Source organism: Carettochelys insculpta, chromosome 22 (assembly GCF_033958435.1).
Source record: "Carettochelys insculpta isolate YL-2023 chromosome 22, ASM3395843v1, whole genome shotgun sequence".
Classification (NCBI taxonomy): Eukaryota; Metazoa; Chordata; order Testudines; family Carettochelyidae; genus Carettochelys; species Carettochelys insculpta.
This window is the reverse complement of record NC_134158.1, coordinates 7,835,725-7,976,425: the sequence shown is the minus strand read 5'-3', so window position 1 is coordinate 7,976,425 and position 140,701 is coordinate 7,835,725. Positions and strand designations below refer to the sequence as shown.

Here is a 140,701-nt window from a genome sequence, read left to right as displayed (position 1 = left end):
GGAGAAAGGGAAGGGTCCGGTGATGGGGAGGGGTGAAGGGGAGAAGGGAGGGGCAGGTGATGGAGAGGGATGAAGGTGGAGATGGGAGGAGAAGGTGTAGGGGAGGGTTGGAGGTGGAAGGGGAGGGGCAGGTGAAGAGGAAGGGTGAAGGTGGAGGGGGCAGGTGAAGAGAGGAGTGAAGGTGGAGAGGGGAGGGGCAGGTGATGGGGAGGGTGAAGGTGGAGAGGGAAGAGGCAGGTGAAGAGGTGTGAAGGGGAAAGGGTACGGTCAGGTGATGGGGGGGTGAAGGGGAGAGAGGAGGGGCAGATGAAGATGGAGGGGTGAAGGTGGCGAGGGGAGGGGCAGGTGATGGGAGAGAGGTGAAGGGGAGAAGGAAGGGGCAGGTGATGGGGGGTGAAGGTGGAGATGGGAGGGGCAGTTGAAGGGGAGGGGGGAAGGTGGAGACGGAAGGGGCAGGTGAAGGGGAGGGGTGAAGGGGAAGGGTTAAAGGGAGAGGGGAGGGGCAGGTGATGGAGGGGTGAAATAGAGAAGGGAGGGGCAGGTGATAGGGAGGGGTGAAGGGAAAAAAGGAGGGGGAGGTGATGGGAAGGGGTGAAGGTGGAGAGGTGAGGGGCAGGTGAAGGGGGGTGAAGGGGAGAGGAGGGGGCAGGTGAAAAAGGAGGGGGAAGGGCAGAGTGGAAGGGCAGCTGATGGGGAGGGGTGAAGGTGGAAGAGGGAGGGGCAGGTTATGGGGAGGGTGAAGGGGAAAAGGGAGGGGCAGGTGGTGGAGAGGGGAGGGGCAGGTGAAGAGGGTGGGTGAAGGGGAGGGGGGCAGGTGAAGGAAAGGGGTGAAGGTGGAGAATGGAGGGGCAGGTGATGGGGAGGGTGAAGGGGAGAAGGGAGGGGCAGGTGAAGGGGAGGGTGCAGGTGGAGAAGGGAGGGGCAGGTGGTGGGGAGGCGTGAAGGGGAGAAGAGAGGGGCAGGAGAAGAGGGAGGGTGAAGGGCAGAGGGGAGGGGCAGGTGGTGGAGAGGGGAGTGGCAGGTGAAGAGGGAGAGTGAAGGGGGGCAGGTGAAGGGAAGGGATGAAGGGGAGAGGAAAGGGGCAGGTGATGGGGGGGTTGAAGGTGGAGAGGGGAGGGGCAGGTGAAGGGGAGGGATGAAGAGGAGAGGGGAGGGGCAAGTGATGGGGAGGGGTGAAGGGGAGACAGGAGGGGCAGGTGAAGAGGGAGGAGTGAAGGGGGAGGGGAGGGGCATATGAAAGGTGGGGTGAAAGGGAGAGGGGAGGGGCAGGTGATGGGGAGGGGTGAAGGGAAGAAGGGGGAAAGGTGATGGGGAAGGGTGGAGAGGGGACGGGCAGGTGAACAGGAGGGGTTAAGGGGAAAGGGAGGGGTAGGTGATGGGGGGTGAAGGTGGAGAGGGGAGGGGCAGGTCATGGGGAGGGGTAAAGGGGAAAGGGAAGGGTCAGGTGATGGGGAGGAGTGAAGGGGGTATGGGTGGGGTAGGTGATGGGGAGGGATGAAGGTGGAGAGGGGAGGGGCAGGTGAAGGGGAGGGGTGAAGATGGGGGTGGCAAGTGATGGGGAGGGGTGAAAGGGAGAAGGGAAGGGCAGGTGATGGAGAGGGGTGAAGGTGGAGATGGGAGGGGCAGGTGATGGGGGGCAGGTGAAAGGGAGGGGTGAAGGTGGAGCAGGGAGGGGGAGGGTGAACGGTAGAAAGGAGGGGTAGGTGATGGGGAGGAGTGAAGGTGGAGAGGGAAGGGACAGGTGATGGGGAGCAGGGAGGGGCAGGTGATGAGGGGTGAAGGTGGAAAGGGGAGGGGCAGGTGGTGGAGAGGGGCAGGGCAGGTGAAGAGGGAGGGTGAAGGGGAGGGGAGCAGGTGAAGGGGAGGGGTGAAGGTGAGGAAGGGAGGGGCAGGTGAAGGGGAAGGGTGAAAGGGAGAGGGGAGGGGCACGTGATGGGGAGGGGTGAAGGTGGAGAAGGGAGGCACACGTGATGGGGAGGGTGAAGGGGAGAAGGGAGGGGCAGGTGGTGGAGAGGGGCAGGGCAGGTGAAGAGGGAGGGTGAAGGGGAGGGGAGCAGGTGAAGGGGAGGGGTGAAGGTGAAGAAGGGAGGGGCAGGTGAAGGGGAGGGGTGAAGGGGAGAATGGAGGAGCAGGTGAAGAGGGAGGGGTGAAGGGGAGAAGGGAACCAGGTGATGGGGAGGGGTGAATGTGGAGAGGGGAGGGGCAGGTGAAGTGGAGGGCTGAAGGGGGGAAGGGAGTGGAAGGTGATGGGGAGGTGTAAAGGTGAAAGGGAAGGGTCAGGTGATGGGGAGGGGTGAAGGGGAGAAGGGAGGGGCAGGTGATGGGGAAGGGTGAAGGTAGAGATGGGAGGGGGACCTGTAGGGGAGAGGTGAAGGTGGAGATGGGAGGGGCAGGTGAAGGGGAGGGGTGAAGGTGGAGTGGGAGGGGCAGGTGAAGAGGAGGGGTGAAAGTGGAGGGGGGCAGGTGAAGAGGGAGGGTGAAGGGCAGAGGAGAAGGGCAGGTGAACGGAAGAGTGAAGGTGGAGAGGGGATGGGTAGGTGATGGGGAGGGGTGAAGGGGAGACAGGACGGGCAGGTGAAGAGGGAGGTGTGAAGGGGAGAGGGGAGGGGCAGATGAAGGTTGGGGTGAAGGGGAGAAGGGAGGGGTAGGTGATGGGGAGGGATGAAGGTGGAGAGAGGAGGGGCAGGTGATGGGGAGGGGTAAAGGGGAAAGGGAAGGGTCAGGTGATGGGGAGGGGTGACGTGGAGAAGGGGGTAGGTGATGGGGAGGGATGAAGGTGGAGAGGGGAGGGGCAGGTGAAGGGGAGGGGTGAAGGGGAAAGGGAAGGGTCAGGTGATGGGGAGGGGAGAAGGGGGTAGGTGATGGGGAGGGATAAAGGTGGAGAGGGGAGGGGCAGGTGAAGGGGAGGGGTGAAGGGGAAAGGGAATTGTCCGGTGATGGGGAGGGGTGAAGTGGAGAAGGGAGGGGCAGTTGATGGGGAGGGATGAAGGTGGGGATGGGAGGGGAAGGTGTAGGGGAGGGGTGAAGGTGTAGAGGGGAGGGGCAGGTGAAGAGGAAGGTTGAAGGTGGAGGGGGGAGGGGCAGGTGTAGGGGAGGGGTGAAGCTGTAGAGGGGAGGGGCAGGTGAAGGGAGCAGTGAAGGTGGAGAGGGCAGGGACATGTGATGGGGAGGGGTGAAGGTAGAGAGGGGAGGGGCAGGTGATAGGGAGGGGTGAAAGTGAGAGTGGAGGGGCAGGTGATGGTGGGGTGAAGGTGGAGAGTGGAGGGGCAGGTGATGGGGGTGAAGGGGAGAAGGGACAGGTGATGGTATGGGGTGAAGGGGAGTGGGGAGGGGCAGGTGATAGGGAGGGGTGAAAGTGAGAGTGGACGGGCAGGTGATGGTGGGGTGAAGGTGGAGAGTGGAGGGGCAGGTGATGGGGGGTGAAGGGGAGAAGGGACAGGTGATGGTATGGGGTGAAGGGGAGTGGGGAGGGGCAGGTGAAGGTGAAGGGGGGCCGGTGAAGAGGGAGGGTGAAGTGCAGAGGGGAGGGGCAGGTGAAGCGAGGAGTGAAGGTAGAGGGGGAGGGGTAGGTGATAGGGAAGGGTGCAGGTGGAGAGGGGAGGGGCAGGTGAAGAGGAGGGGTGAAGGTGGAGGGGGAGGGGCAGGTGAAGAGGAGGGGTGACGGGTAGTGGGGAGCAGCAGGTGATGGGGGAGGGGGGAAGGCTGGTGATGGGAGGGGCAGGTTCCCACAGGGATTTCCTAGACCCCCCAATTGGGTTATACACCCCACACCCCCGACTCCCCTCACCCCCAGCCCCAGGCAGCGCTGCCTGTTCAGTGGTGGGCTGGAAACGTGAATGGAAATTGGCTGGGTCAGACCCTGTCACAGAGCAGCAGAAAACCCTTGTGCCGGGGACGCAGATGGGGCAGACGGGGGACCCAGAGGGGCTCTCACCCGGCTGGTGTCTCTGCCAGTGTCGGGCGGTTGGGTCGGTGCATCGGCCGACTTGCCCCTGGCAGACGATGGGGGTGAGCAGGGGGGAGGGAGCTCTCCCCTCACCGCTCCTGAGGAGCCCGGCCTGGGGGAGGCGCCAGGCCCAGACTGGACGTCCAGGAACCCTCCTGCCCTGCTGGGACCCAGCAGACGGAGCTGTGCTGCCAGGGAGCCAGTCTGGCTGGTGCCGGGTTACACATCGCTGCGGTACTGATGGGGTCAGGAAGTGTCGCTCTCCTTGTGCGGGTAACGGGCAGCAGAGCTGAACTGAGCCGGCCTGAGTGAGGGGATCCCTCAGAGCTAATCTGTGCTGGGGCCGGCCAGGCTGAGCCCCGGCGCCTCTGCCACTGCAAAGGGAGCCCTGGTCACCCCACTGAGCTGCACCCCTGCAGCAGAAGGGGAGGGGGCTGTGTCCTAGTGAGGCGGGAGATGGGGGCGCGGGGGTTTTGCTGACACTCACAGGCACTGTCTGACCTGCCCCTCTCCCCTGGGTACAGATGGAGCTGATCAGGCCCCAGGGAGTCGCTGGGTTTGTTCAATGACCTCTAGAGCTGAGGTCCCTGCTGGGCAGGTGTAAGGTGTAAGTGCTCAGCCCGGCTGAGTTAACTCGTGTTGAGGGAAGGGATAAATAACAATTCTTCGTTCATTTTCTCCACAACTGTCAAGATTTTGTACGTTTCTATCATATTCCCTCTTCGTTGTCTCTTTTCCAAGCTGGAACGTCCTCGTCTGTTTCACCTCTCCTCACACGGAATTGGGTCCGTACCCCGAATTAGTTCTCTTGCCTTCTCTGTACCGTCTCCAACTCCAAAGAGTCTTTTTAGAGACCGGCTGACTAGCACCACACACAGGATTCGACATGTGGCCTCTCCTGGGTTTATAGCATGAAAGGGGAGTAACTTTGGTTGGCAGATGGATGAGCCAGGATGTGCCACGGGGACAGAAGGGTGTGAGGAGAGTGGGGTCAGTGGAGCAGAGGGGGGAACCATGTTCCCTGAAAGCTCAGCACTTGGGCGACCGCTCAGCAGAGATTCAGGTGCCGCCGAGCTGAATGGCAGAGCACCCACAGCCGGCAGCCCGTGTTTCTAGGAGTGGTGCACGTCCGTACACACCTCGGTGCACAGAACTAAATTCATTCCGCACATGGATGGACGAAATCAGAGGGACCCCTGGTGGTGAGGGGCTCGACACAAGGAGGGTGCAGTGGGGTGAGGGAAGGTGTCAGGGGGATTGAGAGGGTGGAGAATGGGGCAGACACAAGGAGGGCACGGGTGGGGGTAAGAGACAGGCCGATGGGGGGCAAAGGGGGCTGTCAGGGAGGGTGGGGCAGCACCACAGTCAGGGTGGCACTGAGGGCTGACTGCCCTTGGCCCCGCCTCTTCCTGGCACAGAGCCAGTCCCCCCCACATTGCCCCAGGGCCCGGGGTGCCCATCAGCACTGCTGGTAATGGGGGTAGGGAGGGGCGAGGAGAGAGGTGGGACCAGGGGCAGAAATGTGAGGAGAGCTCAGTGGGGAGCATGGGGCAGAGGGGTGAGGAGCGGGGCAGGAGCCAGGACAGCTCAGAAGGGGAGGTGGGGGCAGCGAGGGGCAGAGGGTGGGGGCTGTGCCAGGGTCTGGGGGACGGAGGAGGTGGGAGACAGGGCAGCAGAGGGGAAAGGGGCGAAGTGGCTGCCAGGCAGCAGAAGGGGTGAACTGGCGATGGCGTGAAGGGCGTGAGGGTGCCATCAGCAGGAGAGAGGGAGCCCTAAATCAGACCCCCACGGCCAAGTGGCACCAGACGATGGCGCAGGGCTGGGCCAATGGCAGGACGGGCACATGAGATGGGGCTGCCTCCCGGGATGAGGATGGGCCAACTGTCCGGGTTTACAAGAACTTGGAGAACAGGGGAGTCCAGGTTATTAGATGAAGTGAGTCTGTGCTCACGAAAGCTCATGCTCAAAAGTTTTCTGTTAGTTTATAAGGTGCCACAGGACCCTTCATTGCTGTTACAGGTTATTGGAGATGCTCTGCCGGAGCTGGGAGGGGGATCAGGCCCAGGCTGCTGTTCAGTCAGAGGACTGCAGGAACCCCCTTTGGGGCAGGGAAGAGTGAGCCTCACCAGGGTCATTTGTTCCATCTGCAGGGAAAAGGGACATGTCAAATGTTGCTGCCCTGTGAGAACTTTGGATCGTGGGCACAGGGGTTGTTGCTATGGGGCAGTGAGTGTTTCTAGTGCTGCGTATGGTGGGTAGCTAGGAGAGCAGGCCCTGGGGTATAAGCATCACAGGGAGAGGCCTGCCACAGGCTCTGCTTACCAGGGACACCCTAGCTTGGGAGTCTGGGGCCTTGGAGTTGTTTCCCCCGAGAGCCTGAAAGGACTCCTCTGCCAAAGGATCTCACCAGCCACTCTAGGGACAGCCGGCTGTCTGGGCCAGGCGGGCTGGGGCAGAGCTAAATGGGGTTCAGTATTTCTGAGTCCCAGCAGATGGGTGTGACACGAGCTCGGACAGGCCCGGGTGCCTGTTTTCTTACTGAAACTGGCCAAGCGACAGGAGCAGCCCAGCGACCAGAAGACAGGCCGAAAGAGCTACTCGCAGAGCAGGAGAGCAGCCACCAGGCTGTGACTACAGAGAGCAAATGGGTCACGGCACTGAAAAAGGAACAGAGCCTTGGGCAGATTAAATTCTGTTCTAGCTCTGGAGGAGCCCAGCAGACACTGAATACAAAGCTGCACCACCTGCGTAAGTCACGGACTGATGATCTTATCAAGGATCAAGGATCTTCATCAATGATGGATCACGGCACAGAGAGAACTAGTCTTGTGGATAAGGGAGAAGTGGTGCATGTGCTCTACCGAGTCTTTAGTGAGACATTCAATACAGTCTCACAGGATCTTCTTCCCAATAACCTCGGCAAATACAACTTAGATGGGGCAAGTAGAAGGTGCATCACTCGCTGGACAGCCATTCTCAGAGAGTAGTTCGTAACAGGTCACAGTTATGCACACTAATGATACTGCGAGGTGTGACGCTGAGCAGGTCAAGAGTGACTTCAGGGCTCTGGGGGCCCGGGTCAGGGAGTTTGGGGCGCAGGTGGTATTCTCTTCAATCCTGCCTGTCAGAGGTAGGGGCCCAGGCAGACACAGTTGTATCCTAGAGGTGGATGCTTGGTTGCGTAGATGGTGTCGCCAGGAAGGGTTTGGTTTCTTTGACCACGGGATCCTTTTCCGGGAAGGACTGCTAGGCAGAGATGGCGTTCACCTTTCGAGGAGGGGGAAGACCATATTCGGACACAGCCTGGCTAACCTAGTGAGGAGGGCTTTAAACTAGGTTCGACGGGGGCAGGGGAGCAAAGCCTGCAACTAAGTGGAGAGCATGGATACCTGGGAGATGAACTTGAAATGGGACGGAGTATGGGCTACACTGGGAGAGTAAAAAGAGGGCCAGGGCAAAACTGGGAGGCAAGACCAAATCAATGTCTGAGATGCCTATATGCAAATGCAAGAAGTATGGGAAATAAACAAGAAGAATTGGAAGTACTAATAAATGAATACAACTATGATATCGTTGGCAACACAGAAACCCGGTGGGATAATACTCGTGATTGGAATGTTGGTATTGAAGGGTACAGCCTGCTTCGGAAGGACAGACAGGGAAAGAAGGGAGGAGGTGTTGCCTTGTATATTAAAAATGTACACACTTGGACAGAGGTGGAGATGGACATAGGAGATGGACAGGTTGAAAGTCTCTGGGTTAGACTCAGAGGAGTAAAAAACAAGGATGAGGTCCTACTAGGTGTCTACTACAGGCCCCCTAGCCAGGTGGAAGAGGTGGATGAGGCTTTCTTTAAACAGCTAACAAAATCATCCAGGGCCCAGAATTTGGTGGTGATGGGGGACTTCAACTAGCCAGGTATATGTTGGGAAACTAATACAGCAGGGGACAGACTGTCCAATAAATTCTTGGATTGCATTGCAGACAACTTTTTATTCCAAAAGGCTGAAAAAGCTACCAGGAGGAAGCTGTTCTAGATTTAATTTTAACAAATAGGGAGGAAATTATTGAGAATTTGAAAGTGGAAGGATGCGTGGGTGAAAGTGATCATGAAATCATAGAGTTCACAGTTCTAAGGAAGGGTAGAAGGGAAAACAGTACAATAGAGATAATGGATTTCAGGAAGGCAGATTTTGGTAAACTCAGACAGCTGGTAGGTAAGGTCCCATGGGAAGCTAAACTGAGGGGAAAAACGGCTGAGGAGAATTGGCAGTTTTGCAAAGGGACATTATTAAGGGCCCAAAAGCAAGCTATCCCGCTGCGTAGGAAAGATAGAAAACATGGCAAAATACTGCCTTGGCTTAACGAGATCTTGCACGATCTCAAAATAAAAAAGGAATCGTATAAGAAATGGAAGCTAGGACAAATTACAAAGGACAAATATAGGCAAACAACACAAGCATGCAGGAGCAAGATTAGAAAGGCTAAGGCACAAAATGAGCTCAAACTAGCTACAAGCATAAAGGGAAACAAGAAGGCTTTTTACAAATACATTGGTAACAAGAGGAAGACCAAGGAGAGGGTAGGGCCGTTGGTCAGTGAGGAGGGAGAAACAGTAACAGGGAATTTGGAAATGGCAGAGATGTTTAATGATTTCTTTGTTTCGGTCTTCACTGAGAAATCTGAAGGAATACCTGACATAGAGAATGCTAGTGAAAAAGGGGTAGGTTTAGAAGTTGAAAGAAGAAAAGAACAAATTAAAATTTACTTAGAAAAATTAGATGTCTGCAAATCACCAGGGCCTGATGGAATGCGTCCTAGAATCCTCAAGGAGCTGATAGAAGAGGTATCTGAGCCTTTAGCAATCATTTTTGGAAAATTGTGGGAGACGGGAAAGATTCCAGACGACTGGAAAAGGGCAAATATAGTACCCATTTATAAAAAGGGGAACAAGAATAACCCAGGAAACTACAGGCCAGTCAGCTTAACTTCTGTGCCAGGAAAGATAATGGAGCAGGTCATTAAAGAAATCATCTGCAAGCATTTGGAAGGTGGTAAGGTAATAGGAAACAGCCAATATGGTTTTGTTAAAAACAGATCATGTCAAACCAATCTAATAGCTTTCTTTGACAGAATAACGAGTCTTGTGGATAAGGGAGAAGCGGTGGATGTGGTATACCTAGACTTTAGTGAAGCATTTGACACGGTCTCACATAACATACTTATCAATAAACTACGCAAATACAACTTAGATGGGGCTACTATAAGGTGGGTGAACAACTGGCTGGATAACCATACCCAGAGAGTAGTTATTAATGGTTTTCAATCCTGCTGGAAAAGTATAACTAGTGGGGTTCTGCAGGGGTCTGTTTTAGGACCGGTTCTGTTCAATATCTTCATTAACAATTTAGATATTGACATAGAAAGTACACTTATTAAGTTTGCAGATGATACCAAGCTGGGAGGGGTTGCGACTTCTTTGGAGGATAGGGTCATAATTCAAAAGGATCTGGATAAACTGGAGAAATGCGCTGAGGTAAACAGGATGAAGTCTAATAAGGACAAATTCAAAGTGCTGCACTTAGTAAGGAACAATCAGTGTCACACATACAGAATGGGAAAGGACTGCCTAGGAATGAGTACAGCAGAAAGGGATCTGGGGGTTATAGTGGACCACAAGCTAAATATGAGTCAACAGTGTGATGCTGTTGCAAAAAAAGCAAACATGATTCTAGGATGCATTAACAGGTGTGTTGTGAACAAGACATGAGAAGTCATTCTGCCGCTCTCCTCTGCGCTGGTTGGGCCTCAGCTGGAGTATTGTGTCCAGTTCTGGGCACCGCAGTTCAGGAAGGATGTGGAGAAATTGGAGAGGGTCCAGAGGAGAGCGACGAGAATGATCAAAGGTCTAGAGAACCTGACCTATGAAGAAAGGCTGAAAGAATTGGGCTTGTTTAGTTTGGAAAAGAGAAGATCGAGGGGGGACATGATAGCAGTTTTCAGGTATCTAAAAGGGTGTCATAAGGCAGAGGGAGGGAACTTGTTCTTCCTTGCCTCTGAGGATAGAACAAGAGGCAATAGACTTAAATTGCAGCAGGGGAGGTTCAGGTTGGACATTAGGAAAAAGTTCCTAACTGTCAGGGTGATCAAACACTGGAACGAATTGCCAAGGGAGGTGGTAGAATCTCCACCACTGGAGATATTTAAGATGAGGTTAGATAGATGGCTTGCAGGGATGGTCTAGAAAGTGCTTGGTCCTGCCATGAGGGCGGGGGGCTGGACTCGATGGCCTCTCGAGGTCCCTTCCAGTCCTACTCTTCTATGATTCTATGCTGAAATGGCAGAACAAGTGGGGCTCCACAGGGGTCAATTCTGGGACCAGTTCTGTTCCGTATCTTCATCAACTATTGAGCTCCTGGCATAGAAAGTGCCCTAAGTAAGTCTGCAGATGACACCAAGCCGGGAGGGGTTTCAACTGCTTTGGAGGACAAGGTCAGAGTCCAAAATGGTCTGGAGAAACTGGAGAAATGGTCTGAGGAAAACAGGATGAAGCAGAATAAGGACAACTGCAAAGTGCTCCACTTGGGGAAGAAGAATCAGTTTCATGCTTCCAAAATGGGAAGAGACTCCCTCGGATGGAGCCTTGCAGAAAGGGAGCTGGGGGTCAGAGTGGACCACAAGCTGAGTATGAGTCAACAGTGTGATGCTGCTGCAAAAAGAGCCAATGTGATTCTAGGCTGCATTAACAGGAGTGTTGTGAGCAAGACACGAGAAGTTGTTCTTCTGCTCTGCTCTGCACGGATTAGGCTTCAACTGGAGCACTGTGCCCAGCACCACAGTTTAGGAAAGATGTGGAGGAACTGGAGAGGGTCCAGAGAAGAGCAAATAAAATGATTCAAGTTCTAGAAAACTTGTCTTATGGGAGAAGATTAAAAGAACTGGGTTGGTTTGGCTTGGAAAAGAGACGGCTGAGAGGGGACATGACAGCACCTTTCACGGATTTAAAAGGAGGTTACAAGGAGGACAGAGAAAAATTAGAAAAATTGTTCTCCTGGGCCTCTTAGGACAGGACAAGGAGCAATGGGCTTGAACTGCAGCAAGGGAGATTGAGGCTGGACATTAGGAAAAGCTTTTTGCCAGGGTGGTTAAACACTGGAATAAATTGCGTTGGCAGGTTGAAGAATCTCCATCACTGGAGATATTTAACAGCAAGTTGGATAAATATCTAGCAGGGATGATCTATAGGGTGCTTGGTCCTGCCATGAGGGCAGGGGACTGAACTCAATGACCTCTTCAGGTCCCTTCCAGTTCCATTGGTCGCGGGACAGCTGCGTACTCACGTCTCAAGTGTCCCAACTGTTTCTGGAAAAGGGGTGAATTGTCCCACATGTTCCGTCACCCCCCGCCCCGCCCCTGCTTAACTGCCCTGCCCTGCCCAGCGCAGAGCCTCCTGCATGCAGCTGAAGTTCAGCCATTAGCAGGAGGCGCTGCACTGCCCAGGGAAGGAACACTCAGCTGGGGGGAGAAAGCAGACAGGCTCCAGCACTACTGACTGGCCGGCAGCAGGAGAAGGAGCCAGCTCAGCCCAGAGGCCCGAGCAGCGTGTGTTGGGAGGCAGTGCCACCCCACCCATGTCCAAGGTGCCTAAGGGCAGTGGGGAGTTTGGAGCCAGCCTGCAGAGTGGCAGCCCCATTGCTGGTTCCTGCAGATGGGAAATGAAAGTGTCCAGGCCGCCAAGGCAGAAAATGAGCCGGGCAAGAGGAAAGCTGCCTGGGACCCAGAAGAGGAAGGACTTGAACAAGCCCAGGGCTTTGGGAACAAGGGGCCCTGGGAAGGGCTACAGGATGTCAGTATCTGCCCAGAAACCTAGAGATGGGTTTGCTGGGACCCAGGAACCTGCCACACGCAGCTGTTCTGCGCCTGGGCCAGTTCCCTGGGGCTCTAAGCATGGTGTGTGGCCACACGACTGAGTTAACACTGTTCAGGACGTGGTAGCTGGCAGCTCCAACTCCCTGCCAGTGGTCAGGGCTGGCATGTGGCTGCCTGTACCTGATTCGGCTGAGTGTTACGGGCCTGTGTGGGCAGGACCTGGGTTGGCACCTGCCCAGGTTTCTCAGGATGGTCCCTTTGCTCAGGTGACTGTCCTGGGAATTCTGTGAGCCTGCCCAGCCCACTGCAACCCTGGGTGTGTCAATGGCTGTAGCAGGGGAGCTGTCGGGAGTGGTGCATACACACAGGCAGCTCTGGCTCCAGAGTGTCTGGGAGCTCTTAGGATAGGGAAGCTTGTGGGCAGTGAGTGAGATGGGGAGCTTGGGGCAGCCCAGTCACACTGATCAGGTACCGGCTGTGGGACTCACCTCTGGGGATGTGGGGGCAGACCTGGCACCAGGCCCTGCTTGGTGAGGATGGTGCCTGAGGCAGCCCTAGGAACAGAAGCCCGTGTTCTGCCATCGCCATGTGGGGGGAATGTGCTCTGGGTGGGGGCAACAGGCACTGGGCACGAAGCATGCAGATATTCTGGGCTTTTTGCACCTCCGAGGTGGTGACGCTCCCAGGACCCCCAGTGGTGTTGGTGCCACTGCCCTGGGTGTTCCCCACCCCCCAGGTCTGTGCTATAAACTACCCCACAGAACAGGGACTGCTGGGCTAGTGGTGCTGCAGGATGTGTGCAGGGCCCCAGGTGCTCTGATCCCTGCCAGAGCTGCCCAAGCTCTCCCAGCATGCACCAGGATAAACAGTCAGGCAGCAAGCTGGGAGCAAACTCACACACAGCTCAGCCAGGGCTGTGTGGCAGAAAATCTGCCCCAAGGGACAGTTTGGTGTAAGTGACAGTGCAAATGATGGACAGGTGAGAATGTCCATCCTGCAGAACCCACGTACCTCTCTGAAAAGGTGACATCGGAGGACATCAGTCCCTGGGCTGCAATAAACCTGGGGTGTCGTAGACTGAGAGTGAAGGTCATCGGAAAATGACCTGTGCAGGGAAAGGAGCAGAGAGCTCCCGGGAGGAGGTGGGGTCGTACTATAGATAAAATACCAGCGGTATGTACAGTACCTGTGTAGAGCTGGGCACATCTCCACCCTGCAACCAAACACAGAGAGAAGGGTGAGAACGCCCCTGAGCACAGCCCCACTGAGCAGGAGACAATGCCACACAAGGGCTGTACCGGGGGATGGAACTTACTGAGCTCTGCCTGGAGTTTGTCTGAAAATAAAACACAGAGAAATGAGTCAGTGCCACATTATCCTGCGAAGGGAAGTGACTCCAAAAGCAGCTGGAAAGTACCTAAAAACTACATCAACAACAGAGCCTGACACCTCCTGAGCAAGTGTAAGGGGAAAAACAGTAACCCCACCTGGCCAGGTGCAAGGGGCTCTTAGAGCCAAACAGGGACCCTTCAGCGAATGGAAAATACTAATCCTGTCAAGCCAGGAGAAAGGAGCACAAAGCACATGGGGTGAGGTGTTTGATGGGAATTTATAGGCTAAAATGAAATCAGTAGAGTGAAGGCCAAATATTCATATTTCCTTTTCTGGTGCACGTCTCCAGCGCCATGAAGAACGATACTACAGGAGTCGCCCTGTATCGCTTGCTAGTTGGATGAGAACCAAGACTGCCCACAGACGTGTGTGCTTTGGCAGATGTCAGGATGGAGCTGGCTGAGACACACCAGCACTGTGCTTTCTGGCAGAGAAAAAATCTGCAAGTCACTTATTGCTTAGCTGCAACAAAGGGTCCTGTGGCACCTTATAGACTAACAAAAAAGTTTTGAGCATGAGGCCACAGGACCCTTCGTTGCTGTTACAGATCCAGACTAACATGGCTACCCCTCAATAGTTATTGCTTAGCTGTGGCTTCTGCCTAAGTGAATTCAGAAAGGAACGTTGGTATGAAGCCAGGGTATGTTTGCAGGATCTCCAGCCAAGGGAAAAGGTTCTGCTGCAAAATGTGTGCTCCTGGCAATCACAAGCAGGGGCGGCTCCTGTGGATGGATATAAGGGGGCACTTGCCATCTCACTGCCCCCCAGTGTGATTCCTCCCAATGCCACCTCTATCCCAGGAGAGGGCCGAGACAACCTCCCTCTGCTCCAAGCCCTGTCCCTGCCCCGATTATCCACTTCCCAACCCCTGCTCCACCTCCTGCCTCTCTCCCACCCCTCCTCTGTCACTCACGGCCTCGGCTCCATCCTTTCCCTGCCTCTTCCTCTTCTGCTGGGCAATGGCCCAGGGGACTAGCAGGGGTCTGGTGTTAGAAAAATAATTAACTCAACCCCTTATTCTTCTTCAGCCTCTGCCCATCACCTAGTGTTCTAAGCTCATGGAATTAAGTAACTGAATTAGTTCCTTCCTGTGATTTGTTTTTAATTAAATTGCCCCTCTGGTCACACTCAGTTCACTCCACTCATTACTTTACCTTTTGTTCTGCGCTGCTGCCAGGCACAGTAACTGGCCAGAGGGATGAGAACAGCCAGGAGAGCCAGGATCACAGTCAGAGCCACCAGCCAGGGACTGACCCTGGGGAAAAACTGCTCTGCAAGAGAAGATGATGTTAGTTTGGAGATACCGAGGCCCAGATTCACAATGATATTTAGGCACCTAAACCCCAATTTTAAGCACCACTGCAAATTAGAACTGTTCTCAAACCTGCAGCTGCGGCTGCCGAGATGCCAGTACTCAGTACTGGCAAGTACCAGCACAAAAAAAAGCACTGTGTATATATGACTTAGATGATTACAGTAATTAGATACATGAACTCTGCACAACTCTCTTCTTGCTCTTTTAAACCAAATCTTAAGGTTTAGATACCAAAGCATTGGCTGTCCGACTGGTGGTCTGGGTAAGATACAAACGAGCATTGATCAGACGACGTGGCTGGTACTTTGGGGTTGGAAGAACCCTCTGCATATTGAATAGTGTTGTACAGAACTTCTCACTTAATTAGCCTGAGGTGTTGACTGGAAGTCAAAGAACAGGATGGCAACAAATGGGCCTGTGTCATTTCTTTTTTCCAACTTTTGATAACCAGTAAAAACAACAAGAAATCCCGTGGCACCCTAAAGGCTTTCAGATTTATTGGAGCATAAGAGTTTGTGGGCTGAAGTTCATTTAATCAGGTGCATGAAGTGAAAGATTCAGATGACAAGGACTGTCAAAGCACATGTTCAGAGAGGGGAGTTTTACATCAATGCTCCTGAGGTTGAATCAGGTGGATGTGGCCCACTTCCAACAGTGATAAGAAGGTGATCCACCCTCCAGAAAAACTCAATGAATTCTTTGATTCTTTGATTCACGGAAGGAGGTGGGGTCGTACTAAAGATAAAATACCAGCGGTATGTACAGTATTCTTTGATTCTTCATGGCTGAGGATGCTAGGGAGATTCCCAAATCTGAGCTCTCCTTTGTAGGTGACAAATCTGAGGAACTGTCCAAGGCTGAGGTGTCGTTAGAGGAGGTTTCGGAACTGACTGACCAACTTAAGAGTAACGTCACCGGGACCATATGGCATTCACCCAAGAGTTCTGAAATAACTCAAATATGACATTGTAGAACTGTTAATTGTCCTTTGTAACCTGTCCTATATATCAGCTTCTGTACCCAATGACTGGACAGTAGCTAATGTAACACCAATATTTAAAAAAGGCTCTAGAGGCAATCCTGGCAATTACAGACCAGTAAGTCTAACATTGGTACTGGGTAAATTAATTGAAAGCATAGTCAAGAATAAAATTCTCAGACACATAGAAGAACATAATTTGTTGGGTGAAAATCAACATGGTTTCTGTACAGGGAAATCATGTTTTACTAATCTATTCAAGTTCTTTGAAGGGGTCAACAAATGTGATTAAGGGAGACCCAGTAGATGTAGTGTACTTGGATTTCCAGAAAGCCTTTGGCAAAGTCCCTCACCAAAGGCTCTAATGTAAATTAAATTGTCATGAGGTAAAAGGGATGATTCTTTCATGGATTGGGAATTGGTTAAAAGGCAGGAAACAGGATACAAATAAATGGTAAATTTTCAGAATGGAAAAGGGTAACGTGGCGTTCCCCCAGGGTCAGTCCTAGGACCAATCCTATTCACCTTATTCATAAATGATCTGGAAAAAGGGGTAAAATGTGAGGTGACAAAGTTTGCAGACGACACTAAGCTTCTGAACATAGTTAAGACCAAAGCAGACTGAGAAGAACGTGAAAAAGATCTCACAAAACTGAGTGACTGGGCAACAAAAGGGCAAATTAAATTTAATGTGGATAAAAGCCAAGTAATGCAGATTGGAAGAAATAACCCTAACTATAAATACAGTATGTGAGGGGCTAATTTAGCTAGAAGTCATCAGGAAAGAGACCTTGGAGTCATCGTGGGTACTTTTCTGAAAACATCCATGCAGTGTGCAGCAGCAGTCAAAAAGCAAACAGGATGTTAGGAATCATTAAAAAAGGGATCGAGAATAAGACACAGGATATCTTCTTGCGATCATCTTGATATTAGAAAAGATTCAGAAAAGGGCAAGTCAAATGATTGGGGGTTCGGAAGAGGTCCCATATGAAGAGAGATTAACAAGACTTGGACTTTCAGCTTAGAAAAGAGGAGGCTAACGGGAGATATGATCGAGGTCTATAAAGTTATGAGAGGTGTGGGGAAAGTGAAGAAGGAACGTATTTTTTCTTGTTCCCATAACATAAGAACTAGGGGACACCAAATGAAATTAATGGGTAGCAGGTTTAAAACAAATAAAAGGAAGTTCTTCCTCCTTTTGGAACAGAACAGGACGAAAACCAACTGACATTCAAATGAAGAGCAGAAAGGTTGTCCTGGGGTCATCTAGAAGTTTTGTCCAGAGGCAGAGTGAAGTGGAAGAGACTTGTAGATGACCCATGCTCCATTCACAGTACAAGGGTTACGTAGTAGTAGTTTTCTTCACACAGCATGCTTTCAACCTGTGAAACTCCTTGCCAGAGGAGGCTGTGAAGGCCAGGACTGTAACAGGGTTTTAAAAAGAGCGAGATAAATTCATGGAGCTTAGGTTCACTAATGGCTATTAGCCACGATGGGTAAGGAACGGTGTCCCTGGCCTCTGCTTGTCAGAGGTTGGAAACAGACGGCAGGAGAGAGATCACTTGACATGCCTGTTTGGTTCACTCACTCTTGGGCACTTGGCATTGGCCGCTGTCGGCCAACAGGATGCTGGGCTGGATGGACCTTTGGTCTGACAAAGTGTGGCCGTTCTTGTGTCTGAATTCACCTCACTAGCACTGATGTGACACTGCCATCTCTGCATGTATGTATAATTCCCCGCCACCTGAATCTTTCGCTTCATGCATGTGACGAAGTGAGCTGTGGACCATGAAAGCTTATGAATATATTTGTATCTATGTTTGTTATAGGCGTATAAATAAATCAGTAAGTCTGTAAGGCGCCACAGGACTTTCTGTTTCTGTTGAGACAGACTGACACGACTCCCTCTCTGAACAGGGCAACCGCATCTCCCTGTCCCAAATACGGGACAGGTAGATATGCAAGGGAGGGACAGCTCCTCCAAGTCCTTGGGAGCCAGGAAGGAGGCAGCAGCTGCCAGCGCTCCCCGGGAGCCCCAGGGAAGAGGCAGCCACTGGCGCTCCCCTAGAGCCCCCGTGGAAGCTGCAGCCGTCCACGCTCTCCCTGCTTCCTCGAGGCTCGTGGGGGGCAAATACGGGACAATTCGTCCCTTTCATAAAAAGAGTGGTGACTCGTTTTTGGTGTCCCAAATACGGAACCGTCCCACCCAATATGGGATGGATGGTCACCCTATCTCTGAATCTTGATAACCAGTGGGGGCCATCAGGAACATAGTTGTGTGGCTGGTTACTGAAATGTATAACAGTGTTAACCACCAGTTCTGGAAGACTCTGATCTCCTTTTTGCAGCCTGCCCTGACCGGGGCTTCCCTAGGCACCTCAGGTCACAAATATAATAGTGACAGTCGATTACTCAGAGCTCTCAGCTCAGCCAGTGGGAGTGTTGCCTACGTTTGGACAGCAGGCCTGGCTCCTTGGCCGTTCTGATTTAGTTTCTTGGCATTCACTACTTGAAGCCCACCTAGGAGCACATCTAGCAAATAAATATGCCTCAAAAATACACCTCCCCCCACCTGACTTCTGCCACATCCATTCCATCTCTGGACAGGCACTGACCTGCTTTGGAAATTGTTGATATTTTCTTTTCGTTGAGGATGAGGTTCCTGACAGAACAGGACAAGTTCTGGTTGGAATCTTTTGTTACAACAAGAGAAATCTGGCTTTGAAACAGTCCATTGTTGTTCTTGAATATTTTTTCAGAGGCAGATGGCAGCAGCTGCCCATGGGCATCTCTCCACTGAGCCTCGGGCTCTGGGTGCCAGCCAGCTGATTGACACGTAATCCTGATCCCTCCATCCTGGTGATCTTCAACACTGATGTGGGGGTCAGAGCCTGACACTGGAGAAAAATGGAATGAAGCTGTATTAATTCCATATAATCAGCAAAGAGAACAAGAGGAGGAGAAATTAATTTGATTTCATTGGCATCCAGAATTATCCGCCAGTGTCCCCCAATGTCTCTGTTCTGACCATTGCTTTCACCTCCACTGCTCCCACAAGCCACGCGCGACCAAAATGCAGCACTTTCAAAGTGCCATGGCTGGCAGCATGCTAATGAGGTGCTGAATATTCATTTCAGTGCCTCATTAGTATTCTCCAATTTGGCCATTAGGAAGGCCATTTCGAAGCTTTCCCCCAGCCTAGACACGGCCCTTCTGTTTAAAACAAAGCCAGTTTAGGAAAATAAGAATGAACAGTATGTGTGTAAAATTCCTCCAGTTCACTCTCAGAGAGCAGCCCCTGCCCCTGCTGTTCAGTAACTGGAGGCTGAAAGAGAGTTCGGTGTCAAGATGTATGAGTGAGAAAGATCCAGGGTGCTCTCACAGTGAGCTCTCCTGACCCATTTATTACACTGCTAGGAAGATAAAACAAGCTACAGACCTCCCACCTGCAGTTCCAGTTTGGCTTCTTCATAGGAATCTGCAGATTGAAACAAACACGTGTATTTTCCATGGTCAGAAAGCTGAACATTGTGTATTCTCAGGGAAACACTCCCACGGGTGATGTTGTCTTTCAGCAGCTCTGTCCTTCCCTGATATTCTGGCATCTGCTCGTCACGCTGATCCCGTCCATCCTTATACCGGTGCACAATTGCAGAGAACTTGAATCGGAACCATCGCACCTCCATGGTCTCAGCGCTCACCCTGGGGGAGAGGTGGCAGGGCAGGACGGCTTCCCCACCAAGAGAGACAATGATTGGGTGGTCAGGTCCAGCCACTGTGAACTGTGCTGTGAAAGGTATCAGAAGGAAAAGAAATGCTCACAACTCAGCCTCAGTCCTTCCCCTCAAATCACGAGAGTGGAATGAAAAAAAATTAAAAAAAAAAAATCATAACACTGGCGTAGTTCTCTGCCTTCTGAGTGTGAACCTTTAGAGTTGACATGGGTCACATTCTAACTTCCAACTTCCTCGTAAGCTGCGTGGTTCACAGCTGCCCACTAAATCTCTGCAGGGGCTCAGGGCTGCAGCTGGCAGAGATAGCTCTGTCTCAGCCCTCCAGCTGCTGGATCTGGCAGGAAGACACCACTCCCTGCCAGCCCTAGCATGGAGCCGCTGCAGCCAGGGCAAAGAGGCTCCTCCTTGCCTTCCCCATCAGGGAGCCACCCAGGTAAGCCCAAGCCCCAAGCCCCTGCCTCACCTGGAGCAGCGCCCATCAGCCCGAGGTACATATTTCAGGAGGATGCTCATGCTGCTGTGGTACCTCATCAGACTATAGCAGGACAGTCTGAGCACAGCTTACACAGGTACCCACCAGGATAGAGCCAGGAGCAGCATAAGGCACAGGGCAGGGGGCCAGGAGGAGGGGCTCAGGACAGGAGCTGGGGGCTCAGAGCAGGTGGAACATGGGGGAGGAAGGACTCAGGGCAGGGGCTGGGTGAGGGTGGGAGTGGGGGCTGAAATCACACATACCACTCCCTGGGTGTTGCTTCCTGTTTGCTGGGACTAGGGAGGGAGGGAAAAGCGCAGCTAATACCTTCTACACAGCGCTCACTTGCTGCTCCAGAAACTAGGGAAGTCCCTGAACACATTGTTGCTAATACAGCCTTGCGGTCCCCAGCGTATCTCGGGTCTGTCCAGAAAAGTCCGAGTTCTGAGCACCACCAGATGCAGTGTTAATGGCCGCGCCAGAGAAACACCAACTCCCCGCCTTTTGTTAGAGTTAAGTTAAAATGTTACAGCTTCGTGCAGTCTCTTTACACAGACATCCGTTTCGCATTCTGTTTCAAAATGGATTCCCTATGTGGTTTCCATTTTTAAAGATGGCCGAGAGCTCGTCTCCTTCCCCCAGGCAAGGCGGGGAGATTAAGGCACGAAAATTAAGCGAGGGAAGTGATTTTAATTTGCCGGGAGAAAAGAGCATATATAAAGGGTAGGAGCCCTCCCTTCAGGGCCTTTTGCCTCAGCGTGGCAGCTTGCCCCGGGGCACTCTCTGGGGCCCCCCGTCAGGGCTGGTAACTAGGGCTGCTAGGCCTCGTGGGCCAGTCTGAAAGGGAGAGCTAGAGAGAGGCCGGCTGATGGCTAGGGCAGCAACCTGCAGATTGCTAGGCCTCGTAGCTCAGTCTGCTTTGATATTCACTATATTTTATTTCCGAGTTAGAGACAATTTATACACACACACATCCATCCTGGAAGGTTATTTTCTTTCGGTATTCTGCACACAGGACCATGAGCCAAGAGCTGAACAAAGAAGAGGGAAGAAGATCACGTCCTCACTCGGCAGTTCCTGTCTGCAGCCTGGAACATCCCTGAAGGCTAATTCCTGAACTCTCCTGTCACCTGGGAAAGGTCCTGTCCGATCCATCCGTACCCTGTGCTTTTCTTTCAAAGGTTAATTGAGCTAACAACCGATATTTTGTCTGCTCTAGGGAATCCTACTTTCTGTTACTGTATTGTATTAGAGTCAAATAAAACACCGTTATCTTTACTCCACTACCTTGTCATAACTACACATGAACCGATGATGGAGGCGGAGGGGGTAGAGCCTTGCAGACCAGCCCATCGTCTGGCAGCAGGTGTGCTGGGGGGCGGAGGTCCCAGGAAGGGGCGGTATGGTTACATCTCTGTACGGGCCGGGAGCTGCAGGGCAGCTGGGCTCTGTGTGAGAGGAGGCAGCAAACCCAGTGAGGAGGTCGGAGCGCCTACCTGAGTCCAGCCTGGGAACCTGCAGCGCGAGGCAGAGGGCGAGGTAGCCGCGCAGAGCAGAGCTCACTGCGGAGCCGGGGGAGAAGGAGGGAACCGTCTCTGTCATTGTCACTGGGGCTGGGGAACAGGAGAAACAACCAACCAGACAGTGTGTGAGCGGGAGGCGGTGCCAGTGTTGTAGTGAGAAGTCCTGCACGGGATCTCTTTGGGGGAAAAGGCAAAACATCACATTCATTGGTCATAACCACATAGCAATCAGCACATATCCTGCGGAGATGAGATACTGCACAAACACTCACACTCACACACACACACACACACTCACACACACACACAACGTCTTGGTGCTGTTACCAGTATTGCTCCCCCCTGCCTGCACTGGCCAGGTGAGTTCGATGGGGGAGGGGTGGAGCCAGGTTCCGGCCGATCCAGTTCGATGCTCCAGTGCTGACAAGATGAGACCCGGGGTCCCCCGCAAAATGCCGTAGATTGAGTGTCCCCCCTCCCGTGCAGGTCGACACCAGTTACCCATCACATGCGTATGCAAGTCGACATCTGCGGTGTCCTCTTCTGGGTGGTGTCTCCTTCAACCTCAGCGAGTGTGCTGCTTCCAAAAGCAGGCGCCTGCTGGTGACTCCCAAGGCGTCCCTATGTCCAGTCTTCTCTCAGTGGGGCTGCGTCACAGGTCCCACTGCTCTTCTCTTTGGTTTTGGATCTGGCTTTCACCCCTTCCCCAGCTAAAGCGACCATCTCTCCCTGTCCCAAATACATGACATGGGGATGTGGGGGGAGGGGCAGCTCCGTCAGTCCCTGGGGAGCCGGGAAGGAGGCGGCAGCTGCCAGCACCCGCAGGAGCCCTGGGGAAGTGGCAGCCACCGGCCCTGCCTGAGAGCCCCAGGGAAGCTACAGCCACCCACACTCCTCCCACTTCCTCAAGACTCAGCAGTCGCCTTTGCACAGCTGCTGGCGCAAAAGGTCAGGGCGGATGGCCCAAGTACGGGACAATTAGGCCCTTTTTAAAAATAAGTTGGGAGGCCTTTTTGGTGTCCAGCCCAGTACGGGATGGATGGTCGCCCTCTCTCCAACGCTTGCAAGTCCCTGGAGGTGCTGGCCTTCCACCACTCATCCATTCACACCTCATTCTCTCAGCAGGGGAAGCAATCCAGCAAAAAAGGACAAAGGAAAAGGCAGGCTGGAGTGGGGCAAGGCTTCTCTTTACCTTACTGAGTTCTAGCACCTGTCCTAAAGACACAACACTTCTGTGTAAAAAGACTTAACAGAAGGTTTCTGTGTGCAGGGACAGAGGCCCCCTACCTTCTGTATCCTGCAGGGGCACTTCCAAGCAGGGTCAGGGCCCAGGGGTGATCTCAGGTTTTCCTTCATCCACAGGCATCCCCTGGGGAAAGTTCCTGGGTTTTCTGCTTTGCTGAGGCGGCTTTGTCCATTCGGCACAGGGGTCACACAGCCAAGGAACGGGACTCTGTCCTCCTCATTTCTGTCTGTCTGTAGCTGAACGGGCTTGCTGCTATTTCTGCTGCACCCAGCAGCTTCAGAAATGAAAGTAACAACACAGCCTGTGCCGTTAGGATGGGAGGAGCCCTTCTCACACAGTGACTGAGCACCAGGGACCAAAGCCCTCCTAAAGAAACCTGCTCTGCAGTGATAGCCAGCGACAAACATGGTGCCAACCCGCTCCTTTGGGCAGCTTTCGCTCAGCTTCTCCCTGTTTCTCCTGCTCTCTGAGAATCAGTAACATAAGAGGAGTAGCCGTGTTAGTCTGAATCTGCAAAAGCAACGCGGAGTCCTGTGGCACCTCATAGACTAACAGAAATGTATGAGCATCAGCTTGCATGGGCAAAGACCCACTTCGTCAGATGCAGAAAGCTGATGCTCATACATTTCTGTTAGTCTATAAGGTGCCACAGGACCCTTCATTGCTTTTCCAGTAACATAAGAGACATGGTATTTAAAATCATCAAGCGCTCAGGCCCCGGGGTGCAACCAGTTCAGAAGCAATAGCCACTCCCACTTATTCTAAACCTCACATTACTCTGAAATTATATTTATTGTTCTAGCCAACTAGCCACATGCTACCGGCCAAGTAGCCACCTGTGGCCAGTGGCTGGCATGTTGGGCACCATATCTGTCAGGCTTCCAGCTCCTGTGTGTGAGGGAAGGAAAGCCTCCATCAAATCATGAAAGCCCAGGGAACGCTGAAGACAGGCCATTAACCCCTCCGTGCCTCAGTTTCCCCTTCTGAAGTATGGGATTAGAATGTTCATCCTCCTGTGAAAGCACATTAGGGTTTGCTGTTGAAAAGCCTGACTGCCAGGGCCAGCCAGGGTTACAGGCAGTGATGCTTGCTGGGTTGCTTGGCAGTGCTCATGATTAGACCTTGTTTTCCATTTCTGACAATCCTCACAAACGTTTACCTTTAGGTTGAAAAATCTCCCTGCTGGGTGTCTGCCTCAGGCTGAGCATTCCTGGAGAATTCCAGCAAAAACGGTTCAGGCACTTATGAGAATAAGAACAGGGGAAATGCGAGTTACAAAACCTGACCTGGGAGGGGAAGTTTAAAAACAAGGGACGTGTTTCATCTTCAGGCTCTCTGTGGGCCTCTCCTTGGGTGAGGGGCAGAGAGCTTCAGGACACTGCCTCCTGGGTCTCAGTGCCTATCACCATCCTCTTCCCCGTGCGCTGGGTCCCATTTCTGGGCAATTGGTGAGTGTCTGTGGGTGGGTGACTGGGTGGGGAAGGAGGGACAAGGGGAAGAGGCCGTACCAGAGGGATAGGGTGGAAATCTTGCACTTGTCCTGCACACACTCTGTCCAGCTCCAGCCAGAGCTCTTGCCCTCGACCTCCTCCCATCTTACAGATGTGAGGAATGTGCCAGCAGGAACTCAATGCTGCTGAAGACCGGGAGGAATGTGTCTCCCAGAGATCGTTTGCATGGGAATGCAAAGGTGTGCATATGTGGTGCCTTGCAAACAAAGCCTGATGGGTAGCAAGGAGCAGTGAGATTTTGTCTATTGTAAACACACTGCTGCAAAATCACAATTTATGCTACACTCAGTTTTAGAATTGTGAAATCTCATCAATGCCCCAAGTCCTTGTGGGGGACAGGGCAGTCCTCATAACTGAGTAAGACGTGGATTATAGGGGATTTAAAGCATTGTAAAGCAAAAGAAAAGGGATATGAGTAGGATCAGCTAGTTTAGTTTTTTTTTTCCCTGCTTAGGTTTTGGCCATCTAGCTATAAGCCTGGTTTGATTAGTATTTTCCATCTATTAAAAAGTAGAGCTGGATGCTGGCGTTTGTATCTTGTATCAGCAACGAAGGGTCCTGTGGCACCTCATAGACCAACAGAAAAGGTTTTGAGCATGAGCTTTTGTGAGCACAGACTCACTTCATCAGATGTATCTGATGTGCATCTGATGAAGTGAGTCTGTGCTGACGAAAGCTCATGCTCAAAACTTTTCTCTTAGTCTATAAAGTGCCACAGGACCCTTCGTTGCTGTTACAGATCCAGACTAACACAGCTACCCCTCCGATACTTGTATCTTGTATGGGACTCAACTTTGGTAGATGCTGTGAGCTGAAATCCCAGGATGGCAGCTAAGGCCACTAAGAGCTGAAATCCCAGATTTGTGCTTCAGGCCAAACCCACAGTGGACAGTGTGACTGGCAGATGGCTGGTAGGAACAGTGGGTGGCTGGGGCGGCCGGTCTGTGTGGCAGCTGGCAAAGAGCAAGCAGAACGCCTGACCAGCGCAAAGGTGTCATTGCCTCAGGTTCCATGAGGGGACATGTCAGAGCCCACACACACCGGACCGAGTTGTAAGTGGGGCATTTGAATTGGGGGTGCAGAGAAAGTTGGGTGTGTGGATTGGCTGTTTACAGTATTGGACTGGTGAGCCTGAGAGGCCAAGGACATTGCTCAATGCAATTGAGCTGGGACAGTTACTTGAGGGCTGGTTATGAAAGGAGACGCCACCCAGAAGAAGGCGCCACAGATGTCTACTTGCGTATTCATGTGATGGCTAACTGGTGTCGACCTGCACGGGAGGGAGGACACTCAATCTAAGGCATCTTGCAGGGGACCCCGGGTCTCATCTTGTCAGCACTGGAGCATCGATCTGGATGGGGCAGACATTGGGACAGTGTGTGCTACCCCATGTCATCGAGAGCTTCTATTGTAAGCTCAGATGATTTCCTGGGGAAGAGGAGTTTGCACCCTGGCCAGAACACACCACTGAAATGCTGGAGCACTGGGCTGTATCAGACAGAGAGAAGCGAAGATGTTTAATAGAGAGTCTCAGGGGCCCAGCATTAGATGTGATTCACACCTTGAAGCTCACTAACCTCAAGCCGGTGTAAAGGATTGTCTAGATGCCCTCACTCCTGCCTTTGGGAGGGTAGAGAGCCCTGAAGACAGTTATTGTACCTTCCTTAATGCTAAGCAACACCAGGGAGAGAAGGTTTCGGCCTATACCAAAGGCTGGAGAGACTGTTACAGAGTCTCATTAAAATTAACTGGACCAATTTTACACACATACTGTTCATATCATTAGGGGAGCAGTTACTGTGGAGCAGATGGACCAGGCCAGACTGGCTCATACTGAAAGAGGAACTCAGTATTACAGCCCGATTCTACTTCATCTCGGGTTAAGAGAACAACAGGAGCCACCACCAAGCTACTCCCAGCTGATTAAAGAGGTCAGAGAGGAGGAAACCAGAGAAGCTGTCAGTGAGTTTTGGGAAGCCCACGTGCCTGAGCCAGCCAGCACAGCACCCCAACCTACAGCCAGTGTACTGATGGTGAACACCAGAGAAGACCTTGCTCAACAAATTCAGGTCCCGACAGGACAGATGGCTGAGTTGCAAAGCGCCATTCACCAGGCTAGGATTTACAGGGATGAGGAGCCACAGGTTGTGGTGATGGACATGTCGGTATCTGGAGCCACCGCCCCACCCAGGCGGAGGAGGAGAGGACAGTTTTTCTGCTACCGGTGTGGTCAAGATGGGCACCGTGCTGCCAATTGCCAAAATGAGGAAAATCTCGGCTTAGTTTACGGGAAGCTGAGGATTAGTTGGGAAAAAGTTGGGAAATGGCCACAGAGTTAGGACAAAGAGCTCACAGGAACTGGAGGCTCCCCTAGAAGAGACAGACCCACTTCAATCTCACAAGGACTGATAGGGTCACGAGCGGAGGTCACTGTGAATACAGAAAGGATGGAATGTAGAGCTGTGCTGGATACAGGATCTCAAATGACTGTTATATTCCAGTCATTCTACCAACAAATGTTTGGGCACCTGCACATTCGACCTCTGACGGGTCTCAGTCTATGTGGACTCAGCATGAATGAATATCCATATGCGGGATATATCATAGTGCACCTAGAATTCCTGGAGAAGGTGGCCAGGGTAAAACAGGAGGTAGACACAGCCGCCTTAATATGCCCTGACCCCAAGGGGATCCATGATGTGTCCGTACTAATAACCACCATCTCCAGTCTCTTTAAGGTACTGGCGGAATACTGCAGATGACGGGCTGGGGACCAATACCTGACCACCCTGATGATTCATACAATTTGTGCTGAAGCCTACAAGAAGATTGAGGATGCTAAACAGGAGTCACCTGAACTACCAATGGGTGCTCTCAGGTACGCGGGCACAACTCCCTTAGTAGTGCCTGCAAGGATACTACTAAGAGGTGCCTGCCCGGAGTAGCTGGCTGACAAGCGGTGGAGGAACTCTAGCCATAGGAGAGCATCCAATTGAAGGAGGTCTCCCTGAAGGACGGCTGGTTCCAGAGGAATCACAGTCTTACCCACTGAAGCCCAGGAGAAGGTGACTGTACTGACAGCTAATGAAACAAGTCATGACATTGTTGTGAAGCAAGGACAAAAGATATGTGTCATAAACACCACAGTGACCACGTGTGCAGCTGCTCTCTCGTTCTCTTGCCCTGACTGGTTCTCTCTGCAAGGCAAGGCACAAACACCCTCTCTTGCGCTCCAGCTTTGAAAATTCAGTGCTGAAAGAGTTATAGAATTAACCAACCAATATATTGAAATTAATCACAAGATTACATAATGCTCTTTGAACTTCTGCCATCATTTATTCATGTGATTTTTCATTTTCTCGCTACATATAATTGGTAATAAAGATATGACCCTTTCTTCTTGCATTGGCAACATTCCCCACCCATGAATGCTATTAACAGACATAGAAATATTCTCTTTGATACCCTTTTTTAGTTTGTTTTTCTTTAGAAATATTATTTGCAGTCAATGGCTTGTCAATGTCCCCAGCTGATCTCAGTGTGGACTCAGGCTATGTGCTTGGCTATAAAGATACCGCAGCTGTACAGAAATAAAGAGGGTTTGTGGGCTTTATGGAGTCATCACAAATTAACTTACTTGCGTTAAAGATGCTGGCACTGAATGACCCATAACATAAAATTTGGTGAAGCTTCCTTTATTCTCAGCCATAAATCAATGGAAGGGGTGAGATTTTTTTGGTGTCGTGTGAGGTTTAGAATGCAAAGAAAATAAATTTCCTCCAGGAAATTCAACTCTATTCCTCTGGGTTCTGGAATGCTCTGTAAAAATGGTGACTGGTTGGTCTAATTCCTTGAAATCAGTGATTTAATCTGGTTTCTTTAGTACCTCGCTGAGTGGAGTAAGGGGTCGGGGTCACATCACAGGGCACTTCTCTGGCTGCTTTTTTTTTAAAAAAAATGTGAAGTTCTACGAAAGTTTCCAATGTAATCATTCAATTTTGAAGATGTTTTCACTATATCCCATTCATGACAACGTGTCCTGAACTTACCTTGAGTCTCTGAACATAAAAGTCCTAAACTTACCTGTGATGAACTCAGCTGGGTATTTACCAGGCTGCTGCTGTGTGGATGGCAGGGCTGCTGAAGCTGTGTGGTTTTCCGAGTTTTTACACACAGGGAAATGTTAAATATAAGAATAAATTCTCCCTTACGATTTCCTCAGAAATGTTTCTGTTTCTGTCCCAATTTCTCGCGAAAAGATGTATAATTGCTGTGATTGCTTATGCAACCTCATTGCGTTGTTACACAGGAAAGTATGTTGGCAAATATCCACTAGGGTATTTACTATTAATTTTTTGTATATTTACATATTATCACTAACAGTTTACATCCCAAACTGTCATCCTGAGAGCGCAGGGAAGGTTGACTTTTACATTTCTAACTACAACTGGGAAGGTGCCTGGGCTAGAACCCAGAATGAGTGGGTGGGGACTGGATTCCCCCCAGACTACCCCATCCTAGCAGGGGAATGGGGCCCTTCATTAGGGACAGTGAACTGAATAAGGGCCTGGAGCCCAGGAATGAGACTGACTGTACCAGAGAACCTAGAGATGATTTCTCAAAACAGGGAGACTAATATCCCCCCAGCGCTATGACACACAGGGAGGTGAAGAAGAAAATGTGTAAAATAAGAGTCCAGCATGGCTGTCGAGAGCAGAGTTGGGTTCTGAACTGTCTAATGGGATAACAATTTACATTTGGTGTTAATTGTCACTAGATGGACCATTACACAACCATGGCTGTGTTACAGAGACAGGGACCAGCTAAGAACTGACGACACCTGGTTACTGAACACTCAGGGTGCCGTTAGCGTCGGAGGGGTTGAGTAACTTGGGTTTGGGAGGTTTAGAGAAGATCTTTTTCATCTTCTCAGCTCTGAGCTCAGAGCCCCAGGGAATCAGCAGTTGCCGGCCCTCACCCAGGTAAGGGGCAGCCACCAGTGCTCCCCGAGCCCCAGGGAAATCACAGCTACAGGGGCAGGGTGAGGGGCAGTAGGGCTTTGCGGGGGAGGCGGGGGTGGGGAGGGCAGAGCTGTGTGTGTTGGGCACTGGGCAGTGGAGGGCTTGTGTGGGGTGCTGGGCAGTTGTGGGGCTGTGGGAATGGGGTGCTGGGTGCTGTACATTTGTGGCAAGGTCTGGGGGGAGGCTGGGCACAGTGGGGCTGTTAGGCCAGAGGGAACAGGGGGGTCATTCTGGTGGGGGGGGGCTGTGTGGTGCGGTGCCCCCCCTGGGGGAGCGGCAGTACAGGCCATTGTGCACCTGACACCTGCTGGTGGGTAAGTAGAGCCCTGCCACCGAGCTGGGTGATGTGGGGGCCTCACCTGCCATGCCAGCCCCCTGACCAGCCCCTGGCTCCAGCAACCAACCCCCACACACCCCATGCTCCATTGCCCACGAATATGTCAGGGTTCAGGCCCACATGAGGTGAACATGGCCGCCATCCCTGCCCCAGCCGTGGCCCAGTCCCACCCTGCCGGGCAGGGGCTGTGACACGAAGCCCAGGGCAGTGCGGGAGGTTCCCAGGGTGGTGGGGGAGGGAGCAGTGGGGGAGGGGCTGGCTGTGGGTAGTGGGGGAGGGGTTTTGGCGAGGGGTGTTAAAAATGGTTTCAGTCTCTCATGGGCGGCTTGGCCCATTCCCAGGTCGCACCCAATGGGGTCGGTTGGCCCCTGTGACTGGGACGCCAGTGGGACGCTGCTGTGCAGGGGGGTCGGGCGCTGGTGTTTGGAACCAGAATAAACCGGTTTTTCCCGCCCTTTTCCCTGAGCATTCCATCCCCTCAGAGCTGTTTGCCCCCCAGGGCGCCAGGGGCAGGTTCCCCCCAAGGCGTCTGTCAGAGCCGGTGACGGACGGACAGACGGACGGATGGACGTCCCAGGGCTGCTGTCCGGCACTGCCCCCCCACAGCAGCAGCGCTGTCTGGCGCAGGGCAGACCCAGCGCGGGCGTCACGCTGCCCAGCGCCAGCCGGCTGCTGCCTGCCAAGGGAGGGGAAGGAGGAGATCGACCTCCCACCCGCCCGTCTGTCCCCTCACGCCCCAGCCGCACCCCTGCCAGCGCTGCCCAGCCGCTGCCTCCCTCAGCTCCCACCGCCCAGGGACTCCTCAGTGCCCCCGAGGGCTCCCCGCAGTCCAACGGCCACAGGTCCTGAGCACCCGCCGCCCTGACAGACACCACCCGGCGCTCCCCGAGGGCAGAGCTCTCCAGCCGGGGGCTGAGCGTATGGGGTGTGCAGGGCGCTGGGCTGGGGCTGAGCTTCCTGCCCACTGGGACGTCCCTGTTTGATTCCATTGACTGTTGGGAGATAATTCTCTTCCCCGCCATAGACTAAATTAACCCTTCGGACACTGAATTCTGGCTGGATCCTATGTCTGACCCCTCGTTCCTGGGGACGGGAGAAGGAGGGAACCGCCGGGGGGGCCCCACCGGGGACAGACTCTAAGTCGGGGGTTTCACACACTCCCACACGTCCACCTCCCACTCCTGAGCTGCCTCTGAGCGGAGCTGGGCTGGGGGCAGCAAGCGGGAGGGGTCGCCTGGGGCGGGGCAGTTTCAGTTGGGGGGTTGTGGGGGTGGGGCAGAACCTGAGGGGGTGACAGCTCTGTACCCCTCGATGCCAGGGGGGCACAAACGCGCCTCCCCTGACAATCTGCCCTGTCCCAGTGCAGCCGGAGGGAATCTCTGTCCCCGACAGTGACCCCACGGCACAGACTGGCCCCTCCTGCCCCAAAGCTCACCCCAAGTCTGGGCCAGTGCCCTGGAGATGGGGCTGGTCCAGGGAAGACCCCTCTGGCTCACCCTGGGACTAGGGCCAGCACCATGCCCCAGCCATGGCCCCCCGACCCAGAGGCTCAGTGATCAACGGCTGGATGGTGGTCGGTTTCTAGTGGAGTGCCCCAAGGTTCAGTTCTGGGTCCTGTTCTGTTCAACATGTTTATCAATGACCTGGATGAGGGGTTGGATTGCACCCTCAGCAAGTTTGCGGATGACACTAAGCTAGGGGGAGAGGTAGATACGCTGGAGGGTAGGGACAGGGTCCAGAGTGACTTAGACAAATTGGAAGACTGGGCTGCAAGAAATCTGATGAGGTTCAAAAAGGACAAGTGCTGAGTCCTGCACTTGGGCTGGAAGAATCCCAAGCATTGTTACAGGCTGGGGTCCGACTGGCTCGGTAGCAGTTTTGCAGAAAAGGATCTGTGAGTTGTAGTGGACGAGAAGCTGGACATGAGTCAACACTGTGCCGGTGTTGCCAAGAAGGCTAATGGCATATTAGGTTGCATCATGAGAAGCGTTGCCAGTAGATCCAGAGAAGTGATTATTTCTCTTTATTCAGCTTTGGTGAGGCCACATCTGGAGTACTGTGTCCAGTTCTGGGCCCCCACTTACAGGAAGGATGCGGGTACACTGGAGAGGGTCCAGCGGAGGGCGATCAAAATAATTAGGGGGCTGGAGCGTATGACTTATGAAGAAAGGTTGAGGGAATTGGGACTGTTTAGTCTGCAGAAGAGAAGACTGAGGGGGGACTTGATAACAGTCTTCAACTTAGTGAAGGGAGGCTGCAAAGAGGCTGGAGAGAGGCTGCTCACAGTGGTCACGGATGGCAGAACACAGAACAATGGTCTCAAGTTGTGGCTGGGAAGGTCCAGGTTGAACATGAGGAAAAGCTTTTTCACAAGGAGGGTAGTGAAGCATTGGAATGGTCCACCCAGGGAAGTGGTGGAGTCTCCATCCCTGGAGGTGTTTAAGTCTCGCCTTGACAAAGCCCTGGCGGGGCTGATCTGATGGGTTTGGTCCTGCTTAGAGCAGGGGGCTGGACTCGATGGCTTTTTCAGGTCTCTTTTATAAAGATATAAAAGGAGCGATCAAGGAAGACAGTGCCATTGCGGAGCGATTAAATGATTTCTTTGCTTCAGTCTTCACGGCTGAAGATGTTACAGAGGTTCCTAAATCTGAGCCAGCCTTTTTAGGCGACAAATCTGAGGAACTCACTCAGATTGAAGTGACATTAGAGGAGGTTTTGGAGTTAATTGATAAGCTGAATAGTAACAAGTCTCCAGGACCAGACGGCATTCACCCAAGGGTTCTGAAAGAACTCAAATGTGAAATTGCGGAGTTATTAACAGTGGTTTGTAACCTATCCTTTAAATCCACTTTGGTACCAAATGACTGGAAGACGGCCAATATAACACCAATATTTAAAAAAGGCTCTAGAGGAGATCCTGGCAATTATAGACCGATAAGTTTAACATCAGTACCAGGTAAATTAGTAGAAACACTAGTAAAGAGTAAAATTGCAAGGCACATAGAAGAGCACGAATTGTTGGGCAAAAGTCAGCATGGTTTCTGCAGAGGGAAGTCGTGTCTGTCTAATCTATTAGAATTCTTTGAAGGGGTTAATAAACATGCGGACAAGGGGCACCCAGTGGACATAATATACCTAGATTTCCAGAAAGCCTTTGACACGGTCCCACACCAAAGGCTTTTATGTAAATTAGGTGGTCATGGGATAGGAGGAAAGGCCCTTTCATGGATCGGGAATTGGTTAAAAGACAGAAAACAAAGGGTTGGAATAAATGGTAAATTTTCACAATGGAGGGGGGTAACTAGTGGTGTTCCCCAGGGCTCAGTCCTGGGACCGATCCTGTTCAACTTGTTCATCAATGATCTAGAAAATGAGGTAAGCAGTGAGGTGGCAAAGTTTGCAGATGACACCAAGTTGTTCAGGACAGTCAAAAGCAAAAGGGATTGTGAAGAACTACAAAAAGATCTCAGCAAACTGAGTGATTGGGCAGCAAAATGGCAAATGAAATTTAATGTGGGTAAGTGTAAGGTAATGCATGTTGGAAAAAATAACCCAAATTACACGTACTACATGATGGGGTCAAATTTAGCTACGACAGATCAGGAAAGGGATCTTGGAGTTATAGTGGATAGTTCTCTGAAGACATCCACGCAGTGTGCAGCGGCAGTTAGTAAGGCAAATAGGATGTTAGGAATTATTAAAAAAGGGATCGATAATAAGACAAAAGATATCATACTTCCCCTATATAAAACTATGGTACGCCCACATCTCGAGTACTGCGTGCAGATGTGGTCTCCTCACCTCAAAAAAGATATATTGGCATTAGAAAAGGTTCAGAAAAGGGCGACTAAGATGATTAGGGGCTTGGAAAGGGTCCCATATGGGGAGAGGCTAGAGAGACTGGGACTTTTCAGTTTGGAAAAGAGGCGATTGAGGGGCGATATGATAGAGGTATATAAAATCATGAATGGTGTGGAGAAAGTGAATATAGAAAAATTATTTACCTTTTCCCATAATACAAGAACTAGGGGACACCAAATGAAATTGATGGGTAGTAGGTTCAAAACTAATAAAAGGAAATTTTTCTTCACACAGCGCACAGTCAACCTGTGGAACTCCTTGCCCGAGGAGGCTGTGAAGGCCAGGACTCTATTAGGGTTTAAAAAAGAGCTTGATAAATTTTTGCAGGTCAGGTCCATAAATGGCTATTAGCCAGGGATAAAGTTTGGTGCCCCTAGCCTTCAGAACAAGGGCAGGAGATGGATGGCAGGAGATAAATCACTTGTCTTCTGTTCTCCTTCTCTGGGGCACCTGGCATTGGCCACCGTCGGCAGATGGGATGCTGGGCTTGATGGACCTTTGGTCTGACCCAGTATGGCCATTCTTATGTTCTTATGTTCTTCCAGCTCTATTGTTCTATGATTCTATGACCAGTCCCCCCCAAACCTGGGGCCAGCTCCCCACCCCAAAGTTGTGGCCAACCCCCACCCAAGAGCTGGAACCTGGGCCCCCAGCTCACCCCAGGGCTGGGCTCAATGCTGCAGGCTGGCCCAAGCCCCCAGACCACCTCCTCCCCCTCCTAGAGCTGGGCCGGCCCCAACAGCCCCCCCATCCCAAAGTTGCAGATGGCCCCCCAGTAGCAGGTGCCAGCTGGCCCCCAAAGTGGGGCTGAAGTTGGCACCCCCAGCTCACCCCAGGGCCATGCCCAGTGCTGTGGCCTGTCCCTTTTCCCCAGACTGTGAAAGACGCCTCCCCACAAGGAGCTCAGCCTGGGGCTGCAGAACCCAGGCGGGCCCAGCCGGCCTCCCCAGAGATGCTGGTGTCAGAAACCACGACGTGGACCACGCCCAGCCCACACACATGAGGAGACGCCCCACTCCCGGTCAAATCCTGAGATCTCACCCCCTTCCCTGCACCAAACTGTCTGCCCTGAGTCCTCCACCCCTACCCTCACCCAACCAACCTCCACCCCTGGCCTGACCCCCCACGCCCAACCCCTGCTGTGAGGGCTCCCCCCTACACACACCAAACCCCAGGCCAATACGGCACCCGAGCGAGAGTGAGGCACACAGAGACACTCGGTGGATCACTCTCGGGTTTATTGGTACAAACTCTGCTCCCGCATTTCCCAAAACCCCCTCAGTGACCCGAAGCAGCGACGTTTTCGACAACAGGACGTAATACCCACCAGCGATGCCGGGGAAATTGGCTGGTGGTGCTGCACAGCCCAGGCAAACGGCCCTGGGGTTTGGAGCGACCCAGCAATGTCGATGAGCCCGTTTACAAGACGTGCCTGGCGGGTGCGTGTAAAACCCAGTGAAGTGGGAATGAGAAGAGCGCTGGGGATGCACCTGGCACTGCTGGAGTAGAACAATTGCTCAGTTTTGTCCCCCCCGGACGTCACACGGAGATGTCGCAGGGCAGGAATTGGGACAGGAGCGACTCCCCCGCCCGGCGCCGTCTGCTGCCCCTGGGCTGGGGGCTGGGCGAGTCCCAGGGGCAGCACCAGGCACTCGGTGTGTGTCGGTAGTTCCCACCCACCTCGCCCGGCGCTGGGGCCCTTTGTCACCGCGCACGGGAGGGGCAAACCCACGGGAAGAGCCAGTGGGTTCTGCACGGCCCAGCTGGGCCCCTGGTCAGACACCCTGGGGCTGGGCTCGTACCCCCCCGGCTGGCCCAGCTGCTGAGCCCCTTCCCCAGCCCCCCGCATACACACCCAGCTGAGGCTGCAGCGCAGAGGGGCCGTACGCACAGCAGGGCCCCGGTGCTCTCACCTGCCCAGCGCTGCCCCTGGGGCCGCTCCTCCCCCCTCCGCAGGCAGAGACTCCCCCAGAGCAGGACATGTGCCACGTACCCAGGCCCCTCCCTGGGCTCCTCTCCCGCCACCCTTTATCTCACAGGCTCTTCGTCCTGGGGCCTCTCACACGGTGGGGCAGGGAGAGGAGGTACAGAGGGGTCTGGCGGTGACCTGGCTCAGAGATTGGGGTGCAGGCCCAGGAGGGTGGCTGGGTGCAGGAGAGGATGCTGGTGTGGGGGAGGGGTGCGGGGTGCGGCAGGGAGTTATGACCGAGGGGAGGGGGGCTGCAGAGGGGCTGGTGTGTGGGGTGCGGCTGGAGGGGCTGGTGACCTGAGGCAGGAGGTTGGGGTGCAGGAGGGGTGGGAGCAGGAGCGTCAGGCTCTGCCCTTTACTGACCTGCCTTTGAGTCACACCCAGGGAGCTGGAAGCGGAGCTGGGGGTGGGGGAACAATTCACACATTTCCCGCAGTGCCCTGCCCCCCACAGCCCTGCAGCTGCTCCCCTGACTCCCTCCCCCCACAGCGCACAGGCCTGGGCACTGACGGGGGTGGGGGCAGGGGGTGATGCCCTTAGACGTCCCCATGGGAGCCGGGCTGGGGGGTGTCAGCGCTGGGAGGGGCCAGTCTGTGCCGCAGGGTCCCTGTCGGGGACAGAGATTCCCTGCGGCTGCGCTGGGCCGGGGCAGATTGTCAGGGGAGCCGCGTTTGTCCCCCCAGGGTTGAGGCCAGGACAGAAGAAAGGGCGGAGGGGCCCGGAGAAGGTGTCGGTGAAAGTGAAGAGAGGGGACCCGGCAGTCACATTGTAAAATGAGACCTCGCCCGCCTCGTAGTCCAGGAAAATCCCCACCCGGCCGGGCCTGGCGCTCATGGGGAGGTGGGTCGCGAGGGAGGTGAGGGCTGAGTATTTCCTGTACCAGAGCTCCATGACCCAGTAGCCGCTCCCAGGTGATCGTGTGACCCACCCCTCCCTGCGCACAGATTCCCTGCACACCCCCAGCTCCCACCAAGGCTTGTCTCCCACCTCCACCTCCCAGTAACTCCTCCCGCCCGTGAGCCGCTCCGCGCCCAGCACACAGGGATACATAACAAATCTCTCGGGGTTGCCGGGCACATCCTGGCGGATGTCTCCGTATCTCACACGTTTCCGATCCTCAGACAGGACGAGTTGGGGATTTGCCGTGTCTGGATCCAGAGTCACGTCCACTGGGGAGAGTCACAGAGTCAGTGCGGGGGCAGGGCTGGTCCCTGGGGTCGGAGGGAAATGAACCTGCGCCCCAGTGATCACTCTGGGGGTGTTGTCTGAGGGGGGTCAGGGCCCCTCTGCCTGAGAGGAGACACTGAGGGGGAGGGCAGAGAGAGCGGGGGAGGGGCAGGGACTGGCTGACAGTTGGAGAGGAGAGGGGAAGGGCAGGTGAAGAGGGAGGGTGAAGATGGAGAGGGGAGGGGGAGGTGATTGGAGGTGAAAGTGGAGAATGCAGGGGCAGGTGAAGTGGAAGGTTGAAGGGTAGAAGGTGAAGGGGTGGGATGAAAGGGAGGGGGAGGGTCAGGTGATAGGGAGGGATGAAGGGTAGAAGGGAGGGGAAAGTGAAGGGGAGGGGTGAAGGGGAGAAGGGAGGGGCAGGTGATGGGGGAGGGGGGAAGGGCGGTGATGGGAGGGGCAGGTTCCCACAGGGATTTCCTAGACCCCCCAGTTGGGTTATACTTCCCACCCCCCACAACTCCCCTCACCCCCAGCCCCAGGCAGCGCTGCCTGTTCAGTGACCAGTTGGAAACGTGAATGGAAATTGGCTGGGTCAGACCCTGTCACAGAGCAGCAGAAAACCCTTGTGCCGGGGACGCAGACGGGGCAGACGGGGGACCCAGAGGGGCTCTCACCCGGCTGGTGTCTGTGCCAGTGTCAGGCGGTTGGGTCGGTGCATCGGCCGACCTGCCCCTGTCAGATGATGGGGGTGAGCAGGGGGGAGGGAGCTCTCCCCTCACCGCTCCTGAGGAGCCCGGCCTGGGGGAGGCTCCAGGCCCAGACTGGACGTCCAGGAACCCTCCTGCCCTGCTGGGACCCAGCAGACGGAGCTGTGCTGCCAGGGAGCCAGTCTGGCTGGTGCTGGGTTACACATCACTGCGGTACTGATGGGGTCAGGAAATGTCTTCTCCTTGTGCTGTGGGTAACTGGCAGCAGAGCTGTACTGAGCCGGCCTGAGTGAGGGAATCCCTCAGCGCTAATCTGTGCTGGGGCCGGCCAGGCTGAGCCCCGGCGCCTCTGCCACTGCAAAGGGAGCCCTGGTCACCCCACTGAGCTGCACCCCTGCAGCAGGAGGGGTGGGGGCCGTGTCCTAGTGAGGAGGGAGATGGGGGCGCGGGGGTTTTGCTGACACTCACAGGCACTGTCTGACCTGCCCCTCTCCCCTGGGTACAGACGGAGCTGATCAGGCCCCAGGGAGTCGCTGGGTTTGTTCAGTGACCGCTAGAGCTGAGATCCCTGCTGGGTAGGTGTAAGTGCTCAGCCCAGCTGCAGGACAGGGTCTCTGGCACACAGCCCAGCAGCACCAGCAGTTCCCCTCCGCAGCTGATATGACTGGGAGCTGGTGGAACCTCAAGACTCGCAGGGGTCACTGGGGCAGGTGGCAGCAGCAGGAGGGTTCAAGGCCATTGGGGACGGAGCAGGGGGGTGAACGGTGGCACAATAAACAGCGGCCAGGACACGTGTGTGTTGGACAATGTTCCAGTGGCTGCGCTCCAGCGCACTGGGTCTGTGACTGGGAAGCCCATAAACATGTTTCCTTATAGCCCAAGAGTTTCAAAACGCATCATTGGGCAGGACTGTTCTTTCACACCCTCCCTGTCCCCAGAGGTCGTTATCTAGGGGAGTTTTTGCACTAAACCTTTTCATTCCTATAATTAAATAGTTTGCAAAAATGGCCATATTGGGCAAGACCAATGGTCCATCTTCCCCAGTGTCCTGCCTTCCAGCCCTGGCTATTGCAGCTGCTTCAGAGGGAATGGACAGAACAGGGAAAGAGAAGTTACTCACCGTAGTAACGGTGGTTCTTCGAGATGTGTCCCCGTGGGTGCTCCACAATAGGTGACGGGCTTGCCCGGCGCCGCAGATCGGATCTTCCAAGCAGTTTCTGCTGGACCGCGCATGCGCCGGCGCGCGCCGCTCCCTTGCGCGCTCCTGGCCATGTGCGCGATCCGGTCCCCGCCAGTTCTTCGACCAACCGCCTCGGGTGCCCCTGCAAAACACTAACAGAGATCCGAAGCGTGGAGGATGGGCGGGTAGTGGAGCACCCACGGGGACACATCTCGAAGAACCACCGTTACTACGGTGAGTAACTTCTCTTTCTTCTTCGAGTGTCCCCGTGGGTGCTCCACAATAGGTGACTACCCAGCAGTAACCCAAGATAGGAGGTGGGTAATCGGATTATGTGCAGCTTGTCCCCGAGAGGACCGCTGCCGAGAGATGGGTATCCTCTTGGAATACCCTGTGAAGGGCGTAATGTTTGGCGAAGGTGTCGTAGGATGACCAGGTCGCCGCTCTGCAAATGTCTTTTAACGCAACGCCCTTGAAAAAGGCTGTTGATGCCGCCACCGCCCTGGTGGAATGAGCCCTGGGGGTGGCCGATAAAGGAGTCTTTTTGAGCTCATAGCACATTTTTATGCAGGATACGATGTGCTTTGAGATTCTCTGCGAGGAGAGACCCTCTCCTTTCGATTTGGGAGCGAGGGAGACTAGGAGTCTATCCGTTTTCCGGAAGGACTTGGTCCTGTCTACGTAGAAGGCTAGCGCCCTCCTCACGTCCAGGAGGTGTAGGCGCGCCTCCTCGTTGGAGTTATGAGGCTTTGGATAAAACGAGGGTAGAACAATAGGTTTGTTAATGTGAAACTCAGAAGAAACTTTGGGAACAAAGGCTGGATGCAGCCGTATGGTTACCGCCTCCTTGGAAAAAACAGTGCAGGGTGGCGTTGCCATGACTGCCGCGAGCTCGCTCACCCTACGAGCTGACGTAATTGCAAGAAGAAAGGTCGTCTTTATTGTAAGGAGGCGGAGGGGAACCGTGGCCAAGGGCTCGAACGGTGGTCCCATGAGTGTGGTAAGCACCAGGTCCAAGTTCCACGAAGGTGGAATCGGTTTCCGAGGGGGGTAGAGGTTTACCAACCCTTTGAGGAACCTGGTAACCATAGGGTGGGCGAACACCGTGTGCCCTTCCTCCTCATGTCTGAACGCCGAGATGGCAGCAAGGTGGACCTTTAACGAGGATAGCGAGAGTCCTCCTCTCTTGAGGTCCAGTAAATACTCCAGGATTGTAAGTATGGGCACCGAAAGGGGGGCCAGTTGTTTGTCAGAACACCAGGCCGTGAAGCGAGTCCATTTTTGTTTGTAGGTCTTCCTAGTGGAAGTCCTCCTGCTACTTTCTAAGACTTGCTGTACTTCTGCTGTGCATGTGCTCTCTAGGGAGCTGAGCCATGGATTAACCACGCTTGCAGTCGCAGGCTGTGGGAGTGCAGATGCACTATGGACCCTTGGGCTTGCGTGAGCAGATCCGGCGCCACCGGAAGAGGCATCGGTGGACGGTTCGACATGTGCAGGAGCAGGGGAAACCATTGTTGGCGATCCCACGTTGGGACTATCAGGATCATCCGGGCCCTTTCCCTCCTGGCTTTTTGCAAAACTTTGTGGATCAGCACTGTGGGAGGAAACGCATAAAGCAGGGGGCCCCCCCACGGGATCGCGAACACGTCCCCCAGGGATCCCCAGCCCAGTCCTGCTCTGGAGCAGAATCGTGGGCACTGCTTGTTTTGCTGGGTGGCAAACAGATCTATTTGGGGAAACCCCCATGCATGGAAAATCGGCCGTAGCAGATCGGGACGGATCTGCCACTCGTGTGTGAGCGCAAAACGCCTGCTCAGCTGGTCTGCCTTCACGTCGTGCGCACCCGGTAAGTATGAGGCTTTCAAGATTATATCATGGGCGATGCACCAGTTCCATAAGCGGATTGCTTCCGCGCATAAGGCACGGGATCGAGCTCCTCCTTGTCTGTTTATATAAAACATGGTGGAGGTATTGTCTGTACTGATCCCGACGACTTTGCCTTGTATATGGTCTCGAAAGTGTCTGCAGGCGTTGAACACTGCTCTGAGCTCTAGTACATTGATGTGTAGTGACTGCTCCGTGGGTGACCACAGTCCTTGAGTCACTTCTTCGCCCATGTGCGCTCCCCACCCTATAAGGGAGGCATCTGTAGTGAGGAAAACCGATATTTGCGGCTGATGGAAGGGTACCCCTGTTAGCAAGTTCCTGGGGTTTACCCACCATTGCAGAGATTTGCGCACCCCGGGTGTGGGCGACACCACCCTGTGAACGGTGTGTACTGCCGGTTTGTATACGCTCGCCAGCCAGTGCTGCATGCTGCGCATGTGCAACCTGGCGTTCTGTACCACAAAAGTCGCCGCTGCCATGTGGCCCAGCAGCTGCAAACACATCAAGACCGGCACCGTAGGGCTGAAGGTGATGACTTGCACGAGGGAACCGATGGCTCGAAAGCGAGCCTCTGGTAGGTATACTCTCGCCGTGACCGAGTTTATGCGAGCCCCTATGAACTCTATGTCCTGTGTGGGGTCTATTTTTGATTTTGCCAGATTGATAACCAGGCCAAGTGAGGAGAACGTGTTTGCTGTGACGCGTATCATGCGGAGAACCTCCCCTCTCGAGGCCCCTTTGAGCAGGCAGTCGTCCAGATACGGGAAAATAAATACCCCCTGTCTGTGCAGGTAGGCTGACACCACTGCCAAGGTCTTGGTGGAGACTCTGGGGGCCGAGGAGAGGCCAAACGGTAGAACCTTGTATTGGAAGTGTTCGTTGCCTACCGTGAACCGGAGAAATCGCCGGTGGGCCGGATGGATGGTTATGTGGAAGTACGCGTCTTGTAAATCGAGGGCTGCGAACCAGTCTCCATCGTCCAGTGCTGTAAGGATGGAGGCAATTGTGATCATCCGAAAACGTTGCTTGCGTAGATACCTGTTGAGGCCGTGAAGGTCTAAGATGGGCCTCCAGCCTCCTGTCTTTTTCTCCGTCAGGAAGTACCGGGAGTAGAACCCTTTCCCTTGCAGTTGCTCCGGCACCCTTTCCACCGCCCCTATGAGCATGAGATGGGCCACCTCCTGCTTGAGCCTGGCTACATGGGAGGCCTCCTGGAGGTGGGGCTTGGGAGGAGGTCGCGGCGGTGGGAGCGACTGGAAGGGGATGGCGTACCCCGTGGCTATGATCTCCAGCACCCATTTGTCTGTGGTGATCCTTTGCCACTGGTTGTAAAACGGTCGGAGGCGATGGTGAAATAGCCGCTTCGGATGATCTTGTACAATGGTAGTGATGGCGCAGCCCTGGATCTGTATGTCAAACTTGTGGCCTGTGGCCCCGTCCCGAGGACGCACGGCCCTGCTGCAAACGTCGCCTGGGAGTTCTGTACTGCTGTTGCTGTTGATGCCGCCCTTGCTCGTAACCCCTGTGATACTGGGGGGCGCTGTTGCTGGTACTGGTACCGCCTTTGCTGTGGGTAGTACCTTTTCTTTGAGTATGGAGGGGTGTAAATCCCCAGGGTCCTGAGTGTGGCTCTTGAATCTTTACTGGAATGAAGGACCGAGTCAGTTGATTCGGCAAACAGCTTCTGCAAGTCGAAGGGGAGGTCAACTATCTTCGCCTGCAGATCTCTCGGTATACCCGAGGTTTGGAGCCAGGACTCCCGTCGCATCACTACTGCCGTTGCTGTGGAACGTGCTGCTGTGTCTGCAACGTCCAGAGCAATCTGAACTCCCATCCTCGCAGCCGCGTAGCCCTCTTGCACTATGGCCTTGAGGACCGGCTTTTTGTCCCCTGGAAGCGAGTCCATGAGGGAGATCAACCTGGTATAGTTGTCAAAATTATGGTTCGCCAAGTGCTCTGCGTAATTTGCCATTCGCAACGTTAAAGTGGAGGAGGAGTAGACTTTTCTGCCGAACAGCTCTAGCTTCTTGGCATCTTTGTCCGTTCCCCCTGTTTTAAATTGAGATGTTTTTAATCTTTGTTGCGAGGATTCCACCACCAAGGAATTTGGCTGCGGGTGGCTAAACAGGAACTCCATGCCTTTCGCCGGCACGAAGTATTTCTTATCCGCTCTCTTTTGGACAGGCGGAATAGTTGCAGGGGTCTGCCATATGGTAGTGGCGGACTCTAAGATCGCTTCATCAAGCAGTATTGCTACTCTGGAGGAGGCCGGAGAGCTCAAATTCTTGAGGAGCTTATGATGTTTCTCTTGCACTTCTGCTGTCTGGATGCCTTGCGTGAAGGCTACCCTCTTAAACAGTTCCTGAAACTGTTTGAGATCGTCCGTAGGATGGACATCCCCCAGGGCCGTAGCATCATCCGGGGAGGAGAGCGAGGAACCGCTGGGATACATCTCTCTGGACCCTTCCGGTTCCTGATGGTGATGGTGCACCCTCTCGCTGGAGGTTTGCGAGGGAAAATCTCGGGGTTCTGCGACCAGTCCCCCCTGAGATGCTTGAGCCTCAGTCCCCGGTCGCGATTGCCCTCGGGGGTACGAGGTAGTGTGTGGGGATCTTTCCCTGGTAGATTGCCGATGGTGTCCATGCCCCGCGTGGTAGGGATGACCATGGCAGTATAGACACTGTTCCTGGGAAGGTGACCTTGACCACTCCCTTGGCCCTCTGTGTCTGGGGGAGGGAGATCGTCGAGACGCTGGAGAGAGCGATTTTGCATAATAGTCCAGCGGTTCAAATCCCAGGAAGGGTGAGGGCGGTGCCAGCCATGGGGAGGCTGATTGTAGAAAGGGAGAAGGGGGCTCCGGGTAGGCTAGGGGGGACCCCTGCCTTCTGGTTGGAGTCTGTAACATGAGCGGAGGGCTGTGAGAAAACAGCTAGACAGCCCTGTCTGGAGAGGGGCTGCAGTGCCTCCTCTTGTGTGTCGCCTTTCCCCTCCCTGGAGGAGGTAACTCCGCCCCCTGATGGGCGGGGGATCCCGGCCCCGTTGGCACCGTGCTAGGCACGCTCGAAGGCGGTGCCGCACGTCCAGTGTCCTTCTGCGCCTGCAGGCTATGTGCCTGCGCACTCTGTACCGCCGGTTCCCTGGGGGTCGGTGCCGCTGTTTGCGGTGCCGCTGGTACCGGCGCTTGCTTAGCCGCCGCCCTGCCTGCGGTGCGGGGCGGCTGGCTGATTATCGGAGGCTGAGCCGCTTCCACGTGGCTCTCCGTGCCGCCGCCGATCAGCTGTTGCTGCGGCTGGGGGCTGCTTGCTCCTCCCGTTCCGCTCACTGTTGCTGCCGGCAGGGATCGGGTTGGAGAAACTTTCCTCCGTTTCTGCGCTGATGGAGTGAGGGAGGCAGCTTTCCTTCTAAGGGCCCCGGAGGGTCCCTCCTGCTGCGGCCGCTCCGGCACGTCTGGCTGGAGGGCCTTGTCAAGAAGCAGCAGTTTAATCCGCATCTCCCTGTCCCTCCGTGCTCTGGTTGTTAATTTTGCGCAGAAGGCGCATTTCTGTGCCACATGGGACTCCTCCAGGCACCTTATGCATAGACTGTGCCCATCGGACACTGGCATCGCCTCTCGGCAGGACTCATATTTTTTAAAGCCTGAGGAGGACATTGTTGGTGAGTCTTTGAGCTTTTAAGTGGGTACTTAGCACCTTCTTTGTGCTGTTTTCCCCCGTCCGATGGCCTGCCTCAGCAGGAGGGCTGATGGCCCTAGCTCCCGGCCTTCGGCGCTTGTTACTGGGACTGGACTGAGCTGTCCCTCTCGTAGCTTGTTTTTTTTTTTTTTTTTTTTTTACAAAATAACAACCGGCTAACTTATAGTAGCCTAAGTTACTGAAAACTTTAAAGAAAAAACAAAGTCGTTGAATACGCTAGTTGGCCTTAGCCTAGTCGGATTCCGTCTGCAGCCGACGGCGGTTAAGAGGAACTGGCGGGGACCGGATCGCGCACATGGCCAGGAGCGCGCAAGGGAGCGGTGCGCGCCGGCGCATGCGCGGTCCGGCAGAAACTGCTTGGAAGATCTGATCTGCGGCGCCGGGCAAGCCGTCACCTATTGTGGAGCACCCACGGGGACACTCGAAGAAGAACTGTCTTCTAATCCATGCCCTGTCATCCACTCCCAGCTCCTGGTGCAGGGAGGCTGGGGACAAACGGGGTTTGCATCCCTGCCCAGCCTCGCTAACAGGCATGTACGGACCTGCCCTCCACACACTTACCTCACTCTAGTGCTTGTTTGAGCCATGTTAAGCTCTTGGCCTTCACAACACCCCGGGCAGAGCGTTCTGCAGGTTGCCTCCGTCTGGTGTGAAGAAAGGCCCTCGTGTTTGTTTCAAACTCACTGCCTATTAACCTCTTTGGGTGACCCCTGCTTTGTGCGCTGAATGAAGGGGAACACTGCCCGGTTCATTTCTCCACAACTGCTGAGATTTTAGGAGCCCCTTTGCCCAGGGTTGGCAACCCCAGCATGGGTGCCAAAAGTGGCACATGATCCGATTTTCACTGGGAGCTCAGCCCTGCCCCTCCTGCCCTGCGCAGCTGGGAGTTTGGTCACCGGCATCTGCAGTATTTCCTCTGGCCCCTTGCTGGGACAGCCCCAGCTCTGTGCTGGGAAATGCAAGGGAGTGTGCATAAAGAACAGAGCCAGGTTGGAAGACAATTAAGGCCTCTATTGTCTTTGAAACTGGTTCAGCACTTTGTGCACGCTCCCTTGCATTTTCGTGCCCAGAGCTGAGACTTTTGCAGCAGCCCTCACACCCAGCTTCACATGAGCTCAGGGGCACCAGGCCCCCCACTAATCCTCCAGGCCAAGGAGCCGGGGGCTGGAGCAGGCCCCTTGTCCCATGCAGGGGAGCCTACAGGAACACTGGGCCCCTGCGCAATGTATGGGGGGGGTTTGACGTTATCACCCCTATTTTGAGAACAGCAGGTATCTGTACCAGTTAGAAAGTTTACGTTACTTTCACCCCTAGACTGGAGAGCAAACGAGGACAAGGCAAATTATGCGTCTGGGGACAGGCTCTTAAGTGGGAAGGGGAAATGTTTGAATCAACCCTCCAAACACCACCCCCCATTCCCAGATTCTGCCCCCTTGCCCACAAACTAGCCCCCCATCTCCAGGCTTAACCCCTCTCAGCCCCAAGCCCGAAGATTAACTCCTCCTAGCTCCAACCCTACCCTCCTCCACCCCCCATCCCCAGGATTAACCCCACTCAGCTCCAAATCCTCCCCCATCCTCAGGCTTTATCCCCCAGGCCCATGATCTCCTCCAGCTGCCTGCACTGCATCTGCTCCACCCACCAATAGCCCCCCCCACCTCGCCTCCTGCCCCTCTCCTCCTCCTTCTCAGCACGGCTGTGGGGCTCCAGCACGGGCAGACTCGGCCTCCCCTCCCCCCAGCTCTCCTGCAGGCTTAGCACTTCTCCCATCCGCAGCCACTGAAATACTGGCACTCGATGTAATTGGTTTCCTGGCTGGGTATCTCCTGCCGGCCGTTAAACCAGTTAAATTTAGATCCATTATTTCAGTGCGGCCAGGCCAGGAGCCACAAAAGGAGTCGGCAGCAGCAGCACTGGGATCAGCAACTGACTCCTTAAAGAGCCACACGCGGCTCTGGAGCCGCATGTGCCCAACCCCAGCCTGGTCCCAGGTCCCACCTCCACCTGGGAATGTCCCTGCTGAGAGCAGCCTGGGGTGGGGGTGGGGAAGTGCACACTGAGCATGTAGCTAAGGCATCACACCCCCGGCTGCCCCAGCTGTCCAGTGTCCTACGTGGCTGTGTGTTAAGGGTTGATAGGGTCGCCCTTATTGAACCATCTGCCCCAGCAGCGGGGACCCTCCTCACCCAGCTCCATAGAGACACTGAACAGCTCTTAACCCTTCATGTTATCGTAGAGGGAAATTGCACGTTTCATGGTGTGCAGACCCTGCTGTGGGGAGGGGAGGGTTCAGCCGTTCAATGCCTACTAAGGGCACATGAGATGAAGTGTATCGGGCAGCACCCAGGTGCCTGAGAAGGTGAAGCCATCGGAAATAATCTTTCACTACTAAGCACTTTTCCAAAGCCAAGGGTCAGAGAGCTTTCAGGGACTAGGGGGTGGGGATTGACAGATCACATTTCAGTGGAGCTTACAGCATAGTTACCTGCGTATCGTCGGACTTTCTCCCAACCTGAAATGAAGCAAATATGGGAGGTGAGAATTGCCCTGAGCACAGACTTGTTGAACAGAAAACTCTTTTAATAAAGTTTATAACAACAGCAAACATATTATCCACACGGTAACTGTCAATTGGGGAAAATGCGTATTTATTTACCTGCATTTAGTAGGGCTCTTCTCCACTCTGCAACCAAACACAGACCGAGAGATGAGACTTGAACACGGACACCTCAAACAGGAGACAAGTTTGTAGCCAGGTTTACATTAGCAATAAAAGACGACTTACCGAGTTCACCCTGCAGCTTCTCTAAAAGCAAAGAAACGAGAAACAAGTGAAGGTGTGAAAAGAATAAAGAGGCTGTTCAGTAAGATCCCACCCAACCCACATTGACTCTCGGTTCATAGGAGCTGTGTCTACACGTGCACGCTACTTCGAAGTAGCGGCACTAACTTCGAAATAGCGCCCGTAGCGGCTACACGCGTCGGGCGCTATTTCGAAGTTAACTTCGACGTTAGGCGCCGAGACGTCGAAGTCACTAACCTCATGAGGGGATCGGAATAGCGCCCTACTTCCACGTTCAACGTCGAAGTAGGGACCGTGTAGACGATCCGCGTCCCGCAACGTCGAGATTGTGGGGTCCTCCATGGCAGCCATCAGCTGGGGAGTTGAGAGACGCTGTCTCTCCAGCCTGTGCGGGGCTCTATGGTCACCGTGTGCAGCAGCCCTTAGCCCAGGGCTTCTGGCTGCTGCTGCTGCAGCGGGGGATTCATGCTGCATGCACAGGGTCTGCAACTCGTTGTCGGCTCTGTGTATCTTGTGCTGTTTAGTGCAAGTGTGTCTGGGAGGGGCCCTTTAAGGGAGCGGCTTGCTGTTGAGTCCGCCCTGTGACCCTGTCTGCAGCTGTGCCTGGTACCCTTATTTCGATGTGTGCTACTGTGGCGTGTAGACGTTCCCTCGCTGCGCCTATTTCGATGTGGTGCTGCGCAACGTCGATGTTGAACATTGACATTGCCAGCTCTGGAGGACGTGTAGACGTTATTCATCGAAATAGAGTATTTCGATGTTGCCACATTGAAATAGGCTACTTCGATGTAGGCTTCACTGTAGATGTAGCCAGGGAGAGCTCTGAACATCTCCCATGGGGGTCTGTGACAGGGCGGTTGATCTGCACTTGTGAAGACAGGTTAAAACAGACCATGGCAAGGGCTGTCCCGGGAATCAACCAGGGAAGGCTTGTGGCAGCCAATCAGAGCTGGGGGACCACATCTCCCCTGGCCAAAACAGGACGGATGGTCGCCCTATCTGGGGCACCGGGAACAGGGCTGCTGCCCCACCAGTGAAACTCCTGGCTTCCCCGAGCTGTGGGTGGCAGCCCCCACCACTGCAGAGTCAACCCCCACACTCAACCCCCCGAGGCTGCGGCTCCAGCCCCCTGGGCCCTGGCCCCAGCTCTGGCAGCCCTGCTCCACACCCCGACCCCTGGCTCTGGCCCCTGCTCCAACCTCCGCAGCCTGGTTCAAACCCGCCGTAGCTCCAGCTCTGCCTCCCCCCATCCCCATCCCCGTCCCTGTCCCCGGCTCCAGTAGCCCCACTGCAATCCCACCTCCCCTGCCCTGGGCTCCTGCTCCAACCTCCACAGCCCCCTCAACCCCCCATGGCTCTGACTCCACTCCCGGCTCCCGCTCTAACCCCTGACACCTAGGCCCTGGATCCAACACACTGAAGCCCCAGTTCACACCCTCCGCAGCTCCCGCTACAACTCCAGCAGCCCCGGCTCAGTTCCAGCCCCCGCTGGCGGAAGCCTGGCAGCAGCGGAGTTACCGCGCACTCTGGCTCCCAGCTCCCTTAGGTGGGGGAGGCCAATGAACCCTGTGAAATACGGGGCAATTAGCCCCTTGTGCAAAATAAATCAGAATGGCACCCGAATTACAGGGCTGTCCCGCTGAAAACGGGATGGATGGTCGCCCCAATCGGAGCCCAGGAGGGCCGTATAAAAGAGATGGCTGGCCAGGGTGAACACGCTCTCGGCTCCAGCCATGGCTGGAGGGTCCTCTACCTGTTTGCAGGAGCTGGGTATTGTGGACAGAGCAGCGCTGGGGAAGGGCAGGTGAGCCGGGGGCATTCTGATCAGGCGAGCTCTAGGCCAACTCTCTGCCCATATGAGCAGCCACTTCACACTGCAGTGTGTCCCGGAGGTAAGGGCTAGATGAAGACTATCTGTGGGTCACTGAGACAAAGTGAGTAAAAGGGGCTTGAGGGTCCCTGCGAGGGGAGGACCCCAGAGTGAGGCAGTAGCAGAGAGCCAGGCTCTGTGGTCAGGGAAGGACATGGGTCTGAATGTAAGGTGAGCTGCGGGCCAGAAGAAGGCTCTCGGAAGCTGGGTGAGTTGATTCCCATGCCACCAGCTAGAGATGCTACACTGGCGAGTTCTCCCCATTACAGGGTCTACTTGTTATAAAATCTGGGATTCTCCCTCCCAATGCATGGACACAGGGGCCTCACAGCACGGCGTGCGGCTGGAAGTGAATGACAGCACAGGGGAGTTACAAGGCAGAAGATTTAATTTGATTATTGCAAATTCATCGGAGTCATTGTTCTACCAGCAGAAAGCAACACACACACTGGGGCGCTCAGCTGAGCTCCTTCATGGCCAGCGTTGTACTGGGGACATAGAAATCCTGAGTAAGCTAAATGGGCTGTCTCCCTTCCCTTTCCCCTGAGTGAAGGGGACCCCCCCCACAACTGAACTCAGTGATGTTCCTGTCCCTCTGTCTGCACCAGGATAGCTACTGACAATCAGGTACCTCAGCCTCAGCATTTGAACACACGTTCTAGACATCAGTGGCAGAAACCTCCTGGCTTTGTGACAAGTATAGAAGCCTGACTGCCCCTGCCATCTCCATTTGATCCCTCAGGACCCAGGCCGAGGCAGTGATCTCAGGCAGAGGATTTAGGGGTAAGTGTGTGGTTGGAGTCGGGGTTAGTAGTCCCTCGCCACGCTTCAGTGAGCCAGGCTTCTTGCTTCCTCTTCAGCCAGCTGCTGCCATCAGGGTTCTCACCCTCCCATCCCATCCCAGGCCAGCCCCAGTCTGGTCAGAACCCTGTTGGGTCAGTTGGGTGAATAGCCAGAGTACGTGTTTGGAGTGGGGGGGAAGGAAGGGGGCTGGAGGCATTTGAAAGTGGTGGTGATTGCGATCCCTGCTGGATACAGCATGAGCTGTATGAAAGGAAAGCAACATGTGAACTTGAAGTTACACATTCCATGATGGCAGTGAGTTTTCCTCATTTAGCTGATGCCTTTAGTTACAGCAGCCGTTCCCTGGGTGCCTGTTAGCAGCAGCCCAGCCCAGAATCTCAGCAGTGCTGGCATGTGTGGCCCTGCCCTGACATATCCTCTTTGTTCCCAGACCATCTCCTTGTATAACCCCTGCAACAGTGGTTCTCAAACTTGTGGGCCAAACATGCTCCATGGAAACCTTTCGGTGGCCCGCTCAAGATGACAAAAATGCCTCCTCCTACCTCTAAATACCTAAATACTCGTATTGGGTTACTGGAGTTACAACGTAAGGAAACACTGTAGCCAGAAAGCCAGCCCCCTCTCAGACCAGCATTGCTGGGAACATAAGGGAGCCAAAACAACAGGGCACTTAACATAAATTCCAGCACAGCCTTTGAAGCTGTGAGAAGCACAGGTGTGCTGCTGCAATGTGCCTCTGGGAACATATACAACGATTAGGCTCACAGCAGACAGAGAAGCTGTGACAGACATGGCTCTTAGCCCCTACTAAATAGCGTGATGCACACACACCCACATCCTAGGTGGGAAAATATTTACCCTAATAAAAGGAATGTCCAGTAGTCGAAACTTATTGTTTCTCTCCCTTGCAAGTGTAAACTACTCTTGCGAGAGCTGGTGTCACCCAGACAGACCAGCCCCAATTTGGCATAAGAAAGGAGAAAGAGAATAAAGGAGTACAGAGGTATAAGTATGGGACCTACAGCACCATGATTTTTGAGTGCTTTTCACTATCTATCTGCTGGTCAGATAAGTGACAGCCTCCCAAGGCTTCTGCAGCTAAAAGGGTCCCTGAGCCTTGTCCCTTATTCGTCTTTCCGCGGAATTGAGTGACCGATCCTGGCTTGGCACCGCTGGAATCGAGAGATGCAAGGAGGGTAAGAAGCACCCACACCTGATCTCCTATCTTTAGTGTACACATATTTTGAAATAGAGCTCTATACTTTGTTTTCTTTCTTTGGGATCATGGCTTCAGCTTTGTAACTTGTTTGTGTGTAACATCTATACATTTAAATAAGTGGGCACTAGCAATTTTGTAACCACATGATTAGAATCTAGTTTAATAAATTTTGGTAACTGTTTGTGCATAAGCCTGACTTGTTTCTCTGGTTTACTGTAAAGCAGCCAACACAATTAAAGAACCTCAGCCGTTTTGGCTATAAAGCCTGGCCATTAGGTGAGAGTACTAAGAGCCTAGTGTTGAGTTGTGCCGCCTCCACGGGGCAAACTCTTGGGGCGCCTGTCAGTCAATCCTGACTGCCCACTGCGAAGGGGCTCTGAGCTCTAGCAGTTAAAGTCACGGATGGTATAAAACGGGCATAGCTGGCACCTCACCAAACATCCTTGGCCATCGGCTAACAAACACAGATAACCGGTAAGAGAGGAAATATTGTTCAGCAAAATGATTAAACAGAGTAAGAGCTTTAACTTCATCCTGTTAGCTACCAAACTTCCTTTTTAATTAAAGTAAAATATTAATGTGTGCCCCAAACCAGGTTTCAATGTTCTATTTATGGCAGGGGTGGGGAATCTTTTTTGGGTTGGGGGCCACTGATCTCTACTGATGTGGGCTAGTACTGATACACCTCACTCCCTGGTGCTCCAGCCTCACGGGAGGGGACGCAGGGACAGGAGGGAGGGAAGAACAAGGTCCATGGCTTCCCGCAGGCCTGAAACTCTTTGGGTCCCAGGTTAGATTTTGTGGGCCTCTGGGATGAGGCCAGCAATGAGGGGTTCAGTGCCTGGGAGTGGAATGGGGAGGGAGGCTGAGTGCTGCAGGGGGTGTCTGTCCAGAAGGGCCGGCGCAGGAGAGCACTGAGGGTGGGAAGGGGAGAAATGTGCAGCTGTGGGCTGGGTAGAGGGTGTATGGCAGGAGGAGGGTGCAGGAGCAGGCTGGAGGTCGGGGCTTTGGCAAGGGTGGGTGGGTGCAGGAGCAGGCTGGAGGTCGGGGCTTTGGCCAGGGTGGGCGGGTGCAGGAGCAGGCTGGAGGTCGGGGCTTTGGCCAGGGTGGGTGGGTGCAGGAGCAGGCTGGAGGTCGGGGCTTTGGCCAGGGTGGGCGGGTGCAGGAGCAGGCTGGAGGTTGGGGTTTTGGCCAGGGTGGGCGGGTGCAGGAGCAGGCTGGAGGTCGGGGCTTTGGCCAGGGTGGGCGGGTGCAGGAGCAGGCTGGAGGTCGGGGCTTTGGCCAGGGTGGGCGGGTGCAGGAGCAGGCTGGAGGTCGGGGCTTTGGCCAGGGTGGGTGGGTGCAGGAGCAGGCTGGAGGTCGGGGCTTTGGCCAGGGTGGGCGGGTGCAGGAGCAGGCTGGAGGTCGGGGCTTTGGCCAGGGTGGGCGGGTGCAGGAGCAGGCTGGAGGTCAGGGCTTTGGCCAGGGTGGGCGGGTGCAGGAGCAGGCTGGAGGTCGGGGCTTTGGCCAGGGTGGGCGGGTGCAGGAGCAGGCTGGAGGTCGGGGCTTTGGCCAGGGTGGGTGGGTGCAGGAGCAGGCTGGAGGTCGGGGCTTTGGCCAGGGTGGGCGGGTGCAGGAGCAGGCTGGAGGTCGGGGCTTTGGCCAGGGTGGGCGGGTGCAGGAGCAGGCTGGAGGTCGGGGCTTTGGCCAGGGTGGGCGGGTGCAGGAGCAGGCTGGAGGTTGGGGTTTTGGCCAGGGTGGGTGGGTGCAGGAGCAGGCTGGAGGCCGGGGCTTTGGCCAGGGTGGGTGGGTGCAGGAGCAGGCTGGAGGTCGGGGCTTTGGCCAGGGTGGGTGGGTGCAGGAGCAGGCTGGAGGTCGGGGCTTTGGCCAGGGTGGGCGGGTGCAGGAGCAGGCTGGAGGTCGGGGCTTTGGCCAGGGTGGGCAGGTGCAGGAGCAGGCTGGAGGTCGGGGCTTTGGCCAGGGTGGGTGGGTGCAGGAGCAGGCTGGAGGTCGGGGCTTTGGCCAGGGTGGGTGGGTGCAGGAGCAGGCTGGAGGTCGGGGTTTTGGCCAGGGTGGGTGGGTGCAGGAGCAGGCTGGAGGTTGGTGCTTTGGCCAGGGTGGGTGGGTGCAGGAGCAGGCTGGAGGTCGGGGCTTTGGCCAGGGTGGGTGGGTGCAGGAGCAGGCTGGAGGTTGGTGCTTTGGCCAGGGTGGGCAGGTGCAGGAGCAGGCTGGAGGTCGGGGCTTTGGCCAGGGTGGGCAGGTGCAGGAGCAGGCTGGAGGTCGGGGTTTTGGCCAGGGTGGGTGGGTGCAGGAGCAGGCTGGAGGTTGGTGCTTTGGCCAGGGTGGGTGGGTGCAGGAGCAGGCTGGAGGTCGGGGCTTTGGCCAGGGTGGGTGGGTGCAGGAGCAGGCTGGAGGTCGGGGCTTTGGCCAGGGTGGGCAGGTGCAGGAGCAGGCTGGAGGTCGGGGCTTTGGCCAGGGTGGGTGGGTGCAGGAGCAGGCTGGAGGTTGGGGCTTTGGCCAGGGTGGGTGGGTGCAGGAGCAGGCTGGAGGTCGGGGATTTGGCCAGGGTGGGTGGGTGCAGGAGCAGGCTGGAGGTCGGGGCTTTGGCCAGGGTGGGTGGGTGCAGGAGCAGGCTGGAGGTCGGGGCTTTGGCCAGGGTGGGTGGGTGCAGGAGCAGGCTGGAGGTCGGGGCTTTGGCCAGGGTGGGTGGGTGCAGGAGCAGGCTGGAGGTTGGTGCTTTGGCCAGGGTGGGCGGGTGCAGGAGCAGACGGGTAGCAAGTCTGGTGGGGGGAGGGGAGGCTGTGGGAGTAAGGGGGGAGCACAGTCTGGTGGGGGGAGGGTACAGACACGGGCTGGGAGGCAGGGGCTCAGTGGGAGGGGTGTACATCAGGAGGATGGAGGTGCAGGGTCTGGGCACAAGGGGGATGGGGGAGCACCTACCTGGCATCACACCCCCCTGCTATTCCCAGGCACCGTGTCCCAGGCATGGACTCCCGCTGTTCCTATTGGTTGTGAGTCCAGAACTGCAGCCAATGGGAGCAATGGGGAAAGCCTCCAGGCTGCACATCTGTGCCTGCTGCTCCCCTAGCTGGGTGAGGGGCACTGGCAGTGCACAGAGCTGCTTGCTCCCGCCATGACCTGAATCCAGCCAGGCTCAGGGCTGTTTACACGCCTCCCACACCCCAGCAGGAGGCCACTGCTGGCGCTCTAAGCTCACAGGGCCGGGGCCCAAGGCTGAAGTGCCAGCGCAGGTTCTCCATTGTTGGGGGCAGGGGGAATCCCTGAGCTCACGGCCCACTTGCAAGGTGGCTGTGGACCATTAGTGGTGCCAGGACTGACGTTTGAGACACCTGAGCTACAATAGGGCTTGAGGGGGATCTCAGAGGGCAGCCGGCAGCAGTTTTCTGCTCTGCCTGCAGAGGAGGAGTCTGCCCCCGGCTGGAGCCTGTTACACTGCTCTGGGCCTTCAACCCAACACAAAAGTGTGCAGCCTCTCTGGGTCTGAGGAGGACACTGAGCAAGTGATCTGGGTGTAGCCAGTGCACCAGCCCAGGGAGATCTGCCTGAGTCTGCAGGCAGTGACGCTGGCTGCTCACACTCAGCACGGTGGGGTTGGGATGGTGACACTGAAACCTTTCCCAGGACAATTTGTCGCAATTTGCACTTTTGTCAATCAGAGTTGTTAAGAAAAACACACACTCCCGAACCAGAGACATTTTGCCAATGGAAAGCACTGGTGCCACAGCCCTTTGTCAGCAGAAAAGCCTCCTGCTGCCAAAGCCGCTGCAGCTAGTTGGGGATGGAAGTTTCTGACTGGCAGGTGAGCTCTCTCCTGCCAGCTAACAGCAGACACGCTGCCTTCCTTTCAGCGGCAGAGCTGTAGCACAGCCTCTAAGGCCATGGGTTCAACCTTTGCTCATTTCCAGACCCCTAACTTTGAACAGAGATGCAGACCCCTTTTGAAATCTTCAGCACAGTCGCAGGGGCCCCATGGACCCACAGGCTGCACATCACCGAACTGTGCTGAGAAGTGTGTTATGTTTACACGGATAACTTAATAGCAGTTAATGTAAGTGGTCCAGACACTGACCTTTCTCTCTCCTGTGCTCAGACAGCAGGGTCTCTAGAAAAAGAAAAGCAGGAGAGGTGAGATTTCACACAGTCATATTTATGGCAACCACCCCTGCATCAGTTAATGTAACTGGCCCAGACACTGAGCTTTCTAGCCCTCCCATTCAAATTGCAGAGTATCTAGAACAAGAAGGGTGAGAGGTGAGATTTCATTGCATCTTCTTGATGGTGAGGTTCACGTTGCTGTTTCATGCAGCTCTGCTGTAGCTGTGAAATACAGAAGCAATAGATGGGCAAATGAAGAGACTTGGTCAGGTCCATATGTGGAGGTCTCTGCACCCCCAGCCCAGGCCAGTTCCCAGCCTTGTGGGTGGTACATGCTCCTTGGGAAAGTGAAAGCTAGGAAGAAACAGGTCCCCCGCATGTACCCAGCACAGCCTGAGCTAAACCATCGTGTGTCCAGACTGACCAGCATCCCCGATCAGTTGTGCAGTTCCTATGCGTGTTTGTGTTACAGCAATGCAAGCCACCGCGCTCACCAGTACAGGTGGCGTGGAGAATCCTCCGAGAGGTCCAGGGACCAAGACAGTGACAGTTAATTGTTCTGAGTGCTTAGTGTTCGGAAATGAGCCCAACCTGGTTCTCTAGGCACAGACACAAACTTTACACACCACTCAAAATGAGTGAGTCCTGGTACCTAAAATTGGACTCAACCCAAATACTGTATTTGTAAAGCCTCCAATAAACCTCTCTGATTCTGGTGCTGACAGGATGAATAGGTGACAGTTCTAAAGGTACCAAACCCAGTTCCCCCGTTCACAGACACAAAACACAGCTCATCTCTGCTCCTCTGAATTACCTGCTTTCGTCTTCACGGGGAAATCCTTGTAACAGGCACTTCCCCTTCCCAGTCCTGCCGACAGTGGTACATTTTGACATAAAGCTCACAGTGCTTCAGGAAAGAGAATCCTCTGGGTAGGACTTTCACAGCTGCCTTAGGGAGTTTCTATATTCGGTGCCAATGAAGTTAAACAGAAATTGCATCCAGACCCCTACACCAACTTTCAAACCCCAGCTCCCTATAAACACCGAGATCACTAAAGGCCAATTTCTGGCCTCTGAGTTGAAAAACCCGCATCTGAGCACTTATGCTGCAGCAGAGAGTTCATTGTCCTGCTCCTGTCGCAGGTGTAACCCAGATAACTCCTAACCTTTGCATGGGCACAGCCACTGCTTTCCTCACTCACAGCTCCCAGCTGCAAGCCAAATGGGGGAGTGGGGCTGGGCCCTAAGAAACACATCTTACACTTTCTGGCTTCCTGCAAGAACTTAAGTTCCACATGTTAGTGCTCCAAGCAATGTTTCCGCTGACTATTTCCATCCCTGGGTGGAAGAAATTTTGTTCTGTGCACCAAGGTGTGAGTGGATGTGCACCACCCATAGAAACAGAGGCTGGTGACTGTGAGCACTCTGCTAATCAGCTGGGTGGCACCTGACTCTCACCTGAGAGGCCACCCAAGTGCTCAGCACACAGGGAACACCAGCTCCCAGCCCAGCCCACTGGGCCCAACACGGCATTTCACACTCAGCAATGCTGATCCCCAGGGAACAGTTCACACTCACATTCAGTTGGACTCTCCAGTGAGAGCTGAGGGGTGAAACCACTTGATTCACTTCAGACAAAGTCATAATTTATTCAGGTCCCCCGTCACCCTCAGCCCAGCTCCTGCTGCCTGCAACTCCTCTGAACAAAATCAAAACCCACTAATCCCAACGCCGCTACTAATCTCTCTCTCCCCCCACACGTTCACCCTCCCGTCTGCCCGACTCTCCTTACTTCACCTTTTGCTCTGTGCTGTCTCCAGAAGCAGTAACTGGCCAGGGGGATGAGAACAGCCAGCAGAGGCAGGATCACAGCCAGAGCCACCAGCCAGGGATTGATCCTTGGGAAAAACAGCTCTGCAAGAGAGAGTGCCCTTGACTTGGGAGCAAATATGTGCAGCAGGAAGGCAGGACACTGGGCCAGTGGGGACTCTGACTACACAGGAAAATACACAGGTAGATGTGACACTTTTATGTTGTTAATCCAACATGGTTACTCGATGAGCGGGGGTGTGTTAGGGGGATAGGAAAGGACTCTGCTGTGCCAAACCTACCTCCAACTGGTGTCAATTCGAACATCCCCGAGGCCAGGGATAGACAGTAGGTGGAGTGTGAACCAAATGTGGGTGACCAGAAACTTTTGAATACACCCCAAACTCTTTATTTACTTATTTTACCTTATTATATTCTCTGGAGTCTGGACCGTGACTCCTCCTGGACCAAGAAATTTGGAATTTGACAAAAAATAATGTACGTCGCACTAGTCTGCTGTGCACTACCTGGGTGCAGGGACCCTGCAGTAGTGATCGAACACTTCGCTGGTGCATGTTGATCAGTTCGGGTTTCAAAGCAGGGTGGACTGAAGCCTAAGACAGAACTGTCGGTGCAGGCAGCAGTGCCCAGCAGGCCAGTGAGAGGCAGAGTTACACCCCAAATTGCCATGAATTGACCAGTGGACCAGCCCTGATCCTGATCACTTTGCTGCAGAGCCCGCTAGTCTGCAAACATGAGCTGAAAATCCCACCCTTAAACAGACGCGGGTTTGCTCAGAACTTTACCAGACATGCTCAGCACCTTGAAGATTCAGGCTACTAAGGAGGAGACATGATGATAAATACAGGCTCCACCTCCTAAAACCAGCACGTTCTGGTTTGACAACATTGCTCCTGCACCAGAGAGCCCAGGCAGGAGGGCAAGCTGGGGCTGCAGCCAGAGCCAGAGCCAGCAGCCACATGGGTTCAGAGGGCTGGGAAGCCAGTGGGAGCCGGGATTTGTGGCCACAAGGGCAGCCAAGGAGTGGGAATCAGAGGACATTAACCTGCCTTGGTCGAGCAAAACACCTCGTTTGCGACCATGCAGGTCCCAAGGGTGCTGGACCAGGGAGGTGCAACCTGTACTCTCAGCTCCTGTCTGCAGCATCTCAGTCTATCCATACACAGCGCGGACGGCAACTGACCTGCTATGGAAATCGCTGACTCTTTCTCCTGGTTGACACGGTGGTTCCTCACACAGCAGGACAGTTTCTGATTGGACTCTTCTGCTATAACAATGGTAATCTCTGTTTGAAACAGGCCGCTGTCCTTGGGGGAGACAGTTTCAGAGGCCAATGGTAAGCGCTGCCCCTGGTGATCTCTCCACTGAGCCTCAGGCTCTGGGTACCATCCGGATGATCGACACACCAGCCGGATCCCTCCGTCCTGATGTCCCTCCACAGAAATGACAGGAGCAGGGCCCAAACCTACGGAAGAAATAAATAAACTTCTGATAATTCTACAGTGTCCAGTGTTGAGCCAAAAGCTTTATTATACTGTTATCAAAAGCCATTTCCTGTTAAACAGAGACCTGAATGTGATTTCATGCATGTGTTTGATTAGTTACACTAGGTGGGTTCCAATCTGATAGAATTAATCTTAATGTTGGGGCTGTTGTATGCACAAACTTGGTCCAATTTAGTTGAGTGGTTCAGTAAATCCAGTGCAAACCCCTGTGTAGACACTCTGAATTCAAGCAATCGACTCAAGTAAAATTAAGGTAAGTTATTTCCTAACCATTTAAGACTGTGCATACAGGGTCTGCACTATTTCATGAAAACTATGGCACTTCGACCTATAGACAAATCATAAATTAATTCACAAAGAAAAGCAGACACTAGGGAGTTCAATGTCATCTCCATTGGAACATGGAACATCCGAACACTGTGGGCAACTGGAAAAGTAGAGCTGCTTCAGAAGGCAAGGGAGAGATACCAATGTGATACACTTGGACCGGCAGAGATGCGTTGGACGGCATCAGGAGAGATATGTGGTTGCAAAGTCATTTGGTCAGGAAACGAAACGCAGCATGAAGCAGGAGTTGGATTCCTTCTTAGCAAAACAGCTAGAAGAGCATTATTAGGATACAAACCGGTGAGTGCAAGAATGATAGTTGTGCAATTCGAAGCAAAAACCACTCAACATCTCAGTCATTCAGAACAAAAAGCAGTCAAGTAGCACTTTAAAGACTAGCAAAATAGTTTATTAGGTGAGCTTTCGTGGGACAGACCCACTGCTTCAGACTCAGTCATTCAGGTGTATGCACCCAAGTCAGACAGGACGGAGGAAGAGATTGAGCTATTGTATAAAGACTTGACAAAGACGGTGGGGGAGATACCGAAGAAAGATGTGCTGATCATCGAAGGAGATTGGAACGCGAAGATTGGAACAGATAATGAAGGTTGGGAGAGAGTCACAGGAAGGTTTGGATATGGAGAAAGAAACAAACCAGGTGGGAAACTGTTACAGTTTGCTACAGAGCATGAGATGGTGATTTGCAACATGAGATTCCAACAAAAGGACTGTAGGAAGTGGACATAGCGATCGAATGACGGGAAGTCCAAGAACATGATAGATATGATTTTGATAAGAAGAAGATGGATAACATCAGTACAGCAGTGCCGAACTTTCCAAGGAGCGGATATAGACTCAGACCACAGTCTAGTGATCGCAAACATCAAGATAAAACTCAAAAGAAAATGTAAGACAGAGTTTAAGAAAAGAAGAGACACGGCGAGGCTACGTGAGGAAGAAACAGGGAATGCATACAGAGCAGCGCTCGAAGAGAAGATTAAGAATATCGGCACAGAGAAAGAGCTAGATAAGAGAGTCGCAGGGATAGTCACTGCTATAGAAGAGGCAATTGAGCAGACTGTTCCAGAAGAAGAGAATATCAATGAGAAGTGGATTACCCAGAAGACACTGAAGTTGGTTCAAGAGAAGAGAGCGCTGAAGATCAGAAGACGTGTGTCTGAGATGGCAGAACATCAATATAGCATGAAATGCAAAGAGGTAAGGAAAGCAGCCAGAAAGGATAAGAAGAAATGGTTAGAGGAGCAATGCGAAGATATCGAGAGGTACTACAGTGAGTGTAAGACCAGGGAGGTATATAAGACAGTTAGGAATATTAATAGGAAATGGAACTGAAGCAGATGGCGATCAAAGATGAGAACGAAGAAGTGCTCATAAACAGAGACAAGATTGTGCAGCGATGGACGAGATATTGCACTGATCTATACAAAGAACAGTTGGACTCGAGTGTCTCAGAGACTGATTGAAGAATTGAAAGAGATATCTCCCCCGAGCATCGAGAATGAAACGAATATTTCAAAGGAGGAAGTAGAAAAAGCAGTGAAATGACTAAGAAAGGAAGTACATTGGAGTGCAAGAACTACAGAACGGTTGCCCTAACGAGTCATCTAGGTAAGGTGCTGATGATCATACTGACTGAGAGATTAAGATCGCAGATAGGAGAACACATAGAAGATGAGTAAGTGGGTTTCAGAAAAGACAGAAGTACCATACAGCAGATATTGGCACTCAGACTGATAGCAGAGAAAGCTTGACGAAAGAAAAAAAACGTACACGCTTGCTTCGTTGATTTTCAAAAGGCATTTGACAGTATAGATCAGAAAGTGACTTGGGCGGTGTTGGAGTCATACGGAGTGGGTAGCAGACTAATATGGTTGTTGAAGTATATCAATGATAATGCGGAGGCAGTGGTGAAAACATGCGGGGAGTTGGGAAGTTGGTTTAACACAAGTGGAGGTACGAGACAAGGAGATCCAATATGGCCAAGTATCTTCATCGCACACCTGGAGAGAGCGACGGGCAAGATCAAGGAAGAGGTAGAAGGGATATCTGTGCACAGGAAAAGAATTAACAACTTGAGGTTCGCGGATGATATAGTTATCCTTGAGGAAGATGAGGAGAAGCTAGTGAAAACAGTGCAGGTACTAAACAAAGAAGAGAAGTGGTACAGACTGATTGTGATCATCAATAAAACAAAAACAATGGTATTTGCAGATAAGGAAATAGGAAGGAAGATCAGTGTGGATGGTATTCAACTAGAAACTGAAGAGAAGTTCACATATCTGGGGAGCAACATAAGGTATGATCTAGACTGGAAGAAGGAAATAGCGACTAGAATAGCGAAAGCAAGAGCGAGTTTGAAGGCGATGGATAAGATCTGGAAAAGCAAAGCGATTTGCTTAAGAATGAAGCTGGGCGCTTTGAAAACGTGTGTATTCAGCAGCATGTTGTACGGATGTGAGACGGGTGACAATCAAAGATTGGAAGAGAGGAATATTGGCGTTCAAAACGAGTTGTTATGGAAAGATTCTGAGAATAGGATGGATGCAGAAGGTCACCAATCAGGAATTATATAGAAGATACGCCAAAAGAGAACCTGCTGCAGAAGGTTATAAAACAGAAGCTACAACTATTTGGACACATTTGCAGAATGGACGACAAACGAAAAATCAAGACCCTGGTATCCGGCATAATGGAAGGTTCAAATAAGAGAGGCAGACCCCACAGACAATGGGTAGATGATGTAGTAGATTGGTGCAAAGCTAGTCTACAGAAACTAAGTCACTCTGCACTGGATAGGGAAAGATGGAAGGAAATAGTGAGAGAGGCATCAGACACCAACGGGCGCTAAGCCCACGGTTATTGATGATAATGATATACGACTGCTGAGGGCGACAGCGAAAAACTCTCACTCCTCTGAGAGCCAGGAAACACATCTACACCCACAAAATACTAGAGCTTAGCTAACAAGGAAATCCAGGGTTAAGGTAATGCCTTCTACAGCAGGCCACACCTTTACTGATGAGCTACACTGAAATGAAATGAACTTAATGTGGAAAAAGAGGCTTCAATTGATCCCAGTCTGTGAAGTCAAAGTGATTGTTATTTTGATTGTGGCTGCTGTGCAGAGAAGGCCTTACACTGTTTGGAAATTTAACACAGAAGATTCTCCATGGGGTGGGAGAGAAGGGGCGGCTGTCTGGAGCCTTCTCTTGTCAGGATTCTGTTTTTAAAAACTCAGATTTGATTGTCTTTATATAAAATGTAAATGCATAACAAACAAAACATACACATGCAAACGATGCAAAAACATGCACTTCATTGAAGTTGCGTGTAAATAACAAATACAACATGCATTCTCATCAAAACCAGAACAAAAGCAAAACAGAAAGAAACAAAAAGCCTGACCCACAGAAGTCACACAGAGCATCAGTTATGAAAGTTACTCATAGCATAGGGGATATGGCTGTCTGCTAGGCCAGACAGAAAAGAAATGCAACATACCCCCTTGGTGTGTGGAGCCAGGAAAGCCATGCTCACCCCACTAAAAGCAGAGGGGTGGGACAGGAAGTTTAAAAGATGGACCTTCATTTCACTTGGGCAGGAGCCAGCAAAGGAGACAGATGCCTCCCATTCTCTGCAGGGACTTGTGCCCAAGAGGGTCCTCTGTAGCACTGAGGATTGAAAGTCACTGCCAGGGCTGCCAACCAACAAGGACACTGAAGAGCTGCTGGGACTGCCAATAGCTGGGCAGCCTGGGAAGATGGAGGATACCCACAGGATAAAGGTGGGTGGCCACTTACCCATCTTAGGTCAAGATGCTTGTGTTTGCTTGGCCTCAGCCTCAGCCATGACACCAGGCAACAGACTCCTCCATCCTGACTATAGGCCCAAGCCCCTGATACTTATGTTCTGCCCTTCCCAGAGGGCTTGAGCTCCAGTAACTGCTCAATTCTCATTAAGGGAATTAAATTTTACAGACACGTGGTAGCAGGGGATGTATCCTCACTCCAAGGCTGATGGGGAGGGATGTTCATCGATGCTTTCTTCACTACACAGATAAATAAGGGAGAATAGAATCAAAGCAAACAAGGAGATTACTGTATACTGCAGGTTGAATCTCTCTCGTCAGGCACCCTTCAGGACCTGACTGGTGCTAAACCAGAGAATTTGCCAAACCATAGGGGATCAATGTTGTCTAGCAGCATTACCAACACTTCCACTGCTTCCTGGGCTCTTAAAAGACATTTAGAGGAAAAGTAGAGCTAAGTAACAGCAAAGGACACTGGGAGTCAGGACTGGTGGCTGTTAACAAACTTTATGGTACTGCTGGAAACTTGGCCACAGCCAAGAGAAGTGGGCATCTGGCTAATTAAAACTATGCTGGACCATAGATGTTGCCAGACCAGAGTGTGCAGGATCAGAGATATTTACCCTGTAAACTGTGTCATCAAGAATGCTGGTCTATACAGAAAGTGACTGAAAAACAAGTACATTCTTTCTGCACCAGATGATTCCAGTGATTAATGCCGACAGGCCTATAGGAGCCTGGGAAACTGAGCATTCCCCATTCTACCAAGGCTCATGAAACCTTACATGGAAAACCTGGACAGTGGCAGGTAGGGATTTGACAATAAGGCTATCAGCTTCAGCATGACCTGGAATGAGCCTTTGGCAGATCAAGGGTGTGCTGGTGCTGCCTTTGTGGCAGTTTAGCCATAAATGAGGAAAATATTCCCATGGTCATGGCAGACTGCTGTGTGCACCATAATATTTGTGAAGGCAAGGGTAAAAAGTTTCCCTGGGGTGGAGCACTGACACAAATCATATGAGTGCTGAATCGGAGTAACAGACAACTGCTAGTAGAGGGGCACAAGGAAGGACGGGGGAAATCAGGGAGGTTTTGAAGCAATATTTGAGCAATGAACAACAGTAATATGTATTATACATCACACTGCCATGATTAACTCATTTCAGTTATCTTGTTTGGTCTCAACATTCTAGATTAAACTACTTCTGTGGTATTTCTACCAGCACCAATGACTTCAAGTAGGATGCAAATGACGATTGGTTCTCCTGCAGAGACTGCTTTTACTAAACAACAATTAACACACACAGAAGGATTGCTGGGAAGGGAGATAAAAGGGAAGGGCAGTGGAGACTCTCAGAGCTCTGCGTAAGTCCAGTTGTCCTTCTGAAAGTTGTGCAAATGCATGGGGTGAACAGGGCACAGAGAGATGCAGGAAGCTGGAAGGAATGTGTGAGCAGAATTAGTGGAGGGCACGGAGAGTCATTTTGCGTTGGCAGCAGGGGAAGGCAAGCATGCACATGCTCCAACTGAAGTGTGAGTAGGGATTTCGGCATCTCCGTTTGCTCCTCCATCACATTAATGGCTCACTCCTGTCCCTTTAGAATGTGCTCCTTACTTTCTCTCCTGCCTTTCCCTTTCACTCCACTTCCTGCCTTCCCTTTTCTCTGCTCCTGACGACTGGAGCACTGCCTGGAACACGTCCTCCTCGCTACGCCTCGGTCATTTCCTTAGCTGGTGCTGGTGTGCTGCCAGTGTGAAAAGGAATCCCCCGAAAGGCCTCGTCAGCATTAGCACGGGAAACAGTACCAAAAAGTGTGATGATTAGTTCACACACAGCATCAATCCCTTCAGAAAAATTCACCTGCTGGTACATATCTCTAGAGGGTTCCTGTGAAATCTCAGTGTGAATTAACATACTCCTGTACCACGCTTCTTCTCTTCACTGGGAAATGTGGAGCCCACTGCAACACAGCTAATCTTGCAGATTTGTATCCCTTCATCCACTTCTACAATACACAGACCAACGAAGAGCTGAACACCACAGAATGGAGCGGCACGACCTCAGAAGATCAGTTGCCAGGGCTTTCCTTTCCTGCATCATGCACACCAGAGACAACCTGCTGGACTGGCTGAATCTCTGAGAAAGAGAAGCTTTCTTGCCACGTCACTGGCAACCCTGCTGTGTGCTCCAAATCATCCTCCGCCTCCTTGACCATGACCTTGTCACCATGTTTGAGCCTGGTGTCTGATGTCTCCAGCCCCACCAAAGTAAGAACCAGGCACTTGCAGGTGGAAGCGGGGCCACTGCTGAGGATGTCACCTAGCTCCTAGTAGAAGTGGCAGGTCTTTGGTGCAGCACCGGAGACATGGTTTCCCCCTGTGCCTTTTGGTACACCTGCCTCAGCTCCTTCATCTTTGCTTTGTGCTCTACTGTGTTGCATTCATAGCCTTGGCCTTCTGGTGCTCTTGCACTGCAGTTCTGGGGAGAGCTCCGCACACAGCTCCAGGAAGGTGGCTTTCCCCATCTGAAAGTTCAGCAACCACTGCCCATCATCCCAAACGTGCACAGCAGTGTGACCCCACCACTGAGTGCTTGTTCCCTGAACCCCAAAATGCCGGCCCATTCAGCACTGCTGCTCCCCGAACACCAACAGTAATCTGGTGTTTCTTCCACTACCACGCACAACATTGGCAGCTCTGATTCCTGCTCAGATGTGGTGCTCAGGACAGACTGCACGACCATCCACAAGAGTGGCCTCAGCAGAGCAGAGCAATGCAGGTTCCATCCTTTCCGGCCGAGATGGGAGACACTCAGTAAACTGGGGCCATTCAGAAATGCCCTGAATTGCAGTCCAGAGCCCATGGACCGCTGAGGCAAAAAATGCATCATGTGACGTTGGCACCACGCCACTGATACTCTGCGACCGACTCGGCCGTCTCACTCCGCTTAGCTACAGAGGGTGATGACGAGCACAGTGGGAATAGTTACCCCCATTGCACTGCTTGAATGACTGATGCGAAAGCACCAGCTGTGCATGCCTCCTGCTGCCAGAGGGCGTGTGCTGTGAAAATGCACTGCTGAAGTTACCACAGCACTTCTCCGTCACTGGCAGAACTTTTGGTGACGGACGTGACATTTGTTGACCCTGCGCCTGTGTTGGCCACAGTACGATTATGACAGGATGGCACAATCACGATGCATTTCGTACTAGATGCTCTCAGAAGGCGTCGTTTTCCAAGTTGTAAGTATCCCATGTGTGTGCATGGAGTGGTCTGAGCTGGGGGGAAGGTCACAGCACCCAACTAAAGTCTCCGTGGTCTGTAAGTTCAGTGCTTTTCAGCAGGGCTGCAGACTGGGTATAAGCCCTGGCCCTAGGGCAGGATAGGGCGTCCGTTAATGAGGTCCAGCTCCCTTTCGGATGGCTCAGCTGTCAAACAATACACCAGTGGCTGCCCCGAAGCAGGGCAGAGCAGCAGGCACGCCCAGGGCCATAACGAGCGTGAGGAAAATGAGGCTCTCACCTGAGGTGCCACACCTCAAAGCCGACTGGGTTACACAGCTGAGCAGCTCCCTCTGACCTCCATGTTGTCCTTTAAGAGCCATTTGCGGCTCATTTAGCTGCTGGCAGTGGCAGCTGCTGCTCCTGCTGCTGCGGGGGCCGGGGGGAGATAACACAGAATAAGCTGCATGTGGCTAATTACACCCCTGCAGCTGCTGTGGGTGCTCATGCAGTGCCCCCTCCCCTGCCTGGGGACTTGCCAGCTGGGATTGTGATGGTGTCAGGGGGGCTGCAGGGTGAGTGGGACTCTGGGGACAAGTTGGTTTTGAGGGCCTGGGGTGGACGTGGATGGGAGGAGCAGGCTGGGGTCAGTCTGCGTCCTGCCCCTTCCTCCTCTTTATCTCTGCTACCTGTTGCCCTGGCTACTGCTCCCTGCCCTGATCCACGTTGGGGGGCAGGGTGAAGCCCTCCCAGCTGCTGGGTGCCAATCTGTGCAGCAGGCGTGAGGGGGGAGCAGGCACCAGGGTCACCTGAGCTGCCTCCTGCTGGGTGTGGCTGACGCCTCTTCCCGTCACTCACTTTCCCTCCCTGCCTCCTCACCTTTGTCCTCCAGCAGCAGCTGCCACCTTACGAGCCATGTACAGCTGGGACACAGATGTGCCCTGAGGTGAGTGCGTCGTCGCCGCACCCTTATTACAGCAGGTTGTGTCAGGAGCAGAGAACAGACTCCTTGCCATGGGGATTGGCAGAACCCTGGGGTCAGACATGACAGTGATCACCAGGGTGTGTGAAGGTAACAGCCCAGGCCACCCACAGAACAAGGGTGATGGGATGAGAACAGTTTGGAAGTCAGGGATGGTTCGTGTGGACCAAACTCAGTGTTTGAGCATAAGGCAGCTGTTCACTTCACCGGCTCTAAACCTCAGGTCCTGGTTACAGAACTAGCTGTGCCTCTCCTGATCTCTCTCACAGCACCTGCAGGGCTCAGGCCTCCTGCCTCTACCTGTCCTGGGGGTGGGAATGTCTCAATTGTCCCGCACACAGACCAGGGCTCTGTGTATCAACATCTGTTACCCTGAACGGGCCAGAGGTGAGCCTAGATCAATCCGTCAGGGCGGGTGGGATCACAGCCACTGCTTGAGCCCCAAGTGCACACAAAACAGTTGTAATTACCCCAACATCTTCATGCCACCTGACTGTTGGAGGTATTTGTGTGTCTCTTTAACCCCTTGCTCAAATTACCTCACCTTTGGGCCACTAACCCCACCCCAGACTCCAATGAGTCACAGCAGTTTTTAGGATAATCGAGCGCACGTCCGGAGTTTAGAAAATTGAGAAAAAATGGATATTAAACAATAAACTAGAATCAAACTTGACCAGAGCTACTGCCCCAGGATGAGAAAAATCAGGTGTCATCTCACAATGAACCCTCTGAATCCCCTTATTACCCGGTTGCAGCTGTCAAAGTATCAGAACAATTTACTGACCTGCCACCTGCAGTTCCAATAAAGCTTCTTCATAAAAGTCACTGGACTGAAAAAGACAGGTGTACTGCCCATCATCTGATGGTCGTATGTTGCGTATTCTCAGGGAAACTCTCCCACTGGTGATGTCGTCTTTCAAGAGCTCAGTTCTCCCTCGATATTCCAGCATCTGTTCTCCGTACTGATCCTGCCCCTCACTGTAGAGGTGCACAACTGATGAATAACTGGATCGGAACCATCTCACCTTCATGGTCTCAGCGCTCATGCTGGGGGAGAGGTGGCAGGGCAGGACGGCCTCCACGCCTACAAAGGCAACGACTGGATGGTCAGGTCCAATCACTGTGAATCGTGCTGTGAAATATACAATGGAAATTAAATCAGCGAGAGTCTGGGGGCAGGTGATAGGAATAAGGGGATTTCAACGTTCGCAGGGTCATTTCGAAAAGGACCTCAGTGTAAAGAAGCCATGGGCAAGCAAACCATGGCACTTTTGAAGTGTCGTTGCTGGCGCCATGCTAATGAGGCACTGAATATTCATTTCAGCATGTCATTAATATCCTTCGATATGGCCATTAGCATGGCCTTTTCAAAGTTTTCAGTTAGTGTCGACACAGCCACAGTGAGGCCTTGTCTATACTACCACCGGCCGTTAACCTACGTTACACAACTTCAGCTGCATAAACAATATAGCTGATGTAGACGTACCAGATTTGATTTTAACAAATAGGGAGGAAGTGATTGAGAATGTGAAAGTGGAAGGCAGCTTGGATGAGAGTGATCATGAAATCAGAGAGTTCTCAATTTAAGGAAAGGTAGAAAGGAGAACAGCAAAATAGACACAATGGATTTCAGGAAGGCGGATTTTAGTAAACTCAGAGAGCTGGTAGGTAGGATCCTGTGGGATGCACGACTGAGGAGAAAAGCAATGAAGGAGAGTTGGCAGTTTTTCAAAGGGACATTGTTAAGGGCCCAAAAACAAGCTATTCCACTGCGTAGGTGTGATGGAGTGGGGGATACCTGTGTGTGTGTGTGTGGCTCACAGAGGGTTTGAGGCTCCTGCTGAGGGTAACCCTGACGACCAGGTAACACCTTTGTACTGCAGACAAAGGAGGAGGTGGAGCCTGAGGGGTTTGAATTGGAACTGGGAGTTGGAAAGCAGTTAGTCTGGGCTGAGGGAGAGAGAGACAAAGGACGGGGCAAGGCCCCAGCTCTGGGGGCCCCTTGGGGCCTCCTCTCCTCAACATGGATTGGACTGGCTGTCTCTGCCTGCTGTACTGACTCCTCTGTACGATGCTGTGTCCTGTCAGCTAATAAACCCGCTGTTTTCCTGCTGAGTGAGAGACTCTCCTGACTGCGGACAGGGTGCAGAGCTTGGGGGACCCCAGAACCCCATCACACTGGTGTCAGAAGTGGGATGTTCTGCACCCCGAGGATGGAGCATCCATTAGTAAGTGACGGGCACCACGGAAGAAGAGGGGCCTGTGAGACCCAGGTGTGCTGATGGGCAGTGAGGTGCAGTTTCCCAAGGAGGAGGGGCCTGCGGCCAAACCCAAGCAACTGTGGTCATGGTTCTCGAGAGGGGGTGCCACACCCGAGCAGGGGTTACTCCTGGGAATCTGTTGGAGTTTGTCCCAGAAGGTGCCAGCCCCCAGAAACAAGTGACCCACAAGGAGGCTGACGCTGAACGAGTTCTTCCCAAGACAGTGTGCTCATGGTCCTTGAGAGCGGGTGTCACACTGAAGAAGTGGTTTCTCTGAGAATCTGTTGGAGTCGGTCCCAGAGGGCAGAGGGGCCTACGGCCTAACCCCGGGGAGCTTGTGACTCGCAAGGAGCCTGGCACACTGAAGGGATTCTTCCAGGAATCGTGGGGTGCAGAGGGCATCAGCCTGAGAGCCTGCGACCACGATGAGCAACTCCGCTGTGAAGTGGCAGCACCTGGAAACCGAATCGAGATTAAAGAAGCTGGACAAGGCAGCGTGGATGTGCAGTGGCGGAGCTGAGGGTTGGGGAGAATCCTGCAGAGGTGAGCCCGGATCGGGGCAGGGAACCCTGGACTGCATGGAGTTCTGAACCGAGTGGCCTGCCACAGCTCAAGGAGGGAAGGAGCGATTCCAACCCATCATCTACTAGTGGCCAAGACAGACCTGCGAAGAGTTTTCCAGGCCTGGGCTGAGGAAGGTGCCTGTGTGTCTGTGCAGGAAAGCAGCTGATCCACTGGGAATGGCAAGTTCTCTGTGAGAGAAGCTGCTTCACCTTCTGTGTGTGTGTGGAGACCAGCCAGGGAGCTGGGACAAAGGAGAGAGTGTCTCCCATTGTCTGTCTGTGTTGAACAGCAGCAGCAGCCTGGGGAGAGAGCAGAGCCTGCATTTGGAAAAGGTGCCAATGAGGAAACTAGCCCATTGTCTGAGGAAGACTTACCCAGCCTAGGGTGGCTGGAGAAGGAACCACCAGGAAAGAGCATTCCAGGTGTGTCTCTGAATCCAGCCATGGGGGCTGGAGCAGAGGGAATGGCTCTGGGATGGGCAGTGGTATCCCTGCTAAGGACACTGGTCCTTGGTGCAAGAAAAGTGCTTCTGCTTCTGGGGAAGTAAATCCTTTGCCTGAGCCTGTGGGGGCTCGAGATGGGGCCAAGATCCCAGAGCTGGATCTGAGGGCAGATGAAGCCCAGATGGGAAGTGGGCCACCTCTGTGTCTCTCAGGGGGGATGATGCTTTAACTTGGTCTAATCCAGTTAGTATCATCAGGGAATCCCAGAGACCAGACGATTCTGGTACTTGTTCTTTGCCTGATGCTGAGGTGTTACTGGGAGGGGGTGAGAGGACTCTGTCCTACCAGAGTCACCCTCTCGCCAGGACACAAGAACAGACGGGCAATGGAGTTCCGCTGACTGATGAAGATAAAGGAGCTGGTAGCAGAAGGGAGGAAAGGGACCCTAACCTTCTGTCCGGTGGTACTGGCTGTCTGCCTGGAGGGGGATTACGTGGGAATCTGCCTGATGGGCCAGAAGTGATCCTGGGTGTAGGTGAACCCCAGAAGCTGGTTGTGGCTCAAGGGAGCAGTGCCCCCGTGGAGGCAGACAGGGGTGAGTTGTTGTTTGGGGGAGCTCTTGAGGAAGAGAATTTCCCTGAAACTTTTCCTGACCCGTCTGTGGGGACTCTAGAAAATGGGAGTGAGGTGAAGGAGAGTGAACAGGAAACGTGCTTTTCTGTAAGAGCCAGAGCAGCCCTTTGCCTGGGGAGAAGTTTGTTTCAGCTCCTGAAACCACTGGCTGTGCTCTGGAAGGGTCCAAAGCAGGCAGTGTAAAAGTTTCTCAGGAACTGGAAGTTGGTGCAAGTAAAGTGAAAACTATCAGGGAATGTGAGCAGCCCTGTGAGAACCAAGTAAAACAGCTGCACAGTCAGTCTCTGTAGGATGCAGGAGAGCGCCAGCAATTCCCCATCTCCAGATGGTGGAAACACTTATATTCTCATACTGGATTCGACTTCTGATTCCATGGGGAGGCAGTAGTTGGAGGTGGAAGGACAAAGGAGCTGTGGGCCTGGTGGGCCAGTAAGGGATAAACAGGGATTCCTTCATGTGGATTCTGCATCTGGGACTCACAAAACAACTTTCAGAAAGCAGTTTGGTTTGCAAATTTCCAGGCTGGCTGGGAGGGGGAAGTCTCCCTGAGATCATCAATGGCCCAGCTCTTGTTAGAAGGGAGGGCACAGACAGAGAGATCAGATTTCCACCCCAGGGGGCAAGGGAGAAGATTAGAACTTGATGGTGCTAAGAAAGGCCTCAGCCATTTATCCCCAAAATACCAGATTCTCAAGGATGTTGCACAAAGGTTGTGGTCTGCCAAAGAGCAACGTAAATGTCCAGTTGCAATGGGTTTGTTCTGTTACTCACGCTGACTGCTGTAACCAAGGGGTGCTGCTACCAAAAGCTGTAGAATTGTACCATGTACTGAATGTTTGGAAAGAGCCATTTGACATGATGACATTGATGTAGAAGCATGAATTGTATGTTGAAGGAGTCTGTAACTCTGAAATGTCACCATTGTTCCCTGTAACTAGTCTTGCAACCTCTCACATGAGGAGGAACATTCCAAACCTATTGTGTGGCATGGAAGGGGAAACTGAGGCACACAACCATTTTGGTGGTCTGGTTAAATGCCAAGGGTGGAAGCATTTGTACCTTCTTTTACTGGACTGTAACTGAATTCCAGATATTGGCCGGCGCAGCTGTATGGGCTGGTGGGCAGACAGGGCAGGGCCCAGACCAGAAAAGAACTATTTGATCTGTTGGTGCTGCAGCATCTGTATGGGCTCTGCCTGCCCAACTTGAGAACGTGGCTGATGGACCAGAGACAGAGGCAGGGAGACCGACCAACCTGAGGGAACTAAAGGGACTTGTCCGGCTGCATCACATGAAAAGGTCCAATACCAAACTCCTGAGTTGAAGCCTCCCCCAGCAGCATTATGACATGGAGGTGGTGCACATCAAGGGGAGCACTGAGGGTACAGCCGATGCCCAATCACGAGGGGAGGGCCCTGAACTTCCCCAGGTCACTGGCTCAGTGACCCCGCTCAGTTCGGTCTGGAAGGGGGAAGAGATGTGATGGAGTGGGGGATACCTGTGTCTGTGTGTGTGTGGCTCACAAAAGCTGCGTCTACACGTGCACGCTACTTCGAAGTAGCGGCAGTAACTTCGAAATAGCGCCCGTCACGTCTACACGTGTTGGGCGCTATTTCGAAGTTGAAATCGACGTTAGGCGGCGAGACGTCGAAGTCGCTAACCCCATGAGGGGATGGGAATAGCGCCCTACTTCGACGTTCAACATCGAAGTAGGGACGTGTAGACGATCCGCGTCCCGCAACATCGAAATAGCGGGGTCCTCCATGGCGGCCATCAGCTGGGGGGTTGAGAGATACTCTCTCTCCAGCCCTTGCGGGGCTCTGTGGTCACCGTGGGCAGCAGCCCTTAGCCCAGGGCTTCTGGCTGCTGCTGCTGCAGCTGGGGGTCCGTGCTGCATATACAGGGTCTGCAACTAGTTGTTGGCTCTGTGTATCTTGCACTGTTTAATGAAAGTGTGTCTGGGAGGGGCCCTTTAAGGGAGCGACTTGCTGTTGAGTCCGCCCCGTGACCCTGTCTGCAGCTGTGCCTGGCTCCCTTATTTCAATGTGTGCTACTTTGGCGTGTAGACGTTCCCTCGCTGTGCCTATTTCGATGTTGGGCTGAGCAACGTCGAAGTTGAACATCGACGTTGCCAGCCCTGGAGGACGTGTAGACGTTATTCATCGAAATAGCCTATTTTGATGTCGCAACATCGAAATAAGCTATTTCGAAGTTGGGTGCACGTGTAGACGTAGCCAAAGGGTGTGAGGCTCCTGCTGAGGGTAACCCTGACGACCAGGTAATACCTTTGTACTGCAGACAAAGGAGGAGGTGGAGCCTGAGGGGTTTGAATTGGAACTGGGAGTTGGAAGTCAGTCTGGGCTGAGGGAGAGAGAGACAAAGGAGGGGGCAAGGCCCCAGCTCTGGGGGCCCCTCGGGGCCTCCTCTCCTCAACATGGATTGGACTGGCTGTCTCTGCCTGCTCTACTGACTCCTCTGTATGATGCTGTGTCCTGTCGGCTAATAAACCCGCTGTTTTCCTGCTGAGTGAGAGACTCTCCTGCCTGCGGACAGGGTGCAGAGCTTGGGGGACCCCAGAACCCCATCACAGTAGGAAAGATAGAAAATGTGGCAAAAGATCACCTTGGCTTCACCAGGAGACCTTGCATGATCTCAAAATCAAAATGAAATCGTATAAAAAATGGAAACTAGCACAAATTACAAAGGATGAATATAGGCAAACACCACAGAAATGCAGGGGCAAGATTAGAAAGGCAAAGGCACAAAATGAGCTCAAATTAGCTCCAGGCATAAAGGGAAACAAGGAGACTTTTAAAAAATACATTAAAAGCAAGAGGAAGACCAAGGATAGGGTAGGCACATTGCTCAGTGAGGGGGGAGCAACAGTAACAGGAAACTTGGAAATGACAGAGATGCTTAATGACTGCTTTGTTTCAGTCTTCACCGAGAGGTCTGAAGAAGGAATGCCCAACATAGTGAATGCTAGTGGGAAAGGGGTAGGGTTAGAAGATAAAATAAAAAAAGGACAAGTTAAAAATCACTTAGAAAATTTACTCGTCTGCAGGTCACCAAGGCCTGATGAAATGCATCCTAGAATACTCAAGGAGCTGAGGGAGGTGGTATCTGAATCATTAGCTATCATCTTTGGAAAATCATGGGAGACAGCAGAGATTCCAAAAGACTGGAAAAGGGCGAATATAGTGCCCATTTATAAAAAAGGGGAACTAGAGACCAGTCAGTTTAACTTCTGTGCCAGGAAAGATAATGGAACAAATAATTAAGAAAATCATCTGCAAACACTTGGAATGTGGTAAGCTGATAGGGAACAGCCAGCATGGATTTGCAAAGAACAAATCATGTCAAACCAATCTGACAGCTTTCTTTGATAGGATAATGAGTGTTGTGGATAAGGGAGACGCGGTAGATGTGGTGTACCTCGACTTTATTAAGACATTTGATACGGTCTCGCATGATATTCTTATCAATAAACTAGGCAAATAGGACTTAGGTGGGGCAACTATAAGGTGGGTGCAAATCTGGCTGGATAACCTTACTCAGAGAGTAGTTATTAATGGCTCTCAATCCTGCTGGAAAGGTATAACAAGTGGGGTTCTGCAGGGGTCTATATTGGGACCAGTTCTGTTCAATATCTTCATCAACAATTTGGATATTAGCATAGAAAATAGGCTTATTAAAGTTTGCAGATGATACCAAGCTAGGAGGGGTTGAAACTGCTGTGGAGGATAGGGTCAAAATTCAAAATGATCTGGACAAATTGGAGAAATGTTCTGAGGTAAACAGGATGAAGTTTAATAAAGACAAATACAAAGTGCTCCATTTTGAAAGGAACAATCAGTTTCACACATACAGAACGGGAAGTGACTGTCTAGGAAGGAATATGACAGAAAGGGATCTAGGGGTGATAGTGGACCATAAGTTAAATATGAGTCAACAGTGTGATGCTGTTGCAAAACCGGCAAACATGATTCTGGGATGCATTAACAGGTGTGTTGTGAACAAGACACGAGAAGTCATTCTTCCGTTCTACTCTGCGCTGGTTAGGCCTCAGTTGGAGTATTGTGTCCAGTTCTGGGCACTGCATTTCAAGAAAGACGTGGAGAAGTTGGAAAGGGTCCAGAAAAGAGCAACAAGAATGATCAAAGGTCTAGAGAACATGACCTATGAAGAAAGGCTGAAAGAATTGGGCTTGTTTAGTTTAGAAAAAAGACGATTGAGGAAGGACATGATAGCGGCTTTCAGGTATCTAAAAGGGTATCATAAGGAGGAGGGAGAAAACTTGTTCATCTTGGCCTCTGAGGATACAACAAGAAGCAAGGCAGCTTACACTGGGCTTAAACTGCAGCAAGGGAGGTTTTGGTTGGACATTAGGAAAAAGTTCCTTACTGTCAGGGTGGTCAAAAACTGGAATGAATTGCCTGGGGAGGTTGTGGAATCTCCATTTGTGGAGATATTTAAGAACAGCTTAGATAAATGTCTATCAGGGATAGTCTAAACAGTACTTGGTCCTGCCATGAGGGCAGGGGTCTGGACTCGATGACCTCTCAAGATTCCTTCCAGTCCTAGTGTTCTATGATTCTACAGTGGTAAGTGAACGGCTGAGGCTCTCCTGTTGACTCTGCTCACTCTTCTGATTTTGGTGGGCTACCAGAGTCAATGGGAGAGTGCGTCGCATTTGATTTTTCTCATCTATGACTATGTCTGTACTGCAGCATAAAGTAAATTTTAAGGCACTTAGCTTGATTTTAAAATTGGACTCTCTTCACTGCAAAAGCCATGAGGTCAATTTTAAGGAGAGCTAAGGCTGACATTCTTGCATCCACCACCCAATAAGGCGTAACACCAAGTTCAACTTTAAAATGTCAGATTAATGCTAGTGTGGAAACATCTCCTACGCATGAAAGGGATTGCCGTGAGAACCTCCGTCTTCACTGACAGGTGCAAGAGGGAGCACATTGCCAGTGGTTCAAATGACTTTCCCATGAGAGCTATTAGAACAAGATTTAGTTCCCATGCTGAGGTGGGGGATCTAATAGGTGGGAAGGTATTCTGTAGTCCCTTCAGGAATTTAACAGCTCAGTGCTTAAAAATGGTAGAGCTGGTGCTTGGAAGGTCTCATGCTCTGATATTTGCTAAATGAACTTTTACAGAGCTGAGGGAGAGGCCTGACTTCTATAGATGGAGGAGGTACTGTAGGATTTCTGATATTGAAGTAAACGCAGGAGAGAGATGTCGAGAAGTGCGCTAGGTAGTGAAGCAAAGTCATTTCTGATTATAGGTTTTTTCTCATAGGTTCTCTACAAGAGTTGAGAAGAATTTGCTGCATCTCGGGTGAGAATGTAGTGTGTAATGAGCCATCTAGGAGCCAAGCCATGAGGTATAACTTGTGCTCCTCTGGAATCTGTGGATTGGATGCTGGGAAGAGGAGCAGAGCAGTGACTGGAAGGAACCTCCAGAATGGGTCTATTTCTAGAATGTAAGAGTACCAGGGTTGTCTGGGCCAGGTGGGAGTTCTGGGGATAACTTTGCCTGCCTCCTGCCTTATTTTTAGAAGGTTGCAGAGAATGAGTGGGATTGGAGAAAATGCGTAGAACAATGGGGCTGCCCATAGAATGGAGAAGGCATCCCCTCGGGAGCCCAGTCCCAGTCCCACTCTCAAGCAGCCCAGGCAGCATTTGGCATTGTAGCTGGATGCAAACAGGTCTGTGGTGGGGTATCCCCACCTCTTCAACACAGGTTTGAGATAGCTTGTGTTGATCCCCCACCGAAAGAAGTGGAAACTACAGCTGAGATTATCAACAAGAGTTTTCACCTTGCCTAGAAGGTAGTTGGCAAAGAGAGTAACGTGCTACGGGATGCACCATGGTCAAAGTCAGCTTACCTCCATGCACAGTGGGAAGGATCAGGCTCCGCTCTGTCTGTTGATGTAAAACACTTTAGAAATGTTGTTGGTTAACACCTGTACCGTCTTTTTTTTAAGACGTAAGGGATAAGACATGCTGGCATGCTCTGCGCACCAGGAGATTTATGTGGATCCTAGACTCCTCTGGAGTCCACAGGCCTGGGGCAGTGTGTTCTGGGAGGTGAGCTTCCCAGACGAGGAGGGATACAACTGTTGTTAACGTTCTAGCTGGAGTCAGTTTTCGAAAAGGTAGGCCCCGAGTAGGTTGTGGGGTGATAGCCACCATGAGAGAACATGTATGACCTGGAGGGAAACACTGAGGCATGTGGGAGCACAAGCACCTGGTAGCCGGGCCTCACTCGCAAGGCAGAATGACCATACACTCCATCTTGGAACGCTATCATACAACGGCGGGAAGGTCTGAAGTCAGGCCAGGAGAAAGAAATCAGAAAGTTGACAAGTAGTTGGAGAGTCCCCAAAGAGAACATCCTGACAAGAAGATAGCAGCCCCCAAAGAGAACAGCTGGGGCTAGTAGCTGGAAGCCCCCCAAAGAGAACATCTTGGTTGTACAACATCAGAGGGTCCCAGGGGAGGTTCAGAAAAAGACCAAGGACAGAGGAAATCTTGTAACACGTTCTGACAGGCCGGGAGGATAGAAAGCCCAAATTAGGTAACAAACGCTTTAATTGGCCAGGTATCGAACCCCCAAGTAAGAAACAGTATAAAAGGTGATTTAGCAGGAATAAGGGTGTGGGCTCCTGGACACAAGGCGGAGGCTAGCAACTTCCAGTCCAGACAGCAGACCCCGGCCTGATCACCCGGACGTCACCACCACGAAAGGTCCCAACCCAGCCGTATCTCTGACTTGAAGGGCTGCTGTAACGTAGTTGTTGGTGAGATGTGGGAGCATTGGATGTTATTGGTAAGTCATGTAATTATATACAGCTATATGTAACCTAGTGTTTAGCCTATGCCAAATAAATAACTATATATGTATATATATATATATATATAGATATATATAGATATATATAGATATAACAAGTGTTAAGTAATTGTAGTTACGAATAAATTAATAAATCACTATCGGTAAATACCACTAGCTGGACTAGCTGGGTCTGTATAGAGAATTATTGGGACTTAGAACAGCCACAGGGCATTGTGGTGCTCACAATCGGAGTGTTATTGTTCCTGGTGCTCATAATACTGTGGAAACCTAGGTTTTAAAGTGGATACACTGAATCACATATTGCTGCTACACTATATCAGGCTGCTATAAAGGTGGGGTGGTCGGTCCCGGGCCACCCGACTCCCCCGGCTATATCACACCCCACGCGCACCCACGGGACCCGGAGTAGGTCGGCACATCGTCAAGGCAGAGCGACCAGAGGAGTGAAGCGAATAGGGGGCTGCAGACAGGGGAGTTTAAGAGGGAGTTTGACAGAGGGAGGCCTATGATGGCCAGGAAGACTCGCAACACCTGTGCCAGCACTACTACTGTCTCCTCTGCCTGTAGCCAGACTGACTGCCTGACCATGGACGCCTCTACCCAGATCCTGGTGTCATTTTGCACAGACTGTGGCTTGCAATTCCCACTTACTGATATCCAGGCTTGGGGGGACCATCCAGTGTGAAAGGTGCCTGCTGGTGGAATCCCTCAGGCGGCAGGTGGGAGAGCTACAGGAGGAGGTGACTAGGCTGAAGACTATCTGAATCCACGAGCAATTCCTGGACAGTATTCATGTGGAGACAGCTGAGGTAGCTGTCCCACTACACAGGACTGCTGACACACCACTGGTGGAGGAGGAGATGGCTCAGGGTGGACACTGGCAGCTGGTTACTTCTGGCACTAGGCAGTGCTCCACCCCTGCTCCCAACCCTCCCACCGTGGTACTAGGAAACCGTTATGCTCTACTCCATACAGGAGACAAGGCACACCCTGTACAGCAGAGGAGAAGCCTCGTACCCCCAAGGCTGGGAGGTCAGCTGCCACCACTGTGAGGAGGAAACGTAGCTGTTGGTGTTCTGGTAGGTACCGTTGGTGCCGTGTCTGGCTTTCCAGGTGATTTGCTCTGCAGTTCTGGTGCTGACAAAGGGGGCATAGAAACCTCTAGGAGTATTGGTGCTGCCCGCGTGCTCAGGGCCAAAATGGTTCTAGTCATTGCCAATGGTCTGCTTGGTGGTGCCAGAGTTTTTCGTGCTGGCACTGCTGATTGTGCCAAATGCTTAGAGCTAGCTTTAGCCTGGGCTGTAGCTGCCTGGGTAACCTCAGTGCCAGAGGTGCCCAGAGCCTCCTGGCCCAGTGATATACGCTGGTACCAGGGTATGTTTATCTCAGTAGGACGACTTCTGATGAGGCAATTTGTCCCTTGATTCTGACGGCCTCTTGTTGGCCATTGAGGAACCTGGAGCTGGTTTGGTGAAGGCTTATCAAGTGGGACGGGTGATTCCAGCGAAGCCCTAGGAGAACGCTCTAGAGGTGGGAGGAAACATCCAGGGTCTGATACAGGCCTCGTAGAGTTTTCAATGAGAGTTTCAGGCGGAGCGCTCTAGCCTTCCTTGTTATGGCCGTGACCTGTCTGAAGTGGGGACCTCTGGAGGTGCAGTGTCCTTCTCCCAAGCTCCCTCACACATTGAGAATGTCCATCCGAAACCAGCATGGACATTCTACATGTCGCGCAGCTTTTAAAGCCTCCAGATCTGGGCATGTTGCCAAATGACAACCTCAAGCAAAAGTGTTTTGTTTTGTTTTTCTTTAGTGTAGACCATGGGTGTCCAACCTTTTGGCTTGCCTGGGCCGCACTGAGTGAAGAGGAATTGTCTTGGGCCGCATATAAAATATATAATATAGTTAATGTATATAAATCATATAATAATGTTAAAAGTTTACGATCTTGTGGGGCTGCATTACTAGCTGTCCAGGGCTGCATGCGGCCTGCGGGTTGGACACACCTGGTGTAGAGTAACAAGTAATACTAATTAACTGAACTCTGCCCGTAACTATAAAACCAGTAAACTAACTACGATAGAGAAATGGATTTCAAGGGAACAGCAATGGGCTCCGGCCAGTGCCAACGGCAGCAGAGAAAGAACTGAGGGGTTGGTGGGTTGTGCGTGTGCAGTAGGTGTCACGCTTGGCGCCTGTCAGTCACTGCACAGCTGCAGCCTGCCAAGGGAACTGCTGCAGTAAATCTCCAACCCTGGTGCATCAGTACTACAGTAACTACGTGGGGCAGCCATGGGGACACTCCTCGAAGAAGACGTTACCATAAACCCATTGAAGATCTGGTCCCATTACATTCTTATTCTGGATTCTTATCTGGGACAAGAAACTCTCGGGTAAGGAGAAGGGTCCAAAGTCTGTCAGACCTTTCCCGAAGACAGTGGCTCTCAATCGTCTTGGCTCACAGCCCACCCCGCTGAACACAAACCTTTCCATGGACCACCAGCCAGACACTCAGGACGACAAAATGCATTTGTGCATTTCTAAATACCTTACACACTAAATTGCTCCTATTCATCTTCTGCCGCATAAAAACACAGCTATACCGCTGTAACATGGAAGGGTGACCACGGGGCTGGGCAGCCAGGGTGAAGCTCCACACTGCATGGTGGGAAATGAGTCCCAAGCCCATGACTCACCTGCAAGATCGTCCTGGACAGCTAGTGGTCCATGGACCATGCTTTGAGAACCACTGCTCTAAGCTTCTGCTCTCTTGAGTAACAGGCTCTGTCCGTTTGTAACCCAAGATCCCAGTGTGACAGGCTGTATCACAGAAGTCCCCTTGGGATTGTTCCCTATTATGATCCGGACACTAATGTCCACCTACTTGCTTTCTGGGGCTCCCAACAACCCTGTCCCACTTGGCCAGATCCTCTGGTCTCCCACAGACAAGGCACAAAGTTGGAGTTGCCACCTCCTGGCAAAGCAACACACACTTGAGACACCTGAGTTCTGGAAAGATTCAGATCAAGGGCTCAGCACCCCCCAAACCAACCCCTAAAAGGAATCAAACCCCCAAATAAATGCAGCTTTCTCTGGGTAAAAGACACTCACAGTTCATCAGGTAAGCTCCCTTTCTCAATGAAAGAGACATATGCATAGTGGTTGCTCCCCCCAGGAAACAATTATTTACACGGGGCCTGATAGGAAGCAAATGAAAACAGATCCAAGTAAGTTACTAAATAGAAAAACAGATAACTTCTTTGAATTCACTTAAGTACATACTACAGCAAATTCTGACCCTGTGCAGCTGTTTCTGTTTCAGGTAATAAGCTACAAGACAGAGATGATCTTTTCTCTGACTTGGGTCTCCAGACCTCTTTAAAGTTCTTTTTTCCCCTTTGTTGTGCAACTGATGTCGCTTTGCCAGGCCCTAAAGGCTTTACTTTTAGCCTCAATCAGGTGTTCATTTTCCACATTGTTCTCATCAAACCACTTCTGATGCTTCTTGGCCTGGTAGCCAGCGGGTTCTCCATAAGCTACAATTACAGCATTTTTCAATTGACAACAGTGTTCTTCTACATCTTCAGGGTGTGCTGTCGGTCGCTTCTTTTGAAGCGCTATCTGGAAGTCACTTCATCTGATGCAGTCTTTCGAGCCCCGTCGGATCTGTTTCCTCTGACTTCTCCATTTGGTGACAATCCTAATTGCCCCTGTGGATTGAACAAGGTGGTAATCAGCCCAGTCATCCGCATTAGTCATTGCATGTGTGGGAAGCACATGAGGCCCATCCTGAGCGCAGACGATGACCTGGTCTACGAGGTGATGGTGCTCAATCGAGGATGTTGCTGTGAGGTCCTAAATTTGTTTTTCTGCCGGAACAGGGTGTTCGTGATGACAAGCTCATGTTCCGCACATTTTGTAAGGGGGAGAACTCCACGGGAGTTGCTGTTGCTGACTCCTTCTTTCCCAATAGTAGTCTGCCAGAGGTCTTTGTCTCTTCCAGCCCGGGGCCCCGCCCCCAGTGGAGTTGTGAATTAGTAATTAAAGGGTCACTGAGGCAAGGAGCTGGATGCTGGCTCCCATGTGGGGCCAGACCCACTGGGCTGCAGAGCCAGTCTCACTCCCCGGCTTGGGCCCAGGGCATGGGTGTGTCATCAGCCGGACACATTGAAGGAGCCCCAAATCAGCCCCCACAGCCCAGTGGTTCCAGTCCTCACCGGGGGTGGAGGGCAGGGAGACCACCTCCTAATTCCTGCCCCAACTCACATACGGGAGAGAGGGGGACCTGAGGCCCCCCTCTGCCGAGGCTCAGCCACGGGGCTCAAGGGGGCAGGGGAAGCGGTGACACATTGAAACTAAGCAGTAAACATGACACAGAAACTCAAACTGTCCCCCAGCTCCACCCAAACCTCTCTGAGCCCCTAAGGAGCCCAAGGCCCGGTGACTGGCGGGGAGTGACTGTCTGCATCCCCAGCAGTGCAGTTACGGGCAGGCTGTGCTAACGGAGATGGTCCAGAGAAGAGCAACAAAAACGATTAAAGCTCCAGAAAATATGACCTCTGAGAAAAAATGAGAAGAATTGGGCTTGATTAGTTTGGAAAAGAGAAGGCTGGGAGGGGACATGACAGCAGCTTTCACGTATTTAAAAAGAGGTTACAAGGAGGAGAGAGAAAAATAGGTTGGAGGAGGTTCAGGCTGGACATTAGGAAAAGCTTTTTGCCAGGGTGGTTAAACACTGGAATAAATTGCCTTGGCAGGTTGCAGAATCTCCATCACTGGAGATATTTAACAGCAGGTTGGATAAATATCCAGGAGGGATGACCTATAGGGTGCTTGGTCCTGCCATGAGGGCAGGGGACTGGACTCAATGACCTCTCCAGGTCCCTTCCAGTTCCATTGGTCGTGGGACAGGCCTGTGCTCAGGTCTCAAGTGTCCCCACTGTTTCTGGAAAAGGGGTGAATTGTCCCGTATGTTCCGTCACTTCCCGCCCCGCCCCTGCTGAACTGCCCTGCCCTGCTCAGCGCAGAGCCTCCTGCATGCAGCTCAAGTTCAGCCATTAGCAGGAGGCGCTGCACTGCCCAGGGAAGGAACACTCAGCTGGGGGGAGAAAGCAGCCAGGCTCCAGCACTACTGACTGGCCGGCAGCAGGAGAAGGAGCCAGCTCAGCCAAGAGGCCCGAGCAGCGTGTGTTGGGAGGCAGCGTCACCCCACCCATGTCCAAGGTGCCTAAGGGCAGTGGGGAGTTTGGAGCCAGCCTGTAGGGTGGCAGCCCCACTGCTGGTTCCTGCAGATGGGAAATGAAAGTCTCCAGGTCACCAAGGCAGAAAATGAGCCGGGCAAGAGGAAAGCTGCCTGGGACCCAGAAGAGGAAGGACTTGAACAAGCCCAGGGCTTTGGGAACAAGGGGCCCTGGGAAGGGCTACAGGATGTCAGTATCTGCCCAGAAACCTAGAGATGGGTTTGCTGGGACCCAGGAACCTGCCACACGCAGCTGTTCTGGGCCTGGGCCAGTTCCCTGGGGCTCTAAGCATGGTGTGTGGCCACACGACTGAGTTAACACTGTTCAGGATATGGCAGCTGGCAGCTCTGACTCCCTGCCAGTGGTCAGGGCTGGCATGTGGCTGCCTGTACCCGATTCGGCTGAGTGTTACGGGCCTGTGTGGGCAGGACCTGGGTTGGCACCTGCCCAGGTTTCTCAGGATGGTCCCTTTGCTCAGGTGACTGTCGTGGGAATTCTGTGAGCCTGCCCAGCCCACTGCAACCCTGGGTGTGTCAATGGCTGTAGCAGGGGAGCTGTCGGGAGTGGTGCATACACACAGGGAGCTCTGGCTCCAGAGTGTCTGGGAGCTCTTAGGATAGAGAAGCTTGTGGGCAGTGAGTGAGATGGGGAGCTTGGGACAGCCCAGTCACACTGATCAGGTACCGGCTGTGGGAGTCACCGCTGGGGATGTGGGGGCAGACCTGGCACCAGGCCCTGCTTGGTGAGGATGGTGCCTGAGGCAGCCCTAGGAACAGAAGCCCGTGTTGTGCCATCACCATGCGGTGGGGGGCGGGGGGGGATGTGCTCTGGGTGGGGGGAACAGGCACTGGACACAAAGCATGCAGATATTCTGGGCTTTTTGCACCTCCGAGGTGGTGACGCTCCCAGGACCCCCAGTGGCCTTGGTGTCACTGCCCTGGGTGTTCCCCACCCCCCAGGTCTGTGCTATAAACTACCCCACAGAACAGGGACCGCTGGGCTAGTGGTGCTGCAGTATGTGTGCAGGACCCCAGGCGCTCTGATCCCTGCCAGAGCTGCCCAAGCTCTCCCGGAATGCACCAGGATAAACAGTCAGGCAGCAAGCTGGGAGCAAACTCACACACAGCTCAGCCAGGGCTGTGCGGCGGAAAAGCTGCCCTAAGGGACAGTTTGGTGTAAGTGACAGTCAGTGCAAATGACGGACAGGTGAGAATGTCCATCCTGCAGAACCCACGTACCTCTCAGCAACGGTGACACTGGAGGGCATCAGTGCCTCACCAACCAGCCCTTTCCCAGACGGGACATGTCCCTGCTCTGCAATAAACCTGGGATGTCGCCTGCTGAGACTGAATGTCGTAGAAAAAGGACCTGTGTAGAGAGTCACACGCCTGCTCTTGGCTACGGCAACCCTTGTTTTGAGGGAGCTGCACTGGTGAGGTTCTACCCCCACTCATGCCCACTGAACTGAGGGGCTGCCCTCCCACAGCCCCACATTACAAGCCCTTCACCCCCTTCAGCAGCCCCCTCACTCCCACTCCCAGCATCCCCTCTGGCACGAGTCGCTCCCTTACCCATCAGTAACCACAGACAGCCCCTGAGCCCTGCTAGGGACGTAGCCACAGAGCGCTGTGCTGTCCTGAGGGGTGCAGGATCCCTCGCAGTGCACTGGGGCCTCTCCCCTTTCACCGCACTCCAGGGGCAGCTCAGACGCACATCTCCTCACAGCCCCGTCACACGTATCTCCCCACTCATTCCCGCTACCCCTCGCAGCAGGGGGCCGGCCCGGAACTCCCCGTGCCCAGCTCTGGGGAGGAGGCAGGCAGTGCGCAGGGGTAAGGGTGTAAGGCCAATCAGCCTGTCCTGGTTTTCAGCACCGAGTGTTACCGAACTCGATGCTCTGGAAGGGCAGGCAATACACCCGTAACTGTAGCTCTGTCTCAAAGCTGGCTCTCGTCAGCGACTGTGCTAGCTGGCAGGAGGAGCACAGGGGAAGCTCTCCCACCAGCAGAAGGGGCAGAGAGGTGACTGGAGCTCGATTAAATCAAGGGAAAAAGGACAACAAATCCAGGGGAACAACCCAGGCCCCACTGAAGTCCATGGTAGTTTTCACTCAGAGTTTCATCTATTTGCCAAGGAATATTCCAGGTGTGACCTGAGCAGCAGGTGTGCCGGGGGGTGGAGGTCCCAGGAAGGGGCGGTATGGTTAGCTCTCTGTACGGGCCGGGAGCTGCAGGGCAGCTGGGCTCTGTGTGAGAGGAGGCAGCAAACCCAGTGAGGAGGTCGGAGCGCCTACCTGAATCCAGCCTGGGAACCTGCAGTGCGAGGCAGAGGGCGAGGTAGCCAGGCAGAGCAGAGCTCCCTGCGGAGCCGGGGGAGAAGGAGGGAACCGTCTCCGTCATTGTCACTGGGGCTGGGGAAGAGGAGAAACAACAAACCAGACAGTGTGTGAGCGGGAGGCAGTGCCAGTGTTGTACTGAGAAGTCCTGCACGGGATCTCTTTGGGGGAAAAGGCAAAACATCACATTCATTGGTCATAACCACATAGCAATCAGCACGTATCCTGCGGAGATGAGATATTGCACAAACACTCACACTCACACACACACACACAGTCTTGGTGCTGTTACCAATAGTTGCTCCCCTCTGCCTGCACTGGTCAGGTGAGTTAGATGGGGGAGGGGTGGAGCCAGGCTCCTGCCGATCCAGTTCGATGCTCCAGTGCTGACAAGATGAGACCCGGGGTCCCCCGCAAAATGCCGTAGATTGAGTGTCCCCCCTCCCGTGCAGGTCGACACCAGTTACCCATCACATGCATATGCAAGTCGACATCTGCGGTGTCCTCTTCTGGGTGGTGTCTCCTTCAACCTCAGCGAGTGTGCTGCTTCCAAAAGCAGGCGCCTGCTGGTGACTCCCAAGGCGTCCCTATGTCCAGTCTTCTCTCAGTGGGGCTGCGTCACAGGTCCCACTGCTCTTCTCATTGGTTTTGGATCTGGCTTTCACCCCTTCCCCAGCTAGAGCGACCATGTCTCCCTGTCCCAAATACATGACATGGAGATGTGGGGGAGGGGCAGCTCTGTGAATCCCTGGGAAGCCAGGAAGGAGGCGGCAGCTGCCAGCACCCCCAGGAGCCCTGGGGAAGTGGCAGCCACTGGCCCTGCCTGAGAGCCCCAGGGAAGCCACACCCACCCACACTCCTCCCACTTCGCCAAGACTCAGCAGTTGCCTTTGCACAGCTGCTGGCGCGAAAGGTCAGGGCGGATGGCCGAAGTACGGGACAATTAGGCCCTTTTTAAAAATAAGTTGGGAGGCCTTTTTGGTGTCCAGCCCAGTACGGGATGGATGGTCGCCCTCTCTCCAACGCTTGCAAGTCCCTGGAGGTGCTGGCCTTCCACGACTCATCCATTCAAACCTCATTCTCTCAGCAGGGGAAGCAATCGAGCAAAAAAAAGACAAAGGAAAAGGCAGGCTGCAGTGGGGCAAGGCTTCTCTTTACCTTACTGATTTCTAGCACCTGTCCTAAAGACACAACACTTCTGTGTAAAAAGACTTAACAGAAGGTTTCTGTGTTCAGGGACAGAGGCCCCCTACCTTCTGTATCCTGCAGGGCCACTTCCAAGCAGGGTCAGGGCCCAGGTGTGAACTCAGGTTTTCATTCATCCACAGGCATCCCCTGGGGAAAGTTCCTGGGTTTTCTGCTTTGCTGAGGCGGCTTTGTCCATTCGGCACAGGGGTCACACAGCCAAGGAACGGGACTCTGTCCTCCTCATTTCTGTCTGTCTGTAGCTGAACGGGCTTGCTGCTATTTCTGCTGCACCCAGCAGCTTCAGAAATGAAAGTAACAACACAGCCTGTGCCGTTAGGATGGGAGGAGCCCTTCTCACACAGTGACTAAGCAGCAGGGACCAAAGCCCTCTTAAAGAAACCTGCTCTGCAGTGATAGCCAGCGACAAACATGGTGCCAATCCACTCCTTTGGGCAGCTTTCGCTCAGCTTTTCCCTGTTTCTCCTGCTCTCTAAGAATCAGTAACATAAGAGGAGTAGCCGTGTTAGTCTGAATCTGCAAAAGCAACGAGGGGTCCTGTGGCACCTTATAGACTAACAGAAATGTATGAGCATAAGCTTGCACGGGCAAAGACCCACTTCGTCAGATGCAGAAAGCTGACGCTCATACATTTCCGTTAGTCTATAAGGTGCCACGGGCCCCTTCATTGCTTTTCCAGTGACATAAGAGACATGGTATTTAAAATCATCAAGCGCTCAGGCCCCAGTTCAACCAGTTCGGAAGCAATAGCCACTCCCACTTATTCTACACCTCACATTACTCTGAAATTATATTTATTGTTCTAGCCAACTAGCCACATACCACCGGCCAAGTAGCCACCTGTGGCCAGTGGCTGGCATGTTGGGCACCACATCTGTAAGGCTTCCAGCTCCTGTGTGTGAGGGAAAGAAAGCCTCCACCAAATCAAGAAAGCCCAGGGAATGCTGAAGACAGGCCATTAACCCCTCCGTGCCTCAGTTTCCCCTTCTGAAGTATGGGATTAGAATGTTCATCCTCCTGTGAAAGCACTTTAGAGTTTGCTGTTGAAAAGCCTGACTCCCAGGGCCAGCCAGGGTTACAGGCAGTGATGCTTGCTGGGTTGCTTCGCAGTGCTCATGATTAGACCTTGTTTTCCACTTCTGACAATCCTCACAAACGTTTACCTTTAGGTTGAAAAATCTCCCTGCTGGGTGTCTGCCTCAGGCTGAGCATTACTGGAGAATTTCAGCAAAAACGGTTCAGGCACTTATGAGAATAAGAACAGGGGAAATGTGAGTTACTAAACCAGACCTGGGAGGGAAAGTTTAAAAACAAGGGATGGGTTTTGTCTTGAGGCTCTCTGTGGGCCTCTCCTTGGGTGAGGGGCAGAGAGCTTCAGGACACTGCCTCCTGGGTCTCAGTGCCTATCACCATCCTCTTCTCCGTGTGCTGGGTCCCGTTTCTGGGCAATTGGTGAGTGTCTGTGGGTGGGTGACTGGGTGGGGAAGGAGGGAAAAGGGGAAGAGGCCATACCAGAGGGATAGGGTGGAAATCTTACACTCGTCCTGCACACACTATCCAGCTCCAGCCAGAGCTCTTGCCCTCGACCTCCTCCCATCTTACAGATGTGAGGAATGTGCCAGCAGGAACTCAATGCTGCTGAAGACTGGGAGGAATGTGTCTCCCAGAGATCGTTTGCATGGGAATGCAATGGTGTGGATATGTGGTACCTTGCAAACAAAGCCTGATGGGTAGCAAGGAGCAGTGAGATTTTGTCGTTTGTAAACACACTGCTGCAAAATCACAATTTATGCTACACTCAGTATAAGAATTGTGAAATCTCACCAATGCCCCAAGTCCTTGTGGGGGACAGGGCAGTCCTCATAACTGGATAAGACATGTTTTACACAGGACTCCCCTGGTTTAAAGCATTGTAAAGCAAAAGAGGAGGGATATGGGTTGGATCAGCAAGTTTAATGTTTTGTCCCTGCTTGGGTTTTGGCCATCTAGCTATAAGCCTGGTTTGATTTGTACTCTTCATCTATTAAAAAGTAGAGCTGGATGCTCGTGTTTCTATCTTGTATGAGACTCAACTTTGGTAGATGGTGTGAGCTGAAATCCCAGGATGGCAGCTAAAGCCACTAAGAGCTGAAATCTCAGAGTTGTGCTTCAGACCAAACCCACAGTGGACAGTGTGACTGGCAGATGGCTGGTAGGAGCAGTGGGTGGCTGGGGCGGCTGGTCAGTGTGGCAGCTGGCAAGGAGCAAGGAGAACGCCTGACCAGCGCAAAGGCGGCATTGCCTCAGGTTCCATGAGGGGACGTGTCAGAGCCCACACACACCGGACCGAGTTGTAAGTGGGGCAGTTGAATTGGGGGTGAAGAGAAAGCTGGGTGTGTGGATTGGCTGTTTACAGTATTGGACTGGTGAGCCTGAGAGGCCAAGGACATTGCTCAATGCAATTGAGCTGGGACAGTTACTTGAGGGATGGTTATGAAAGGAGACGCCACCCAGAAGAAGGCGCCACAGATGTCTACTTGCGTATTCATGTGATGGCTAACTGGTGTCAACCTGCACGGGAGGGAGGACACTCAATCTAAGGCATCTTGCGGGGGACCCCGGGTGTCATCTTGTCAGCACTGGAGCATCGATCTGGATGGGGCAGACACTGGGACAGTGTGTGCTACCCCATGTCATGGAGAGCTTCTATTGTAAGCTCAGATGATTTCCTGGGGAAGAGGAGTTTGAACCCTGGCCAGAACACACCACTGAAATGCTAGAGCAGTGGCCTGTACCAGACAGAGAGAAGCAAAGATGTTTAGTAGAGTCTCGGGGCCCAGCGTTAGATGTCATTTGCACCTTGAAGCCCACTAAACCTCAGGCCAGTGTAAAGGATTGTCTAGCTGCCCCACTCCTGCCTTTGGGAGTCTGGAGAACCCTGAAGACAGTTATTGTACCTTCCTTAATGCTAAGCAACACCAGGGAGAGAAGCTTTCGGTCTATACCAAAGGCTGGAGAGACTGCTACAGAGATATCATTAGGGGAGCAGTTACTGTGGAGCAGATGGACCAGGCCAGACTGGCTCAAATTGTAAGAGGAACTCAGTATTACAGCCCGATTCTACGTCATCTCGGGTTAAGAGAACAACGGGAGCACCCCCCAAGCTACTCCCAGCTGATTAAAGAGGTCAGAGAGGAGGAAACTAGGGAAGCTGCCAGTGAGTTTTTGGAAGTCCAAGTGCTTGAGCCAGCCGGCACAGCACCCCAACCAACAGCCAGTTTACTGATGGTGAACACCAGAGAAGACCTTGCTCAACAAATTCAGGTCCTGACAGGACAGATGGCTGAGTTGCAAAGCATCATTGACCAGGCTAGGATTTACAGGGATGAGAAGCCACAGGCTGTGGTGATGGAGATGTCGATATCTGGAGCCACCACCCCACCCAGGCGGAGGAGGAGAGGAGAGTTTTTCTGCTACCAGTGTTGTCAAGATGGGCACAGTGCTGCCAATTGCCAAAATGAGGAAAATTTCGGCTTAGTTTATGGGAAGCTGAGGATTAGTTGGGAAACGGCCACAGAGTTAGGAAAAAGAGCTGCCTAAGCTCACAGGAACTGGAGGCTCCCCTAGAAGAGACAGACCCACTTCAATCTCGCAAGGACTGATAGGGCCACGAGCGGAGGTCACTGTGAATATAGAAAGGATGGAATGTAGAGCTGTGCTGGATACAAGATCTCAAATGACTGTTATATTCCAGTCATTCTACCAACAAATGCTTGGGCACCTGCCTATTCAACCACTGATGGGTCTCGGTCTGTGTGGACTCAGCATGAATGCGGGATATATCATAGTGCACCTTGAGTTCCTGGAGGAGGTGGCCAGGGTAAAACAGGAAGTAGACACAGCAGCCTTAATATGCCCTGACCCCAAGGGGATCCATGATGTGTCTGTACTAATAGGCACCAGCTCCAGTCTCTTTAAGGTACTGGCGGAATACTGCAGGTGACAGGCTGGGGACCAATACCTGACCACCCTGATGATTCATACAATTTGTGCTGAAGCCGACAAGAAGATTGAGGATGCGAAACAGGAGTCACCTGCACTACCAGTGGGTGCTCTGAGGTACGCGGGCACAACTCCCTTAGTAGTGCCTGCAAGCACAGAGCGAGAGGTGCTCGCCCGGAGTACCTGGCTGACAAGCGGTGGACGAACTCTAGCCGAGGGGAGAGCAGCCAATTTAAGGTCTGCCTGAAGGAAGGCTGGTTCCCAGAGGAATCACAGTGTTACCCACTGAAGCCCAGGCGAAGGTGACTGTACTGACTGCTAATGAAACAAGTCATGACATTGTTGTGAAGCAAGGACAACAGATAGCAGACCTTTTTGAGCCCGAATCCGTGGTAAGGCCTCAGTGTGGTACTCCGGCCCCAACGATAGATCCAGAGAGATTTGACTTCGGAGATTCACCACTATCTGAAAAGTGGAAGATGCCGCTAAGCAACAAGCTTTGCAACAGATCATAGGTATTCTCACTACATGAGTGGGATGCAGGATGTGCAAAAGGGGTCGGCACTGCTGCACACACCCAGGGGACCCATTGCAGCAGGGTGTGGGTGATGCTACTTCTCTGACAACCCTGCCCAGCCCTGCGATGGGCAGGACCGAGGGGCAGGTGCCAACAGCCCTTTGGGTGCCAGCCTGGGGCTCTCATGGGTGTTGGGCTCCCAGTGTATTGTCAGAGCTGGCTGTGGCCTCACCCAGCCTGGCCACGTGTTCTGTTCCCATGTGCCCAGTGCCTAGCCAGTGTCTGCCTCACTCGCCCTGTGCTGCTGAACCAGCACAGCCATTTCCCCTGTGGGTTCATCCCCCGGCTACCAACAGCTCAGGACAGGTCACAGGCACAGCAGCAGGTGACCGGGATAGGGTGGCCACAGGGGGGCACCAGAGGTTGTGAGGTGGCCGGGCTCTGCCTGGCTGTACACAGACGGACCCTGGCTCTGCTGGCTCAGGGGTGTCCCCCTGCCATGGAGGTGTCACAGCACCACGTACAGACACATCCTGCGAGCTTTGATCTGGCCGGCTCAGGTGCAATGACGGGTGCACAGCCCCAGCTGGATGTTGGTGCCGGGCAGGCGCAGCCGTGGGGCGGATTCACCACAGAGCTCCACGCCCGCCTCTGGTTCCATGTGCACAAGAGCTCAGCCCCCAGCCCAGCCGCTGAGAGGTGTCAGACCTCACCCCTGGGGGAACCCCTCTGCTCAGTGCCCAGCTCCAGTGTCTGATATGGGAGTGGGGCAGACACATTGTAAGGGCTTTGGGGGACGGAGCGGGAGGGAACAGCCCATTTGCTCCAGGCTGCAGAGATGCTGTGAAGTAATTTCACAGGCCTCTGAATCCTGCCAGCTGCAGGCGGGAAACAGGATCCCTGTGATAGTGAAAATGCTGCACCCACCACTGAGAATTTACCGCTAAGGGAGAGCACGGGGTGAGTGTGCGCTACTGCAGAGGGGCCAGGGAGCTGCTGTGCTCAGATCCCCACAAGTACACAGCCTCATCCTGCTGGCAGCACGCCTGGGTCACGGGCCGCCCAACCGGAGCAGGTTCCTTACCTCATCCTGGAGCTCCACAGCCCCTGTCCCTGGGAACACTGCGGGGGGAAGGGCTCAGGGCAGATAAACCCAGACACCCACCTGCCACTCCACGGTTTTATTCTCCTCTTTGGACGTCAGCGCCAGGGCCTCCTCCAGCTGCTCCCTGAGATGGCCCAGGGCCCCCCGGAGCTTCTCCTGCAGGGGCATCCTGTGCGATAAACAGCCATCAGTTGCAGAGAGGGAGCTGTGTTACTCTCTAGCCGTACAAAAAGCAGTTTTGTAGCACCTGAAAGACTAACAGTTTTATTGGTTAGGTAATGAGCTTTCATAGAAGGGTAAGGGACACCTCTTCAAGCCTGAACAGAAATGAGAATACAGGATATCTGCACCTCGATACGGAGATACAGATGTACAGAGATAGATGGAGCTATAACATATATATCAGCGTTTCCCAACATAATTTGGCCATGGAACACTTTTGGGTTTGGAATATACTGACAGAACACATATATGCTGGGAGGGGGAGGGGGGTGGTATTTGATACCAGAAAATTACTGCAGGCAATACTCAAAATTTGATATAAAGGAGGTTTTTTTACATCTTTTAGTTTATAAAAAACAAAAAATAGCAGGAGAAAATCTCTTGAATGAACAACTAATGTCCTTCTGATAGCATAGGCAGCAACACTATAATTAAGGATAAAAATTAAAAATTAAGTACAAACTGGAAAAAACATCAACATGACAGCCGAAAGAAGGACAATGAATGTCATTCTTTTCCACAGAAACTGAAAGGACAATATTGTTCAAAAAACGACCAATCTTCCTTTATACTTAAAAAACATTTTTTATGAAAAAGAAACACAAAACAAATTAGATATGGAAAATTATTTTTAAATATTTTCTTTTTATAAATTTGTTATTTTTTCAGAAACCTTCTGCAAAATAAAAATAAGTCACGTCTGACTGTTTTTTTAAATGGGAAGAGTGTTTTTGCATCTCTGTTTCAGCGTGAGTAGTGTAATAACTACATTATTATGAATGCATAATATATATTAATAAATCTAATCTAAATACTATTAAAATGCCTTAGTATTTTTGACACATGCATAATTTCTTATTTTACATTTTAGAAGGACATGTATCACTAGCACTGAAATATTGTCACAAAACACCTATTCACACAGCGTGGAACACCAGTGTTCCTCAGAACAGAGTTTGAGAAACGCTGTGTTTCTGTATCTAGTGATTTCTGCACTGGGGATTGGCTGGGGGTTGCGAGCGAGGAACTGGCTGAGTATTGGCTAATCTATTTTTTCCTGGAGGAGGGGGTGAAGTCCTATATACCTGATTTGTCAGTTTTTATTGAAATTTATGTTGGAACTCTGTACTTCGAGACGTCCGTCTGTGTTAGAAATGAGATTGACCTGATGAAGTGGGTCTGTCCCACAAAATCTCATCACCAGATAAATCATTTTGTTAGTCTTTAAAATGCTGCATTTCTGCTGTTTAGTTTTGTGATGCAGAAGGAAATCAAGGCCCCTGTTAAACTCCCCCCTGCCCACAAAGGTGTCAAACTTGCAAATGAATTCCAATTCAGATGTCTCCCTTTGTAATCTGGTGGTAAAACCCTTTTGCAGCAAGATGGCCAAGATGGGGCAAGAAAAGGTCTGGATAGTGTCTCATTGCGCACGGTGCTCGCCCCTCTGGTAACCACCCCACTGCCCACAGCCCCAGTGCTCGCCCCTCTGGTAACCACCCCACTGCCCACAGCCCCAGTGCTCGCGCCTCTGGAAACCAGCCCACTGCCCACAGCCCCAGTGCTTGCCCCTCTGGTAACCACCCCACTGCCCACAGCCCCAGTGCTCGCCCCTCTGGAAACCAGCCCACTGCCCGCAGCCCCAGTGCTTGGCCCCTGGAAACCACCCCACTGCCCACAGCCCCAGTGTTCGCCCTCTGGTAATCACCCCACTGCCCACAGACCCAGTGCTCGCCCTCTGGTAACCACCCCACTGCCCACATCCCCAGTGCTCACCCCTCTGGTAACCACCCCACTGCCCACAGCCCCAGTGCTCACCCCTCTGGTAACCACCCCACTGCCCACATCCCCAGTGCTCGCCACTCTGGAAACCAGCCCACTGCGCACAGCCCCAGTGCTCGCCCCCTGGAAACCACCCCACTGCCCACAGCCCCAGTGCTCGCCCTCTGGAAACCAGGCCCCGAGAGAACTGGAAGCAGCCAGCTGTGAATGTCCATCCTTGTGCTCAGGAGGGGGATAAACCTGGGTCCTGCTGGGATGTAATGAAGCAAAGTGTAGAGCATTTCCCACCTTGTACTCCTGGGCAGCCTCCTCAATGAGAACCACCGAATGGGACTTTTGCTCCAGGGATTTCTCACACACCAAGCAAAAGGCTTCTCCATCCTCCTCCCAGAAGAATGTGAGGCGTTTCTCATGTCTCTTTTACTGATCCTCCTTTGGCCCCTTCCCTGCCTTTAGCCCCAACTCCTCGAGCTTTTGCAGGATGTTGTTCAGCCGGGCGTTGGGCTCGAACTCCCCTGTCTGGAAGTGGGGACAGGGTAGGCATCTCTCTGTGCCCCTTTCCTCACAGTACCGGGTGAGGCAGGCTCGGCAGTAGTTGTGCCCACAGGCTATAGTCACTGGCTGGCGCAGGTATCCCAGGCAGATGGAACAAATGGCATCGTCTCGTATGTCCTCTGTGGTAGCTGTGGAGGCCATGGCCGTCGGGGGACTTTCTGTTCTCCTGGCCCTTTGCTCTGCATGTGGCGGCTTGTGGTGACACTGAAGAAGAAGGGGGCGGCAGAAGGTGAGGGATGAAAATGTGGAAGTGGAACTGAAAAGAGAGGGGAGGAGAGAGGGTGGGGGAGGGACACACCCCAGGATTGGCTGGGGGGGATGACAGGGTTCGGAGGGAACGGGGAAATGGAGAGAGGAAGAAGAACAGGATTTATACATATGAAGCTGATTGTGCCTTCCTAAGTGGAGTACTTTGCATTTGTCCTTATTAAATTTCATCTGGTTTACCTCAAATCATTTCTCCAGTTTGTCCAGCTCTGTTTTAATCCTGACCCTGTCCTGTCCTGTCCTCCAGAGCAATTGCAACCCCTCCCAGCTTGGTATCATCTGCAAACTGAATAAGCGTACTCTCTACGCCCATATGTAAATCACTGATGTAAATATTGAACAGAACTGCTCCCAAAACAGATCCCTGTGGAACCCCACTTCTTATGCCCTTCCAGCATGATTGTAAACCATTACTAGCTACTCTCTCGGAATGGTTATTCAGCCAGCTATGCACCTACCTTATAGTAGCCCCATCTAGTTGTATTTACCTAGTTTATTGATAAGAAGATCGTGCGAGACTGTATCAAATGCCTTACTAAGGTCCAGGAATACTGCATCCACCACTTCTCCCTTCCTCACAAGACAAAATGTCTGTATATGGAAATGCTACAGGACACTAAGGACTCAAAGCCTGTCCCGTTTTCAACATGACATAAAGAATGCTGGTAAAGAGTTAAGCCCTCAGCGGTTTCTCTGTGGGGAGCTGGCAGGAGAGCCAATGGAGAAAGATGGGGATTTTTGAATTGAAGCAGGGGCCTGCTGAAGGAGAGTCTTTTGTGCTGGGCTGAAGCAGAAAGACTCAGACAAGATGCTAACGCAGGATGAGTAAAGCCTGTAAATACCCTGTCCATCTCCTAATTAGAGCATAGATATGGAAGCAGAAAGGAAATGTTTAGTTAAGTACAATCAGCTTATATTGTTTTGGATTTGGCGTGGCACTTCCTAGGCTGGTTGATGTATTTTTCCTCTGTACACTGTAACTTCTAAGCTGAGTACCAGAGAAGTAATTCTCTGTGCTCCAGCCAGAATGTTTTCAGTTGTTTTATTATATCCAGCAGCGAAGTACGCCTGTTTACTGGCTTCGTATTGCTCCATCTAGTGTTTACTGAATAAATTACATTCGTAAGGCAATAATTTCAATTCTGTGTGCTGGAGGCGTGTCTGTGTGATGGCTGCCGAAAGCAAGGTCAGCTCTCACTCGGCAGCCCACTCCTGTTCTTTGTTTCCAAGCAATCTCCTAAGGAAAAGGGAGAGCTTGGGGTTACCCCCAGGGAGAGAGCCAAGTGTCTCTTCCTTGGATTCAAGGGGGGCTTTGCACGTGGCAGTTGCCTCCTAGGGTCAGGGGATTTTGCATTTTGGTGCAGCTGTGCGGGGTTGTCGGGCGCTGACAGTTGGAACCGGAACGAACCGGTTTTTCCCGCCCTTTTCCCTGAGCGTTCCATCCCCTCAGGGCTGTTCACCCCCAGTTCAGGCTGTGGCAGGCTGGTCCCAGCACTGCTGCCCAGCACCGGCCTTAACACCCCCCACCCCCTGAAGCTGGAGAGGGCCCCACACCCCAGAGCTGGAGCTCAGCTTAGTGCCTTGGCCTGGCCCTGGCCCCCACAGCACCGCTCCCCCAGGGAATTGGGGGCAGGGCCGGCCCCTATGTCCTTCCCCACCCCATAGCTAGTGCCAGGGCCCCCAGTTCAGCCTGGGGCTGAACCTGGCCCCAAGAGCCGCCCCCCACCTCAAAGCTGAGGCCAGTCCCCTCCCCACCAAATTCACCCTGGGCCTCAGCCCAGTGTCATGGCCTGGCCCCAGCCCCTCTTGCTCCCTCCAGGGCTGGGCTGCTGCATGGGCTGCCCCCCCCAACCCCCCAACGGAGATGCCAGGGCTAAGCAGCATGACCCTCAACCCCCAGCCCAGCCCCCAGGGTTACCAGATATGCACTTCCCACGTTAACATGCTGCGCCTTGGAAGTTACGGATACAGACCTGCTCCATCTCAGGAGGCTGCCCTTTATTCAAAGTTCAGCCATGGTAACCCACCTGCGCCACCTTCCCACTGTGGCTGCCCCGGTCAACTCCCTGAGACCTCCCAACTCCCAGCACTCAGCCCCTCCTCTGACCGGACCCCAACACCACCGAACTCTTGGCCACTGAGTCCCCCACCCCTGGCCTGAGCCCCCCCACATCCAACCTCCTGCTGTGAGGTGTCACCTCCCACCCCTGCCACGGCTCCCCCTGCACCAAACCCCAGGCCAACACGGCACACGAACGAGAGTGAGGCACACAGAGACACTCGGTGGATCACTCTCAGGGGTTTAGCGCTACGAACTCTGCTCCCACATTTCCCAAAACACCCTCTGTGACCCGGAGCAGCGACGTTTTCCACAACAGGACGTGACACCCACCAGCAACACTGGGAAATTGGCTGGTGGCGCTGCACAGCCCAGGCAAACGGCCCTGGGGCTTGGAGCGAACCAGCAATGTCGATGATCCTGTTTACAAGACGTGCCCGGCAGGTATGTGTAAAACCCGGTGGAAATGGGAATGAGAAGAGCGCTGGGGTCGCACCTGGCGTTGCTAGAGGAAAACAATTGCTCAGTTTTGCTCCCCACTCTCCGTCATAGAAATTCAGACAGGATCACTGTTTGGCCAACAGAAGCGCTTTATTTAACATGGCCACGGGAGAAAAGGCGAGAGGGGCGTCCAGTTCTCAGCAAAAACAAAGTACAGTCGTCCTTAGATACCCCATGCAACAATAGCTCCGTTATGGGCTGCACAGATACGGAAACTTGAATCTTCTGGCACAAGTCAGTCTTGCAGTTACATGCTCATGCGGAGCTAAACACATCTTGCTCAGGCTGCTTCCTGATAAGCTGTCTTCCAAGGCCGCATTATTTTTCTCACTCAGCCTTCACCACCTCTCTTCTTCTCAGCCTCTCACTCACCCCCCTTCACCCCTCTTTTCCCTGCCCTGGTCAGTATACGCACCTTGCAGCAGTTTTCCATTCCTCATCGGGGGCGTGGAGCGCCCTGGCAGTCACAACCTTTATTTTATCCCAGGTTTGTGCTTTGATACTCTTTGGAAAGCCCTAGGAATGATTTAAAATGCAGGGACTTCTCCTTCCTAACGAACTTTTAATGGTTTCGTAACAATAACAAACAATGTAACAAACAGAACCCAACCTCTAATGAAACAAACACTCGGGGCCACAGCGCACTGGAGGCCGGAGCACCACTTGGGTGACTTCCAATCCCAGGTGTGTTCACACCTGGCCTCTGCCCCCTCCTTGTTCTCGGGCCTGTTGCTGGTGAAGGGCAGGGCTCAGAGTTACAAGGTGGGGGGAGATGCTCAGAAAAGCTGGACTCGCCGAGCAGCTGCTGCTCCTGGGGAATTCTGCACCACTGCCCGGGCACAGAACTAACGGCCAGAGATTTATTTAAAGCAGGAAATAGATGTGGCGGGGGGTGGGTGGGGGAAAAGCTGCAGTTCTGCCTTTCCTCCAGCTGTGGTCACTGTGGCTTCGGGACAGGAAGCAGAGCCAGGCCCTCAGGGCTGCTGGGAGGGAGGGGAGGAGTCACAGGCTGGTGCAGAAGGGCCCGTGGGGGACAGACTGGGCGTGGGCTCAGGAGCTAGTGGCAGGGAGGGGACATTAAGCTTGGGTACAAATGGGAGGGGGCTGCATAGCCACATGAGGATGGGACCTGTAAGGCTGGAGGGTCACATGAGGGTGGGAGCTCCACATAGGGCCACGGGGTGCAGGCATAGATGTGGCTGATTGTATGGGACAGGCGAAGGATCAGCCAGGGTCTGCATGGGGGAGGTTCCTCAACTTCATCAAAATCTCATATCCCTCCGCCCCCCAAACTTTTCCACGCTGGGGGGGATCTCTCAGTGGTTAGATCCTGGCTCACGTCCGTTCCGTTAGCCGGGTGCGCTCGCCGCATGCACCGGTGCCGGGAGAACGTTCCCTGCCTGGTATCCATCGGGGCCTGGCTCATTTCTATTTCTTACACACTTCTGAAGTTCTTCTCTGGAAGGCGGTGGCTGGCCATGGTGCCTTTGGAGAGCTGTGGGGTGCACCTTTGCTGGGTGCTGAGGGACTGGCTCTCTGGAGCGGGAGGGACTGACTGTGGGGTGATGGGGTTGAAATGACCTCTCACCCCAGTGTTCCAGTGTATCTGGTGGTAAGTGAGACGGGAGCGCAGAGGGGACCCTCTGGCTGCAGCCCACACTGAGCGAGTGGTGATGTAAGAGTTCAGGGTGAGGACGACTTGTGTCCAAGTCCCACTCCTGGCCTCCTTCCTCCCTCTCCAGCCAGACCAGACTGCCCAACCCCAAACTGCCCAGTTCCCCTTCCAACCAGCCAGGCCCCTGCTCCCTCCTTTGTCCTGGTTCCTGGGGAAGAAAGGGGTCACCGGGTGGCCTAGGTTCCAGAGAGCTGGGACTCCCCTTATCTACCTGGCAGAAGTCACCACACCCGAGCTCCCATGACGGCTATACATGGACGCTGGGCCTAGGGAAACTGAGGCACCCGCCTGGTGTTACTGCAGGGCACCAGGCAACACATGCAGCCTCAGCAAGGGAATGAACTCCTCACCCCGCCCCCCACCTTGCCTAGGTCTCTGTGTGGCCTCAGGTGGGAGGGGTGAGGCTGGAGTCTGGCCTCCCCCAGCCCTGAGCTCACCCGCTGCCCATGGGGTGGGAGTAATTTCGGGTGGGAGCCAGGGAATATTTTCAGACCTGACCAAGGGCTGTGCTGTTCTCCAGAGGGGGGAGGGGTCTGGACAGAGGAAGGGAGCTCGGGAGGGTGGAGGGGGGGGATTGGGTTGTGGGGTCCAGGAGGGGTCATGGGGGCAGAGAGGCAGGTTGGGTGGAGGGGTTCTGACCGGGGGCAGGGAACTGGAGTGCAGGGCACAGGAGGGCATTTGAGGATTCTGGCCTGCGGGAGGAGTGTGCAAGAGGGTGCAGGGGCTGGGGGGCGGCTGTGGTCTGGGGCAGGAGCGCTCAGAGGGGTCTGGTGCTGACCTGGCTCAGGGATTGGGGTGCAGGCGCAGGAGGGCGGCTGGGTGCAGGAGAGGATGCTGGTGTGGGGGAAGGGTGCAGGGTGCGGCAGGGAGTTATGACCGAGGGGAGAGGGGCTGCAGAGGGGCTGGTGTGTGGGGTGCAGGTGTTGACCTGAGGCAGGAGGTTGGGGTGCGGGAAGGGTGGGGGCAGGAGCATCAGGCTCTGCCCTTTACTGACCTGCCTTTGAGTCACACCCAGGGAGCTGGAAGTGGAGCTGGGGGTGGGGGAACAATTAACACATTTCCCACACTGCCCTGCCCCCCACAGCCCTGCAGCTGCTCCCCTGACTCCCTCCCCCCACAGCGCACAGGCCTGGGCACTGACGGGGGTGGGGGCAGGTGGGTGATGCCCTTATACGTCCCCATGGGAGCCGGGCTGGGGGGTGTCAGCACTGGGAGGGGCCAGTCTGTGCCGCAGGGTCCCTGTCGGGGACAGAGATTCCCTCCAGCTGCGCTGGGACGGGGCAGATTGTCAGGGGAGCCGCGTTTGTCTCCCCACAGTTGAGGCCAGGACAGAAATAAGGGCGGAGGGGCCCGGAGAAGGTGTCGGTGAAAGTGAAGAGATGGGACCTGTCAGTCACATTGTAAAATGAGACCTCGCCCGCCTCGTAGTGCAGGAAAATCCCCACCCGGCCGGGCCTGGCGCTCACGGGGAGGGGGGTCGGGGGGGAGGTGAGGGCCGAGTATTCCCCGTCCCACAGCTCCACTGCCCAGCAGCCATTCTCAGGTGAGAGTGTGACCCCCCCCCTTCCTGCTCACAGATTCCCTGCACACCCCCAGCTCCCACCAAGTCTTGTCTCCCACCTCCACCTCCCAGTAACACCTCCCGCCCGTGAGCTGCTCAGCGCCCAGCACACAGGGCCAAGAATCAAATCTCTTGGGGTTGTCGGGCAGATCCTGGCGGGTGTCTCCATCTCTCACACGTTTCCAATCCTCAGACAGGACGAGTCGGGGATTTGCCGTGTCTGGATCCAGAGTCACGTCCACTGGGGAGAGTCACAGAGTCAGTGCGGGGGCAGGTCTGGTCCCTGGGGTCAGAGAGAAATGAACCTGCGCCCCAGGGATCACTCTGGGGGTGTTGTCTGAAGGGGGTCAGGGCCCCTCTGCCTGAGAGGAGACACTGAGGGGGGAGGGCAGAGAGAGCGGGGGAGGGGCAGAGACCGGCTGACAGTTGGAGAGGAGAGGGGAGGGGCAGGTGATGGGGGGGTGAAGGCAGAAGGGAGGGGCAGGTAGTGGAGAGGGAAGGGGCAGGTGAAGAGGGAGGGTGAAGGGGAGGGGGGCAGGTGAAGGGAAGTGGTGAAGGTGGAGAAGGGACGGTCAGGTGAAGGGGAGGGTTGAAAGGGAGAAGGGAGGGGCAGGTGGTGGAGAGGGGAGGAGCAGGTGGAGAAGGGAGGGGCAGGTGAAGAAGGAGGGTGAGGGGGGGCAGGTGAAAAGAAGGGGTGAGGGGAGAGGGAAGGGGCAGGTGATAGGGGGTGAAGGTGGAGAGGGGAAGGGCAGGTGAAGGGGAAGGATGAAGAGGAGAGGGGAGGGACAAGTGATTGGGGGTGAAGGGGAGAAGGGAGGTGCAGGTGAAGAGGGAGGGTGAAGGGGAGGGGAGGTGAAAAGGGATGGTGAGAGGCAGAGGGGAGGGGCAGATGAAGGGGAGGGGTGAATGGGAGAAGGGAGGGGTAGGATGGGGGTGAAGGGGAGGGGTAGATGGGGGGTGAAGGGGAGAGGGGAGGGGCAGGTGAAGGGGAGGGGTGAAGGTGGAGGGGGGAAGGTGAAGAGGGAGGGTGAAGGGCAGAGGGGAGGGTCAGGTGATGAAGGGGGGGAAGGTGGAGAGGGGAGGGGCAGGTGAAGAGGAGGGGTGAAGGGGAGAAGGGAGAGGCAGGTGATGGGGAGGGGTGAAGGGCAGAGGGGAGGGGCAGGTGAAGGGAGGGGTGAAGGGGAGAAGGGAGAGGCAGGTGATGGAGAGGGGTGAAGGGGAAAAGGGAGGGTCAGGTAATGGGGAGGGGTGAAGGAGAAAGGGAAGGGTCCGGTGATGGGGAGGGGTGAAGGGGAGAAGGGAGGGGCAGGTGATGGAGAGGGATGAAGGTGGAGATGGGAGGAGAAGGTGTAGGGGAGGGTTGGAGGTGGAAGGGGAGGGGCAGGTGAAGAGGAAGGGTGAAGGTGGAGGGGGCAGGTGATGGGGAGGGTGAAGGTGGAGAGGGAAGAGGCAGGTGAAGAGGTGTGAAGGGGAAAGGGTACGGTCAGGTGATGGGGGGGTGAAGGTGCAGAGGGGAGGGGCAGGTGATGGGAGAGAGGTGAAGGGGAGAAGGAAGGGGCAGGTGATGGGGGGTGAGCGTGGAGATGGGAGGGGCAGTTGAAGGGGAGGGGGGAAGGTGGAGAGGGAAGGGGCAGGTGAAGGGGAGGGGTGAAGGGGAAGGGTTAATGGGAGAGGGGAGGGGCAGGTGATGGAGGGGTGAAATAGAAAAGGGAGGGGCAGGTGATAGGGAGGGGTGAAGGGAAAAAAGGAGGGGGAGGTGATGGGAAGGGGTGAAGGTGGAGAGGTGAGGGTCAGGTGAAGGGGGGTGAAGGGGAGAGGAGGGGGCAGGTGAAAAAGGAGGGTGAAGGGCAGAGTGGAAGGGCAGCTGATGGGGAGGGGTGAAGGTGGAAGAGGGAGGGGCAGGTTATGGGGAGGGTGAAGGGGAAAAGGGTGGGGCAGGTGGTGGAGAGGGGAGGGGCAGGTGAAGAGGGTGGGTGAAGGGGAGGGGGGCAGGTGAAGGAAAGGGGTGAAGGTGGAGAATGGAGGGGCAGGTGATGGGGAGGGTGAAGGGGAGAAGGGAGGGGCAGGAGAAGAGGGAGGGTGAAGGGCAGAGGGGAGGGGCAGGCGGTGGAGAGGGGAGTGGCAGGTGAAGAGGGAGAGTGAAGGGGGGCAGGTGAAGGGAAGGGATGAAGGGGAGAGGAAAGGGGCAGGTGATGGGGGGTTGAAGGTGGAGAGGGGAGGGGCAGGTGAAGGGGAGGGATGGAGAGGGGAGGGGCAAGTGATGGGGAGGGGTGAAGGGGAGAAGGGAGGGGCAGGTGATGGGGAGGGGTGAAGGGGAGACAGGAGGGGCAGGTGAAGAGGGAGGAGTGAAGGGGGAGGGGAGGGGCATATGAAGGGTGGGGTGAAAGGGAGAGGGGAGGGGCAGGTGATGGGGAGGGGTGAAGGGAAGAAGGGGGAAAGGTGATGGGGAGGGGTGTAGAGGGGACGGGCAGGTGAACAGGAGGGGTGAAGGGGAAAGGGAGGGGTAGGTGATGGGGAGGGGTGAAGGTGGAGAGGGGAGGGGTAGGTGATGGGGGGTGAAGGTGGAGAGGGGAGGGGCAGGTCATGGGGAGGGGTAAAGGGGAAAGGGAAGTGTCAGGTGATGGGGAGGCGTGAAGGGGGTAAGGGTGGGGTAGGTGATGGGGAGGGATGAAGGTGGAGAGGGGAGGGGCAGGTGAAGGGGAGGGGTGAAGATGGGGGTGGCAAGTGATGGGGAGGGGTGAAAGGGAGAAGGGAAGGGCAGGTGATGGAGAGGGGTGAAGGTGAAGATGGCAGGGGAGGTGAAGGGGAGGGGTGAAGGTGGAGATGGGAGGGGCAGGTGATGGGGGGCAGGTGAAAGGGAGGGGTGAAGGTGGAGCAGGGAGTGGGAGGGTGAACGGTAGAAGGGAGGGGTAGGTGATGGGGAGGGGTGAAGGTGGAGAGGGAAGGGACAGGTGATGGGGAGCAGGGAGAGGCAGGTGATGAGGGGTGATGGTGGAGAGGGGAGGGGCAGGTGGTGGAGAGGGGCAGGGCAGGTGAAGAGGGAGGGTGAAGGGGAGGGGGGAGGTGAAGGGGAGGGGTGAAAGTGGAGAGGGAGGGGGCAGGTGATGAGGGGGTGAAGGTGGATAGGGGAGGAGCAGGTGAAAGGGAGGGGTGAAGGTGAAGGGGGCAGGTGAAGAGGGAGGGTGAAGGGCAGAGGGGAGGCTCAGGTAAAGGGAGGAGTGAAGGTGGAGAGGGGAGGGGCAGGTGGAGGGGAGGGCTGAAGAGGAGAGGGGAGGCGCAGGTGAAGGGGGGGTGAAGGGGAGAGGAGAGGTGCAGATGAAGGGGGAAGGTGAAAGGGAGAGGGGAGGGGCAAGTGATGGGGAGTGGTGAAGGGGAGAAGGGAGGGGCAGGTGATGCGAAGGGGTGAAGGGGAGAGAGGGGGCAGGTGATGGGGAGGGGTGAAGGTGGAGATGGGAGGGGCAGGTGAAGGGAGGGGTGAAGGTGGAGAGGGGAGGGGCAGGTGATGGGGAGGGGTGAAGGTGGAGAGGGGAGGGGCAGATGAAGAGGGAGGATGAAGGGCAGAGGGGAGGGGCAGGTGAAGGGAGTGGTGAAGGTGGAGAGGGGAGGGGCAGGTGAAGAGGGAGGATGAAGGGCAGAGGGGAGGGGCAGGTGAAGGGAGTGGTGAAGGTGGAGAGGGGAGGGGCAGGTGAAGGGGAGGGGTGACAAGGAGAGGGGAGGGGCAGGTGAAGGGGAGGGGTGAAAGTGGAGATGGGAGGAGCAGGTGATGGGGAGGGGTGAAGGTGGAGAGTGGAGGGGCAGGTGATGGGCAGGGGTGAAGGGGAGAGGGGAGGGGTAGGTGATGGGGAGGGGTGAAGGGGAGAGGGAAGGGGCAGGTGAAGGGAAAGGCTGAAGGGGGAGGGGGCAGGTGATGGGGGGGTGAAGGAGAGGGGGCAGAGCAGGTGATGGGGAGGGGTGAAGGGGAGAGGGGAGGGGCAAGTGATGGAGGGGTGAAGGGGAGAGGGGAGGGGCAGGTGATGAGGAGGGGTGAAGGTGGAGAGGGGAGGGGCAGATGATTGGGAGGGGTGAAGGGAGAGGGGAGGGGCAGGTGATGAGGGGTGAAGGGTGAATGGGAGGTATATGAGAAGGCGGGGTTGGTGATTGGGGACGGGTGAAGGGGAGAGAAGGGGGCAGGTGATCGGGGAGGGGGGAAGGGCAGTGAAGGGAGGGGCAGGTTGCCACAGGGATTTCTTTAGCCCCCCCCCAATGGAGTTATACACCCCGCACCCCCGACTCCCCTCACCCCCAGTCCCAGGCAGCACTGCCTGTTCAGTGGCGGGCTGGAAACGTGAATGGAAATTGGCTGAGTCAGACCCTGTCACAGAGCAGGAGAAAACCCTTGTGCCGGGGACACAGACGGGGGAGACGGGGGACCCAGAGAAGCTCTCACCCGGCTGGTGTCTGTGCCAGTGTGGGGTGGTTGGGTCAGTGCATCGGCCGACCTGCCCCCGTCAGACGATGGGGGTGAGCAGGGGGGAGGGAGCTCTCCCTTCACCGCTCATGAGGAGCCTGGCCTGGGGGAGGCGCCAGGCCCAGACTGGACGTCCAGGAACCCTCCTGCCCTGCTGGGACCCAGCAGACGGAGCTGTGCTGCCAGGGAGCCAGTCTGACCGGTGCTGGGTTACACATCACTGCGGTAGTGATGGGGGTCAGGAAATGTCGTCTCCTTGTGCTGTTAGTAACGGGCAGCAGAGCTGCACTGAGCCGGCCTGAGTGAGGGGATCCCTCAGTGCTAATCTGTGCTGGGGCCGCCAGGCTCAGCCCCAGCACCTCTGCCACTGCAAAGGGAGCCCTGGTCACCCCCACTGAGCTGCACCCCTGCAGCAGGAAGGGTGAGTGTGTCACGTGGGTGGACTTTTATACTGGGTCTGGAAATCATTTATATTTATATTTACATGTTTATATGCCTTGTGTGGCTATCGGCCACATACATTTTTCTGTGGAGGCCATGTGAGATGTCAAGTGAAAGCTGATGACGCCCTGAATCTGCGTATGCTACATGTGTGTCTGCATCACGTACGTATGTAGGGTTACAGACTTCTAGCTCTGTAGCTGTGTGAGAAATGTTTCAGTGCTGAGGTTCACAAAGGGAGGTGGGGCTCCACCCCAGCCAGGACAATAGACTGAGCAAAGGCCCAGATGGCCAGCACCTGTTGTGTGGGTTTGGGGTTTTCCTACTGGGACTGTAACGAATGGGAACTCAGCACAGTGACCCACCTGGTCAGGTGGTTGGCCAAGGCCTGTGGAGAAGAATGGAATTTTCCCTCCGCATATGTAAAGCTGTAAGATGGGCCCTGGCAGGTATTTTCTTTGTTCTTCAGCCCTCAGGAGTTAAGCCTGGGCTGTAAGTGGTCCAGATTTTAAGCAAAGGCCACCTGGATTGATTTCTCTAGCTGTGCCCAGCACCCTGTCCTATTACAGGGTGCCATGTCCTAGTGAATAACAGAGAAAGTTTCATGAAAGAACAAGAACGTATACACTTGCTTTGTCAATTTTCATAAGGCATTTGATGGTTTAGATCAGAAAGTGACTTGGGCGGTGTTGGAGTCATACGAAGTGGAGAGCAGACTGATACGGCTGTTGAGGGATATCAATGACAATGCGGAGGCAGCGGTGAGAACATGTGGGGAGTTGGGAAGTTGGTTTAAAACAAGTAGAGGTACGAGACAAGGAGATCCTATATCGCCAAGTATCTTCATCGCCCATCTGGAGAGAGTGATGGACAAGATCAAGGAAGAGGTAGAAGGGATGTCTGTGCATGGGAAAACAATTAACAACTTGAGGTTCGCGGATGATAGAGTTATTGAGGAAGATGAGGACAAGCTAGCGAAAACAGTGCAGGTACTAAACGAAAAAGAGAAGTGGTACAGACTGATTGTGATCATCAATAAAACAAAAACAATGGTATTTGCAGATAAGGAAATAGGAAGGAAGATCAGCGTCGATGGTATTGAACTAGAAAATGTAGAGAAGTTCACATATCTGGGGAGCAACATAACGTATGATCTAGACTGTAAGGAGGAAATAGTGACTGGAATAGCGAAAGCAAGAGCGAGTTTGAAGGCAATGGATAAGATCTGGAAACGCAAAGGATTAGCTTAGGAACAAAGTGGAGCATCTGGAAAATGTGTGTCTTCAGCAGCATGTTGTACAGATGTGAGACATGGGTGATAACGAAAGATTCGAAGAAAGGAATATTGGCGTTTGAAAGGAGTTGTCATAGAAGGATTCTGAGACTCGGAGGAATGCAGAAGGTCACCAATATAGGAAGATACAGCCGAAAGAGAACCTGCTGCAGAAGGTTATAAAACGGAAGCTACAACTATTGGGGCCTATTTGCAGAATGAACCAGAAACAGAAAGTCAAGACCCTCGTATTGGGCATAATGGATGGTTGGAATAAGAGAGGCAGACCCCACAGAGAATGGATAGATGATGTAGTAGATTGGTGCAGAGCTAGTCTACAGAAACTAAGTCACTCTGCACTGGACGAGGAAAGATGGAAGGAAATAGTGAGAGAGGCATCAGACACCAACGGGCACTGAGCTCACGGTTATTGATGATGATGATGATGATGATGATAATGTCCTAGTGAAGACCTATGCGGGGAGGCTGAGGGATTTGGGCTTATTTAGTTTGCAGAAGAGAAGAGGGGCGATTTGATAGCAGCCTTCAACTTCCTAAAGGAGGGCTCTACAGAGGATTTGAGAGGGGCTGTTCTCAGTGGTGACAGATGGCAGAACAAGAAGCAATGGTCTGAAGTTACAGAAGGAGAGGAGTAGGTTGGGTATTAGGAAAAACTCTTTCCCCAGGAGGGTGGTGAAGCACTGGAATGTGTTACCTACTGAGGCAATGGAATCTCCATCCCTGGAGGTTTTTAAGTCCCAGCTTGGCAAGATCCTGGCTGGGAGGACCCAGGAGGGTGGTGAAACACTGGAATGCATTAGCTGGTTTGCTCCGGCAGTATTAAGCAGTTCTATATGCCCCTCGCCCACCCATTGAGCCAGGCTTATTGCTGTTCCAAGAGTCGAGGACAAAAGATCTGCAGCTCTCTCGAGAATCTCTCGCCATTGGCAGTTCGTGATGTATCTGAAGCTACATCTACATCACCACAGCAGATTGACCCACTTAAGCTTTGATTTCATGCATCTAGTTTGGATGTGCAAAATTGAGCTCTCAGGGGTCACAGTCAACCCTATACTCCTCACCAAGGGAGGATCAGCAGGTGTGGGTGTTAAGAACGGCTGCAGGACAGCGTGTCTGTGGCAGACAGCCCGGCCGGCACTAGCAGGTCTCCCCTTCACAGCTGTAATGACTGAGAGCTGTGTGGGACCTGGAGAGACTGGCTGAGGTCACAGGGGCTGGCGGCTGCAGCAGGAGACGGTGCTGGGACACTGGGGACGGAGCAGTAGAGTGAATAGTAACACAACAACCAACAGTGGCCAGAACGTGTGTGTGTTGGACAATGGGTCTGTGTCTGGGAAACTGCTACAAAAACATTTCCCACTAGGCCACGACATTTAAAATGCTTCATTTGCCAAGGTCTTTGTTCATAATGTCACGGCCTTGAGAGGTTTCTTGGGAAGTTTCTGGACTGACCTTTTTTATCATTTAATTTTTAAGCAAAAATGGCCAATTGGTCCATCTGCCCCAGGGTCCTGTCCTCTCACAGTGGCTGTTCAGGGATTTCAGGGGGAATGAGCAGAACAGGAACAGCTCCTGGGATTGGAGTTGATGGCTCGGGAGGGGGAGTGGCGCCGGCTGAGGGCTGTGGTGTGTGCGGTGAAAGAGAGAGCCCAGCAATAAATTGTCAGAGGCTTCACTCACGCAGGGAGGGGAGCGATGCTGCAGCTGTTCCCGGCGGCTGTTCATAGGAACAAGCTGGCCAGTCACTGAAGGGCTGGATGCAGAGGTCTCCCAGCCATAGGACGGCTCTGGGTGGCTGCCCCAGGCCCTGCGCTGTGAGGGCCCCACGAGTCCCAGGGCAGCCGGTGGGATTACTAAGGTGGCCTGGTACCAGCAGTGAGGCTGGCCATGGCACCCCACTCACAGCAGTGTCAGGAGCCCTGGGAAATGTCCCCCCTCAGCTGGCACCAATCTGCCATATCCCCCACCTTGGCCATGCAACCTCACTGCCTGGCCCAAGGCGCTGCGCTCCCTGAGAGATGTGTCTGGGAACCAGAGTTGGGGTGCGCCGGGCTGTGGCCAGGGCTTACCACTTACTGCCACCACTGGTGAGTATGAGTGGACCCAACCCCTACTGCTGGGGCCAGGCCCCCTGGGTAATCCCCCAAGTCAAGTCACTTGGCGGGGAGATGGAGTGGGGGGCAGGAAGATGCAGGGCAGGGGTGGGGTTTAGGGCAGGGGTGGATTGGGGGTGGGGCAGGGCCGGGGCAGGGTGGGGGTTGTCTTGGGCCCAGCCCCCCCTTAAGGATGGCACTGGCTAGATGTCTACAGGCAAAAGCTCAGAGAAGTTGCCTACGAGGCCGGCAGCCTTACTGGCCGTGTCTGCTGCAGCGAGTCAGTGAACCCATCTGCAAATGGCCTGGGAAGAACTAGAGACATGGCTGCTGCAGCTGAGGGGGGCAAGGGACAAGCTCTTACACAGCTGAGCACCCCCAGTCCCCGAGGCTGAGGCCCTGCAGGCGCTACAGGAGCTGCCCGAGCTGAGTGGGATCTCAGCCCCACCCGGCAAGAGCAGGAGCAGGAGTTGGCCCTTCTCAGTGCAGAAAGGTGGCCAGGGAACAGCCGCGTTGGTAGTTGCAGAAGGAGCCAACTACGCTTCAGAACCAGCAGAAGGTCAATGTGGAACGAAGCCCGGCTGGGAGATACCCATGAAGCGGGAGACCCCGGGGGCCTTGTGGGAAGAGATGAAATTACGCCGGAGGGAGACAGCGCAGGATCTCCAGAAGGCAGAGCAGCTGGGCCGTGAGTGACGCCAGCCAGTGGAGACGAGGAGAGCGCGGAGGCGGGTGCAGAGCACAGCCCATCGGGGAAGATGGGCTCTCTGAGGGGGAAGTTTGTCTGCTGAAGGGAAAAGCCACCGCGTGAGTGACACGAAAACACGCGCCCAAGAGGAAGCTGGAATGGAAAAGGACGAGGCCGGGGACGCTCCCCCCAGAGACCCGCAGGAGCAGCACCAAGCCCCAGCCAGAGCTGGGGTGACACTGAGCCCGTCAGCAGGCAAAGGGGAGGGCAGAAGGCGTTCCCAGCTGCTGGCCCCACACAGCTATCGCAGAGCTCACTCCCTGAGGGCTGCAGGACACAGTGACGTGCTCAGTAGCAGGGACGCTAACAAGGAACTGCTGGAGCCAAAGACAACCTGGACTCCAGAGGGGCTGTCGCGGCCCTGGGGGGCAGCTCTGTGGGGGGGCCTGGGGCAGCCTGATGCCAGTTACCCCTTGTCATGGAGGCCAAGCTGTATGTTACTGCTCAGGCACTAGGGGGCGCTGTGCGTGACACACCTCAGCCAGACCTGGCAGAGCAGGAAAGGACCTTGTTGTGCTGGACACACCTGGTGTGTGTCTAGCTTGGAAGGAAGCTGGGGCTGGGAGCAGAGCGGGCTGGGGCCACGTCACTCTGCTTCCTGCTGCTGCCAGTGACTGGGGGGGCCCTATTGCTGTCCCCAGGCCCCCAATACTCACTGCACCCTCTGGGCCCCCCCCAAAGCAGGGGGCCTGGGGCGGCTGGATGAACCGGCCATTGGATGGGAGAGCTCTGCTCACTGGCTGCTGGCCCCTTGCTCCCCCCTCCCATTGTTGGGGGCCACATGACTTCCATGTCCCCCATGTATCACTCCTGGTCTGAACTAGGCCCTGCTGAAGGGGATTTCACCCATCACCTGAGCTACATGAGACTGTGGGGGCCACAACTCCTGGTCTCTTTCTTTTCTCACATTTCAGTGATCTGAATAAAAACTGTGGCCGGGGCCTTGCGGCACCACAGCAGGAAATGCCCCTGGGTGCAGCCCAGACCCCAGTGTTAGCCCAGGTCAAGCCTGCCCCCGGGTACAGGTCAGCTTTGGGGGATGAGGGAAGGCAGGTAATGGGGCCTGGCCCTTTAAGGGGAGTAGCTCCCCACTTATCTGTAAGATGCTCCTGGAAGGGGGTAATGAGCAGGTAGGGGTCTGAACTGACCCAGAAGGAGCATCTCCCCTTGCCCTGCCTTTCTCTCCTCTTCACTGCCTCCTCCTCCTCCTCCTCCTCACCCTGACCCCTGGCAGGAACAGCAGTGAACGGATTTGGTGGTTTTGCAGAGCATGGAGTAAGTACACGGATGTGCAGATGGGCCTTCTGTAGCATCCCCCTCTCCCCTGCTGAGGTGGTGTTTGTGGCCGTGGTAAATGTATTAATTAGCTCTCTGTAGGTGTGAAAGGGTTCCCCCCGCGTGACTGAGGTAGTAGCAGTGATAGTTACCTGCGTATCCTTGGGCTCTGCTCAGTCCTGAAATGATCAGACATGAGAATTTATGCGATTTAGACTCACCAGGACACACACTGCGACACAAAGGACAGGAACCAGAAACGGAGCTTACCCAGTTTTGCTGCAGGGTCCGTGGGAATGAGAGGGGAGAAAGGGGGAGAAAGAACATCTGTGAGTGAATCTGGCAAAATCTCAGTGACTGATGTGCCCTGTTCTAACCCCACGTTATGTTGGCTGCAGTAGAAATTCTCCCTGAGAACAGACGCCAGGGTTGGGCTCCTGACAGCTAGTTACAACTTGTTTGTGTCTGATGCTGGAAACCTTCCCGACAGGGATCAATGGGGCTGCACCTGTGGGGGTCGCTCATGGCGTTCGGGGAGTAAGATGGGGCCTTAGGGATAAAGGAACAAGTTTCCTCTCCTGCTCGAGTCACTGGGACAGGGATGACGCAGGCTGGCAGGAGCCAGACCCTGGGCATGAGAGACTTCCCCTGGCCTCGGGAGAGCCCAGCTGGGCTACAGCAGTGGAGCCAGCTCCTGTGACAGCTGCCCCCCAGTCCTGGTGCAGGGGAGTGTCAGGGCTGGGAGGAGCTGGGCTGTGGAAGAGCAGAGCGCATCTCCAGGTCTCAGGGACTTCAGGGAGCTGGAGCAAATTAGAGCAGCCCCTGGGCAGCCTGAGAACCAGGGAGCCATAACTGGCCCCTGCCCTGCCCCCACCCCACCCTGAGCAGACCCTGACCCAGCAGAGATCCTGGGCCTGCAGCTCAAAGGACTCTTCCTTCCTAAGCATCCCCACCCTCTGGATGGCACAGGGGGAGCCCAAGGGGTGCTCAGCGCATGCAACTCCTGCCGGCTTCTGTGCCATCAGACCCATGGCCCTGCTCCAAGGAAACCTACGGTGCTGGAGAACGTCCATGGGGAGCTCACAGGGCGAGGCCCTATTGCTATAAAATAATTACTGTTCTTGTGACAGGGTGTCTCAGTGTCGGTGAGCGACGTCTGTTTGCTTTCTCAGGGCGTTTCCCAGGGCGAATGTGAACAACAAAACTCTCAGGATTCATATTTCAATACCAGCGTTTTCCATCCACTTTTCCCCTGGTCATGTACTTCCCCTCTCTCGGTAACACCGAATGTTTCACACTGACACGTCTTTGCACACCCAGCTCGGAATGTTCCTTTCCCACTCAAAGCAGAACCAAACCCCGAAAAAGTGCCCTTACCTTTGGCAGCCTCATATTCCGCTGGAAAGTAACAGACGTTGTGAGTTAATGTGGAGTCTCAGAACGTGATGCACAACAGCCGCGCTAACAGCACAGTCTGCCCCTGGGGACAGGGCTGGTGTGAAGGATTTGGCCGTAGGACACTAAGCAGAGCCCAGCACAGGAGCTGCCTTGTCACGGGCGAAGGGACCTAAGCTGTCCTGCCCCAGCCAATATATCGACAATGGTATAAACCTTAGAAACGGGGCAGGAACACCTGGAGCAGAGAGGGGGCTTCCTGGCTACACATCCACTCCTCTCTGTCTGCCTGTGTGGGTCCCTGCACCCCCCCAACAACCTGCCCCTCTTCCTCCCGCATTTCTGCACAGACACACAGACACACACCCCTTTCAGCCCCATTCTGTGCCCTATCACCAGAGCCCACAGCCAGTCTCCCACCCCCACTGCACATTATTATTTGCATCCCAGTACATTTTGAGCAGGGATTACCAACCTATGGGTCGGGACCCAAATATGGGTTGCAGTTAGATTTGTTTTGGGTTGACAGCAGCTCGGAGCTGCATGGCTCTTAAAGGAGCCATTTGCAATTCCTTAACACTGCCACAATCAGCAGCTGTCTCTATCCATAGAGAAACAATTACGCATTACAAAGAGCTTCTCCACCTTTGAGATTCGTAGTCATCCCAGACAAGCCGCTTAACAGACTCTTGCAGTAAGTAATTTTTGCCCCTCGCCCCCTTCTGTTCTATGTAGATGATTTGTCAGTTTTCATTTTTTGTTTGCTTCTCCTCACAGCCCGTGTGACTCTCCCCAGCTGTCCCAGCCCGAGTGTGACCCCCCCAGCACCTGAGCACGACTCGTCCCAGCTCCTCCAGCCCATGAGTGTGACCTCCCCCCCCAGCCCCTGAGTGTGTTTCCATGGGCGAGAATGGTGCTTCTTCACACAATTCTTGTGTCACCTGCGGCACAGCTGGGAGGTCGGTGCTTACACCACCAGAGAGCGGCTGCAGTGCGCTTGTCTGCCCAGAGCCATAAGTGAGACACTGCGAGAACTTTTTCGTGGAGATTTACTTTCTGAGGGAGTTTAGGTGCCTACAGGGGTTGGTGTCAGCTAAGTGGGGGCTGTGGATCCTGGTGCCTAAAACAGGGTTGGGGCAGGAGTTCAGGTGCCGAAGGCTCTTGGTAGATCGGGGCTGTACTGTGATTCTGAGCTAAATGCCGGGGGGGGGGGAAGGGTTTGGAATTGCCCTCCTTGGAGATTTCTAAGAGCGAGTTAGATGAGCGCCTGCCAGGGAGGTGCAGATAATGCTTAGTTCTGCCATGAATGCAGGGGACTGGACAAGGCGACCTCTCAGGGTCCCTTATGGTCCTACAAGTCCATGACTCTATTATTAGTGCAGGGAAAGGTGGAGACAAAGTACTTGTGATTTAAGGGTAAACCACATGACAGGGATCTTATAATTATCCCCAAATCAAGTGATTTAAATTTGATTAAATTTAAAAGAAGTCTGAACATAGAACCATAGAACACTAGGACTGGAAGGGACCTCAAGAGGTCATTGACTCCAGTCCCTGCCCTCATGGCAGGACCAAGTACTGTCTAGAGCATCCCTGATAGACATTTATCTAACCTGTACTTAAATATCTCCAGAGATGGAGATTCCACAACCTCCCCAGGCAATTTATTCCAGTGTTTGACCACCCTGACAGTTAGGAACTTTTTCCTAATGTCCAACCTAAACCTCCCTTGCTGCAGTTTAAGCCCATTGCCTCTTGTTCTATCATCAGAGGCCAAAAAGAACAAGTTTTCTTCCTCCTCCTTATGACATCCTTTTAGATACCTGAAAACCGCTATCATGTCCCCCCTCAATCTTCTCTTTTCCAAACTAAACAAGCCCAATTCTTTCAGCCTTTCTTTACAGGTCACATTCTCTAGACCTTTAATCATTCTTGTCGCTCTTTTCTGGACCCTCTCTAATTTCTCCACATCTTTCTTGAATTGCGGTACCCAGAACTGGACACAATACTCCCCCTGAGGCCTAACCAGCGCAGAGTAGAGCAGAAGAATGACGTCTTGTGTCTTGTTCACAACACACCTGTTGCACTGTGGATATACCACCATGTCTGGTAGTCAGACTGACTGAGCTGGGGCAGTGCATTCTGTAATTCCTGTGGGGTTAATTTAATGGTCTCTTCCCCTTCACAGCCCATCAGTGTGATGGCCCCTGAGCTCACTGCTTGGAGTCTGGTGTGGAGATGGAGATGTGCTCCATGGCTCATCAAACAGGCTGTGACCACCCCTGCTGAAACTGAGCTCTGGGTGTAAAACAGTGACTCTGCTGGCATTAACTGGGACTTTCAGTTAAGTTTGCTAAACTGAGCTGACATGACATGAAATCCTCAACCTGTTCCACTGGCCCCAGCCACTGACCTTTCTGTGTCTCCAGGGCCAATTCCAGAGCCTCTACAGGGAGAAAAGAGAGAGAGGTGAGACTTCACCCAGTTGTATTTGTGGGGACAATGTTAATGTCATCAGTGTAACAGGGGCAGACACTGACCTTTCTCTCTGTCCCGTTCAGACAGCAGGGTCTCTAGAGAGGGAAAAGAACAGGAGGTGAGTCATTGGTTCATGGGTTCCAAAGTTGGGCAGCACCTTTATGATCACCCTGTCTGACCCCTCCCTGTGTAACACAAGCCCATGGGCTGCCCCACAGGAAATCCTAGAGCAGGTCATTTGGGCCACATCCACACTACAACAATAATTTGAAAGAAGTTCTGGACGATCTCTTCTGGAAAAACGTCTTTCAAAAGATTGTGACCACACACACAAAAGCGGATAAAAAAAAGAAATCGATCTGCTCTTTCGATAGAGAGCATCCACTCAGCCCCCGCTCTTCTGAACGAACAGGACAGGAACTGAAAAGTCGGGTGCCATTTGGAGCACTCTTCCCAGAAAAGGGCCTGGGGAGTGTCTACACAAGCTTTTTTCCAGAAGAAACTTCCAAAGGCGGCGTTCTTCCTGACCAGGGAGCAGAAGACGGCTTCCAGAAGAAGGGCCACATGCTCTCAGTTTCATACCCAAAGAGCGCACGTTGTGTGTGGACGCTCAACGTGGTCTTTCGAAAAAGCGCCGGATTTTCCGAAACAACTTGCTAGTGTAAACGCGGCCTTAGGAAAGCATCCAGCCTTGATTTATAAACTCCCACTACTAGAGCACCCACCGTGGCCCTTGGCATGGGCGGTGGGTACAATAGGCTGGGGGAGGCTCAGTCTCCCCGTCACTGCCGTGGCACCGGACTCATGGGTGTGGTGTTTTGGGGGGAAGTTTCTGATACACCCTTTGCAGATCCTGTTTCAGCTGAGGGGACGGCACATGCTGTTCAGCTTCCCGGGCCAATCGCTGCTCTGCCTGCACTGCAGGTTACTGAGGAACCCAGGAAGTTGAGCATCACATTCTGCCTCCTGAGCCACCTCAGAACCTGCCCAGGACACAGCGAACTCGACCAGACCTCAGAGAGATTTTCCCCGGGCATCTGGGCAGGGCAGGCACAGCGCAGCTGCAGGTGGTCTGGGCAGCTCTCTGCAGGTGGGACCAGCCCAGTGATCCTCAGGCTGAGGCACCTGGGGCTCGGCCCGGCGTGAGGGGTCTCAGGGCTCTGGTTATGGGGTGGGTTGCTGGCGGAAGAGCAGAGCTGAGGCTAGCGACCCCAAAGTGAGGCTCCACCCACCACCCACGACCTTTGGCAAATTGTTCTAATGATAATTAATAATGGCTGGCAAGATGTCACCCTGCTGCATTCGTGGGGAGAACTCTCCTCCCAGTTCCCTCTCACAAAACCGCCATCTGGCTTAGTCCACCGAGCTCCCAAGCGGCACCCGTAAGGAAAAGCAAAAGATGACGACCTCAGACAATGTGGAGATCTACCGAGACTAAAGGGCGACAGCTGGGGAAACTCCTGGGGTCAGCTAGAAGTTTTGTCCAGAGACAGAGAGAAGTGGAGGAGACTTGTCCATGACCCTGCTCCGCTGGGAGGACCAGGGTTTAAGTCAGTCACATCTCCTGCCAGGTGTTGTGATGGGCCCAGCCACTGACCTGTCTCGCTCTCCATTTCAGATCGCAGGGTCTCTGGAGGGGGAAAGGGCGAGAGGTCAGGTTTAAGGCCAGTTCCTGCCACTGATGTAACTGTGCGGTAACTCTGGCTGTGCCGCAGACAGACTGACAAACAGGACACACGGATCTGTCTCAACATCCCCGCACTCAGTGTCGCTGCTGCCTGGGACCTGTCACACTGTTTGTTTTTGGTGGGGAAAGCGGGGGAAGAAGAAGGCTCCTTGGCTGCACCCTCTGTGCCCATCCCCTGGCCAGTCCCAGCCCCCTTAATCCCCTACACCACAGCTCCTGCCTGGGGAATGTGGCATTGACCTGGGCTGGGAAGGGGACAGGACCTGCCTGGCTCCATTCTCGGCCAGCTCCTGGCCTTGTGGCAGGTACCTGTCCCCTGGTTCTGGTGACACATGGGAACAGCTCCCCAAGGGCCTGGTGGATGGGGGAGCCCCAGCTAAGAACTGGGTGGAGAGACCTTTCTTCAGCTGGGTGCCCAGGTCAGTGTGAGCCAGGGAGGGACGTATGGATGGGCCCCTGCAGACATCACCTCTGAGACCAGCTCTCCCATTGGGAGCTCCTCCCATATCCCACATAACTCAAACCCTCTGGTCCCTCCTCCTGCACCCACACCCCTCAGGGGACCCTACACTCCCTTCCCGCGATCACAATCCCCTCCTTCACCCAAACTGCCTCCCAGACCTTACACTCTATTCTGTAGCCAGTCCCATAACCTGAGCTCCGTTCTGCACCCAACCTCCATCCCAGACCCCACACCTCTTCCTTCGACATCATAGAAGAGTGCAGCCCTTGGCCACTTCCCAAATTCTCCATCAAACATGATTTGCCCCCCCCGTCACAATTTCTTCAGCTCTCCCTTCACCCTCAGCCCAGCCCCCATTGCCTGAAAGCTGCTCCGAACATTGAATCAAAGCCCCTGAATCTTTGTAGCTCTGCTCTGGGCTTTGTTTTTAAATGTCTGTCTCTCATCCACCCCGCTCATCACATCACCTTCCACTTTCTGCTGCCTCCAGAACCAGTAACCGGCCAGGGGGATGAGAACAGCCAGGAGAGACAGGATCACAGCCAGAGCCACCAGCCAGGGATTGACCCGTGGGAAAAACAGCCCTGCAAGAGAAAGTGCCAGTGACTTGGGAGCAAACACACACCGCATGAAAGCAGGACGCTGACACAGTGAGGACTCTGGGACCAGTTAAAAGAGTCTCACAGGGAAATATACAGGGAGATGTGGCTGCTTTGCAGGGTTGCAGGGTATATCACATCCACTGACTTCCCCTGTCCACAGAGCTCGATGTCTCACCGGATGTCACTTAAATTGACAGCTGGCAATTCCAACACAGTCCTCATCGTACCACCAGAAGAACAAGGGAGAATTCCCTCCCCCCTTCACCCTGAATTAGAAGAAAAGGTGTTTTCTGGGGATCGAGCTGTTATGAAAATCTGGCCAAGGGCACCCCAGCCTGTTAGCGTGAAACACCCTCAGCTCTTACTGGAGTCAACCTGCCTGTCTTCACTGTAATTCAACACCTGCAGCTGGCCTAGGACAACGGACTCAGGCCCATGGGCCTTGGGCTAAGGGGCTATTTAATTGCAATCTAGATGGCTTAGGTTGAAGCCCGAGCTCTGCGACCCTTCCACCCTACAGGTTCTAAACCCTGGACTCCAGCTCAAGCCCAACTACAATTTAAAAGCTCCTCAGCCCGAGCCCTTTAGCCTGAGTCAGACGGCCTGGGCCACCAGTGGGTGTCTAGCTGCAGTGTAGACATAGCAGTTGTGTAGCCGGAACTGACTTATCTGCCGTCGACTTACCTGGGCGTCCTCACTGAGGGAGGTCGATGGAAGAAACTCTCCCGTCGACCTCCCTGATTTCTCGTGAGATTGAGGGATACTGAGGTCAACTGTGGGCCCAGGATAGTTTGATGTCGCACGTCGCAAATAGGCATGCAAAATTGAACGCCAGAAGATCTGCCCTGACTGGGTGGGTCTCCTGGGTAGGGAAGACATGGCCTATGTCAACCTGTGTGGGGCAGGACCAGGCACTGACCTGCTATGGAAATCGCTGACTCACTTTCCTGGTTGAGTCGGGGGTTCCTGACACCACAGGACACTCTCCGGCTGGGTTCTTCTTTTAGAACAATGGCAATCTCTGCTTGAAACAGGCCACTGGCCCCTGGGGATATTTTTTCAGAGGTGGACGGTAAGGGCCGCCCCTCCAGATTTTTCCACAGCACCTCAGGCTGTGGGTACCATCCAGATGATCGACACACCACCTGGATCCCTCCGTCCTGATGTCCCTCCACTGAGATGACAGGAGTAGAACCCAGATCTACAGAAATAAATGAGCTGGTGATAATCCTATAGGGCCCACTAATGAGCCAAAAGCTTTATTACCTTGTTATCAAAAGCCATTTCCTGTTAAACTCAACATAGACTCATGGGGTGGAAGAGACCTCAGGAGGTCACCAAGTCCAATCCCCTGCTCAAAGCAGGATCAACCCCAACTAAATCACCCCAGCCAGGACTTTATCAAGGCAGAACTTAAACACCTCTAAGGATGGAGCTTCCACCACATCTCTAGGTAACTCATTCCAGTGCTTCTCCACCCTCCTGGGGAAATAGACTTTCCTCATATCCAACCTACACCTCCCCCACTGCAACTTGAAACCATTGCTTCTCATTCTGTCACCTGTCACCACTAAAACAGCTTCCCTCCATCCTCTTTGCAATTCCCCTTCAGGAAGTTGAAGGCTACTATCAAATCATCCCTCACTCCTCTCTTCTGCAAACTAAACAAGCCCAAATCTCTCAGCCTCTCCTCACAGGTCATGTGTTCCAACCCCCTAATCATTTTTGTTGCCCTCTGCTGGAATCTCTCCAATGCGTCCACCTCCTTTCTATACTGGGGTGGGGGGTGCAGAATTGGACACAATATTCCAGTATGGCCTCACTGGCTTCTCTAGCTGTGCTGGAAATGCTCCTCCTAGTGCACCCCAATATGCCATTAGCCTTCTTGGCTACAAGGGGACACTCTAACACCCAGATCCTTTCTACAGAATACTGTTGTCCCTCCCAGTGTGAGGCCATGGGTGCATTGGTCAATTAATCTGGTCAGATTGTTGTCTGTTACACAGTAATGTCTGGGGCTTTCTATGCACACACTTGCTCCTGTTTAGGTAAACTGACCTAGTTAATCAAGGGCAAATCCCTGTGTGGAAACTCTTATAACAAGAAAGAAATGACTCAAGATAAATCAGTATAATCCATTTCCAAACCCAAAGAGAGGTTTCACTAGTTCATCGAAACCAGTGCACAGGTATGTGTAGCCAAGCCTTAAATTAGTTCACACATAAAAAACCAGGCCATAGCAGATGTCAGGATGCCTTGGCAGAGCTTTGTAGCCTTCCAGAATGCAGAAGTGAGTAGCAGAAAATGGATATCTCTGAAAGTCAGGAAATACACTCAGCAAAACACAAACATTAGAGAGAAGGAAATGAGAGCTAACGTCACGCCTCCCACACAAGATCACACCTGGGCACTTTTAGTATTAGGAAGCAAAACTGAAATAATATTACCCTAATCTGACGCACAAGTCCTGTACCTTATGTTTGTGTGGCGAGGCCCTCGGGGGGGTTGGAAATTTAACGCAGACCATCCTAGAGAGAGAAACTACCTCCCGGGGGTGGGGTGGGGGGGCGGGGATGGCTGTCTGGAACTATCCTTAAGTTCAGTTCTTAACCACAAGACCAGGCTACTGAATTCTCTCCCAGCACGGGTGTGACTCACAAAGCTTTGGTCCAACAGAGTCATGGGAAATACCCAGATACCACAGAGAAGATATGAGCTTAAGGGGCCTAATGTAAAAACTGTATGCACCCTCCCCACATCCCATCCCCTGTGTTTCTGTGGCTCTTCCTTGTAAACAGTCCACCGATTCCAGCTGGCTGGGACTAGCAAGTGTAAGGTCTGAGGCCTTTTTGCTGCAGCCACATTAGGAGAGCAGCAACCACGAATCCATGAGCAGAAACGCCCATCCTCATGTTCCATCTAAACTGCATTAAAACAGCATAATATTGGGCTTTTAAGGGGAAGATCCTGTCCTAGAAGTGCCTGCCATCACCAGGTAAACCAGGAATCTCTTAAGATGTTGAAAACAAACTTTGCTGAATGCTACTCCTGTCTGTCAAGGAATCACTTATCAATAGTGGGAGTACAAAATTTCTTCTCTTATTATTTTGCCTTTAAGGTCTCTAATTCTTTATTGTCTATATGATTGCTGTCTTGTTCTTTCATTGTTTCTGCCTGCTGAATTCCTAGTTTTGCAAGATTCTCCTGGGCTACATTTACACTATCCCAAAACTTCGAAATGGCCAAGCAAATGGCCATGTCGAAGTTTACTAATGAAGTGCTGACATACACATTCAGTTCCTCATTAGAATGCCGGCGGCCGCAGCACTTTGAAATTGCCGCAGCTCACCGCTGCACAGCTCATCCAGACAGGGGTCCTTTTCGAAAGGACCCAGGCAACTTCGAAATCCCCTTATTCCTATCTGCCGGCATTCTAATGAGGCGCTGAATATGTATTTCAGCACTTCATTAGTAAACTTTGAAATGGCCATTTGCATGGCCATTTCAAAGTTTTGGGATAGTGTAGACGCGGCCCTGATGTTTTAGGGTTGTTTATGTATCTCATTAATTCCGTGTTGGAATCAACTCAAATTTTGCCCACTAACCCCATCCCAGACCCTAATGTCTTGCAGCAATTTTCAAGACAATCCAATTCTGTTTCTGCATTTTAGAGTTCTAAATATATATATATATACACACATATATCTGTTAGATAGTGAACTACAGCTAACCATCCCCAGAGCAGAACTACTGCTCAACTGTAATGGGAAAAATCCACCGTCATTTCACAATGACCTTTCCAACTTCACTTATTTATCCTGTTGAAGATGTCAAGGAAACAGAACAAGTCACTGACCTGCCACCAGTAGCTCCAAAAAAGCTTCATCGTAAGAGACACTGGACTGAAAATAACACAGGTACTGCCCATCGTCGGAGGGTTGTATGTTGCGTATTCTCAGGGACAAACTCCCACTGGTGATATCGTCTTTCAAGAGCTCAGTTCTCCCTCGATATTCCAGCACCTGTTCTCCGTACTGATCCTGCCCATCCCGGTACACGTGCACAACTGCAGAGTCCTGTTCTCTGAGCCATCCCACTGTCATGGTCTCCGCACTCATCCTGGGGGAGAGGTGGCAGGGCAGGACGGCTTCCCTGCCTAGGGAGGCAACGACTGGATTTTCAGGTCCATTCACTGTGAACTGTGCTGTGAAATGAGTCAGTGGAAAAAGAAAATTCAGTGGAACCAAGACGGACGGGAATGTAAGTAAAGTTCAACAAGGTGCTGTAATGCCAACTCTGGAGTATTAAAAAAATAGGAGTCAGGCCCAGCACCCAAATCATGAGATGGGGTTAAAAACACAGAGGTTTTCTTAAATTAAAATTGGGGTTGTTTTTTGCCTTTTGATTTCTGAACCATTAGGGTTAACTTGTGTCCCATTTCTAAGCATTTATCTGCAACCACAAGGGACAGACACTTCCTTTAGAGCCAACACTGAGATTCTCACCTAATCACAGGCCTCCAGGAGCTGCGGCTTTAAGAAACTCATGAAACAGCGGGAGATTTGAGATGAAATTCTGCCAGCTGGTGCCGCTGAGGACACGTCTACACTGGAGCGGGAGGTGTAATTCCAGCCTGGGGAGGACGTGCCCCCACGAGCTGTGACCGAGCTAGCCTGAGAAAGTGCAGCTGTGGCAGCGTGAGTGGGGGATGGGCTAGCTCCCCGGGTACCGTCCTGCCCAGGACCTGGGTACGTATTCAGGGAGGCTGCTCGTGCCATTGTGCCTACGCTGCCATAGGGATGTCTCCCCCGCCTGGAGGCAGCAAGGAGCAACTTCCTCTGTATGAAAGGGTTCCGCAGCGCTAACTCATGGCTTCGTGGTTAGGGAAGGCGTCGGGGGAGCTGGACTGTTGCGGGGGAGCAGAGACGACATGTTGTGAGTGACGGTGGGGCAGGGGGCGGAGAAGGAATCAGACTCCGCAGGTTTCTGTCACATCTGCCGTCACTGACGGCACCACGGAATTGTCCAGATGCTGGGACATGAACTGCGTCTGATTTCTCACACCGGCCCTGTCAGCCCCTACACACTGTAAATGCTTCACAACACAGCCCCATTGCCCTGCTACTGGCACGCACAGAGCACAGTGCTGAAATAGGGGATGCAGGATCCTTGGCTCATGCGTATAGGGGGCTCAGACCCACATCAGACCCCAGCACAGTTACAGTCCAGCAGCTGCTCCAGCTCATGTCTCCACCAATCAGACAAAGCTCTTACCTGACTCCAGCCTATGAATGTGCAGCGTGAGGCAGAAAATGAGGTAGCTGGGTAGAATGGAGATCACTGTGGAGACATTGGAGAAGGAAGGAACCTTTCCTGTCATCATTGCTGGGTCTGGGCACAGAAGAAACAAATCAAATCAGAGGTGCAGTGACTGGCTGTGATGAAGGGGTGTGTGTGAGGATTTTATTCCCCTGGTTAGGTTGCACATGTTCCTTGATGCCCTTTAGCAACCTGAGATGGGTGGCCCAGTATCCCTGGGCACAGCATCAGTGCATAGTGGTGATGGGGGTTTCAGTGTGATCACATCTTGCATGTAGACAATGGGGCTCCAGGCTCTTTGTAATTTAGGCACCCGCGTAACACCTTCCCCATGAAAAAGGACAAAGGAGGGAACAAGTTGGTTGGAACTGGAACTGGGCTGTTGAGTGTGTGAGGAGTGTGCCAGCAGGAATGCTCAGCTGTGCTGTGTGAAAATCAAGGTGCTCAGGCAGGCTTATCATAAGTCAAAAGAAGCCACCGGCAGTCTGGATCATCTCCCAGAACAAACTGCTTTTATGAACACCTTGATTGGATTCTGGGGAGTGACCCAACCACTCTCATGAAAAACTGCCTGGACTCCTCAGGAGAGGCTGCTTGGCTACCCTGTGAGAGCAGCAAGAAGAAGAAGAGAGTGGTAGATGAAGAACAGGAAGGAGGTAAGCAATCCAAGCATTAGGAGACTGACAAATCTTATCCCGGAAACAGTCAGGACTACTTCACCATTCTAGAGCAGTGGTTTTCCACCAGTGTGATGCCAGAGTGCTGCACAAACACACTAAGGCTACGTCTACACGTGAACGCTACATCGAAGGAGCTTATTTCGATGTAGCGACACTGAAATAGGCTATTTCGATGAATAGTGTCTACACGTCCTCCAGGGCTGGCAACATCGACGTTCAACATCGACGTTGGGCAGCACCACATCGAAATAGGCGCTGCGAGGGAACGTCTACACGCCAAAGTAGCACACATCGAAATAAGGGTGCCAGGCACAGCTGCAGACAGGGTCACAGGGCGGACTCAACAGCAAGTCGCTCCCTTAAAGGGTCCCTCCCAGACACACTTGCACTGAACAGCACAAGATACACAGAGCCGACAACTAGTTGCAGACCCTGTGCATGCAGCATGGATCCCCAGCTGCCGCAGCAGCAGCCAGAAGCCCTGGGCTAAGGGCTGCTGCCCACGGTGACCATAGAGCCCTGCAGGGGCTGGAGAGAGAGCGTCTCTCAACCCCTCAGCTGATGGCCGCCATGGAGGACCCCGCTATTTCGATGTTGCAGGACGCAGATCGTCTACACGGTCCCTACTTCAACGTTGAACGTCGAAGTAGGGCGCTATTCCCATCCCCTCATGGGGTTAGCGACTTCGATGTCTCGCTGCCTAACGTCGAAGTTAACTTCGAAATAGCGCCCAACACATGTAGCCGTGACGGGTGCTATTTCGAAGTTGGCGCCGCTACTTCGAAGTAGCGTGCACGTGTAGACGCAGCTTAAGGATGCCACGGAACTTTCATCAATTTCCCCTCCCTCAGCTGGTGCAGGGCCATCAATTTCTATCCTGCACCAGCTTTGCAAAGCCTCTGTGAGGGGAAATTGACCAGCCCTACTCCCGCTGGGAATCAGGCAGCCTTGCTGCTTGACTTCCCAGCAGGCCTTGGGTCACCCCTGCCCCCAGCTCTGCATAGAGCTGAGGGGAGGGGAAATTGAGCAATCCTCACAAAGGTTATGACGCACATGGCAAGCCCCACCACAATGGGAACATTGGCTTCATTGAGGTCCAAACGGGTCAGAATGCACTTAAATATGGCTTTTAAATGGCAAAAGGAACATTCTACAACCATTTTGCACCTGCTGGGGCTGCAGTTAAAGTGTTCCTTACTGCAGTCCGGGATACCTGTGTATAGCTTCATGAGCCAAGAGAGCAGAAGATAAGCAGTTTGCCCAGTTTTACTATGGGAATCTTCATGTCTCCAGTGGTGAATTTCTGGTCTGGGAAGAAAGTTCCATTCTGGAGGTTTCTGAGCAGATCAGGATTTCTAAAATTGCTTGCATAATGCACCTTTCTTGACCATCCCATGTACATGTTGGTGAAATGACCTTTGTGATCCACCTAACACTGCTTCACCATGAAGAAGTAACACATGTGGTTTACGTACTCTGAAGCCAGGTGCTCCGATGACAGGAAGGGGATGTGCATTCCATCTAATGCCCCACTGCACTTAGGAAATCCTATGTCAACAAAGCTGTCCACTGTCCTGCACGTTTCCCAGAATCACAGTCTTTTGTAGCAGAAGGGCATTGATTGCCTTGGTTACCTGGATCACATCACACCCCTCCCCCCCACTGTAGATCTGCCAAATCCAAATTGATTTCCCACTGACTGTTAGCTATTGGGTGTTGCAAACCTCCACAGAGCAATTATCACACGTTTTTAAACTGTCAGAGCAGGTCTCATTCTAGTATCACGGCACTTCAGGGTGGCAGGCAGGAATTCACAACGTCTCATGAAAGTGGCCTTGTGCATGCAGAAGAATTGCAGCCCCTGCTGATTGTTCCATTCCCACAAAACTGTGTAGTTCCATCCATCTGAGCTGGTTCCACAGCTCCGGAACTGGCGCTCCACCCAGGGCAGCCAGCAGCTGTCCATTCCTGATCTCCAACCCTTCATTGTGCTCTAAATCAGGGTCCTGCACCTCCTCCCAGTTGCTTTGTCTAATAAGATAGTTCAGGGCACTTCTTGAAGTGACCATAACACACTGCAATAGCTGTAAGCTCCTCCAGATCCATGCTAGTCCCTTTAACGGCGTGTGTCAGGGGCTGGCTTTGGAAAAGTTGTGTGAAAATTCATTTGGCAGTTTGTTTTCAACGGGATGGGGTAGTGAAGGCATACACTCTGGGGTGATGACATCAGACACCCACCACATCACCCACTATACATTTTTTTCCATAACACACTGGCACAGAAATCCAGAATGCAATGGTGCTGCAGGAACTGTGGGATAGGTACCCACAATGCACTGCTGAAACAGTAAAATTTAGCTAAGGTAATGGAGACACACTATGTCAATGTTATGCACGTGTGACACTCACCATTAACTTTATAAAAGCTAACAAGAAAAAGTCAACTTTAATAAATTTGACTTTATTTCCTAGTGTAGACATACCCTGAGATACCTGCCTTGATCTTCCATGTCCCAGGGAGAAAATCAATTCTTTCCCCAAGGGATAGTGCTGCCAAGGTGATAGGAACAGAATTATGCAGATTTACAATATGCAATATTTGAGAGTATTGTCTGTTTAAGAACTCCTCCTAATTTGTAAGAGCGAGGGCCACCAAATTTGGTACACAGCTTCCTCTTATAATAGTAACTTAAGTGGTTGGTTGTGGCAGGAAAATGGGATGTGCCTGGAATGGGATTGCTTCTCATCAAACCAAACAGAAAAGAGATAGAATCGCCAGAGGACGTACAGTCCTCCAAACTGACATAAGGGAGCAAACGTTGAAAGTGACTGAACCAAGGTGAGCCAGAAGAATGGGATGAATCTGGAGTAGGGATGGTTTCTCAATAAACCGTACTGAAATGGGTAAAATGGAGACATTTGGAGTTCTGCTCTGCTTTGGCACAGCTAAATCAATGTTTAAGGTTTGAAAATTAGAGGAGAATGTTATAGGAACAGTTTTTTGGAAACCAAAGTGCCCATGGCCTGTTTGGGTGGTTTTTATTTTTATTTTTATTTATTTATTTATTGTTAAAATAGCAAATGATAAGAGTTTATGGTGATGAAGGAAAAAAAGTAAATTTTAATTCCCAGTTTTAAAAAAAATACATGAAAATTCAATGGAAAAATTTGAACAATATCTTTTTAAAAAATCCAAAATAAAAATTCACTTCTTTAAAATAACACTATATTTTTGAAAGAAATACAATCATTTAAATAAATCCTGTGCATTTTCTTTTTATGAAAAAAATAAAACCACTTCATGGAATTAAGGATGTGAGCAAAGCCAGATAAATCTGCTGCTAGTTCATAATAATATTACAGATAGTTTCCACTTTGTCACATATTTTTCCCCCTTTGAGCTCAGACCCAGGGAGATCTCTTCAACCAGTGACTTGGGAATGTTCAGCTCTCTTGTGACTTGGCACTCAGAGTCCTTCCAAGTCAGGTAAAACCACAACTGTTTTCCACACATGCCAAAACCAATTTCCTGTCTGCTCAGTGGCTTTTCTACCAGGCAATTTCAAGATTCTTACAGCACAGATTTTCATTACTCAAACATGCCATTTCCACAACACAGTTCAGAGCGGTTTCACGCCCTCCCTCAGTCTTATCTTTTCTATGACACTAGTAGGGGGCACAAAGGGAGCTTTCATATAAGTCTTGTTCTCCAGCCACCCCAGCATCTTGAGGGTTGAAGCTCAGATGGTAACCTGCCACTCATTTTCCAGGGAGTGAGGAGTCCAGCTGACTTGGCCAAACTTGGGGTGTCTGCCCCTTGGGTGGGGTAGGGAGTGACCCTCTGAACATGTGAGAGGATCATACTATGGAAAATGCTCAGAGGCAGAAAAATCATCGTCTGTAAACTGTTACTGCAAACATCTAGGCCCCAAGTGATTGTAGGCCCTGCAGGGGTTGGCCACAGCTGAGCAGGGTTCTGTGAGTCTCAGTGTGTCCTGACTCTGGGATTTCTTTTGTTTTTGTTTTAGGTGCCAAAAGAGACAGGCACTTAAGTCCTCTTGTGAATCCAGTGGGTAATAAGTAAGAGGAGCTGCACACTGCCAATAATGTCTGATGAGGAAGATATCACGCTACCAATAACATCTCATAAGGAAGCCATTCAACTCCAGCTCACATCAGGCAGCAAAATAGCAAGAGCCAATGAGCTAAAGCACAATGGACCAGCAGAGGGAAAACTCTTTCGATCTTTAGGTCAGAAGCTCTATAAGGTGGAGACTCTGCCTCCCGGTGTGACTGGAATGGACCAGGAGCACTGTGGTGCGACCACAGCCCAGCCCACACTGGTCATCGCTTGTGTGTGTTTCTATGTGAATTTGCGCTCAGCCTATGAGAGCGGCCGTGTATCTCTGACCACCCTGGGAGAAGGGGGCCGGCGACACAGGCAGCTGCTCTCAGGAAGTGTGTGGATGAGGAAACATCAGACCAGTCTGTCGTTCAGGGATGGAACCCCCCTACCTGCGGAATTCTGTGCACACCTGTCGCAGCGGCGGCTGGTCCCCTGGGAAGCTCGCAGGCTCCCTGTCAGCTACAGTCATCCTCCGGGGAGAGCTCCTGCTTTCTGTGAAAGCTCCCTTTGCTGAGGCAGCTCTGTCCCTTCCGCACAGGGGTCACACAGCCCAGGAGTGTGACTGTGTCCTGCTCATTTCTGTCTGTCAACTTCCTGCCTGTGTAACTGAATGGAATCGCTGCCCACTTCTGCCGCTCCCCACAGCTGCAGAAATGAAAGTAACGAGGTAGCTGGGAGCTGTGGCAGGCGGAATCCTGGTCACATGCTGAGTACAGCCCAAGGACCAAAGTCCTCTCGAAGGAACCTCCCCTGCAGTGTCAGCGAGTGACAGACTGGTGCCAACCCACTCACTTCGCCAGGCGACACTCTGTTCTGCACTGTTTCTCCTGCTCTCTGAGCATCCGTAACAGGGAAAGAACTTGAATGTCAGCCCCGTCCTCCAAGGCTTCCACCTCCCGGGGGTGAAGGTGGGAAAGCTTCACACTTTCCTGCTTGTGAGGAGTGTGGCAGGGCCAGGCAATGCACAGACCCTCAGCTACAGACCAGGGGTAACTGATGAGTTTTCCAGTGCAACCAAATCACAACAGATTGTCTGAGCCCTTGGCCATTGGCTCCTCATGTGCAGCCCAGTCTGACTCACCCTGACAAGGCCTCAGGGGGAGAGTCTCTCACACTCCATGTCCGGGGGTGCCTGGCCCATCAGCTGAGACTTCCAGAAAGCTCCTTCACTAGCACTAGTTGTGATGGGGGGCTCTGTGCTGTGGGCACCAGGTGCCTACGAAGACTAAACCTAACTGTGCTGAGCCATTTATAATGATGGGCCGTGTTATCGCAGGGCAGCTGGACCTATTCAAAGTGTCCCAATGCAAGGGAAAGATGGGAAGACTAGTAAGAAGTCAATATAGGCCCATCAAGAGCTCTTTAAAGACCAGAAAGTCGAAAAGGAATCCTGCAAAAAGTAAATAAAAGACTCGCACAAGTGTGTGTTGGGACAAAATCAGAAAGATTAGGCACAAAATGATTGACACCTGATATAGGACATACAAGGCAATAATACGTAATAGAAAGACATCAGTGTCAAGCAAAGAGGAAGGAAGTGGAGTTTCTCTACTTAGGGTATGTCTGCACTTGGGAATAAAGTTGAATTTGTTAAAGTTAGCTTTGTTAACACTAGATTTTATAAAATGAAAATTGAGTGTCTGCGCCAGCTCACATAGTTGATTTAGTGTGTCCCCACAAGGTAACCTACATCTGACTGTGAAAGCTGTGCATTGTGAGCAGCTATCCCACAATTCCTTCAGACCTGTTGCATTTTGGGATTTTATGCCAGTGTTTCGTGGGAAAAAAGTTGCTGCAAGTGGTTCTGGGTTTCTGATGTCATCATTCCAGAATGCATTTCCCTCGCTTCCTGCTTCTCGTTGCAAACAGCATTTTTGTTGAGTTTTTATACTGATTGCCAGCCTCCATTACGAACAATAACATGGATACTGATACATATCAGAGGGTAGCCATGTTAGCCTGTATCTGCAAAATCAGAACTTTTCATGGATCCTAATATGCCTCAAAGTTTGCTGCAGTGTTTCAGGCTCAGTTCCCATGCTCCGTTGCATTATTTTCCGAATGTGCTGCCTGTGCAAAATGAGCTCATTGCTGCCAGAGGCACCGATGGACATGAAGATCTGGAGACAAGAACCACAGAGTTTCTGACCGCTCCGGAGTCACTGTACAGTATGGAGTGCAGCATCTGGAGCCACAAAACCAGCTCAGACTGGTGCAATTGCATAATTTTGCAGTCATGGGATGACCAGCAGTTGCTGTGAAATGTTGGCGTGCGTAAGGCCACTTTCAAGGAACTTTGCAAACATCTGTCTTCCACCAGAATGGGACCTGCTTTAACAGTTGAGAAGCATGTAGCAAGTGCTCTGTGGAAGTCTGCAACACCAGACAACTACTGGTCAGTGGGAAATTCAATTAGGAGTGGGTAAATTGAGGGAGCTGTTGTCGTGCAATGAGCCAAGGCGATCAATAGGCTTCTCCTGCAAAAGACAGTGACTCTCAGGAATGTGCAGGAGACAGTGCATAATTTGCTGCCATGGGGTTCCTCAACTGGGGTGGGGCCATAAAAGGAACACGCATCTCCATCTTGGCACCAGACCAACAGGCCTCAGAGTACATTTACCACAAGGATGTTGGTGCATCACAAAGGCTGTTTCACTGACTTCAATGTTGGGTGGTCAGGAAGGGTGCATGACACTCAAATCTTTAGGCATGCTGGTCTGTTTACAAAGCTCCAGAGTGGTACTTTCTTCCAAGACCAGAATATTATCACTGAGGTCATGGAAATGTTCATAGTGATTTTGGGTGACTCTGCTTAGCCTGCATTGGAAAGAAAAAAAGAGAACTTTACTGGAAACTCAGGTCAGAATAAAATCATTTCTGACCTGATGATTTCACCTGATATCGAGGCAGCTGTTTGGGGTAAGAACCCACAAGTAACCAGAGTTTCGGAGGAATAGAATTAGCATTTTCACTTTTATTCGATTGGGTCACTCATTTTGATCTGTTTGTCCTTAACTGTATCCTCTTCAATCCTATTGTTTTGCTTAATACAACTTTTATTGTTTATAATCAAGCCCCATGTAAATTGTTATTACATGGAGAGAGCTACCAGTGTGCATGTCTCACCGTCATTGATAAAGGGGGCTTACTTAATGAGCCCTTCCTGTGTAAATCTTTTGCACAGACAGACAAACTTCTCTGGGGTTTCGATCCCTTCTTGGGGGTGATTTCCTGGGTGCTGGGCCCTAGAACTGCATCTGCCCAGAGCTGTGGTTGACCAGTATCTGCATTGCTCTGCAGGGGGATAGGGCGGTAACCCCAACTCTGTGCACTGGCTGGGGGGCAGGCCAGAGGGTGTGGCTCAGCAGGACAGAGAGGTGGGGGAGCCCTGGCGAGTAGGAAAGTGGGTGTCGGCACGATCAGCACATGGGGAACATCCCAAGGAGTCTTCTGTGACTGCACCTGTCACACCCTGTTCCTCAAATAACCTCTGGTTTATTTTGCATCAGGGAAGTGGAGTCAATTAACACGACCTCTGAACCAGCAGCTGGTGTAGCAGGATTCGAGCTTATTCTTTACACAGGGCGGAAGTAACAACTGAAGTTCACATCGCAGAGGACAAAGAACCGGCAGAACGGGCTGTGATGAGGCAAACTGCAGAGCGGAGTCTGCTGCGGCCCCGAGGCTGCCAGCTTGCAGCGCTGCAGCTGTGTCAGAGGGATTTGACCTTTGTGCCACAGCCGTCCTGTGAGGTGGATCCAGTCTGCGTCCCAGCCCCTTTTCTGCTTTCGGTTTTGCAGCTGGTGGACGTGCCGTAAGAGGACAGTGATTCCACTACATGTAAAATGCATTAGCTGCATGCAAAGCTCTGGACCAGGCTGGAGTTACCCCCTGTGGCTCCCTCCCTGCTCCAGTGGGATGGACGTTACAGCCTGGGCTGGGGCAGCAGCCCCTGGGAGCAGGAGCTCTGCCTAGACAATAGGGCTGTGGGTGTCAGCGAAGCAAGGAGCCCCGTGGAGAGATTGGAACAGCTCGGCCCCGGCTGCACAGGACTCCACAGGTGGGTAGTCCCAGGCCAGTCACGGGAGCTGAAGCTGTGAAGAGCCTTGCGGCCGGGACTGGGGGCTGAAGTGTTCCTTTTCCCTGGGACCGCGGTGGTGGCTGTAGAAACATCCACACAGATTCCAAGAGTTGCCCGGTCATTGGCCGCTGCCAGGGCACCTTGGGTTTGTGATTCTGCTCCAGTAAATCATAGAATCACAGAACACTGGGACTGGAAGGGACCTCGAGAGGCCATTGAGTCCAGCCCCCAGCCCCAATGGCAGGACCAAGTACTGTCTAAACCATCCCTGACAGACATCTATCCAACCTGTTCTTAAATATCTCCAGTGATGGAGATTCCACAACCTCCCTTGGTTGACAGTCTTTCGCCTCTGGCACAAGTCAGGTGAGATGATCTAATGGTCCCTCTGACCTTAGCCTATGCATACTGGGAATTGCACTAGCAGCAACAAAACTGACCCACAGACCAGGGCTGTAAAAGTCAGAGAACCGAGGTGCTGTTACTGCATCCCACTCACTTGCTGTCGGGTTTGTTATTTCTCCTGTTCTCCAGACCCAGTGATGATCATGGGGAAGGTTCCCTCATTCTTCCCCAGCTCTGCAGTGAGCTCGGCTCTGCCCGGCTACATCGCCTTCTGCCTCGTGCTGCAGCTTCCCAGGCTGGTATCAGGTAGGAGATATTCCAGAATAGCTTATTTTGAAATAATTCTGCCACACACAAATGCATTTTGGCTATTTTGAAATAGAGGATATATGCCCTGTTCCTCTTGCAATGAGGCTTGCCTATTTTGCCTATTTTGAAATAAGCCAGCCACTATTTTGAAATTATTTTGAAATAGCGGTTGCATTATAGAAATGCTAGCAAAGTTATTTCAAAATATCAGCTGTGTAGCCATAGCCTTAGTGATTATCAGCTCTGGGGCTGGGCAGAGGCCCTGTTCCACCAGGAGTGATTATCAGATTTTTTGAGCACTTAAAATAGCAAAAGGAGCTAATGGAGTCTCTTGAGTTTGACTTGTGAACATTGGAGAGGAACAGATTAAACCAGACCAGGAATCCCTAGGGAGCATCTACACCTCCTGGCTAAGACACCTATTTTCACCCACTCTCCTCTTTGGCAGGCAGGGTGGTTTGGCTTTCAGATTTCTGGCTCAGTGAGGTCCTTTCAGTTCAGGGTGACCCCTCATTGGGGATATGTTAAGCACAGATCTGCTCCCTTCTACTCAGACAACAAAGACAACAACATTAGCAACAAATGCCACGACTTCTGCATTCAGGGATTTGTAACCCAACATGAGCCAAAGTTGATCACTTGGAGCTACACAGCTCCTGTCCACCGCACATTTGTGCAGAACTGGTGGGACAGGTAGCTGTCGGGAGAGAGTTCATTCAGACCATGCTTACATCTAGTCATTGTAGTCTTGTAAGTGAGTTCCTAGTATTAGAACAAAAGCCTGGAGTCTTCCGGTGCCTAAGAAGCCCCTGGAATCACAGATAAAGTTGCCCCCACTGTCCAAGATAACAATGTATCCTGGTGCACCAGGAACGGCCTGCTCTGGTAAGGTGAAGCCCCCTGTGGGACAATGACAGTGCAAAACCCATCTTGAGCTCCAGGCAGAGCATCAGGCATTATGAGTGCCGAAGTAAGGGTAGCCTTATACCAGGGAAGGCAGTGTTACCTGGAGGCCTGGCTGCCCACCCAACAGCCACTGTTATCAGGCCGCCTTGACAGTGCTTTAAACTGCGCCATGGCTGAACAGAGACCTGGGGTGATGGGTTACCACGACATGACCTGCTGACCAAGAGGGCAAACCTTTAGAGAGGGATTTGAAAGACTTTGAAACCTATCTGAGGATCCCATGTGCCAACTGAGACTCCTTTAAGACAGTGTAACATGTTCAGACTCTTGGTTGGTTTATGGCAACCATTCGCTGTTCAGCGTTCTCTGCTTTGGAAGAGTTGCATACATATGTAGATATATGCAGATCATAGAGCCACAAGGGAACTTGCAAGTTCATCGAGTCCAGTCCCCTGCACTCAAAGCAGGTTCCCTGGCACATTCTATGTTTTTTTAAATCTAACCTGCCCCGGCCCCTTGAAAGGCCCCTTCAAGGATTGAGCCCACAACCCTGGATTGACAAGGCCAACGCTCTAACCGCTGAGCTCCCCCATGGGTGGGCACTAGGAGCCACTGCTACATGGTGTTCCCACCCCATGAGAGAAGGCAAAGTGCAGGTGCTGGTCTTTGGTCAGGGCTTCTGGGAAAACCACAGTGAATTGGGGGCTGGAAGTCCCCGTGCAGAGGGAGAGGGCTGCATGTCCTTGTTCAGAGAGAAGTGAAAGCTGAAGGCCTGAAGCCAAAAGGGATGTTTTTGAGCAGATCATAGAGGAGGGCAGAGGTGAAGTTACCCCAGGCCTGTGACTCTCTGCACTCACAGACATTCCTAGGGCACTGCATGGGGTAGGATGCTCACTGCTAATGCAGGGTGCTCTCTGACGGCATGCGTCACGGCTGAGTTAACGCCCCCAGCCTCTAGCTGATTTAATTCCCATTATCCCTTGTCCATTTCACAGCGCAGTTCATGGTGATTGGACCTGATCTCCCGGTCGTTGCCTCCCTTGGTGGGGAGGCCGTCCTATCCTGCCACCTCTCCCCCAGGATGAGCGCTGAGAACATGGAGGTGAGATGGTTCCGAGTCAAGTACTCGGAAGTTGTGCACCTGTTCCGTGCTGGGCAGGATCGGTACGGAGAGCAGATGCCAGAATATCGAGGGAGAACTGAGCTCTTAAAAGACGATATCACCAGTGGGAGCGTTTCCCTGAGAATACGTGATATCCAACCCTCCGACGATGGGCAGTACACATGTCTTTTCGAGTCCAGCGTCTCTTATGAAGAAGCTTTATTGGAACTGGAGGTGGCAGGTCCGTAACTTGTTCTGGTACTTTGATATCTTCAGCGCGGTCCTAAGTGGAGTCAGATGCTTCGTTGTGAGATGACGTTAGATTTTTTCTCATGACAAGAGGGGCAATAGCTCTGCTCTGGTTAAGATTTAGTCTAATTTGCTGTTTAACGGCTGTTTATTTCTTCTGAAGGTTTGGGCTCTGTTCCTGTCATCTCTATGGAGGGACATCAGGATGGAGGGGTCCAAGTTGTGTGCCAGTCATCCGGATGGTACCCAGAGCCTGAAGCTCAGTGGAGAGATCACCAGGGACAGATTTTACCAACGGCCTCTAAAGAAACAACCCCAAAGGCTGGTGGCCTGTTTCAAACAGAGATTGCCATTGTTCTGACAGATGAATCCAACCAGAAAGTGTCCTGCTGCGTCAGGAACCCCCGACTCACCCAGGAGAGAGCATCAGCAATTTCTATAGCAGGTCAGTGCCCTGATTAAGTTGGCATGGGCCAGCTGAGGATGTCTAATTACAATGTAGATGTAACCTTTGACCTCAGTAGTTGCTTAGCACTTTCATAATAGCTCAATGCCCAGCTGTGAATGGTTGGACAACCCCCTCCCCTAGGATGCCATCTGCTGTGCTGGGATGCCTCTGAGTTGGACTATGCCGCCAGCCTGGGTCCCCTTTACCTGGTCATACACCTCCCCCAGCCAAGCACATAGACAGGGCCTCACCCAGCTACAGGACGATACAGGCTCTGAGATCAGCTCCAGGACAGGTCAGCTTAAGGGACTTGTCCCAGGCCCTGATGTTCACCTCCCTTTGAGCACAAACCCAAAATTACATGAGACTCACCTCCTGCCTCCCTGTGGAGGAAGGTATGCACAGCATCCTGCCCCCCATGAGAAATTACATCATCTGGGTTATACTGTAAGCAAGAAACATGTTTAACAGCTACAAAAGGTGGATTTTAAGAGGTTAAAGAGGTAGCAACCGGAACAGCACCCACTGCTAAGAAAATAAAACAAAGCCCACAATCTAAGAGAGATTTACTAAAGAAATTGCTTACAAATAGCAATTCCTCCTCCTAAACAGACATAGGCCTAAGGTGGATTTTTTTTTTCATGGGCCAGATAGGTTTCTAGCCTGGGTCAAGCAGCTCTTCTTTTCCATGCTCTTGTTTCCAGGTATTTTTCAGTGTCTCTTTGGATGCATCTCCACTGCATTCCTCCTGCGAAAGAGGCATGCAAATGAGGGAAATCAAAACTGCAAATGAGGTGCATATTTGCATATTTGATACCTCATTTGCGTATTCTTCTTTCCAAGAGCTTCTTTGGAAAGAAGAAAGCCAGCGTAGATGCACCTCTTTCGAAAGTAAACCCTATCTTCAAAAGAATCCGTCTTTCCTTTATTTAATGGGAAGAAGGATTCTTTTGAAGATGGGGTTTACTTTTGAAAGAGCGGCATCTACACTGGTGTTCTTCTTTCAAAAGAAGCTCTTTCAAAATAAGAATATGCAAATGAGGTGCCAAATATGCAAATATGCACCCATTTGCATTTTTAATTTCCCTGATTTGCATAACTCTTTCAAAAGAGGGATGCAAGTGTAGATGCACCCTTTGTCTGAGGAAGTGGGGGTGAAGCAAGCTGAAGCCCTCGATTGTTTTCCTCCCTCACTTTATACAGGTTGAACCTCTGTTGTCCAGCACCCTTGGGACCTGACCGGTGCCAAACAAGAGAATTTGCTGGACCAGGGGAGGTCAATGTGGTCTATCAGCATTACCAACCCTTCCACTGCTCATTGGGCTCTGGACAGTTAGGGGTAAATTACAGCTAAACTATACCACGGAATGCTGAGAGCCAGGACTGGTGGCTGGAAACAAACTTGATGGGACCACAGAAAACTTGGCCACACCCATGATAAGCAGATGTCTGGCTAACTAAATGAATGCTGTATTAGTGACGTTGCTGGATGAAAGAGTTCAAGCTTAGAGAGGTTCAACCCTTACAGGACTTCTATATGGTGGGAATCCTTTGTTTGACTTCCCACTATTCCCAGTGGAAAAGTTCAGCTCTCCAAAAAGGAGGTTAGTATAAGGTGACCAGATCACCTGACTCTGTAACATTGCATTTTCCATGAGTCAGTGGCAGTATGGAGTGTCCACTGGAGGGCCAGGCCTTTTGACATAACCATAACCCTATCATAGCCTTTCCAACGATACCTTGCTTGATTCAACTTGCATGATGTATATCTCCATTACATCTTATTCATATCGGGTGCGTCTACACTAGCCGGCTACTTCAAAGTAGCCAGCACAATGTCGAAATAGCACATATCACGTCTACACGCGCCATGTGCTATTTTGACGCTGAAATTGACATTAGGCAGTGAGACATTGAAATCGCTATTCCTACCCGAAGATGGGAATAGCGCCCTACTTTGACGTTGAACATCGAAGTAGGGCATGTGTAAACAATCCACGTCCCGCTACATCGAAATAGTGGGGTCCTCCATGGCAGCCATCAGCTGAGGGGTTGAGAGATGCTCTGTCCAGCCCCTGTGGGGCTCTGTGGTCACTGTGTGCAGCAGCCCTTAGCCCAGGGCTTCTGGCTGCTGCTGCTGCTGCTGCTGCTGCTGCAACTGGGGGGTCCATGCTGCGTGCACAGGGTCTGCAACTGGTTGTTGGCTCTGCGGACCTCATGCTGTGCAGGCCGAGCGTGTCTGAGAGGGGCCCTTTAAGGGAGCGGCTTGCTGTTGCCCCAGAAGGGCTAGTCCAGCCTGTGACCCCTTCTGCAGGCTTTGCTGGCCCCTTATTTCTACGGGGAGCGCTTGTGTGTGTGGACGCTCTGCGTTTCCTTCTGGGGCGGCTCCTTTCGACGTTCCCCGTCGCTACTTCGATGTCGAACGTTGACGGCACCAGCCCCGGAGGACATGTAGAGGATACGTGTCGAAGTAGCCTATTTCGATGTTCTTACTTCGAAATAGGCTACTCCGATGTAGCGTGCTAGTGTAGACGTAGCCATCACGAGTGCATTTGCATACAGAATATGGACTCTAGGCTCAAGTTTGGATTGTATTAAAATCCTGCCTTAACCTATTTTGAGCACAGGAGGTTCAGGGGTGTCAGGCAGCTTGTTACAACCCTCTGACTCTGAGGGCCAATCTGCGTTGGCTGCAGCTCAGGGATCAGTTAGAGCAGTCGAAGGATGTCCTGAATTTATACCAGTCAGGGGACGGGCATAACATTGTAAAGATCCATCCTACCCACTTCCTGCCACCTCCCATTAATAAACCATATTCAGTGAGGAGGCTAAAGCCTGGACTTTCGTGGCTTACAGCACAGAGGGGCCACCTGTTCCTCTGTGTTTCCCTGAGAGGTTCTGTTAGCCAGTCATAGCTCACCACAGTCACAGTGTCCTGCCGTCATTCTCTCTGGGCTTGCTCTGAAGTCAATGGCCCCTTCTCTTGCAGAGCTGTTTTTCCCACATGTCAATCGCTGGATGGTGTCTATGTGGGTGATCCTGACTGTCTTGGCTGTTCTCACCCCCCTGGCCAGTTATTACTTCTGGAGGCAGCACAGAGTGAAAGGTGAAGTAACACAAGTGGGAAATGTGAAGTGGGGTGAGAGATAAAAATGAAAAACAAAAGTAAAGAGACTGGGATTAAGGGGTTCGGAAGAGTTCCAGGCAATGGGAGGAGGGAGGAAGTGAATGAGGGCTTCATATTTGAACAGAGAAGGCTTCAGTCCTTCAAAGATCACTAATAGATCCCAACTGAATGTAATTCTGAACAATTCCATGGGGCTCAGCACTACTTACAGGGAAACACCTGCAAAAAGTCTCAGGAGGTAGCTATGTTCATCGGTAACTTTAAAAACAAAGGCAAGTCCTGTGGCACCTTTGGGACTAACAAATTCATTAGGACATGAGCATTTGTGGACAAAATCCACATCCTCAGATGAGCTGGAGTGGAAATTACAGAATCCAGGACATAGGATAGGTTACAAGGGTTATTTTCTCCAAAGTATCTCTGAGTTATACACATTCGTGTTCATCCCCTATTTTCATAAAGCCCGGGGGGTCTGGTAAACCCCATCCGTGCAGGCCCTGGGAGGAGCTGTTCCCAGCTCTCACTAGGATCAGGGGACAGGAATTCCATGGTTAGGAATTGTCCTAGAATGGCGTCAATGAGCCCACGTCCCTTAGCCAGCTCAGGCAGTGCCCTGTCCTCATCATTCACCTCCCTCCCCATCCCCACAGTCAGCAGCCTGGGCTGTTCATGGGATGTGCACAGAGGGGAGCAAACAGGGAACTGCAATCAACACAAGAAATCTTCTCTCCCCCACCACCACAACCAGAACAGACACGAGTGTCACAGGGCCAGGAAGCCGGGGTGTGCACCCCCTGGTGGTGAGGGTCAATGGGAGAGAGAAGTGAGGAATAGTCAATGCAGGGATATGGAGACTGATGGTCCCATGTGTCTTGTCTGTCCATGTGTCCTCCTCGGTTCCATAGCGACAACACAATTACACAAGTATCAGGAACCGCACCACAAACCTGCCAGTGAAATCTGCCTTCTCTCCCTTGCTCCCTCTAGAGACTCTGCAGTCTGAAAGGAAGAGCAAGAAAGGTCAGTGTCTGGGGCCAGCTCGTTAGTTGGCAGGCGAGTTAATTAATTGACGGGTGGGACAATTCCCCAAGGGGCGCAGGGGATTCTCCAGCACTGCCAGCTTGGAAATCAACAACAGATGTTTTTCTACGAAATTCTCCCTGTGAGCTATTGCTGGGCGGCCCAAGGGCTTGTGTTACACCAGGATCAGACCTGGGGCTCCCAATGGTCCCTTCTGGCCTTGGAGTCTGTGCACTGAGAAATCACCTCTCGCGCTTTCCTCCCCAGAGACCCTGCTGTCTGAATGGAAACAGGAGAAAGGTCAGTGTCTGGGCCTGTTACAGAACTAACATTAGCCCCATAACATGGGGCAGAGCGAAATCTCACGTACCCTCTCCTCTCCCCTTAGAGAGCCTGCAGTCGGAGATAAAGAAGCAGAAAGGTCAGTGGCTGGGACCAATGGGGTGGGCTGAAGGTTCATGTCACGTCAGTTGAGTCAGCTCCGTCAATTTCTGCGTTGAGACAATAAACAAGAGCAAACATGACCCCACCTGTCTCCTTTCCTCCCCTGCAACCCTCGTCTGTCCTTCTCCACCTGCTCCCAAACCCATCGTGTGTCACTTTTCCTCCTCCTCCTCCGGCTCTCAGCTGACTTTCTCACCAGCCTCCCCTCCTCCCACCCTCCCCTCTCCAAACCAACACACACCAGAGGCTGCCCCACAAGGGCTGTCCCACCCCAGGGTCCCAGGCCCTGCCCCACTCAGCTTGGGTTTTACTCCTTCAAAACAAGATGGTTTTTACCTCCGTTCAGCGCATCAGCCGTGGCCTTGACACTGAGCTGGCCTCTTCTGCAGGAGTCCGGCCCCTGCGCCACAGGCTGTCTGCCTGACCATCAAATTCAGGAGGGAATTAGCGCTGAATCAGTCCCCTTTCCCCTGCCACTGCGGGTGGGTACTGGGTTGCTGACCCCTGCTGTGGGCACCAGACCCCACCTCCTTTGTTCATCTCAGGGGACAGTGTTTGGGGAAGAGGTGGGATGCAGGGGAGCAAGGGAGGGAGAGAAGTGGAGGGCAGGGCCTGGGGCAGAGGGGAGTCACATGGGGTGATCACATGGGCAGGGGCCAAGGTGCCTCCCCTCACCATTCGCCCCTGCACAAAACACGAATGGGGCTCTTCCCTCTGGGCCAGGTGTCCTGCAGTTGTCGTCCTGCACTTTGTGAGGCTTGGGCCGGCTGCTGGGAGCACAGAGTGCCGTGGGAGGCCTGGGGTCTGGGACCTGCTCGAAGTGTCTCTTTTGGGCGGGGACATGGGGTTATTCCCCTGCCAGGAGAAAAACACATGGTCCCATCTCCTGGCTGGGGGAACCACTCTACGATCTTGGCCCAGGTGGGGGTTGGGGAGAGCTGACAAAACTGCCCTGTGTTTTGGATATACAGTGTTGGCCACCCCAATAACCCTCCATCAGCCCAGCCGCTCCGGGCAGAAATTTTGGCATTGTCTGTGACTCAGCCTGCCTTTGGGCCCACGTGTCTTGACCTCATCCCAGTCTCCCTGCTGCTGCTTGTCTATCCTGTGTCCTAGGCAGAGCCTCTTGTGTCTGTCCTGATCACCCAGGTTCAGCCTCATCATCTCCCCACTCCACTGCTGTGATCTCCTTCCCAGCCTTAAAGCCACCCACTTTGTCCCCTTACAACCATCCCAAACACTGCTGGGGGACTGAACTTTCAGGGGCTTCTCCCTCCTATCACATCCAACTCACACCCCTCAGTGTCCCTCCTCGGACAGCCCCCAGAGCCCCACTGCAGCACCAGCTCTTTATCTTTGCTTTTAGGCCCCTCACCAGTCAGCCCCAGTCTGTCTGTCAGATTCACCACTGAGCAATCAGAGCCACTTTCCTCCTGCCAGCAATGGCGGCCTGCAGGGCTGATTCTAGGGGTGGCCCTTACAGCTGTCACCGTCGGGACCACTTACAGGGTGCCATATGCCACTGGGCTTTATTTGTATTCTCCTGGCAGCCTGGATA

At 53.0% G+C, this 140,701-nt stretch overlaps 2 protein-coding genes and 2 pseudogenes across 5 annotated transcripts in view; 1 reads left to right on the top strand and 3 right to left on the bottom strand.

Moving 5' to 3' along the window:
• Positions 1–22,688, bottom strand: part of LOC142024845 (butyrophilin subfamily 1 member A1-like) — a 25,906-nt gene extending 3,218 nt beyond the window's left edge. Inside the window, exons 1-7 of one of the 2 annotated variants that reach the window (XM_075017119.1) lie at positions 22,518–22,688; positions 21,204–21,406; positions 18,941–19,288; positions 18,117–18,398; positions 14,362–14,478; positions 13,131–13,151; positions 13,002–13,028 (exon numbers count right to left, since the gene is read on the bottom strand). In XM_075017119.1, coding sequence (XP_074873220.1) covers positions 13,002–13,028; positions 13,131–13,151; positions 14,362–14,478; positions 18,117–18,398; positions 18,941–19,288; positions 21,204–21,309 — 901 coding nt within the window. In that variant the 5' untranslated portion in view covers positions 21,310–21,406; positions 22,518–22,688. The remainder of the gene's footprint in view (positions 1–13,001; positions 13,029–13,130; positions 13,152–14,361; positions 14,479–18,116; positions 18,399–18,940; positions 19,289–21,203; positions 21,407–22,517) is intronic. The other variant, XM_075017120.1, reaches the window with a different exon arrangement.
• An 11,743-nt stretch (positions 22,689–34,431) lies between these two features.
• On the bottom strand, positions 34,432–84,957 carry LOC142024808 (butyrophilin subfamily 1 member A1-like). 3 transcript variants are annotated; one of them, XM_075017054.1, is made up of 10 exons: positions 84,595–84,957; positions 67,078–67,425; positions 57,613–57,894; positions 56,397–56,513; positions 54,574–54,606; positions 46,594–46,614; positions 46,465–46,491; positions 46,294–46,320; positions 44,370–44,452; positions 36,207–36,344 (listed from the first exon to the last, which is right to left on the bottom strand). In XM_075017054.1, exons 1-9 carry the CDS (start codon positions 84,827–84,829, stop codon positions 44,412–44,414), a joined length of 1,131 nt encoding a protein of 376 aa, XP_074873155.1. In that variant the 5' UTR covers positions 84,830–84,957; the 3' UTR covers positions 36,207–36,344; positions 44,370–44,411. The 3 variants fall into 3 exon arrangements, with proteins under 3 accessions (XP_074873153.1, XP_074873154.1, XP_074873155.1); XM_075017052.1 differs by lacking the exon at positions 44,370–44,452 and having other exon boundaries at positions 34,432–36,344; XM_075017053.1 differs by lacking the exons at positions 44,370–44,452; positions 54,574–54,606 and having other exon boundaries at positions 34,432–36,344.
• Positions 84,958–99,185: 14,228 nt separating this feature from the next.
• Positions 99,186–127,613, bottom strand: LOC142024975 (butyrophilin subfamily 1 member A1-like; annotated as a pseudogene).
• A 3,319-nt stretch (positions 127,614–130,932) lies between these two features.
• The window catches only part of LOC142024977 (butyrophilin subfamily 1 member A1-like), a 16,719-nt pseudogene continuing 6,950 nt past the window's right edge, over positions 130,933–140,701 (top strand).

Coding starts and splice junctions, on each gene's coding strand:
- LOC142024808 (XM_075017052.1), bottom strand. CDS start 84,829: ATGAATGTGATGTTTTGCCTTTTCCCCCAAAGAGATCCCGTGCAGGAC. Junction 57,895..67,077: donor ATTGGAACTGCAGGTGGCAG/GTCAGTAAATTG, acceptor TTTCTTCCGTAG/GTTTGGGCCCTGCTCCTGTC. Junction 46,615..54,573: donor TGAGCACAGGAGAGAGAAAG/GTCAGTGTCTGG, acceptor CTTTGCTTTTAG/AGAAGCTGCAGGGTGAACTC.